At 39.5% G+C, this 133998-nt stretch overlaps 5 protein-coding genes across 12 annotated transcripts; 3 read left to right on the plus strand and 2 right to left on the minus strand.

Moving 5' to 3' along the window:
- The first annotated feature begins 434 nt into the window (after positions 1-434).
- Positions 435-76741, plus strand: LOC100693195 (alpha-1,3-mannosyl-glycoprotein 4-beta-N-acetylglucosaminyltransferase C). Of its 7 annotated transcripts, none has more exons than XM_005459936.4 (5): positions 435-902; positions 21203-21293; positions 74841-74986; positions 75098-75245; positions 75342-76741. In XM_005459936.4, exons 3-5 carry the CDS (start codon positions 74858-74860, stop codon positions 76502-76504), a joined length of 1440 nt encoding a protein of 479 aa, XP_005459993.1. In that variant the 5' UTR covers positions 435-902; positions 21203-21293; positions 74841-74857; the 3' UTR covers positions 76505-76741. The 7 variants fall into 7 exon arrangements, with proteins under 7 accessions (XP_005459993.1, XP_025764345.1, XP_025764341.1 ...); XM_025908560.1 differs by having other exon boundaries at positions 74844-74986; XM_025908556.1 differs by having other exon boundaries at positions 436-902; positions 21203-21297.
- A 4325-nt stretch (positions 76742-81066) lies between these two features.
- On the plus strand, positions 81067-87853 carry LOC100693732 (RING finger protein 141). The gene is made up of 6 exons (XM_003455380.5): positions 81067-81196; positions 82462-82665; positions 83211-83319; positions 84335-84516; positions 85232-85339; positions 85427-87853. Exons 2-6 carry the CDS (start codon positions 82529-82531, stop codon positions 85575-85577), a joined length of 687 nt encoding a protein of 228 aa, XP_003455428.1. The 5' UTR covers positions 81067-81196; positions 82462-82528; the 3' UTR covers positions 85578-87853.
- A 3127-nt stretch (positions 87854-90980) lies between these two features.
- LOC100700317 (RING finger protein 141) lies at positions 90981-94806 on the plus strand. The gene is made up of 4 exons (XM_019361669.2): positions 90981-91237; positions 91737-91833; positions 92194-92351; positions 93319-94806. The coding sequence occupies exons 1-4, from the start codon at positions 91101-91103 to the stop codon at positions 93413-93415; spliced, it is 489 nt and encodes a 162-aa protein (XP_019217214.1). The 5' UTR covers positions 90981-91100; the 3' UTR covers positions 93416-94806.
- Positions 94807-96401: 1595 nt separating this feature from the next.
- On the minus strand, positions 96402-114638 carry ampd3b (adenosine monophosphate deaminase 3b). 2 transcript variants are annotated; one of them, XM_003455393.5, is made up of 16 exons: positions 114394-114638; positions 111447-111518; positions 105991-106213; positions 105706-105868; positions 105107-105272; positions 103421-103640; positions 103181-103310; positions 102825-103019; positions 102434-102565; positions 101074-101237; positions 100799-100925; positions 99704-99867; positions 99501-99621; positions 98271-98444; positions 97920-98030; positions 96402-97133 (listed from the first exon to the last, which is right to left on the minus strand). In XM_003455393.5, exons 2-16 carry the CDS (start codon positions 111505-111507, stop codon positions 96957-96959), a joined length of 2328 nt encoding a protein of 775 aa, XP_003455441.1. In that variant the 5' UTR covers positions 111508-111518; positions 114394-114638; the 3' UTR covers positions 96402-96956. The 2 variants fall into 2 exon arrangements, with proteins under 2 accessions (XP_003455441.1, XP_005459994.1); XM_005459937.4 differs by lacking the exons at positions 111447-111518; positions 114394-114638 and adding an exon at positions 109569-109947.
- Positions 114639-125441: 10803 nt separating this feature from the next.
- admb (adrenomedullin b) lies at positions 125442-129874 on the minus strand. The gene is made up of 4 exons (XM_003455379.5): positions 129651-129874; positions 129291-129406; positions 128597-128722; positions 125442-128248 (listed from the first exon to the last, which is right to left on the minus strand). Exons 2-4 carry the CDS (start codon positions 129392-129394, stop codon positions 127963-127965), a joined length of 516 nt encoding a protein of 171 aa, XP_003455427.1. The 5' UTR covers positions 129395-129406; positions 129651-129874; the 3' UTR covers positions 125442-127962.
- Between the last annotated feature and the right edge of the window lie 4124 nt (positions 129875-133998).

Here is a 133998-nt window from a genome sequence, read left to right on the forward strand (position 1 = left end):
CTCAAAAAATGTTTTGTCTCACTCCCATTTCTTCTTGTTGCATGTTGAAGCTCTACTTTGCACCTTGTTAGGCTCCAACCATGCAAAGTAAGATTTTTTCCCACTTTTCAAGTGGTCTTAAACTTTTGATCAGGACTGTATATATATGCTCTTTGTGCCTGTCTGGGTCAGCTTCATGTAGTTTGTGTTCAGCCGACAGTCCAAAGACTGTTATATTAGCTGGTGATTCTAACTTGGATGGAAGTGTGCATGTGTGCATATGAAGAGCTGTCTCCCTGTGTTAGACACATGAAAGCTGGGATAGACTCCAATTTCCCCATTGACTCCAAGCTGGATAAGATATTAAGAAAATACATGGGTCCCTGCACTAAGCCAGCTAAAAAGGTCACAACTCAAAACAGTTATTTTATCTATACCCTTTTCTCATGGTGGATGTTTGTGTAATGAAGTCAGTGCGTGCACTTATTTCCATCGTCTTCTACAAAAAGAGCAGCTTAATTTATACATCCGGTACTGCAAGAAAGTATTGCCCCATCCTGATTTCTTGGGTTTTTTTTGTTTTGTTTTTTTATCATATTTGGCACACTATGAGATCACCAAATACATCGGAGTATTAGACAAAGTAACCCACGTAATCCCACGTAAAACAGCGCAGTTTACAGTGTGGATATGGACATTACTTTTATTTTTATTGCACAAAAGGATGAGAGGGAGAATGTAAAGTGGAGACTGCTTCAGGAGAGAAACACAACTTTGCCTCTTCGCGGGCATAGCATGCTAATGCTAAGCTACCCAAGAACCCAGAGTGATGCTAAAGCCGAGTAAATGCAGACCCCAGCCCAGCACCGCGATGAAGTGAGCAGTCATTTGTGGTGAAGCCAGTCGCTGCTGATCTTCAACAGGTAACAAACTCCGTTTCTATCTGTTCATGTTTATAAAGTCTCTTTGTGATGGTTTTCATCTTTGATGTATGCTGTCGGCTTTGTGTTCATACCTAAATACTAAGATCACGTGTGTCCTCATTAGGGGCTGTAGCCTCTAGGTTCAGTTGGTAATTATGAGACAGTGTGTTTCATATCATTTTACAGTGTAACATGAAAGTAGCGTAATGAGTAGTATAAGGAATGCCTTTCTCCTTGGAGAAAAAAAAGTATTTCTGTCTTTCTGCAATTACTTTTAAGAAAAGTGTTCTGTGTAATATTTGTAATAACCTTTTACTCTTGGAGTTACTTTTTTTGAGTAATGACCACAACACTGATCACAGGCAAGATGGAAAATACCTACAACATGCACAAACATTTGACCTCACAGTATGTAACAATTTGCATGAATGCAATGATATGCTGCTTAGGGATGGTGGTGACTCTTAAAGTGAAACCAATGGGAATTTATAAGGAATCAATGGATAAGTGATATTGATAATGGAATTGGAATCACAAAATTCTTATCAGTTCCCATCCCTATGTTCCCACTGTAATGGCCCTGACTGTGTTTCGCTGGAGCCCCAAAGCCTTAGAAATGGCTTCGTAACCAAAGAGAATAAATGGCTAGCGTCTAATAGAGTTAGTATTGCAGAAGTTTACATGTCTCCTAAAATTAGCCTGGTGACATACCAGTGTATTTTGCATGCCCGAGCAACTCTGGGGCACTATTTACATTCTCATTCATTCATTTATCCATCAATCATGTATCTACTGCTCCTCTCTGTTGTGTTGCTGAGCTGTGTCATCTGCTTCACCTCAGTGACCCGATGTCCCTGTTTACTTTACCCGATGTCATTTGGATTATAGCCATTTTTCATTCTTTGCCTGAGATATTAATGCTCACATTCTTCCATTCAGCAGTAGTTATTTGCTGCCACTCATACTTTCTCTGCCACAGTCAACATAAAGCTGCAGCTTTAGTTAGTGTTTCAACAGTTTTTCAGTGCTTTCACAATCAGTTCTGCAGTGTATTCTCTGTCAGTCACACACATAAAGAAATGCTTTGAAATGAGGCCTGACACATGTCACCTCAAAAAGCAAATTATCACAATTTTGATGTTTTGTTAGTCTTTTTTTATAGTTTGAACAAAAGATGACAAATGACAAAACAATTTAATAACAGAGAAAACATCTCGTAAATCAGTATGTAGGAAGTGCAACTCAGATAAGTGTGCTCATTTTGGCTCAGCTGCTTCTCCAGACGCTGGCCAAACAGATCAGTTGTCAAGTGTTTGGGGAGCAACTGTTCTCTGACTTCTAATTTTGCACCCCAAAATCTGAGGCAATCACCCAATCAAACACAGCAGCACTGTTGTCACCGTGATAAATAATAGGAGCAGATGAATAATTATGGCAAGAGGAATCAATTCTAATTCAAAGTTTCTGACAGGCTAATGGATGGCGCTCCAGTTCTGTTGTGGTGGTGATGTGAAATGCTATTGGCCACCAATGATGGAAAAAGAAATCTCACTGCTGCTGCTGTTATAGTCTACGCTCTAACAGTGTTTGGAAATCTCATGATGTATGGAGGTGATGAGGGAAAGTATTGACTTTTTTACCTTGAACAATCATTGCTCTGACTGCACACCTCAAGGTCCAGTATTAATCATTCATTGCATCATGTTTTGAATTAATGGTATTTCAGTGGTGGAAGAAGTACTTAGATCCCTAACATAACACCATCTGTTACAGGTTTTCATTAAAGACTGGAAACTTCTCCTCCTTTATCTGTTTGTTCTATTCTATTATCAACACAGATGCATCGGTTTGTAAGCAGCATTTTTGCTGTCGTAGCTGCTTAAACCCAGGTGAATTCTATATACAGGTTGGTGGTTTAGTGGGTCAACTTCACCATCAATCCCCCTGATCGTGAATGATCAGAGGATGATGTGATGAAATGATTAACAGCAGGGGAAAGATGATGAAATGAGATTTTCCTTCATGAATGTTATTCGGATGTTCTTTTTCTCGTGAAATATTGAGAAGCTTTACCTTTTCAAGTTTTCGGCAATTATCTTAAAAAAAGATCTAAAAGTTTAGAAGAGAAATATCTCTTAGGTTGAACTCCAAATCAAACATTTATCTGTTTTCTATAGATGTGGTTCCATTGTTGTTCCTGAGTTCTGTCTTGCTGCTTTTTGTGAACCAGCCAGCATTTTTGAAAAGTTTGAGAACCAAATGTTACATAATCTTCAAGCTGCATATGCAAATCCAATGTAAATTTCTTCCCATAGCCTCTAAAGTCAGTGATTCTCACTTCAGGACCAGTAATTTTGTGCTGCTCTGGCACCTGTATATTTGCTAGAAACAAGTGAGGTTGATTCTAGTTGGATGAAAGGTAAAGGACCTTAGATATGACAAGCAAGGGGCCAAAATATACAGATATTGTCTGTTTACTTTTGGTAAAGGTCACAAGCAGATACAGATATTGTATTTCATCAGACAACTCAAACTTAAATGACTGTGGTATTAGAGAATACAGTTAAAGTGTTCGTGTCATCACCCAAACACTCTTTTGGTTCTGTATGATATACAAGAAGGGGGAGTATATCTGATCCGGTGATCTCAGGCTCATTGTTTTGGAATTTCAAGAAATTCTTTTGACTCACCAAATAAACTATTTTTATACGTGAGAGGAAAATCTGTTTAAAACCACATTAATCAGGCAAACACATTAGATTAGAGTCTGTTGCTTGTGTTTTTGTATCTGTGGCTGTTACTCATTTGCTATCTGGCTGCGAGGCTTGCACAGAGTTGTTATAGTTCTAAGTTTGTTTGGCAGCTAAATATGATAAGATCTTCTTTCTAATGTATCCCAGATGGAGGAAATAGTAATTTGCATCCGTTATCGGAGAGACAAGACGAGGCTGTGTCAAACTGTTTGAGAAAATTCAAATATTTTTCTCTGTCCTCGCCTTCCTCCCGCCCTCCTGTGTTTCCCTTCGATTAAAGAGTCATCCATCGACCTCAAAACATTCTTGGAGAGTCTTGAACTTCTAAAACCCTTAATTAAGCCTCGTTCTGAAACTTTCATAGCCAGTTTTCCGAACAGGAAATCTATATTCACATTTCATAAAGAAGAAGGTCATGTCAAGTACAACACCAAGAAACCAGTACATGGTAGTATTTGAGCATATATTTGTATCACTTCATCAGTTTTTTATTGATTTATTCATCTATTCACTGAGCTTAGCTTGTCTGCAAAGCATGTATGAATATCTAAAGTACACACTCAGCACCTGATGTATAACTGCATAACCTTGTAGGGTTGATAGCAAGTATAGAAATATTAAATAAATAATATTTAATAAAAAATACTAAATATATGGCTTTAAGTGTGTGTGTGTGTGTGTGTGTGTGTGTGACACTGAGCATCAGTGGGTCTGGTGGACACTGATACCTGTTTTCTGTTTGAGTGGAATGAGCATCGACAGTTGCTTCAGGCTTCTGACTTAATCATCATGTCAACTCTCACTGCATCTTATGCTGAGTGGCGCTGGCAGAATAATAATAATAATAATAATTTACTGCTTTATATTTATATATTTATATTTCACAAGTGGAAGAGCAACAATTGCAAAATTACCGCTTCCCTTCAAAAACTTTTTTTAAATTAACGCTTATGTGAAGTGATTACTTAACAAAGCCTGCAGCCATGCTAAGCTATGCAGTATGAAGCTGTAGTTAGCACAGGGTGGGGTCACAGACTAAAGATACTATTCATAATATGCCACCCACATAAATGGCAGTTTTATAATATTTGATTAATTTTAAGTTTATGGATTTTATGTTAATATAAATTTAATTATGATTTGTTATTATACATTCAACAGTAAAACTTTGGAGCCACAAGGGACCATAATTGGAAAGCAGGGTAGGCAGTGCTAGGAAATATGGCTAAGCCCCAATCAAACAGGTATAGAGACTGGTCCCCTGACAACAAACATTTGCTAGGAAAATGTATATTCTCTGATGCCAGCCACCTAGTAAGTTAAAAATGGAATTAATCCATTTAGTGGTGGCTGAAGTTCACAAAGATTTTGGGTTGCCAGGGGGGTCGCCCACCAATCACTAGGCCTACGTGACTAGGGCTCTAGCAGTACTGGTTAGCACATTTCATCCATAAACTGTGTGGCTGTAACACACAAAGACCTGCTAATTACAGCTAAGTAACAGATTAATAAAAGACCACAATTTCACTCTGCAAAACTAAAGCAAAAACTTCTTGGGCCACATTGTTTGTCATGTATTTTCTTTGAATGTGCTCCAAAAAGCACCAACAACACAAACCTGGTTAAGAGACTCAATTCAATGATTCATATTAGAAAAGGTGAGGCTTAGCAGGAAGCTATCAGTGCTGGCACATGTTATTCACAAGGGCCAGACCCCCAACTTTAAGACAAAGTCTAAATGGATGAGCTATTAAAAAAAACACCCACTGATCAGTTCTTATGAAAGGCAAAATGCCACGTTTTGTTTTTTTCTCCTTGTTTCTGGCTACTTTTCAGCTCATTTCACAATCAGCTCATAGTTACTGTGTGCTACCCTTCATGTCATGTTTTTTTAAATTTAATTTACTTGTTGGAGCTGACTCATATCAGATGTTATTCCCTTATCAGCCTTCACGTGCATTTGAACATGTGACATCCCATTCTTAATCCATAGGTTTTAATATAATGTCGGTCCACCCTCTGCTGCTATAACAGCTCCAGCTCATCTGGGAAGGCTTTCCACAAGGTGATGAGTGTATTTACGGGAATTTTTGACCATTCTTTCAGAAGCGCATTTGTGAGTTCAGACACTGTTGGATGAGAAGGCCTGGCTCAAAGCCTCCTCTCTAATTTATTCCAAAGGTGTTGTGTTGGGTTGAGGTCAGGACTCTGTTCAGGCCAGTCAAGTTCTTCTACACCAAACTCACTCATCCATGTCTTTATGGAGCCTGCTTTGTGCACTGGTGTGCAGTCATATTAATGGCTTCACTGGGACAAAAAAAATATCGGCCTGGAATTTTTGGTCCCGGTGTCCCATCCTGATTGCACATATACAAACATGAAGTTGAGGAAAACATAAAGTTTGGAGATCTGTAGTGATTGACTCTGCGGAAAGTTGGACATCTCTGTGCTCTATGTGCTGTATGATTTTATACTCACCACTTCATGACTGGGTTGCTGTCATTCCATATTGCTTCCACTTTGTTATAACACCACTAACACTTGGCTGTGGAATATTTAGTAGCGAGTAAATTTCACAGCTGGACTTGCTGCAGATGTGGCATCCTATCATAGTGCCACAGTGGACTTTGCAAACATTTGTCAATAATGGGTCGCTCCCAGGAGCTTTGCAGAGGTAGTCTGTGTGCTTGACTTTATACACATGTGGCCATGGAAGTGATTGGAACACCTGAATTCATTTACTTGGATGGATGATTGAATACTTTTGGTAATATTGTGTATAAGAAAATGTTTAAAATAGTTTAGGTTGCAAGACAAATTTATGTTAAAGTAACAAGTTCAGCTTAGAAAACTGAAAGTCAATTTAAAAGTGTTTACATGGATTCTGATCCAGCTCCACTGGGGTCACTTTTCAGTTTTTGCAATCATAATCATCATAATCTCAAATAACTGTGCATTTGGGAAGATCACAGAAACATTCATATTCATCCTTGAATTATATCAAACAGCTACTATAATAAAATATAAGTGTGAAGTAACGATTTCATTACAATATTGGTGCATGTGTAAAAGCAAGTTCTTCTAATTATAACAGTATATGTTTATTTGAACTGCATCATCCAGATAAAATATAACATAAAAAAAAACGTATCTGCATGTCTGTGAATGGATCTCAGAATTGTAAATAAAGATGTGAAGGTGCCAATCATGAATTTAGATCTGGACGTCCACTAAGGGAGTCTGTCCACCAAATTTCTTCAGGCTAATAAACAAACAAGCAGACAGGGAGGAATAGAAACACCTCTCACATAATCGACAGACACTCCAGCCCCCAATAAGAGCAGGACAGATGTTCCAGCAGTCCTCTTTAATTTTCTGTCATATCAAAGCTGCTGCACTTGACTTAGTCTCGTGCTTACAGCAGTGCTGTAACAGCAGGAATGCTGTGCTCGTGTGTGGTCTGACACGGTGTGATCTGCATGATTTAGGACCCTTACATTTTTAAAACAGCAGCAGCACATTTTCTGATAGTCAAACATGAAAAAACACGGAGCACCTCACGCCTTCAGCACGAGCGCATCGCTGATTCTGCTTTTAATGTGTTTTCCACGCTGAATTAGAGCAAATATCATATAAAGACAGGGCGGCATGGAGAATACACGGGCTCTACATTTAAAGGGGCTTGAAGGCTAATTATAATTGCAAATTGGGAACTTGACTCCTGGCCCTCCTTTGGCAGAGATCCAGTTTGAACTCATCATTAACGGTTGCATCCACTGATATTCCCCAGTCCTCAGACATTCATGGCCATATGTATGTTAAATATTTGTATCACATTAAATGCATCTCTAACTTTGTTATCATTTTAAAAAGAAATCTCTTTGTCAGTAGACAGCTTCGACATATAACGATGGATATAAAAGACGGGTTATCACTTTGACGGTATGTGATTTGTATTGTAGAAGAACACGTCTAAAGCCAAAGCTAAAACCTGTTACTAATGGCAACACTTGAAGACGGAACGAAAAGTTGGACTTTAAAGACAGCGGGGAGGCACGGTAAAGGTACAAAGGAGATAACAGCGTTCATGGTGTCGCAGCAGTTGTACATAAAGAAGTGACAGAAATAATGAGAGCATAAGAAGTTCAAACCATTTCCAAGTTTTTCAGCTCCACGTAGCAGATTAGTTACTTTATGAACTCAGATGCTGCTGGACAGTCGAAAGTATAGAGTCTGTTAACCGTCTCAGTGGAGAAGGAAAACCTTTGAGAAAATAGTGACAAAGATGTTCAGCCACACCCAGGTGTTATCTTTAAAGTGCATTTATGCTTATTCTGTCAGAAGACATAAGTTAGTGCCTTCACAAAGTAGCTTAGCTATCTAACAGTTAACAGAAATGAGAGATAATTATATCACTGTGTGTTCAGAAGATAACAGGACTTCATCGTTCGTCATCATTTGCCTTTTATGGTTTGGCTGGATTAGAATAGGGGACCTAAAATCTCTTCAACTGTTTCATAGAAGAATGCTGCATAAAAGACGACATTACTGACAGTCAAAGATTAGTTTGTAGGCTCTCATTCTGAAGTCTTGGCTGGAGCATACTGACTGACACATTTGGTTTTTGAAGAGCCGCAAGGTAACATATTAGAAGGAAGTGCTAAATAATCAGCTTAAATGCAAGACTGCATTTAAGCTGATTGCAAGACAGCGACCATAGTCAGATAACCAGGTTGGCACCCACCTGTCGCTCAAAAACCCATGTCCCAATAATGTCCTTTGGAACTTCAAGTCGGGGGTTCAACTCCCAACCAGAGCATCTGTATTCAGTAAGGGTCCCCCAGCTAGACCCACCCCATGCTAACCTTGGAGATGAGCGAGAAGAGATAACTGAAGCCATACTGGCTTGGAAGTCACCCAGATTAACAAGGTCCACATCAGGTGTTGAGGAACCAGCAACACTGATAAAAACTGGGCTACTGGAACAAGAAAGCATAAGTGGGCAAGGGATGAGAACAGGGCTCTGCTGGATTGCTACTATGCAAGTAAACCCAGTGGAAGGGGTTACTTGAAGATCAGAACACTCGGTGCAGTGACCGCCAAGCTGGGTGATTGGCTCCAGCACATCCCAGGAGCAACATCCGAGATCTCTGTCCAGAAGAGCGCAGTCCTAAGAACTGCTAAGATACATATACATATGTGTGTGTGTGTTCCTCCGGATGCACAACGTATGTCCACATAATGTATTTTTAATAATTCGGTGTGTTTTTAAACATGCAGTCTTTTAATGGCTGGCCAGGGGTTATTGTTGTGGTTGCAAAAACACTTCCCATCATACAGACCTCTATTAGAATATGCCCCAAGGTTTCATTAGGTTTATTTTATAACCTATGGTCATTTCAATACGGAGAGATCATTAGAAAGAATTAACATTATTTATTGAAAATATGAACAGAATATAGATAGGCGTTTGGCAGTTAGACTCCGATGGCCTGTCTTGGCGGATCGGCGATTGAGTGATGAGCGGTGGACATGGGGAGAAGGTCGGTTGCACAAAGGCGTCTGCAAAGGAGAACGACAGATGTGCAGTGAGATTTAAATTACGCAGCATGAATCCTGATCGGCCTGGAGAATGCCGGGAGAAGGTGGTCTGACCAGACCGGTGATAACACAAACAGCTTGACAGCGTGGGAAAGTGAGAGTGAAAAAGCTTAGATTTAGCCGGCAGCACCTAGGAGTGGACAGATGTGAGACCATCAATCTTCCTTATTGAACGCACAAGTTTCATTATGAAAGTCTGAAAAGAGGATTACTCAGGTTAAGCACACTAGCTCATAATTTGTCAGTCACAAAGTATGAGCCAATGAATGAGCGCCATTCCTCTCAAAATCCATTTCACTTTGCAGGTCAGGGCCGGTTTCAAAACCCCAAGCTGGTGATGCTGAAAATGCTGAGCTTGGGGTTTCAAAATGCAACGTCGTAAGCCACGAGCCTCTGTATACCAGCTATGTTTGACATAAAGTGAACAAAGCACACTGTGACTACATCTATTTATGCTGTAAAGTTGGACATTTTGACATTGGAGTGGTTTGTTTCAAATAGCCTTTGGAACTGGCCTCAAGTGGCCATTAGAGGAACTGCAGTTTGCAACACTTGGAAGCTGGCTTTAATAGCCTTAGAGGTTGCTGCTTGGAAGCAGACTTTTGGATGTTTTGCAGTGTGTCTGGAGATCTCCGGGACCAGAAATGTCTTTTATGCATTTTTATAATGCTAATAGTGTTAGTAATAATAATTTTGCTTGAAATAAAAAATAAAAGTGCCTACACAAAGCGACTTGGCATAGCCTTCCAGCTATGCAAAGTCACTACATAAGCCCCAGGGCTCACAACTCCCTGAGGCAGGCACAAAGGCGATGGTGGTTTTATGCCATGCTTACCCACTTAGAATAAATAAAGCAGCTGAAGTGACTTGCTTTGAGTTTGTGTAACTATAGGTGTAACATGTTGCCTCTTTAAGGCAGAAAATCTAGAGAGAGAGAGAGAGAGATAGTGCAGGGTGGGGGCTGGAGAGAAGAGGAGAGAAAAGTGGGAGCCAATAAGAGGCAGTGGGAGCAGACACAGTGTTTGTGACACCTTGTGGTGGAGCGTGAGGGGGTGGCAGAGTTTGAGAGAGAGAGAGAGAGAGAAAGGAGGGGGGCACCACTGGATAGAGAAAGAGAGAGAGAGGGAGAGATCAAAGCGAAAGAAGAGACAGAGGAGGAGAAACGAGGATGAGAGATAGCAGCACTGCAGCGAGAGCGAGCGAGCGAGAGCCCTTCCTGCCTTTGCAACGAGTGTTTACTCCACTTTTCCTGAGAGCCGGTTATCTCCCCTCTGTGTGAGTCATGGAAGTGATTTACTGTAGGTGAGTGGAGCGGCGCGGCAGCAGAAATACACAGATCTGTGTGTGTGTGTGTGCATGTGTGTGTGGACCGTGGGGAGGTAAGCGCTCCGTATCTCCCTGGATGTTATTTTCACAGTTTGGTCCCTTCATCCTCTTTTTCTTTCCCTTCTCCTCGTGAGAAGCCGTACACACAACTTCTGCGGAGTTTGGGTCTTGTTCAAACAGCCGCTTCTCCTCCTTTCCCCTCATTTGTCCTCTCAGGCGTAGGATACTTTGCTCGTGCAGGCTGTACACACTGTGTAAAGTGTGAAAGGCACGCTGCAGTCTCTCTCTGACAGTCTGAGCAGCATTTAGTGCTTCTGTATTGACAGTCGGACTCAACGGGGCTGAGGGCTGGAAGAGGATGAGAGGGAGATGACTCAAATCTCTGCTTGAGGGACCTGGAGGGTAGCAGCATCAGCGATGATGATGTCGATCTGTAGAAGAGCAGGGATGGAGACACAGAGAGAGAGAGAGAGAGAAGGAAAAAAGAGATAATCTTGCACAAATAAGCCTTGGCTGCTTGTCAGATTTTTACACAGTATTTTTATGTCTGTGACAAAGCTGATGCCAAATGTGTGCATGTAGATCCTGTGTGATGGCTCCACAGCTGGATCTTCTCCCTCAGCATCTCTCTATGTCCCCACTAACTGAGGTGTGCAGCCTGTGGTTGTCTGTGTGTGTGTGTGGAAGGCAGGTGATCAGAGATTTGTGGCTCAGACATCCTGAGTGACAGCTGAGCTCTATCACAGCTTTCATCATGACTCAAGCTGGTAAACTGTAGCTCAGCTTGTGACACAACCCCCGCACCCCCCACCGTCATGAGGGAATAACCTGCCTTCATCTCATGGCTGGATTAGAGTGATTTACTGTCGCTCCCCGTTAGCCTGGATGTGTTTGTGTGGGGTCTGACCTATAATGGCACCTAATGGCCTCACATGTTATTTCCAAAAGGACATTGTCAAATGGTAAACACTGTTGTCAGCCACATCCAGCTGGACTGACAACAGTTGTTATTAATGTTAGCTCTTGTTCTGACCCCTGTGAAAACTACTACTGGCAGAGGTGCTGGACAAGAATTAATAGACCCTTTAAAATTAGAAATTACATTTAGTGCAGACTGGATTTTACATCAGCCAGGATTTCCTTCACTCTTGCTAAAGGACAACTCCAGAGGATATTTTTATCTTTTCTGGCTGGCCCACAAAGTAGTCCTCAACACAACTCTTGATTGAATGTACAAAATATTAGGGTCACTGCCCTCGCATTGATCTTCAGGCCCTCTCTCCACATCCCTGTTTTCTTGCAGCTTAAAAATCCTTTTTCATTGATTCGTCTCCTCCTTTCTACCTGCACTCCCTCTGTTGTGATTCATATAGATTTAATACAGGGGATCAATGAAGGAAATGGCTGGATTGACCTCATCTGTGTTGTTTGTGGAAAGACAAAGAGCTTCTGACACCTTTTTAGATTCAGTTTGTTACCCTGTGAGAACTGCCCGGGACTTTTAAACAAACACAGTCACCTTCTTTTAAATTCGAGACATCATATGAAAGATTCAGGGGTGCAGACAGGTGAAATAGCTCACGCTCATGGATCGATGAACAGGCAGGGAAAAAAAGTGTAAATGAGAGAAGCAACAGAGCTAATAAACACGAATAGCAAGTTGTACCACGGTTGGTATTACTTACAAATGAGTGTCAGTCTGCTACCATCATATCGAGCGAGCAGAGCTAAATTGGGCAAATAAAGTTTTTGAAGCATGCACCGAATTTCTTGAAAGCAAAACAGTTTTTTTGTTTGTTTGTTTTTTACAGTACAGTCCTTTCATGTTCACTCACATCACTCACTGCACTTTGAGAAATAGGAGTACATTAAAAGTGCACTGCTGCCCTTAAAAGTGCAGTTTAAACAGTAAATGGACAAGTACTTATATAACACTTTTCTACTCTAACTGAGCACTCACAGCACTTTTTACTACAAGCCTCCTTCACCCAATCACGAAAGCATTTTTTTCTCTATATTCAAGCACCTTCTCTAATATTCACACCCCAATAGATGAATTGCAACCTAAGGATATGCTGACATGCAGACTGTAGCTGGGCATCAAATCGTCAACCGACTGGTAGACAACCGGTCGCTCTACCTCCTGAGCCATAGCCGCCCAGTCAACACCGAAGTAGCCTGCAGGGTTAATTAGTAGTATCCAAAGTAATTAGGCGTACAGTCTCAAGGGTAAAAAAACACAAACAAAGGTATACATGTTCCCAGGCAATACTAGGTGCATCATTGCACACTTTCATTTAGGTTTTATGATTAAATATAAAGTTTGGTAAAATATTAATGTTGCTCTTAGATTTTAAGATTTTTACATTTTACCATACAATAGTAGAGAAAAAACTCAAATGAGGTGACCCCATATGAGCAAGCACTTGGCAACAGTGGGAAGGAAAAACTCCCTTTTAACAGGAAGAAAAAACTAGACAATTTTCACTTGTTTCATTGGCAGATTTTTTCACTTATTTCAAGCTAAAATATCTTGTATTAAGTAAAAAAATCTGCCAATGAAACAAGTGAAAATTGTCTAGTTTTTTTTCTAGTTTTAAGATTTACTGTCTTGAAACAAGTTCCTTTAGCTTACTGAAATGTTGCCCTTAAGCTGATTCTGTCTTTTTTTAAGTGTAATGAGATGATTTTGACTAGAAATAAGACAAATACTCTTGGTAAGATTTTGAGTTTTTGCAGTGCTGTGATGTGCAGCTGGGCTGATGAGAGGGAGACGGGACAAAAGACAAGCTGTGGAAGTGAGCCAGAGATTAAATATTAACTAATTACTAAATGCAAAGTAGTAAGTTAAATAAAAAGCATTTGATTCAAGTCTCATATTGTGTTTCTCTTCTATATTGGTGGCAGACTGTTAGCACTGTTGCCTCACAGCATGAAGGTTCTAGTTTCAGTGGGATCATTTCCCCCTAGAGCTGTTTTTTTTTTCTCCAGTATAAAATAACAACTGAGAACAATGAATTGAGGTGAGGTTGGTAAGAGTAGAAATATGCTATATGAACTGCAGTGCATTTCTGAGTCTATGAATTTATAATTATAAAAATATGTACAGTTGATTATTACCCCGGTATGCAGTATTTTACTTTTTTGGTAAAAGATGCATTTTTGTACTCCTACATTAAAATTTAAAATAGTCCTTCAAAGCTGTTCTCTGTGGGGCCAAAGATGTTTTCTGTCAATTATCTTATAGGATAGCACCCCAATGACAAGCTTTTGTACCTCTAATAGGACAATAAAGGAGCATTCTTAACACTCTCGTGACGCAACTTGTCTTCTGGTTACAAAATATGAAATGTCCACTCGAGTTGTTTTATGTCTATGAATGTTCCTCAGTGCATTTTAAAATCTCAGTTGTCACGCTGCACCTCTGTCTTTGAGAAATATTGTTCTTAATGTACATTAGTAAGAAAGCAGAAGTCTGATGGGAGCAATTAGACTTTCACTTTCTTTGTCACTGAAACACAGTTCAGTGTTTATGCTTGCTCAAGAGCAGCACTAGGCGAGCCTTGCTGGTTGAAAAGTTTCACATTTGTTACCGACAGGAGGTGCTGGGTGTGGTAACACTTGTGCTGTAAGCACACGCAGCTAAAATGTCTTGGTGCTACATCACTGCAGCTGGTGTGAGAGTGGAAGTCCGCAAAAAACAAAGAAAAGCTTGGTTGACTGAAATTGTAGCTTCTCTTCGATTGATTTATGTTGGATGGGTTTGTGGTTGTCATTAGATTAATTAAATCTCCTTCAATACACTGAGTGCACACTCAAGGCTTATTGGCCAAAATTAATTAGAAATAAAAGTAAAAAGCTAGCATTTTAAGTGATATTACACCTTGTTATGATTACAGATTTGTACACCTGCATATACACTGCTTAGTCAAATCCAGGTGGGTTTTTTTGTAATGTAATGTATTACATTACATTATTATGCTGAAGAAAAACAAGCCTTTCTGAGTAATAAATCCCACACATGATATAATTCTTTATATATTTGATGAAAGAGGAGGCTTCTCTTATAGCATGGGCTGCGTGTTGCTGCTGCTGGCAGGTGTTGGGAAGCTGCTACAAACCTATAAATAAATCACACATATTGAAATATGTCAATTCTGCTGTGTTTACACTCAAAGCCTCGAGTGGTAAATGCAAGATGTGGTGAAACATCCGTACACAGACAAGTTAGCTTTCTGATTTTAGAAGATATGGCGTGTGGCTTGCTGAGTTTGTGATATATAAAATGAGATTCAACTCGACTTTTTCTTTTTAATGGGGTCCGTCAGTTTGGAGATAAGGAAACTTTCTGCAAATTTAGGTTAGACTTGCAATGTTCATTAGGTTATCATGGACTGAGGAAGAAGGACCCAAATACACACCAAAACAAGTAAAACTGTGAAAACTGACTGTAAAAAGTCCATGAGGTACAAAAATCCAAATAGTCCCCCCCAAAAAATAACTGGTGCTCTAAAAAAGAACTCAAAGACAGGCTGGACTAATAGGGAATGAGCTGGGAAACTAAACACACCTAAACCACACCTAAGGTAACAAGACACAGTTGAACTACAAAAATTAATCCAATGACATGACAGAGAAGGTAAAACTAAGTACTAAGCAGCAAGTGACTACCACAATAAAACAGGAAACCCAAACATGAAAACTGAGACAGAGACCTAATTAAGACACAGGGAACACAGGGCAGCAGGATAAACTGAAATACTGAATTATAAAATATTAACAAAACTAACCATGACCAGATCCCACATAGGTAAACTATAACAAAGATGAAAATAAACATAAAGAAACCGACCTGGAACCTTTTGGAATACAAAATATGAATCTCTAAATATCACAAATGCATATACAAAAACTCAAATTCAGGCATGAAACCTCAGGGTCCATGACGTAGGTTTGGTGTGTTCAAAGCTGTCACAATTGAGGGTGCTTACAGTTTCTTTTTCCTGCATTCCAAAATTAATGTATTGGTCTTAGTCGGCTATTGCAGTTTCCATTATGTCCTTTTTAAAGTAACACATTGTCAGACCAATAAGGATGTGCCTGAACAAGAGCACGTAGTTCTTTAACATAAAAAAAATCAATAAAATAAAAAAACAACCAACAGTTTTGCTTGCTTTTAATCTCTGGGTCACTTCTTTTGTCCTGTCTCTCTCTCCTAACACCCAACCAATTTATTTTTGTTAAAAGGGAGTTTTCTCTTCCCACTATCGCCAAGTGCTTGCTTATTGGGGGCCATCTGATTGTTGGGGTTTTCTCCATTTATTGGGTCTTTACCTTACAACATAAAACACCTTGAGGCAATTGTTGTTTTCATTTGGCACTAAAAAATTTAATCAAATTGGATTGAATTGAACTGAATTCTGCAAAAACAGAGTAGCTGAACATAAGCATATTTTGAGTGGACAAAATCTGAAATTCAGTACATATTCAATTTTTTGATAGTTAACCTCCAATCAAATATCAGTATTCACTTCTGAATCATTAAATGAATCATTTAATATCAGTAATTTTGTGTTGTAGCTGCAAAATTATGATGCACAAAACAAAATGCAGTACACAAACAACAAGGCTCAAACAGAACAGATATGTGAACAAAAGAAAAAAAAAAGTGTCAAAAAGAACCTCATAACTAGAAAAAAATAATAACAAAACAATTTCACAATGGAACAATAGAGAGTGTGTTTTGATGTGTCTTGGCCTTGAGTCGTCGCGCTCCTTTTCAGCTTTCTCTTCAACAAAATAAAGTGTGAAAAATATGGAAGGTGGGTGGACAGCCTACTTTTAAGCAAGCGAGCGAAGTCTACACGGCCATCTGCTCGCACCAGAATTTTCTTTTAATCAAGGCTGCAGCCCCACAAGAAGCAGACTCCCTCTCACTCCCACAATTTAGCATCTTGTATTAAGTGGGAACAGAACACTCAGCATAACATGATAGCTACATCAAATCCAAGTTGAAATCCAAGAGTGGCTTTGGTGCCATAAACAGATGCTCCATTTGACAAATTAGTCAGAGATTTGCTGTTGGACGCTCGATGCTGATGCTTTTCCTGAGCAGCTTCCTTTTTTATTTTTAGATTCTTTTTCTAACTTTGTCACAAACACACTTTATGTTAGAGTTTTACTGAAATTCATTAAAAATGTTAATCGGATTCTTCGGATACACATTAAAGTGGAATATAATGCATTTAAACCACAAGTATCTATGAATACACACTCAGAAGACAAAGTAAATTATTGTAGTTTCCCAACCACTGTGCCACGGCACATAGGTGTGCTGTGAGAAATGATCAGGTGTGCCATGGAAGATTATCTGGTTCCACCTGATTAGTAACCGAAACGATCGTCGTAACGGGCAGAACAATTACATTCTCTTCCACTAGAGGGCAGTACAACTACCTGCTCTAATTAAATGGGTTGCCAACTGGCAGTAAAACAGAAGAAGACTAAGAAATTACATAATAGTCATGCTGTAAGATGACACAGCCCGTAATACCGATAGATAAATATTTGAAAATAAAAAGTAGTCAATCTGACCTGGGTCCTGGAGAAAATTCCAACCCAGATGAAGGGCCTAGTATGCATAGTGGTCAGAAGAATGCAAAAAATGGGATATTGGGGACAACCTGAGCCAATTCTGCTATACCTGGTGCGTGGGGAAAAATTCAATCAATATGCTTTTTGTGACATTTTTGTTTGGTGGTGTGTGCCATGGCTCCAAAAGGTTGGGAAACACTGCTTTATTGTACATTTGGTGGTACAATAGCTTGTTACAGCAGCAGTACCCTCGTATGGATCGTCTTATTGTGGTAGGACCATTGTACCCTTAACAGAGAGTATTTGTTTGTACCTTTGTGGTTTGTCCTTTACAGACACCAGTCTTCAACTTCTAGTGGCAGTTTTCTATGTTTATGTAAAGGTACAAAAACTGACATTTAAAAAAAATGTATTCGTTCATACACATTGGTTTTCTAGCCTTACTAGCACCTATAGCACATTTGTATAGATCGTACCTGTAAGACAAAGTAAGTCTCATTTCATATGAGGTTTCTAAAACATAATACTATATTACATTTAAGGTTATCAAATGCCCTATTTTATTAATATTTAACTAAGATCAAGATTAAAGGAAAAAAAAGTTTTATATTATGATGTACGCCTAGGGCTGTTCGATATAACGATATATATCGGATGACGATATAAAAACGTCTATCGTTTCATTTTACGCTATCGTTTGTTTCGTGGTGTCGCAAAATAAACTGTTTACGGCAATATTTGTTCATTATTTTGATGGTCACTGTAGTGGCTATATTAATTTCCTAAAGTTCTCTCTTTCTCTTATATTTAATATAACCACACTACAGATGGACAAGCGCTTGTTTTTATGCCTTGTCGTTAGCAACAACGACTAGTGATGCGCGAATCATGAACGAATCGTTCAATACTCGAGAATCACTTTACTGACTCGTGAATCATGATTCACAAGCGCAACTGACTCACTGACACATCCCTGTTGCTGTTAGCAAACTAATTTCATTAGTAGAAATATATCTAGCTTATAATTCAAATTGTGAAGAAAAACACAACATCCAGTATCTTAACAAAAACATTTCTGCTCTGAACTGGAAGAAAAAACCCTAAGTAGAACCTCACATCAAGACAATAGCTCCTCGGTTCACAGTAGCATCGCTCTGCTAACATGCTAACAGCACATTTGAGCTACTCACCCCCTCCCTTCCTGCGCTGAATCGTAGGGGAAGCAAATCACTCATGACTCACTAACCCCCTCCCTCCTGTGCTGAATCGTAGCGTAAGCAAATCACTCAGGACTCACTAACCCCCTCCCTCCTGTGCTGAATCATAGAGCGAGCAAATCACTCATGACTCGCTCACCCCCTCCCTCCTGTGCTGAATCATAGAGCGAGCGAATCACTCATGACTCGCTAACCCCCTCCCTCCTGTGCTGAATCATAGAGCGAACGAATCACTCACTCACTCACCCCCTCCCTCCTGGCTCGCAGCTACTTCTTCTTCTTCTTGGTTGGCAACCAATGTTAAGGCGCACTACCGCCCCCTGGCTCACAGCTCAGTGGACATTTAGATGAGAAAATATATATTTGACACATGTAAGGAAAATACTAATAAAATAAAAATAAACAAAAGAAATGTTCCCTTTAGAAATTCTTTTGCTCTTTTTTGCTATATAAAATAGTTGTTTTCTTTAAGAATCACTCATCTTAGCAGTAGGATTTACATTAAAAGAGAAACAAATTAAGTTTGAGTGAAAATGTACATTTTTTGCACTCTCTGGTCAACTGACTCAGTGACTCAAATGACTCAAAAAACCCGATTCACTTTGGTGAGTGACTCATTAAAACTCGATTCAGTAAAAAGAATCAAATTTACCATCACTAACAACGACGGTAAAACCACCTCGTGTCCACTTGTTTATTTTCCACATAAACCTTTCACAATAAAGCTCAAGATCCTGTTGAGACTTTTCAAAATAAACTGAATCACGTGGAAGATGCAGAGTATTTACGGATGAGAAGCAAAGAAGAGCCGTCAGATGCTAAAAAATAAACCTTAGACTCAAATGTTAGAACAGGCTTTTCCCCGCAGCACGCTGTGTAATAAATACTCACAAAGAAAACGGCGGCTGTTACAACCTGTGTCTAAAAATGTATCGTTTCATGCATCAGTTAAAACACTCGACTCCAGGTATGCGACGCCCAGCTGGAAACACTTCACGCAAGTCGAGCTGCCCGAGATTCACAGAATTTACAGAAAATGTTACATTTTTGTGATTTATATCGTTATCGGACGATAGATGTCTTAATATCGGGATATGAGATTTTGGTCATATCGCACAGCCCTATGTACGCCCACTTCAGAGTTACACCTTGCTAGTACCATGTCGGAACCCCTTTTCACCTAATTGTCCTGAAGGTAAGAGATAAGCTTAAAATCTCACGTTTTTAGCTCGTTTTTGTAAACACAAAGACAGCATGGAGACAGCTAAATCTTTTCCTTCCCATTACAGATAACCTGAGAAGGGTAAACCTGTGTGTGTTAGTTTGATTATAAATTCAGTCAAACATTAACAGATAACACAATAAACAGGTTAGGATAACCCTTTAATGGCCAGCACCCCTGTGGGTACACAGTACCGTACTTGTATTGTTTAATTCAATTCAATTCAATTGTATTTATACAGTGCCAAATCACAACAACAGTCACCTCAAGGCGCTTTATATTGTAAGGTAGACCCTACAATAATACATACAATAAAGCCAACAATCATATGACCCCCTATGAGCAAGCACTTCGGCGACAGTGGGAAGGAAAAACTCCCTTTTAACAGGAAGAAACCTCCAGCAGAACCAGGCTCAGGGAGGGGCGGCCATCTGCTGCGACCGCTTGGCTTCTTAAGTGTTACGTAATGAAACACTCACCAGACCCTTTATATCTATCTAGAACAGGAACAAGGTGCTATAAACATTCCTCACATATTTTGGTTCATAATGACATGATAGCATCACACAGCTGAGGATTTGTTGGCTACACATCCATGATAAGAACCATACATACATCACATCCCATAGGTGCTCTACTGCATTGAGTTCTGGTTACTGCAAAGATAATCTGAGTAGAAAGAACACAATGTCATGTTCAAGAGGATAATTTGAGCTTTGTGACAAGCTGCGTTATTCTGCTGGAAGCAGCCTTTGGAAGATAGTACACTGTAGTCAAAAAGAGATGGACATGGTCAGCAACAATACCCAGTTATTGTTGTGTCTGTCTGAATTTTAGCTGCAGTTTCCTGATGTTAGCTAACACAGTGGCACCTGGTGTGGTCTTTGGCTGCTGTAGCCTATCAGCTTCAAGATTCGACTTCAAGGTTCAAGGTTTACATTCAGAGCTCTTCTGCATTCCTTGGTTGCAACAAGTGGTTATTTGAATTACTCTTGCCTTCGAACAACTCTGGCCAAGCTTCTTTGACCTCTGACAATAACAAGGGATTTTCAGCTAGTGCCAGCCAGTGGATATTTTTTCTCAGTTGTGTGGGAAATCCCAGCAGATAAGGAGTGTTTGAAATACTCAGACCAACCCGTCTGGTACCAACAGTCATGCTGCATTCAAAGTCACTTAAATCTCCTTTCTTCCACATTCTTATTCTTGGTTTGAACTTCAGCAAAATGTCTTGATCATGTCAACATGCCTGATGCATTGAATTGCTGCAATGTAATTGGCTGATTAGATATGAGCGGTTGAACAGGTGTACCTAAAATGTCTGCAGTTACAGAGATGGTCAATAATGAGAGTGTTCTGTCTGAACACATACGCAATGTTTGGGGAAAAAAACATGTTCATCAGAGAAAATGCTGTTTGTGAAAGTCTAATGCTCAAGTCTGACTGAACATGCAGTCCTTAGTCTCTAATGGACAGACACTTCATTAGAGTGTGCGTGGGTGAAAGAGCATTATAGTCTTTTAAATGATAAAAATAAAATGTGTCACCTTATATTTGTTTCTTTTCTGCTCTGTTTCTTTTTCCTTTCAGGCTGTCTTATTGTTGTGATTAAATCTGCCCCATGCCAGCCCAGAGAGCGAACACAGGGGACAAGCAGCACACAACCTGACCACATCAGCAGGCAGGTACTGGTTTTGTATTCTAATTCTTGAGGTTTCTTTTTAAAAGTGCTTCAGGGTTCAGTATGTGAATGATTTTTTTACACAATGTTGTCAAGTTTGTTGTAATCACACGTTTTAATTGTTGCCACAAATTTGACTCTCGTCATCAGGACAGCACAGGCACTGCTAATCATTCTGTGTCATCATTTCTTCGAATGTGATAATTCGCAGCTGTAATTGTATGCAAAATCTGTGAATACTGTTTGTTCTGGAATTGGGCTGTGAATCAGAAGTCTAAAGAAAACAAGCAGAATATCACTTTGATTTTTACAAACCCTTGAATGCTTATCAGTTCTAACCTACCTGAGGCAAAAGGAGATGTGTTGAGAACTCAGATCCTGTGACAACATTTTTCTGTTCCTGTGCCCTGTTGCCTTATTTAACTCCACTTAAAATTTTGCCAATGACAAAGACTTTCTTTATTATAATAACTTAAAAAGATGCATATGGTTGATGCTGCTCTTGCAAGCCACTTTGCAAGCCACCTTCACCAGCACCTCTATTTCATGTTATTTCTGACTTGATCAGTGCCATTTCCAGTTGACTGTGAAGGCTGCTCTGTTCTTTGCGCCTGCTCTCCCTCCTTTTTATACTTTCCAGGTAAAGCTTGCAGAATGACAGGGAATTCCTAGAACAGAGCTATACCAAATATAACGGCAGATGAAATAATAGTCCAATTTTCTCAAAATGACTGCAAATTTAACAGTTAAACAGGCTCCACTGGTTCTGTAAATGTGGGTTAAAGGTTCATCGAAATTGGTGCGTCTGAATCTAAATAGCATGTGTTCAACTTCCAAGCTATATTTCTCAGCAACACCAAACAAAACTACTACCCTATATGATAAACACCCACAGCTGTTTGTGTCCAGTAAAAGGGAGACTTTTGACATGCATAAAGATTATTGGTGCTGATCGGGTGTATGCAGTTGCTTCAGGGTGCGACCTTAATCTTTGCCTTTCCTGGAAGGAAAGTATATAGGAGATTTATGCTGCACTTATAATCTAACTTATATATCTAAATAAAGCTCATTTTCTTTCGTGGTGAGAGTTGGACGAAATGATTGACAATAAACATGAAGCTGCAATCAGCTTAGCTTAGTATAAAAACTTGAGATTGAGGAACAGATAACCCGCTGTAAGCTTTGAGGCTTTATTTTCCCCAAAACTATTTTTTTTTTTTTTGGTTGGGTTTCAGTTAAGCTGCTTTTGACTCCTCCCTCGTCACAAAGGGTTGCTACAACAGGTAGCTCTGCATCTTTTACACCAGATACCCTTCCTGATGCAACCCCACTGAGTATTTGTGTCTCCAGCTAGAATCAAACAGCAACCTTTTGTTTGCCAAGGAAGGTTTTAGGCATGTCAGATATCAGTAAATGTCAATAATTCTTACAGAAGCTGACAGAAGCTGACTGCTAACAGCTTCTGTCTGTAACCAAAGCCTGATACATCATATTTATGTGGAACTGCATGGAACTTCACTGTTGTCCCAAAACTATTAAAAACTCATCCACATGTCATTAAGAGTCATCTTCCTTCATTACCATAAATACATATCCTCCTGCCAAAAACGCTTCTCTTGGAAGAATACACTTAAATTAAAATTTCACAGGTCTACACTACCCAGTATGTTACAGTCTTCTTTTTTTTTTTAAATACAGAAACTACATATTTTGTGAGTCTTGCGCCATCGCCAATTTCCTTATTTTTATATAAAATGGGAAATATGTGCAGTGATTTACTGAAGCATGTGGAAGCATAAATGGAAAAGAGTTTGTACAGTTCTAACAAGCCTGAAAGTCGATGTGTTCTGAACACCTTTATTCTTCAACACAGTTTGAACTCTCTCAGGCAAGCTTCTCTGTAATATCATTAAGAAGTCCTGACGAATAGTTCTCCGGGCTTCTTGGAGGACATTCCAAAGCTCTTTAAAAGCTGCCTTTTGTTCTGTTCTCTGCTGAGAAGATCCCACACTGCTTCAGTAACGTCGAGATCCAGCTCTGGGAAGCTGATCCATAACTGATAATGTTGTAGTGTGTGCTTTCCTATCCAATGCAATAACTTGAGAACAGAGTGACGTATGATTTTTAAATTCATACCACAAGTGCATCTGTTAGGAGGCTGAGGGGTAGAACTGGCCGCTTCTGTATTTTTGCTGTTTCTGAAGGACATGACTTTTGGATAATTTTCATCTGCTGTAATTTTTCTTAGGCTTCCCACTGCTTCTTTTGTCCCCAGCTTGTCCAGTTTCCCTATTATTTTTACACACTGCACACAATGATAGACATATCTAGTTTTGTTGATGCAAAAATATTGTTTTATGTCACACTGTGTTATCCTTGGCAATTTTCAAAGATTGAGCTAAAGAAATATGAACATATTTTTGGCTGCTAGTAACAAGTTCCTTGTTAGTTCCTTGCCGGTGCATCCCATGGTGCCTTTGTCCATCCATCGGCTTCCACTTATCCTTTTCAGGTTCGCTGGAGCCTATCCCAGCTGTCTTAGGGCGAGAGGCAGGGTACACCCTGGACAGGTCGCCAATCTGTCGCAGAGCTAACACATAGACAGAGACAACCATTCATTATCTTCTCATTCACTCCAGCAATCACACCTATGGGGAATGTAGTGTTAACCTAAATGTCTTTGGACTGTGGGAGGAAGCCAGAGTATCCAGGGAGAACATGCAGACTCCGCCTGATGGTGGAATTGAACTCAGGACCTTCTTGTGAGGCCACCATGCCAGTATGCCTTTGTTTTTCTGTAATAATTCATATGTTAGTGTTAAATATATTAACAGACAAGAAAAAAAAAATCATCTTCTGAACTTTTGGAAGCAAAATATGGAGAAATGAGAGTTGTCTCATGACCTTTGCACAGTACTGTATGTATTATCCTGTATGTCCCTGCACATCAGTAGGTGTGGAGTCCAAAATCCATTTAGAGTTGAAGTTAGGTTGGGAAATGAAAAAAATAACTCAGTGCAAAAGTGCCAAAAACTGATGGTCATGTGAGGCTGGCTCCAAAAGTGAATCTATCCCCCCAAATTCCCAACTCTGATATTTAGCCATGAGCAAACCCTAACCCTTTTACGACTTCAAGAAGGACTAAGGCAGTGCCGCAATTATACCCACTTAACAATATATTAAACTTTCAGTCTAAGTCTAATTCTTCATTTTTGGGAGTTCTTTCATATTTCAGTAAGAAACGCTGGTGCGTATTTCTGCTTGTTGGAGATTTGTTTAGAAGGCTATGATTACAAAATCTGCCCCAAGTCTGACTGAACTTTTATCCTGAAGTAAGATAAGGGTCAAAGGGAAACCAGGCATCTTCAATAATACGTTTGTTGTCTCTGTCAGATTAGCTCTTTTATTTCGGTTGTGTTTCAAAGGCGTTTGGTCTGCCTCCCTCTAACTTTTGACAACTTAGAAAAGCAAGGCTTATTGTAGTCCCACAAGGCTTAATTATCCCTCCGTCTGATAACAACCTGGTAAGAGAGGAGGTCGGCCAGAATGAGAACAGGAACCAAGGGAGGGGTGGGGGGTAGGATTAATGTAGATTGTCTGATATTACCTGGCCTCTGATCAAAAGACTGTGTTGGCAGGCGGAGCACATAATCCTCTTGATTTCGCCTGTCAGTGCCAAAAACTTCTGGTACTGTGTAGCTCAGTGGGTAGGGCAAGACATTACTGACCAGCCAATGGGAACTGTGCCATATCGTTTCCATAAATACATATCTTAAAGCATGAATCATATTAAATATTTCATCAAAATGCAAAGGTAAGTACTGACCTCACAGCTCTAGAGCAGAGTGATGTTTTTCCTGTCATTTTTGTATTTATAAATATTGACAAATTTTCGTATGATAGTACTAAGAGTTTTGTGGCATTTTAATATATCCATCCATTTTACTCGCTCTCTGTTGTATTATCTCTGGATCTTTGTGTCCAGAGAGAAAGCAATTTTGAGCAAATTTTCATCTTTAGTCATCTTTTTATCTCTTCTGAAGTGCATCTCTCTTGCAATAAGATGCAATAAGATGAAATATTATTAGAATGTTGTTTTTTTTCCAACTCGAGGACATTTTCTCAAAAAAAAGGAAAAAGAGACAAAAAAGTGGTGTTTAAAAAAGAGAGCAGCTCAAAAGACACTGACAAAAGAAATGTTGATGATTAAGATAATTATGATTATCATTATATATAATAACCACTAGTAGCAGCTTTAGTCTGATCATACAAAAACCACCATATGCATATCTGTGTATCATATATGTTTAATGCTAAGCTTACTGTGCAGTCAGACGCTTGAATATGTCCTCTATAGAAAACAAAGAGCAACTTGCAAACCATCTATCAAGTGCAGATCCTGATGCCACATTCTGATGGAGAATGTTTTCTTTCAAAGCCCCTTTTTTATATAGATCTGTGCTTTTGGCTTCCTTTAAAAAAAGTTTTGTGTATAATCTAGTTTGAAAAGAAGAATATATCCTTTGAAAGAGCTGTCCTAATGCTAAACTGCTTAATGGATAGAAAAAGCAGTAATTTGACTTTATACTCAGTAGTGCTGATCTGGTACCTAAAAGAAATCTACCTATATTTTGCAACCATGGTTAGTTACTATATCATGATAATTGATTTTTCTGACATTTGTCCCTATTCACTTTAAGAAACTTTCCCACAGTGGATTCACCTCCATGCTGAAGGTTACATTTTAGAGATGATCTCAATCGATGATATATGATTATATCAGATGGAGGAGAGGAGAGCCGAGCGTCCGTGTCTAATGATTCAAATAGCCGCTTTCACCTCTGTTGGGAAAAGTAATTATGAGAAAGTCACGTGAGGCTGAAAAAGGGAACGTGGATGCGGACAAGATCAGAGAAATGCACCATTCATCTTTTGCAAAAGAATTTTTTCCATCTGAAAAATTGCGACATTTGTTGACAAGAAATTTAAAGCAACCATTTAAAAATCTAAAAAAAAAAGGGAAGTTGATTGTAAAAGGAATATAACAGAAGAGATGAGAAGAAGAGTTTGATTAAATTGTGTTTAAAGATAAAATTTTAAAAAGTCCAAACTCACTGGAGTATGTAGGGGACACTGGGGTAGCATGTCATTTACAGTAGATCTGGAAATAACAAAGCGTTATATGATGGAGTACAAAGAAGAAACATTGCCAAAGTCTCCATTATTAAATGACTGTGAGCTCTTCTGTACAAAGCTAAAGATTTTTAAGTTATATGACCTGTTAAAGTGTTCAGAGATATATGCATCAAGAGTTGGTTCAAGGAAATAAACTTGCAACCTTTGTTCATTTGTTAGAAATGCTGCCATTGCTGTGCCTCACGTTTCCAGCTGAATTTTATTCACCAAATAGAATCGTGTCAGAAGTGTCAGAAGTCCAATTGTTATTCTAAGCAATGACAGACCTTCTCTGCATCAAATCATAGCAAGACTCAAGGTTTCTGTGGAGGTGAGGCAATTCACTTTAAAACACTGTGAGGAAACTGGAACATTTGTTTCCCAAACACGATCAGGCAGGCTGAAAGTGACCACACCGTCAGAGGATCCAGACATCTAGCTGTATTGGCAGAGAGACGGAGAAGCAATTTTATCACAGATGATGTGAAAAATGCTTAATTTACCCTTATTAAGGGACTTCTAACAGATAATGTAAATAAAGAAGAAGAGTCAAAAGAAGGCTGTCCAGCAGAGGAGTCTCTAAACTGCTTCTTGTGGAAGGAAACAAGGTCAGATTGGCGAGGTAGTCTGAGACTAACATTTCACTGTGATTGACTGAAAAATTGTCCTTTTTCCTGATGACTGAGGTTTTAAATTTTAGGTTAGTTTTAGATTACTGGCAGTCACAGAGAGGTGTGTGTAAGTGTTATCTACATTGAAACAAGTGGGGGAAATATTCAAATTTATGGGTATCATAATTTAGACCCCTGCAGTGAATCGACATCTTCCTGACCAAGGAGCATTACAGTCCTCGGAGTCATACTATGCTGACTGGTTTATATATTTATATATGAGTATTCATGCCTCAGACCAACGTGCGCTGACTGTCATGGACTGAAAAAGCAGCCACAAAAAAAGTCAGTCAGATTTTTCCAACAGAAATCAATATAAATGAATGATAAGCAATGATAATGCTGTTCATAATGAGCAAATCAGTTACTTAACAGTTCAGTAATCACTGAGTGGGCCATAAATTTGAAGCCAGAAGGACAATCAGATGGAAGCTTATCAATCCTCCATTTATATCAGCACCCTGCTGAACTGTGAAGAGCACACGAGTCAAACACATGGTCTGTGTCATGTGTATGACGGTGTTTCAGATCAGGGATTATTGCATTAATTAGCATGGATATGCTCTTCAAAAACTGAAACCCGTCAGTGATTGGATCAGATAAGCATTTGACATTCAGAGCTTGCTTTTACCCCTCATTTTGCAAATCCCAGGGAGGATTTCATAACAGACGCCTGCCTGCTACTGAGCTCTCAAATTCTATTTTCTTCTTTTCCATTTTTACTGTCTGCAGTAGCGCTGTGCTGTGTATCAGTGTTAACTTGGTTTAGAGTAGTGCCATCATGTTTTCCAGCTGAATATCGAGTAGTATTCCTAGACTGTATATAAAAGATGAATATAGCCTCTGGGTCTGAAAAGTGAAGCCAGAGGGGAGCTTCTTTAAACCCGCATTCTTCCTAATAACCAGCAGGGGGCGACTTGTTCAGTTTCAGAAAGAAGTTTGTGTACGGAAGTCAAGTGTCCTTTTGTCTTAGTTTCTGTTGGATTATTCTTCCCTTTTTCATTACTTTACACCTATGACTAGTGAAACCAGCCTGAGTGATATTTGTCCTCACCATCATCTGTATTTTCAAACTGGATTGTGATGAGTGAAGTGTGGATCTGATTGTGATGTGCTGTTTATCTTGCAACCCATTAATCACAAGTCATTAGTCAATGGCCAATACCTTCTTTCTGAGTCTTTGAATTAACATAATTTAATAATGGTAATTCTCTTAGTATTACCCAAAAATGAATGACAGAGCCCATAAAGTCACCAGAACATTTTTCATTAAGGTTAGAGTCAAGTCCTGTTTTCCCACAGATGTTTACAGGATCAGACGTCTTTTTGCAACCACAGGTATCACCTGCTGGTGGTCCATCTTACGTATTATCTGGAGATGTAAGTGAACTTCAATGTCTCTTTTTGTGCTCTTAGTCCAAGTCTAAATCCTTCATTCACTGCACATCACTTTGTAATCAACAATTGCTTTCTATTCTGGATATTCCAGGCTCTGGCATTGTAGGTAACCCTTGTTTATTTTGAACTCTATCATGTGGTTCAGCGATAGTTTTTCTGTGTTTTCTAAATTTTTGACAGGGTTCCTCCTCTTCAGCAAATTATGTAGTCAATATGATAACCTTTGAACATTAGAAACTTTCAGCATTCATTCATTTTGAATGCAACAAGCACCAGCATCTGGACAGTTGGTAGGGCACTGCAAGTAGTGCAAGCTTAGGTAAGGCCACAGCAGTTCTAACTAAAACAAATAATTCCTTATTTGAGGAAGACATTTTGAGATGTCACAGTAGGAAGACCACATGTGTAAATTAACAATAGCAGATTCATAACATTTTAGAGTTATTTAAAAAAAATTTAAAGGACATTTTTTAATCCTTAAGATTTATTTAACACTTTAAATTAATAAGTATGATCAAATACTATTTAATAGAAGAGAAATTCTTGCGAAAATAACAACATAAGTGATTTACTTCTGTGAAGGAAGATTTACTTCTCATTCCAGTGCCCTTCCAACTCATGCTTTTCGCCATCTATGTTGAGTCATTTCAGAAGAGAAAAACAGTAAAAGGCTCTTGAATTCTCAGAGTGAAAAGCTGCTGCCCATCTTCTTTTTTTTCCCCGACTGCCATATGTAGACAAAGAAAAGTATGCTGGCTTCTTTCATTCTATTATTTTTTTACCCTTGACTTCATTGAGTACTTCTTCTGCAAAACAGCCCTTAAGGACATTTTAAAAGTAGAAGCATAAAGCAGAAATGCACTCAGGATCTAGCTTTAAGTGTGTCAAACTGCAATTTGAAATGAACTTTACACAACTAACCAGATATATTCTATGCTTACAATAAAATAGTTATTTTTCTTTTTTACTTTGGCCCTCCAGTATGTGAAATAAATTTGAGAAATGATTTTAGTTTGCATGTAAGTGACTGAGGGGGCCTTTGGGGTATTTTTAATCTGAAAAATATGTCCTACGATAAATTGGTCAGTCTGTTTCTTTTATTCCTATTTCTCCCACAGTTGGCCCACTGGTGTGGCAATGATGATGGAAATTTTTATATATGCTTTTTAACATTATAAGTAGAGCTGGGCGATATAAGATTTTTTCATATCACGATATGTTTTTTTCATTTCAGGCGATAACGATATATATCACGATATAAGCCAAATAACTATATTTGTAAGATTTAAATGTGCCGTTGCTCACAAGTAAAATGTAAAATAATCAGCAGCTTGTTTTGATTTAAATATTTATTTCCCATAATAAGCTCAACAGGGCAGATGTACTTAAGGAACATGAGACTTTTTCAGATAAATAAAGGCAAATATTGTAAACTACACAAAAGGCAGCCGCTAAAGCGTTTAAGTTTCAAAATAGAACAAACAAAACAGACTACTAAATTGTCAATTCCACTTAGAAACAAAATCTTACTTCTAAAAATAAATCTTAGTTTGTTTTACAGAAGAACAGACAAGATTGACTAACTTTTGTCAATATCAAATAAACTGAGAACTAAAAGGAAATTCTCAATCTCTCCTTGTTGTATAGCTTAGCTATTACCTCAACTAGCTGCTTGAATCCTTCATTTTCGACCGTGTTTATTGGTTGCATGTCTTTAGCAAGACGGTAGGCTATGGCATACGTTATGTCGTTATGTCTCTTAGCTTTTTTGTCATATGGTAAGACGCTGGAGAAAGCCGACTCAATTGACTGTTGCTGCTTCGCAGGGATTCTCCTGGTTGTTTTCGATGACAAATTAGCGCTTTCAGTCTACGGAACTTCTCTGGCCTTTCCTTTCGACAATCTCTCCGGCATTGGAACCGTCATCTGTGTTCTCTTCGGTAACCTGGTCACCCAAGCTCTTGGTTGATTTTTCTCTAGCGGGCACACTCATTTTCTCCATTACCCGGCCGGCACGGCGGCTCGCTGCCTCCCAAACAAATACACATGTGCGGCTTGGCACTTGTGCTGTACGTAACAAGTGACGTGACGCGACACTGCGGCTGTGACTGGTTCGGCTATGCGCTACTTAATTTGGATTGGCTGTTCTTTTTTTTTTTAAGACAGGAAGAGAGAGAGGGATGAGATCTATCGCAATAGTTTCATTTTTCTATCGAGAAAAAGTTATTTCGCAATACATATCGTTATCGTTCTATCGCCCAGCTCTAATTATAAGCTTTCATTGTATTGTAATTTTTCACTTCTAATCACTACATTGTAATGTTATGCAGTGAACTTCCTGACAGAACTAGAGTAGAAAGATTTACGGCTACAGAAGTCATTGATAGATGCTTATTGCCCAAAGATAGATATATCGATACATCAGGACTCTTTTAAGAGCTGGCCGCCCAGCCAATCTGAGCAATCAGGGTAGAAGGTATTTAGTCAGCGAGGTGACTGAGGACCTGAAAGCACTCCTGCATTAGTCTGTGGAGAGAGGCAAACCTTCCAAAAGGAAAACATTTTATGTAGCACTCCACCAATATTTGTCTTTGTGGTACAGTGGCTAGATGGAAGCCACTCCTCAGTAAAAGGCAGATGACAGCCAGCCTGGAGATTGCCAAAAGGCACCTGAAGGACTCTCAGACAATGAGACACGACATTTTCTGGTCTGAAGAAACAAAGATTGAACTCTTTTTCCTGAAACCAGGCACAACTCATCACCCGTCCAGTACCATTTCTACATTGAAGCATTGTGTGGAGATGTTTGTCAGTAGCAGGAACTGGGACACTGACTAGTCAAAGTTAAGGGAAAGATGAATGTAGCAATGTACAAAGATATTCTTGATGATGTCCTGCTCCAGAGCGCTCTAGACTTTCAACAAGGGCGAAAGTTCAGCTTCATACAGGACAATGACCCTAAGGACACTGCCAAGATAACAAAGCGAGTGCCTTCAGGACTATTGGGTAAATGTCCACGAGTTAACCAGCCAGAGCCCAGACTTGAACCCACTCTAGAGAGATCTGAACATGGCTGTGCACCGACACTCCTGATCCTGACTGAGTTTGAGAGGTTCTTCAAAGAAAAATGGAAGAAACTGCCCAAAAATAGGTGTTCCAAGTTTGTAGCATCATAGTCAAAGACTTCAGGCTGTATTTGCTTCCAAAGGTGCTTCAACTAAGTATTGAATCTAGGCTGTGAATACTTATGTACATATTATATATGCTTTTTCCAATAATATTTTTTTTTAAACTTTGTCTTTATGGGGTATTATGTGTAGAATTTGGAGGAGAAAACTGAATTTAAAACATGAAAAAACATGAAAAAATGTGGAAGAAGTAAAATACTGGTAATATTTTCCAGATATACTCTGCTTTAAATTTTAGCCTCTTAAGGTTCTTCTTCTTCTCTGCTCCCTTAGACTACTATTTCTATTCTGTGATGACATCACTGTAATTTGTTGTTGATCAGTCCCCAGTTAATCTATTTTCGGGTGTTAAAATACTACCATATTAGTTATAAATTATATTTTAGTTACCAAAATAGTTTGGTTCCTTGACGGTCAATAAATGTAATTTGCGTAATGTTGGGTGAGCCTCACACACTTTCACGCTAGTTTGTGGTGACTTTTGTATCATTTTATACTATTTTCATTCCATTCACCATTCAGAGGGCCACATATTATTTGTCACACTGGATTGCAAAAAACAGGACGGTGATGACCAAAATTCCAAACTAGAGGCTTAAAAACAGTAGTCATCAAGTCACAACATAGGAACATTGACAGTAATTCAAGGCATGGGGAATTGAAAATGTTTAATTTTACAAGTCTGCAAGATGCACCTGAATGCATCATTTTTTCTGTCTGTTGAGACTTTGTTAGTTGGCTTTCAGGTTTCATTAAGAACACAGATTTCACAAGGCCTTCTGCTGATTCAGTCATTAAACTGTGGACGGCTTTAGTCACGTTTAACTTCGCAGCCGGTCGTGTTTGATAGGAAAGACACGGGAAAGGAAAAGGTCGACCTCTACTATTTGTCTGTGAGTAGGTGGGACAAACTGCATTATTCCACACCAGACCCTATTTCTAAGCACATTTTTCCTACATATCACCCTTTCCTTTCAGTGTTGTAATTCCCCTACTACACAAGACAAGCAAAGAAAAATAAAATCCATAAAAAGGTAAAGGATAAAAGCAGACAGCATACAGATTCAAATACAGTTTAACAGTAGAGGATTCTTTTCTTTCAGCTTGCAGGCATGCATAATATAAAGCAGAATGTGCTTAAACTGGGGCAGTATGCTTTGGCAATTGTTCTGAGATTATTGCATGCAAGATGATGCAAAGTTTGCCTTGCTGCGATGTTTAAAGTTTCCCAGTTGGCAGCTATATACAATACGCAGCTCCTCCAGTCCTAACTAGCTCAGCCTGTCTCTTCTGTTGGTGGCAGGTTTGCCAGACAGCCACACCTTGTGAAGGACCCAGTTTCAAAGTTTCCTGACAGATCCTTTTGATTATCGTGAATGTTGGCAGCATGAAACAAAAGGCATTACAGAGTTATTTTCTATTTGAACAAAGGCGCTGGCTCACCACATTCTTAGAGCTGCTAGACTATAAAAAAATGAAACTCCCAACATACTTTAAAGGGGTTACAGTGGGAATTGTTCTTTAAAATGACTTTTTTTTGTGTCAGATCTGATGGTTTGAATCCAGCTGTCCTCAAGCCAAGGTCTCTACAAATAAGAAAGAAGATAATGTCTGCGTGTTGGCATCTAAGCAATGTTAGGAGCTGGTGGTTTCTTCTAGTCTGCAAGAATATTTAGATGGGTGTTCAGATACTGAACACCCATCTAAATATTCTTGCAGTAGAATGACGGTCCCGCAGTAATATACGTTCCAGTCATGTATTCCAGCTCTAACCCTAACCCTATCCCTAACCAGCACTTTAATGATGTTAAATAGTGTTTTTCAAAGCGATTTAAGTAAAATGAACGAACATGTGTAGATTGATTCCAAACGGTTTCCATGTTTCCTCATTTTTTTTCCGATCTCGTCATTTATGGACGTGTTGGGTGCCCGAAGCGTAACATGTTGACGATTTGTCACCTAGCATAAAATATTACGCTTTGGGAGTGAGAACTTGTTTGTTTATAGTAGTGCTGAGAGCTTGAAAAAGGCAAATGGATATTTCGCCCTTCTTCCATGAGGCTTCTTAACTTCTAGAACAGCTAGTGGTGAGTCCCAGGGACTGGGATGAGGGGGTCGGTCCAAACATCTTTGTATTATGTTGTTATCAGCTCAAGTTCATCTGGGACTTGGCTGTACTTTCAGGTAACACCAGTGTACCAGCAAGTTGTGAAGACCCCGTTCCTATATGTAATGACAGGTTGGCAAAAGGCAAAGGTTCTTGAGTAAATGAAGTTCAGGCTAAAAAAAAAAAAACCCCCATCAAGGTTAAAGGTAAACCAGCACCCACCCTAAAACACCTCAATGGCTACTTTAAGGTTTTAGATAAATACTGCAAAGGTTAAACATGCTTCATGTACATCCTGAATATAAATGAATGAAGACAGATAGTTTTTCCAAGTTTGAGTATACTTTTATTTCTGCATGTTAGGGCAACTAAAGTAAAACTAAATAAATAAATAATATAAAAAATAAGGGAAGGAAGGAGGTGACATTCTGTGAATGAAACCTTCTTTCAGCCGCTCGCTTATTGACAAGATGTCACTCCTCATGTTTGATTTGGCAGATGCCAGATGCCAGATGCACTTCTCAAAACAACCCCAAAGAGATCTGGGCTTCCTCCTAGGACTAAACCAGGGATCTTTTACAAGTTAGACAAGTGTGTAAACCACACTATTGGGCCACTGGGCAAACTTCAGAGACAAAGACTGCAAAAAAAGTGCAATACAGAAAAAAGAACCCATGAAAGACACACATACATTAATAACTTTGCTCTCACATACTGTCAGCAAGATGTAGGAGCCCTACTTTGCCTCGCATTAAATGAACTTCTTTAAATTTGGTTACTGCACTTTCAGTTAGATATTCACTGTAATTAAAATTTCCCCCATATGTGCATAGTCTATAACTGAAAATCAAAGGTTGGAAAATGCACAGACGATCTCAAAATCAGTTAGAAGTCACATTTATAGACCGTGTGACTCAACAGGACCTCCTGCAGCGTGAAATGTAAACAGTCCCTGAACATAGTCACCTGTGCTGCCAGCATGTCTGCCTTACTGACATGGTTGAAAATAGGCGTTGTTTGTCTTCTAATAACATTTCTTAGGAGTTATTGATCTCAGGAGTTCAAATATGCAAATTTCTTTCCAACTCAGCCTTGAAAGGTGAAGCAGCATCAACCCTTCACGAAAAAATGTAAATTTTCATCTTTATTTTTGCTGTGAATTGAACAGGTTTGTTTAATAGAGTTATGCCATCATGCCATTTCACAGAGGAGCCCACAGTAGAGTGTTACATAAAGAGGTCTCCCTAAAGATGAGAAACAGAATCACAGTGGACGAGATATGTGTGTCTTTGAACAAAAAAGGTGCCAGATCAGATCACAAAGTGGAAGTGAGAACTGTACGAAAATGCATCATACATTATGAGATCAGTGAGAAAATCAGATTGAATTTAACCCTCTACATCCACACAAAGGTCCAATAAATAAGGTCGTTGCAGGAAAAAAAGGGGGGATATGAGGGAAGTATTGACTTTAGGAACAAAATTAGAATTGATCCGGTCAGCAGAGAGAAGATGGTTTACACTTCCTGCAGTGAATTGTTATACTCGAAGTAAACCTCTGGTAGAGTCATCCTCTCATTATTCTTCCAGGCAGGCGTGCAGTTCTCAGACTCGAAATGAGAGTAACTTCAGATGGCTTAAAAATCTTAATTGATGAAGCTGAGGTTGATGTGCAGGTCCTTCTCTGTCACTTTCTCTTCTCATCAAAACGGCGCCTCTGTGAAGAAAAACCGTCAGGGAGCGAGATTCTGCTGCTCTCTGCCAAGAAAGAAAAAAGAGAAACCTTTTCTCCCAGCACATCCACATCTCCACTTTAAAGCAGAAAGATAAACTGTGAGACTGTGGGATGTCCTCAGCTAATCCTTTTGAGAACACACAAACAAAATCCCACCCCAACAATCCTGTGTTAATGCTGATGAAATCTTTAGGAACAAGGAGGCTTACAGCAGCTAAGTATTAGCTGATTAATATTCATCTATTCATTTATTGCAACTAATTTAAAAAGAATTTAGAAGTGATGTAGGACAGTTTGGTTTAGCATTTCAACTTCTTTTCGTCTTAGAGGACCAAACAGCAAATCCTCTTATATAAAAGTCCGTAAGTCGTGTTTTTTTCGTTTTTCTTCGTCTAACTTAATTTATTATAGGTATATCCAGTCTAATCAAATCCACTCCAATTTCATCTAATCTCAAATATGAAATTCCCATCAAAACCGTTCAACAATCTTCATGTGACATTTTCACACACGTTAAAGGCTCATTTTATTACCGACAAACTGTGTCCGTCGGACAATTTTCGTGTCAGCATGGTGAGGAAACCTCATGATGACAGTTTAAAACCCCTGGAGTCAGACATGTTTTCCAAAGCGAGACAGGAACATGTCAAATATAAATATGTTTGTGTGGATTTCATAAGATGTGTTTCACAGTGAGTGCTGAAGTTCAGTCTTGACAACAAAATGTCTTACTTAGCCTAAAGCTACATTAGCTAAAATCCATCCACTCAAAATCTATAAGGCAAAAAAAAGACTTGCTGTAAGCAATCAACCCTCCACCTGCAGCCTTTCCCTATCTGTTTTAATTCCCTTCCATAAACATGGGCTTATGCATATGTTTCATAAACTAAGAACAAGCCAGTACTTTTTAGATTGTCCAGAATAAACAGGGCCCAACAGAGCTGTGGCCCTAAAACATTCATTGGGTAACAGTTACACAATTGTGCCTTTAATAGAAGTGGTCAGGATAATATATAAAAATCCATCCATCCATCCTCTGCTGTTTATCTGGGTCTAGGTCGCTGAGGCAGCAGTCTATAGAGATGCCCAGACCTCTACTCAGCCACCACCCTCTAGCTTTTCTGGGGGAATGCCAAGGCCTTCCCAAGCCAGCCAAAAGTCATAATCTCTTCAACATGTAGGTTTAGGGTCTCCTCTTAGTTGCTTGAGGAGAGACCCCTTCCACTTCTTTGGTGAGAGGTAGCCGTGGAAAGGGAGGTGTGGGCATCTCTTCACAGACTGCTGTTCCAATTCCCAAGGCCGAGACCGACGGCAAAAAATGGATGGATGGTGCAGATGGTGTCCTGCTGTTTGATGAAGCATCCGTCCTACTTTGTATTTTACTTGCTCAGTTTAGCAGGTTTGCATGCATGCTGCTCCTTACACTTTAAACATTGTGCCTAACTCATGATATCATCTTTAATAGTAGTGGAGGGCGGTAACTTTATTATACCTGTTCCATAAATGCAAGTCTGAATTTCAGAATTTTTATTCATCCATCTTCTTCCTGGCGTGCGGTCATGATTTTGGTTATCACTACCTTGGGTGTTAATTTGAGCAGTAAAAGCGTGGAGGCTTTTCTTATCCCTTGAACGCTTCGTGACACTGCTGTCAGCCCACATTCATATCAGATATTTATTACATCCAACCAGAGATGTAAACAGTGATCCAAAAAATCAGACAGGAGCAGTAATTTGGAAACAAGCCCAAAAACCCACATTGTAAATGTAGCTAGAGAGTGCAGAAAAACAGCAAGCCATCATTTCTCAGCTGTCTGCCAAAAGTGTGCACAGGAAGCTGCTACTATAAGATGAACATAATAGAATGCTAATAAATCCTTTGGAGATCACCGGGAGTTCAGACTGATGTTTCCCAGAATGCTCATCAGTCAGACATGTGAGGGGTTGACTTGCTCCTGGAAAGCATCTTGTTTCACCGTTGCTTCGCTTCATCTCGTGAATAACTGACATTCCTTTTTTTTTTAGACTGATGTAAATAATTACAGACTGCAGCTATCATTTACAACTTCACTGTTACTCAGACTGGCAGCTCATCACTCCTCCAGCGTTTTCCTGCTCACAATGTCCTGTTTTCTCAGGACATTCCCGACAGTCCTTGCTAGTTATCATCTTTACTGCGCTGCTGTAATGCATGAAAAATTATATAATTTAAAACGCATCCTGGTACTTACCCATAGTTTTGTAGGTGTTACTTTGAATTTAATCCTCTTGAACTTAAGTTTGTGAATGGACTTTTTAAGCATCCTTTCATTAGTTTCTTTTTTTTGAACTTTTATTGCCAAAAACAACAAGGCAATTCACATCAACAACATGACCTGAGACCAAATCTGCAGTATATAATGGTGAGGGTAATTCAAAAACTTAATTTAAAAGGAAAACATATATACACACATATATACACATACATACATACATATCAATACCGACATACCTAAGCACAGATGTAACAAGGTTAAGGCTTGAGTGTCCTTTCAAGATATTTTATAATTAGTCTCCATTTTTTCTCAAAGGTTGGCACTTCCAGTTGTAGTTGAGCTGTTATCCGTTCCATCGTATAGACATGTCTAGTTTTCAGAAGCCACTGGGCAACTGTGGGTGTTTCTGGTTTGAGCCAGTGGATTGTTATCAGTTTTCTTGCAGTCATGAGGAGGAGATGTAGGAGAAAGTGTTGCTCATAGGAGAAACCATCAGGAAAGATATCCAACAAGAAGATCAGAGGATCCATTGGGAGGTTGACTGACAATATGTTTTGTATAACGTTCTTAACATCCATCCAGTACTGTTGTATGTAAACACAGTCCCAAAAAATATGTGTCTGGTCCCCCACAAACCCACACCCTCTCCAACATTTATCACAGGCACTACTTTTGGACAGAAAGGTTTTCAGTGGAGTTCTAAAAAATCTTAATTTAACCTTCCAATCAAATTCCTTCCACATTTGACTACCCACCCCTCTGTGGCAGCTACAGCAGACACTCTCCCATGTGACATCATCCAAAGTTATATTGAGTTCCATTTCCCATTGTTGTTTTATATGATAGGTATTATCAGACATGTCAATCAGCAGTTTCTGGTAAATTAAAGACACTTGGTTTTTCAATGTACCCGACTTTTCAAGCAGTTTTATAAAATGGTTTTCCAACCCGAGTGGTTCTCTTCTAACCTTGTCCCAATCTTTGTGCTTTGTAATGTAGTCCCTTAGCTGTAAGTATCTATAATGGTCCCCTGGGGGTAAAGCATATTTAGCCCTTAACTGGGCAAAACTTTTAAAAGTATTCTTTTCAAACAGCTGATTGACTGTAATCAATCCTTTCTCTGCCCACCTCTCAAAACTCCGATCTGACAATGATGGAAGGAACTCAATATTTCCACTTATGGGAATCGCTCGAGACATGGTCACATTCCCTTTTAATATTTTTAACACTTGGTTCCAAATCTTTACAGTGTGCTTGACCCATGGGTTAGTTAGTTTAATTCTTTTCCATGATTGTGGGTTGAGAAATGGGAGACTCCGAAGGGAGATACCTGGTAATGAATACTCTTCCATAGCTACCCACTGCATTTCTGGATCACGAATTATCCAGGCTGCCATTGATTTTAATTGAGCTGCCCAATAGTACATTCTGAAGTTAGGCAACTTGAGGCCCCCTTTTTCTTTTCCAGACATTAATATTTTGAGTCTGACCCTTGGTCGCTTATTCTGCCAGATAAATTTAGATGTAATGCTATCTAATAATTTGAATGTAGACTGTGGGATCAAAATGGGTAGGTTCTGAAACAGGAATAATAGACGTGGAAGAATATTCATCCTTATACATTCAATCCTCCCCATAAAAGTGAGTGGGAGTAGGTTCCATCTGTCCAAGTCCCCCCTAATCTTCCCGAACAACCGATCATAATTGAGTGCAAGTAACTGATTGGTTTTGGGAGTAATAATTACCCCCAAATATCTGAAGCCCTGTTTGGAGTGTCTAAAAGATACAAGATGATCCAGCTGTGTGGGCCAGCTGCCAACAATCATTAATGCCTCAGATTTATTTGTATTTATTTTATAACCTGACACTGTACCATAATCCTCAAGGTTGCTCAGAAGGGCCGGGACAGAGGTGACCGGATTCTCTAAAAATAGCAGAATATCATCTGCGAAAAGTGACAGCTTATGTTGTGTATTGGTTTCATCTCTAATTCCTTGTATGAGAGGGTTAGATCTGATCAATTCAGCTAGCGGTTCAATACTAAGAGCAAATAAGGACGGCGATAGCACTTCACCCTGTCTAGTGCCACGGCCTAGAGAGAAAAAGTCAGAACAGTGCCCATTAACCCTTACCCGAGACCTGGGATTTTTATATAGTGTTTGGACCCATAAGATAAAAGTCTCATTGAAGCCCATGTGCCTAAGAGTCTGTTGCAGAAAGTCCCAATCTACCCGGTCAAAGGCCTTTTCCGCATCCAGGCTCAAGAACATTGATGAGGTGTCCCTTTCCTGTGCCATAATCTGAAGATTGAGGGCCCTTCTAACATTATCTGAACCTTGCCTATGGGAAATAAAACCTGTTTGGTCCGGTTTCACTAGTTTTTTTATATGTTTTTGGATTCTATTCGCAATAATGGCTGTAAGAATTTTTAAATCAACACAGAGCAGGCTGATAGGGCGATAAGACATGCATAAAGTCGGGTCCTTGCTTTCTTTGTGGATGACACTAATAATAGCTTCAGACCATGACTGGGGGGGATCACCTTTAAATAATGCATAATTATAAACTTTGCATAGCACTGGTGTCAGCTCTTTTTCAAAATATTTGTAATACTCCCCTGGCAGGCCATCCACTCCGGGAGACTTGTTGTTTTTCAGTTTTCCAATACTATTTTTTATTTCTTCACTGGTGATTGGATTTGTTATTAATTCAGCTTCTTCCTGAGACAGTTCACTAAGATTGATCAGGTTAAGAAATTGTTCAATCTTTTCAATTTTATTTGGGACTTTTTCTTCTTTATATAGTTCCTGATAATACAGAGAAAATGCTTTTGCAACTTCCTTAGGTTGGCACACAATTTTTCCGGAGTTTGGACATTTAATTTTATGAACAACCCTACTTGATTGCTCTTTACGTAGCTGGAATGCCAGCAGTCGGCTTGCCCGATTGCCGTACTGGTAGTACTTTTGATTAGCAAAGCGTAGTTGTCCCTCCGCCTTATCCTTTCATTAGTTTCAATGCACAAATGACTTGTTACATGTTTTTATATGAAACCTGAAAGGTCAAATGGCCACCATACTCATCCTTTCTCCAAGGGTTTGACTTGTCTTTGACTCTAATATAGAATATAATTTACAAAATTATATTCAGCTACCAGTCTTGTCTACACACTGGTTGAAATCTGATCACTGCAAAGCCATAAAGCCGTTCGGTCATATTTCACGCTCTATGGATTACACTAGTCAAGACAGAAATGTGCCATCACAGGAAAGTTAGAACTAGACAGATGAAACCATGCTGGAAACGCACCCCTCCACTACTCAGCTCAGGCACTGGATCTCCTCGTTGTGGAAGGTTCAGAGTTTTTTTTTCTGAAATATTTCTTCTGTCTGTTGCATTGCAGCAAAACAGGAGGAAGGTTTAATTTTTCACACAGTTTTTGCTTACTTGTTACTTTTTGATGAGCAAATCCTTGATTTCTTAATGACACGACTCTACATAACAACCATTTCTCATGGAATGCTCTGTGATTAACGGCAAAACTGTCATGTATCCAACTTCAGTCTGAACAGTGTCAGGTTGGAACTAACTGGGAAAGAAAAAATATGACCAGGCAACATTAGGCCTACACAAAAACAACATTAGTTAAAGATGGTAGTGATGATAATGATGACGAACAGTTGGTGGATTAATGCCAATAAAACTTAATTTGATTGTATAAAGTGATATTACTACAACTAAATAATGTCATTACAGTGGTATATAGCTGTCAAATTTAATGTGATGCAAGACTCCGTGGACTGTATCAACTGTAAACCCACACCTGATGAACTGACAGGTCAGTTACATGTAGTCCTCAGTTGATGTGGGAACTCCTGCTTATTACTTTTTTTAATGGTTGTAATATTTTGAGCACAGCTTTGAGGCTATGAATGGGCTAAAAGTACCAGAAAGAGCTCGTCAACATCAGGTACATTTGTAAATATATGTATTTGAAAAATCACCTTAACTGGAGTTTAAATCTCTATTCTAATCCTTGTTTATGGCCATGACTGCAAATACTGAAAGAATGAGATCATGAGATTAGAAACGCAAACAGCTGGAATGAGTTTCCCTCATATGGGTTGAGCTTAAAGTAAGATAGGTGTTATAGTTTCTAGGGATGTACCGATCAACCAGCCAGGGACTTAATTTGGCCAATTTCCAGCATTCTCGGTCCGAACCTATGAGCATCCGGTCAGCCTGCTGCTTACAATTACAAGCTGATCGTTTCCTGCATACACAACATCCACACAGTGGCGCATGCAAATAGTTGCACACACACTCACAGCCACACACTAATATATTTATAGTGTTAAAGGTTGTCACAGTAAGTAAACACACAAAGTTTGTTTAAATAAAACGTGCAACAACACAATGAAAACACTTGTGACAACGGACCGAATCAGACACGTAAATCCCGCTTACCTAGCTTAATATTCAAAAGAAGCTAACAAAGGGAAAGTGACTGAAGCCAAAGCTATCCAGAGCCCAGAGCCAGCCACAAGCCAGCAGCAGGGATCGAAACAAAGGATCAAAATTTTCAAAGCAATTTTTTTTTCATTATGAAAATAATATTTTGCATCGAATCATTTTTTTTTCTTGATGTAATTCTTACAAAGAAAATAGCAATGTGCTATTTGTCATGTGCCAAGAGAATTGCAATCCATGCATCTCTAATAGTTTCCAAGTTTGTGGGTTTCCTCTAACCTACGGGAGAATTTTGAGATGCTGTTAGGGCCATTTGCCCGCAAATAGCCAATCAACAGCTGAAACAGGAAACATTTAAGCCAATCATGTTGTTAGACTCTACTCACAGTGAATGTTCTATGTTCTGTATTACGACTATTTCTGCGTCACAGTAGAAGGCATAGGTTTCAACCACTGATTGTGGTACAGTGACTTTTTTTCTTGTTCTTGGAGCCTGGGTCTGTCAGAGGTTTCTTCCTTTTAAAATAGATTTTTTCTTCCTGCCGTGTTTGCTCATTGTCCTCTGATTGTTGAGGTTTTCAATCTACTATTGTCGGGTCTTTACATACCTCATGATATGAAGCACCTTGAGGCAAATACTGTTGTGATTTGGCACTATATAAATAAAATAAGATTTATTTGAATTGAATTGCTTGTGTGGGATGAGTAGAGGTGGGTAGAGGCTAGGGCCATTAAGGAATGTATAATGTAATACATGCGTAGCAGAAGTACAACTTGCGTTTTAAACCTTATTTTTGTGCAAAGCCAACAAACTTTTAAACTGACTTTACTAGTTTTGATGGACATTTCTATAAATGCACTTTTTATATCTTAGTGGCCATTGAAATTAAAGTTGTGGCTTTCCCCCCCATTCATTTTCATACATGCTTCAAAATAACATCCCCATTTTTTTCCATCCTTTGAGTTGCTACACTTGCTTCTAGAAATACTTCGAAAAAAACTTTGCTTACCCTGATACCACCACAACCTGACTCCAGATAGGCAGAAATGAACACACAGATAACACAAGAAATTTTATGGACTGTGCACTTTATATTGGAAGGTTCAAACAAAACCCTTCAGGAACACTGGTAGAAACCCAATGATCTCCTGCGAGCAAGCACTTGCTAACAGTTGAAACTTGCATGTCCATTTATAGTTATAGTTAGTTAGGAGGACTGTATATTTTTGTAGCTGTTAGCAGTACGCGTCACTTTGAGTGAAAGTGCGATACTTCTTCCTCATTTGAAGCCAAAGGAATTATCATGAGTCTGCTTATTTAGCCTGACTGACTGAACTCGCACATTTTTTTGTTTTTTGGTAGTGAGCTCAAGGTGACAGCGTGGATAAATAATAGTCTGAATGCTCTACTGAACTGAATAAGTGTCGAACATCAGACTTGTTGTGGCATGCACTGACAACAGTTTGAATGGTGTCTTCTCATCACTGCTGCAATTAGTGAAATGGATTTGAACTGAAAAAACAGACTACAAATCAAAATCTTCATAATCTTTCAAATTATTTAAATCAGTTGAGTGATCTTTGATTTCCATCCCTACTGTTCAGTTTCCTCCGTTCTGTTATCAGAACTCACTGCGTGTCACATGGTGACGACTTGCTTTATATCACATGCTGTTTCCGTGCATCACTTTCTCTATAACACTTCTGAATTAGGACACCAAGCTGTAGTGTGAATCAAGCTCTAGTTTTTGATGATGATCATATTTCTGGGTGAAAAAAAAAAAATTGGGAATTTAAGTGACAGCGTGCGCTTCAGAGCAGAGCTTTGTGCGCTCTGACACCTCTCCCTCCTCTCGCTCTCTGTAGAGGTGTGGGATGATTTCAGAGTGAGCTGTATCGTTTCAGAGTCACAAAGATTCGGGCATCTCAATGCCACTCTTCCACTGAGCTCACACTGATGTTTCTATTACACTTGTCGCCATGGAGACCAACATCCTCTCCCCCATATTCTACTGCATCTCTAAATCTTTTCTGTTTCCCACATATGTACCGCCCAAAGTAGTGGCAATGAGACTGCGCCCTTTTTACTGCTCTGTGCGGATTTCCCTTGTTCCTGCAAAACTGAGAGGAAGTGATGTGCTTTGAGAATACTTAATATCGTCTGTATTTCCCACTCAGGCAGTTTCATTTCAGATGTGAAATCTCACTGCGGGCGGCTAGTGCGTGTTTTGCACTGATGCAGCACACATTGTCATGCGTCTACAGTGACAAATAGCATTCTTCTCACCTTGGGGCATTGTTGACTTCTCACAGGAGGGCTGTTTGTTACTGAAAATGTGGTTCAGACTAGCTTGACACTTCCCAGAACAACCCCCACCCCTTGGTCTTTTCTTACGTATTGAAATTTATTATTGGCAGGTCCTCGGTGATATCAGATCCCTTCGCCCTATTGCCCCACAGCAAGTCAAATGCAATAACAGCAGAATTGATTATATGTGGACCACAGAGCAGCACTCAGAAAATGTGTTTACTGTAGTCTCCCTCTCGTCTAAATGCCAAGAATCAGCTCTCAGCAGACGCTCGCCTGCCCGATGAATGTTTAATGAGTCACAGAGCTTCTATAACTGCCCGCACAAACACATTTTCACACAGGTAGATCAGCAGCGTGTCAGTCCTGAGGCATTAAAAAAAAGGGTAAATGCAGGAAAGTATGTTTGCAGAGTTATGCCTGCTGTTTCCTGGTTTAAATCCCTGGACCAGCTAGATTGTGTTTTGATGATTAGCTTAGCAGGTAACTGGGAGCAATTCAATTATAGATTCATGTAATCATGCACATATTCTTAAAATCTATATAGTCGATAAGAGTCATGCTGACAGATTTCTTTTATTTACTACAGAAACATTTCACCGATCTGGCTCACTTACTACTACAAAAACAAAACCTCCTTGACAAAGGTAATAATAATAATAATGATTATTATTATTATATGACCCCTGGTACAGTGTACCAGATGTGATAAAAAAAAAAATATATATTTTCATGTTTTCCTGCTCATTTTGTGAAACAAACAAAATGTTATGTTGCTTGTAGCCGTCTGATAACACCTGCATCCTCAGTAAATTCTGCTGAAGTGCCCTTAAACCACACAGCAGTACCATCAAACTGTCCATCAATGAAACAATGACAGGATGAAATGGGAAGCAGCTGGATTCACCTATTTTAGTCCAGGACACTCACACTCTCAACACAAATATTTGCATCCTTTTTCTTCTCACAATGTTTTGGTGATTTATAGTTTTGTATATTAATGTAGACTTTCTCTGTTTTTTCTTTCTTTTCTTTTTTTACACCACATAACTTTCTTGCAGTAAAATATACTTGATTAAGAACTGACCTGCGATAAGCTCACAAAAGCTTTTAACAGAAGGAAATGCTGAGAGAATGAGGCTGTGAATTTTTCAGCATTGCACGACATGAATTGTCGACATGAGTAGTTCTAACTACTAGAAATATGCCATTTCTCTTAGGTGATGGTGCTGGTGGTGTTAGAGTGCGACAGTTACCTGCAGAAGCGTCACGTGGACGTTATGTAACACCACACAGACTTTCTAACAAGGAGCTGGCAGGCTTTAAGAGTGTTTGAACTCTTATGCACTCTCACATGCACCTCTGAGTAATGACGGCTGCTGAGCATGTGTGAAATACACTAAAATTTCATCACATATGAAATTCCTTCTTTATTGTTTTTCATATTTTCTGTCCCACTTCTTCTTGTCCTCTTTCTTCCCTTTACCTTTTTTTTCGTCCCCACTGCTTTTCTTGGAATAAAAGAACTGGTTAATTTTGTATCTCCAATCTGGAACATTTGCAATGCAATAATTTGCCAGTCTTATAAACCCATATTTTAGTCACAGGAGAACACGGAAAACATTAAATGTTTATTGTGAGAAAATGTACCATTTTTGAAAAAACATTTTGCTTATTTTAAATTGATGGCAGCTCTCAAAAAAGATTGGATGGGGCATGTAGCATCCTTGAATGCCACCCAGTGCAAGCTACACTCAGCTGCGTGTGTTGCAGATAGTGGGCTTACATGATGTTCAGACTGTGCCCAGCCAGGACCTATGGACTAAGGCCACCAGAGGCAACCCTTGGGCACCCTCCTCAGGCCTGGCTCCAGGGTGGGGCCCCAGTAACCTTATCCCAAGCAGGGTAAACTGGTTCCATGGTTTGCCTCTCAGAGGTTGTCTTCATCTGGCCCTTCATCCAGAACCAATTTGCCTTGGTCCTGTGCCCCCTCACAAGCTTGTCCTCCACCATGGTAAGGCGGTGATTCACGAGCATCTGACTTGCATGCCTCCTGGCTGGATTCTGGGTGAGGCCCCGGGACATACTGGAGAGATTATATCTCTCAGATGGCCTGGGAACACCTCGGTGTTGCCTTGGATAAGATGGAGGAGGCTGGGGCGAAGGAGGTCTGGGGTTCTCTGTTTAGGCTGCTGCCCCTGTGGAAGAAAATACATTGGTGGGAATTGCAGTTGTTGGAAGGATGTTACATTATTACACTGTTAAACTATTAAAAAAAAATGAAAGTGTGCTGATACTGTCAGAAGGTGACTGAACTACCATTAAAGAACAATAACAAAACCCATTTAGATCTCTGTGGCGTAGTGTTGCTGGTCCAATAAAGGTGTGGTATGGTGAAATTAGATAGTACTGCACAAATCAAACAAACTAATACTACTACAGCCGTCAAAACGGTCTGAAAATATAACAAAAATTAGTTGAAACTCTGCCTGATAAAGCTGACATGCCATAAGTGTACCCCAACTAAGCAGCCATTTAAGAGCAGCTTGGGGTGGAGGAGATCTTTGAAGAAGCGTCCCATAGTTCCCAGTGAATATCAGATTTTTTTTAATCATTTTTTTGCTATAAAGACCTGTATTACCATGGCAGTAATTTCTCACTGTGAGTCATTATATCTGCCACTAAATACTGCTGGACTCAGTCCACACTCAGATAAACACCTAGAGCACAAATAGAGCTGAGACCTTTATGTGAACCAAGCACGAAGAAACCTGACCAAATGAAAACATCTCTTTCAAAATGTCTCTCTCTCTCTTTCTCAGTTTTTAAGGTTAATCTTTTTGTATGTTTTGAAATGCTCTTAAATACCTTTCAGCAAGGCACCTGACCTGTTGTCCTTGTCAGCTCCCGGTGTACGTCTATAGCCGGTGTTGTTGTTGTGCTTCACACCGGCCGACTTTCCCTTGATAAATTAATGGAGGAAGAAAATGTTATCAAAGTCATCAAAGGCTATTAATGTTTCCAAGGCTACCATGTTTCTCAAAATGACCCAGCGCTACTACCTCCCCCGCCACCGCCACAAAACCAACCACCTCCTAACGTTTCTACAGAATTTTGTCATTTTCTGACATTCAGCTCAGCTTTGACATCCCAAAAACCTTGGGGGAAAAAAAGCTCACTGGGTTAGTAATCACGCCCCATCATTGATCCTGGCTCCAATAAAAAGACCGACACACTGAATCGCAGAGAACGCTGAAACGAGCAAGCCTGTTCTTTAATAATAATGAACCAAACTACTTTAAAAACATCTTTCAAACAATAATAGACATATTTATGCTTTAACCTTGTAGTCAGACAGGCTTCATTTCCCCCTTTGCTCAGAGCTGAAAGCTCTCATCTGCATAAGCTACATTTAAAATATACAGTATTTTCCAGAGTTCCGCTGACTGACAGATAATGAAAGCGAAATATATTACAAAGTGTTTTTGAAGTCTACATCAGCGTTGAAACAGGCGTAATGTTTCCTGGGAGACTGATTTACTTTGAAACTCTTCTCCTTCTGTCATAACTTTGCTTGTATCAGTACTTTTTCCTATACGCTTACAGGCAGTTTGTTAGCATCAAGCAAAACAAGTTGAAGAGGCGGAACATGATTTAAATGAAAAATTAGCTGGATTAAAAATAATTTAGCCTTTGGCAGATGAAATACACACTAACATCCTCTGCTTTCTGTACCTACAAATCTTCCCTTACATATGAATGTTTTATCTTTATGATAATTTCATCAATACTACATTTAGAAGCTACCGACACCAACCAAACCTCTGGTGCTGGGGGCTTTGTAGATTGTAGATTGTACCCTTGACTTGTCAGAGCACTTTACACTGTGTGACTCTGGGAGAGAAACGTGGTGAAAGCTGTTCAAAAGACTGGCCCCATTTTTCATTGTGAGACGCATCCACCAACAGCAAGATTTAGAGCTTTGGAGACAAAAGACGGGCTTTGGAAAACTCTGAAAGTGTTAGAAGTTTAGGATCAAAGAGCAACGTAGATAGATGACCTGAGAGGCTCTCCTTGCATTTTATTTTTTGATTCTTGGGCTGCCGTTCACCTTACTGTTATTGCACTGCTGGATCTGACCAAAATAGATATCATACAGCCTGAAACTGGCTACGGCCAAGCTTTTGTTAGACTTGTCTCACACAGAGTAACATGCAATTAAACTGCAGGATTACTGATATGTCTGTACAGCAGGGGCGGGCAATTAATTTTCTCAAGGGGCTGCATGTGAAACTGGGACTTGTGGAGGGCTGCACCAATAAGGTAAATTCAGTTCTGCTCAGTATTCATTTTATCCCTTTATAAACTGCTACTGGTAAGAATAGATGTTACAGTTAGGCAATGAAAACTGCATAGTACAAACGGCAACATTTTATCACTATTTAATCAACATTTCCAAAACCAATTATGAACAAAATTTGCATGTTTTTGTAAAATTTTGACTTGCTATTTTGCTTATAGTTCAATTACTTTATCTGCAGATTCTTTTTTTCTTTTCTTTTCTTTTTTTGTTCAGTCAAATTCAGTGTCTGAGGTAGGAAATGCGATGGACCATGTGAACAGCAAATGTAAGATCTGCCTTATATTCTGCATCTGAGAGTGCCGGATGATCCTTACCTTTGTTTTCAAAAAGCTCGTGAATTTCTGCTCTCACGTCCCGTACTCTTTCTAGCCCAGGCTGAGCCACCTGGCACCCATGTGTTAGCCTATGTCACCATGTTCAGTCTCATTCTCCTCCAAAAGTGCAATAAATGGCCTTTATATATTCAATGCTCTCCTCACCCTCATGAATATCAACAACATAATTAGTTTTCATCACTAACTTACATAACACGTCCGAGTGTATGATACAATGCAAAAAATATCCATTCATTGCTGGGTTCATTTGAGTAAATCTATCTTTCATCCACTTCAATAGGATGACATTTTTTCTTTTTCACATTTGCACACCCATTCGTTGTAACACCTGCCAGTTTGTCCCACTGCACCCACTTGGTGCATGCTGGAACATTTCAAATGTAATTATCAAATATAGAATATAATGTGGGTTTAATTCTAGGCTAGGCTAGGACTGAGTTTGTTTTTTGGTCCATGAATTTCTAGTAGTTTCTAGTATTTTATGTGTTAGCACTAATCAGATGTTATCTGTAACGCGCAGTCCATGGATGTTTCCAGGGATTTGTCCATCTTTTATATGCAGTCTATGTAAAGAAAAGTCCTTTAATTGGAAAGTATACAAGTATCAAGTCATGACATTTAAAGTAAAATATCTGAGGTCTGAAGTAAACATTTGGGCCACAAAAATAAGCTTTTTACCGCTCTTTTTGTGGAGCTTGTCATGCGTAAAATATTTTGCTGTAGTTAGCCACCCACTTGATGTCATCCCCCACTTAATTATACAAGTCAGGTTCATAGAGATGAAAGCTTGGGTTGTCATATCTTGTTTTGATAGTTGTTTTTCAATGATACCAACCCTCAGAACTAAAACTTGCATCACCGCCTCCCTGCTATGTTTCCTTCTCTTCCCTTGGTGAAAAAAAAAATCACAGCTGTCAAAAAAAGAAGCTAAACTTCAATTAACACTTTTCTTCCCACTCTTTACTGCAGCCCCTGTGCATGTCATTTAGTTTAAATCATAAAACTGATCTTTTTTGAATACATTAAATGAATTCAAGAACTTGCATGAAGAACTTGGTTTCTTGTCCAGAATAAAATCAGTTAGACGACAAAACTCGACCAACAGCTGTGCAATCTAAACTGGTCTGCCTTGTTTGTGTCAGTGTTAGAATTTAATCCTCAACAATAATCTGAGGATTAGGATTAGGCAGAGAGCTTGTTGCCGTTTTTTTACAACACTTTAGTGATGTTTCGTTCCAAGCTGACGATGCTGTGACTTTGTCCCTGTAATATTTCAACTGTCTGGTGGACTTCTATGTATTGTGTAGGCATTTAGCCTCAGCTTACAGCGCTTCACCTCTGCAGTAATGTTTCCTCTTTTATATTACCACAGTCTACTTTATCTATCAATCACAACTAGCTAGCTCTCGCTGCATATCAAAATGTGTGTAAACAATACATGTTGCTTGGCAACCTGGAATGCCACAGCTGCTGCTTTATGTTAATTACGCTGCTGCGCTTTTTCAAGGTGTTTATTCCGCATTTGGTGGTGAGTCAAACAAAATTTAGTCACAAAGGCAAATTTTGGTGACCATAATTTGTACATAATACATAGATGCTGAACGTGACACGTAAGGAGGAAGCAGGGTACAAACATACATAATGCTTGCCACACGCCCCCTGTCATGCGAAGCACCAGTACACCCTCCACATCGGCCGCTTTGCACACCGCTGCAACATCATCACACAGTCACTTCTATTATGCAAGCTGTTAAAACGCAGGAAGCTGTTGCAGTATTCTCCTGAGCGACAGGTGTCACCACAAAGACAATACCACCACCTAGGCGCTGATATAGCAAGAGAAAAAGTCAAAACTGGATTTTTGGTGAGTGTTTTTTTTTTTGCACAAAGTCTCAAGTTTTCAAACTGGTGCAACATATCCAGTTGTATATCCGAATTTATGTACTGGACTACTATTTTAAAAAGGCGGTAAAATATGACTGTACACTCGTGTCTTTCACCCAGCTGTGGCGGTGGTGCCAGGTTACAAATATCAAGAGATGCACGACCAACCAAAGTGCCACAAATACGGTGGTGTACGCCAGAGGATGTGATGTCAAATAAAAAGACCAGCATATTGATGCATAGGCTATAAACAACTTTATAGAAACATTTCTATGTGGGTGAAAATTATGTCCTTGGCAGTTCCAGGTATATGTGGATCATTATTGTTATTCATTTGTTTGCATTTTTGTTTCACTCAAACTAAACTCACTATATGAAGAATAAACCCATTTTAGGAAAAGTCACGAATTTCAACAGCCATAAATGATTTTTAAAATTCAAAGGTGTCACAATGACTCCTTTGGCAGTTCGAGTATTAAACTATGAAAATTTATAATCTATTGTGGGGGGAAAAAATCAACAACAACAACAAAAAAGACTACCAGCAACACTCTGTGAATGTGAAGTTGCTTTGCCACAGTAACACACACACTGTGTCTGAACAGAACAGCTGTTTGGCATAGGCCTGCTCTCCTTGCTTCAGCCTCTTAGTAGCCTAAAATTAACCCCACAGCAAGTCATACACACTGTTGCCACTGTGAGGAGAACAAGTGAAGGAGAGAGAGAGAGAGAGAAGCAGAGCGCTGCCTCTGTTTTGGTCTGCCATAATTAGTGACTGAGCTAAAGGGAACGGATATAAGCTGAACCACTTAAAGTAAAAGTCGTAACATTTTCCTGATTCTTATTTATTCCTCATTTGTAAATTTTTTTCTTCTGGCTCTTTCAGGGTGTGTTTTTTTTTGTGCAATTACCAGTTAATTATGACAATAAACCATAAAGACATATGTATAGCAGCTAGCTTTATAGTTGTTGCTTAAAAACAATGCATATTCAAAAAGTTTGAATCTGCTTATGTGTACCTTGTTACTACCATATCCACCACATCAGAGAACCACATCATCTCTGTGTGCTGCAACCAAACATGCAGCATGAGTGCATGAATACTCCTCGCAGGTCTTGCAATTGCACATGTTCTCATTCATTTTTAATCACGTCTACCCCTCATGTACAACAGCAGGAAGATGGTAACTGCTGGAGTCTAAGAAACTCGCTGGCCGCCTCCACCTTGATGAATAAGTAAACACATCGAACCAGGCAGAGATGCAGTTGGTAAAATTCCCAGCTGGAAGCAAGAAGATTTGCTTTCTTCTGGAAGAAATGCTGTTTACTCGCTGATAATTCCACTGTTCGCACTCTCTGAACTCTATTAACATTTTCCTTTGAGTCTGGATTCCTGCATCAACTTTAATTCTGGCCGCGAGATTCAATTTTAGTGCCTCAATCATACTTGGAGCAACTCTAATTAAAACATATGCAAAAATCTTCTCGGTCTTGATAGTTGGCTTTTAATAAAGTGGCTTTTGCATAACTCTTTATTTACCTGAGTTTCTGATTCAAAGCGCCTGACATGCCTGCTGTGTTGTTAAACAACTACTCTGCCAAACTGCCAGAGATAGAGCAACAGTGGGTTTTTCCTGTTGAGAGATTGTGTTTAGTGTGTCCTCAGTGATTGAAGTGGGCAGAGAGAGTTTTTTAAGGGAATCTCATGCATTAAAAATTACAAATGTGATAACAGGTGTTGCAAATTTGCTTATTTTTCCTTGGAGATGGGATTAGATGGTTTTTATACAAACTGGTTAGGTTGCTTTCTTTCTGCTAGATTTTAAATATATATATTTTAATATATATGTTACTGTTGTGTTTTAGCATTGCATGATATGCTCCATAGTCCAATAATCCTGTTGCTCCTTTTTGTAGTCAAATCATAGATAGACAGATAGGTAGAGCTTTAAAAACAAATAATAGAACCTTGAAATTAACCCTGTATTTAACTGGCAGCCATGTAAAGATGCAAGTATTGGAGTAATAATGTCTCTCTTTTTGCTACCTGTCAAGATCTTTGCAGCTGCGTTTTGAACATGTTGCAGGCAGAACAGGCTTGACTGACCGTTGCCTGACAAAATAAAAGCATGGATAACTCTTTCCAGGTCCTTAGATGATAAGATAGTTTTAAGTTTAAAAATGTTCTTGAGTTCGAAAAAACTGCCACGAAACAACTGAGTTTAGTCTTTTGTCCAGCTTGAGAGTAGAATTGAAAATGAAACCAAGGTTTTAAATGTGGAGAGATACATTAGCTGATAGCGGGCACAAGTTATTTCTTATAAGACAGAGTTGCGGTTGGCGAAAATTATAATGTCAATATTGTCGTGGTTTAGTTTGAGAACTAGGGCATCCAGCAGTTTATGTCACTAACGCAATCTGAAACTTTCTGCAATGACCATCATTACCTGGCTTCAGAGAGAGAACTGTGTATCAGCTGCATAACGGTGATATTTATCCAGAATACTGTGTGTATTCAAGAATGAGGACAAATACCCTTAGCTAAGGGTATTACAGACCTATGTAGTATAATGAAAGATGGAAAACTGCTTAGTTTTGAAATCCTTAAAAGGACATATTTACTAGAAAAACAAGACTTCTACCGATATCTGCAGCTACGGCATTATGTTGATATAAAGATGAAAAATGCAACAAAGACGGGCACACATTTGATTGATTTGTTTATAAAAAGCTATAAGTCAGAAACTATCGATAGAATTGTCTCATGTCTGTATAAGGGTCTTTTGGACTTGACATTACATTCAACTTCATATATTAAAATAAAATGGGAGAAGGAAGGAGGGATAAATATATCTGAAGAAGAATGGACGGCAATATGGAAGTATCAATGGATGTGTACAAGCTCCCAAAAATGGAGGGAATTTGGCTGGAAGAGCCTAATTAGGTATTTTATAACACCCTCCCAGAAGTCTCATTATGATAATAACCCCCCTGTCTGTTGGAGAAACTGTGGAAATCAAAGTGCAAACCACTACCATATTTTTTGGGATTGCTCTGTTCTGAGGGACTATTGGAGAGAAATACACAACGCTCTACAGTACATTTTCCAATGTGAAATACCCCTTGAGAGTAAGACTATGTTTTTTGGACACGTACCTCAGGAATGGCCGAAAAGCGATAAACATTTAGTAAATATTTTGCTGGTGGCCTGTAAAAAGGGTATTACCAGAAAATGGCTATCATCGGAGAGCCCAACTATAAATCTATGGATGGACATCACAATGGACATTTATAAAATGGAAAAGATAACAGCTTTTGTTAATCATAAATTGGATAAATTTACATTATATTGGGAAAAATGGGTCAAATATGTCACGCCTCATAGGCCAGATTTTACTTTCACAAACCAGTAGTTATGAAGTATGAGAGTATGTAAGAGTAAGATCACTCCCTATCAGTACATATTTATTTTTATTTTTTTTCCTCTTCTTTTTTTTTTTTTTTTTTTTTTTTTTTTTTTTTTCTCTCTGTCTGTTTCTTTCAATTATTGTTATGGTTGTAAGTTTTTTTTTGTTTGTTTGTTTGCTTGTTTGTTTTTTTTTCTTTTTCTTTTTTCTTCTTATAAACAGGATATGAACTAAAATATTATTTCGGCAATAAGGGCAGACAACAGATGCAAGAAGTATCCCCATGTGATGTATATGTTATGAAGGTCTGTTTCTAAATGTCTATTGAAAAATAAAAAATTATAAAAAAAAAAAAAAAAAAAAAATTAAAAAAAAAAAAGAAAAAAAAAAGAATGAGGACAAATGGTGGAAGACATAGGTTGGTGTAGGTTCTCAGTCATCTAGGTCATGGTAACCTAAGGAGCTTGGAAAGAACAGCAACTGCACTTCTGTAAGTTTCTTGAAGAGCTTTCACCGCTCATCCAAGAAGTTTCTTCAGTTCTAAGACGGTGGAGGGTGCCAGATCTTTAAACTATACTGGGAGTTGTCCCTTAAGAGGGTTGTTGACCCACTTTTGATCATGTGGCTCATCACATGTGCCCAGGTTTGAAAAAGTGTTTGGATCATTATCAGCAGAGGTTTCAGGCGAAACTATCGTGAGACTGTGCCTCAACTGATGCAAGATGGGAATGAGTGTTGAGGTCCCTTGGAAGGGATCTCAAAACTGGATTTTAGGTGACAGGTGTAGGTGATTGTTGGTGTTGTAAGCCACCCCCTCTGTTCAAAGATGGTTGTTCACATCGAGCATAGATGGCTTCTTTCACTCCTCTGTCAAACCACCATCTGTCATCTCTGTCCAAAATGTGAATATTGGCATCCTTGAAAGAGAAGAGGAAAGGAAGGAAGATGAGTTTCTCCAGAACCTTAGACAGAAATGGCAGCTTAGAAATCAGTCTTAAATTGCTTAGAACTGATAAATCCAAACAAGTTTTTTTAGAAGCGGCTGGACAATAGTTAAAGAGAATGAGGAACAGTCCCATTGGAGACACTGCTATAACAATAGCGAGGATGTTGGGGCCAACTGTCTTCACCACATCACTGAGAAATGGCGTAGGGAACACGTCCAGAGAGTAAGTAGTTGGTTTCATGTGCATGATTATATCAGTAAGATTAGCTAAAGAGACTGGTTTGAAATAGGTGAGAAAAGAAGAGCATGTTTGTGGTTCACAGGGGTCTTGAGATTAGAGCAGAATATTTGCTCTGATATTATAAATTTTTTTAGTAAAGAACTTTGTGTGTGTGAGGCAGTCTCAGCTATGGCTGTAGTGGTGGGATGCAGGACAGAATTAATTGTGTTAAATAGGACTTTAGGATTACCAGAATTTTTTGTAATAATCTTAGTGAAATATTTAGCTCTTTCTGCCTTGATGGTGCGCTAATCGTTATTCAAATAGTCTCTAAACACATTCTATTTTCCTGTCTTACTGCATGAGTGGCACTATTTAACCAAGGTTGAGTTTTAGTTTATACCGTCTGTATTTGACATGAGCAATTGAGTCCATAATGTTGGTGCGAGGTGAGCTACAGCATGCAAGTAGCTCATCAGGAATATTGCAATGAGGAGAACTTTCATTAATAAAGGAGATGTAGCAAAAGCAGCAGAAAAATGGGGAAGGTTGAGACGTTTAGGGCGTATTAAAAAGGGGGTCAGGGTTTGTTTAGGAGGTGAGTGAGGAATGGGAATATTGAAGAAAATGAGTTTATGATCAGATGGACATGCATCAATCAAGATGAGGTCTGTGTATCCTTGCTTGTATGTAGGGCCATTGACAGAATGGGTTAAAATAAATGACTCCAAAGTTGTAAAAATTCAGCAAACGAAGGTTTGGAGGGATAACACATGTAAATATTGAAGTTACCAAGAATTAGAAGCTTATCATTGGCCGTCTGAAAATTCCTGGATGAAATCTTTGATAAGAACACGTCTATATACTAAAGCACCGAGTACAGGAGAGGAAACATCCATCACGAACAGCTCTAGTTCAGAAGTACCGTAGTCCCTTCTGGGCATCACTCTGCATTTACAGTGATCTCTGAAAGCTGTCGTGGAGGTGGCCTGGCAACATGAGGTTGCCATGAGGTTGCCAGGCCACCTCCACAACCTGTTGTCGTGGAGGTGGTAACCTCGTGTGTTGAGGAAATTACAGTTTTCAGGAGTCAGTTTAACAAAAGGAGCTAAATCACCGGCTGGTAGCCAAATTTCTGTCATAAAAAAAGGCGAAACCATAGGAGACAAAGAGGTCATGGAATATGAAAGTCTTATTCACCACAGAACTTTCACTGATTAACACCATTTTAAGTGGCGGAGAATCAGAAACGGAGAGTACAAATTCGAGATGTGGAAAATTGGTGGCATTTAGACCGTTGGTTCTTCTGTCCAGTCTAGTTGAGAAATGATGAGAGACTGTCCAGATGGATGGGACTTGCAGAAAAAGTCAATTTCCCAAAAAATGAGTAAATACATGCAAATTACAAAGGCAGCTTCAGTGAATGTCGCGTGGGCGGCAAGCGATCCCCAAGGGAGCACAGCACACATAAGTTTGGGTAGGCAGCCGAGTTCTCGTTTTTAGATGTAGAAGTTCAGATTTTGAATAGTGAAGCATTTCGCTATTCGCATAAAGGTCCAAGCTTTTGATATGGCTTTAAAAACACAGCACAGTCCAACAATAAAGCCAAGCAACACTCGGCAAGCATACGATTAAAAAGGGAGTCATAGTTTCTCCATTTGCTCACACAGCCAGGTTAAACCACATTAGCCAACAAGCCACAGGGCTACGATTAACAAGCCGCTGCCAGAAAAGTAGTTGTAATTACCTGCTTGGCACTATGTATACCACCCACAGCTTGTGAAGCCAGATACTTGAGGTGCGTTAACCAACCAAACAGTAATATGTGGAAAAGAGCAGCGAGGGCTTGGTTAGGCTGGTGAGTTAGGTGCTCAGCGGAGTTGATTAACACGATAAACGATAAAGCCCAGGTTTTCCAGAGTCAAATCAAAGATAGTGCTCAAGGGCTAGATGGTATGTTAAATACTTTATAGTGAAAATAAAACAAAACCAAATAAACAAACATACAGAGAGCAGCGGCAGAAAGACACGCCAGCGAACGCTCAGTACTCCACTCACTACGCCTACCTCCAGCTAGTATTTTGGCCTTAACAAGGGCAAGTGGGTTTTTTTTAACAAAGCAAAGGATTTACAGCATAGCATTTCTAAACTAGTTTTCTTTAAGAAGGATAAATTATTTCTACTTGTAACAGAATGATTTTAGAAAGAATTAACAGGGTCAATATAATTAGGCCTGTGAAAAACTGACCTTTTTATTGAGCCATAGCACAAACCAGTGCAGTACAAAGCTTTAACTTTGTAATACTCCAAGTTTATAAAACCAAGTTACAGCTGAGTGTTATCTTCCAATTTGTATACAGTAAGTTTGAGCTGTCACATGAGAAAGCATCAAACTTCAAACAAAAGATATTAATTTAGACTTGATAAGAGAATTGTTGATGTTCACCGAGCAAGAAATGAATATACAAAGTTATCACAGTGTTTCCAAGTGCCAAGACTGGATCATCATCAAGAAATTCATAGAAAGCAACACAGCACAGAACAAGTCTGGCAGAGATAGGAAGTGAGAGAGTTCAAAGACACCGGAAAAGAAAACTAGTGAGAGATGTGTCTGAAGACATCTGCCGAGACACGAGTGAATGACTTTGCCTACAAGACAGTCACTATAACCATACACAGAAATGGGCCGCAAAATTGCAGATCAAGAAAAACTCCACTTCTGCAGAAGAGACACCTTCAAACCAGACTGAAGTATGCTAAGAACAACCTGGAGAAAGATTATGGGTACTGGAAGCGTGTCTGTTGGTCAGATGAGATTAAATTAAAGCTCTTTGGTGGTGGAGATGCTGTTTATATTTGGAGAAAGAAAAAAAAGAATACCATCCCCATAATGAGACATGGTGGTGGGATTATTATGCAGTGGGAATACTTCAGCCCATCTGGAACCGAGAATCTTGTACAGGTGGAGGGAATCATGAAGAAAAAAAGACACGCAAAGATTTGGAAAAAATCCCTCAAGCAGTCAGCAGAGGTCTGGCTCTGGGTCGCCACTTTGTCTTCCAATATGACATAGACCCAAAACCGTCACTTCAAGTAAATAACTACCTCCAGAAGACCAAGGTGAACATTATGAACTGGGCTGCACAAATCCCAATGAAAACCTGTGACTGAAGTCCAAGTTCCATGCTACAAGACCATCAAATCTGGAAGAACTTGAGAGATTTGCCAAAGAAGAATAGGTTGCAGTTTCTCAGGAGACAAATGTGAGACTTGTTGAAAAGTACAACAAATGACTGCCGGCTGTTATCCAGCAAAAAGAATGTCTGTGAAGGTTCTCAGTCATCCAGGTCATCGTAGTCAAAGGAGTTTGCAAAGAAAAGCGTCTGGACTTCTTTGAGTTGCTTGAAGACGTTTCACCTCTCATCCGAGAAGCTTCTTCAGTTCTAAGGTCAAATGGCCGAGAGTCCCAGATTTAAACCCAGTGGGAGTTTCCCCCCAAGGAGGGACAAAGGACCCCCTGGTGATCCTCTAATCACATGCGCCAAGGTGTGAAAGTGGGTGTGGGACCTAATCAGCCAGGGTTTCGGGTGAGCTCATTGTGAAACCTGGCCCCACCCTATCATGTGATTTCCTGAGGTCAGATGGCCCAGGATGTGAGTGGGCGTTAAGGCGTCTGGGGAGGGAACTCAAAACTGGATTATAGATGGCAGACAGTTGGTTTTGAGTTCCCTCCCCAGACGCCTTAACGCCCACTCACATCCTGGGCCATCTGACCTCAGGAAATCACATGATAGGGTGGGGCCAGGTTTCACAATGAGCTCACCCGAAACCCTGGCTGATTAGGTCCCACACCCACTTTCACACCTTGGCGCATGTGATTAGAGGATCACCAGGGGGTCCTTTGTCCCTCCTTGGGGGGATACTCCCACTGGGTTTAAATCTGGGACTCTCGGCCATTTGACCTTAGAACTGAAGAAGCTTCTCGGATGAGAGGTGAAACGTCTTCAAGCAACTCAAAGAAGTCCAGATGCTTTCTTTCCAGCAAAAAGAATATTCCACATACTATTATTATGAAGCAAATAATTACTTTTACCCTCTAGTTTGTATTTTTTGTGAAATAACTTTCTTTCAGTGTGCAAAGTAAGCTTCCAAAATAAAACTTGTTCTGATTAACGACGCTTGGAAAACACTTTTTTTTAAAAATACAAAAACACGGCTCAAAAATAAATCTGCAGAAGATCAAAATTATTGAATAAAAAAAGATTGATGTGTACAGTTTGTATTTTTTCAGCCAGCATGAACGCTTCAGTACCAGCTGATAGCAATTCTTTTTTTGTTAGTGTCCTAAATGGCAATTTAAGAGTAATTTTGTTAAATCACTAACAAAACATACATCCAATTTTTGTGTTTTTTCATTTGGAAAGACAAACACAAAACAATGAGGCCAGGTGTCCCCGTAGTCTGTTTTTCAAAATAATTCCTACCATAAATGAGTCTGTGTAGTTTTAGTATGGTGACCACGGTGTAAACAGACTCCTCTGTAAATAAAAACTCAGTGTTAAAAAAAAATTACTTGCGTAAACATTTATCATGTTAAATATATCATAAAACTTCATTGAAAAAAATCATTGAAAAACATGCGATGCGAAAACACTAAAATGTTCTCTCTTCATCAAAAGCTTTCCTGATGCCTGTTTTCCCGACACACCCACACACTCCAACCCACAAACACACAGCAGCTCAGCAGTGTCCGTGTCAGTTCATGTGCTGCCCTGGTGTCAACAGGCAAATGAACAATGGTGTTTACCAAATGGCTTTGTTGTTCAACACGCAGGCTTATTAAAATGGCATCTCATTACAGGCGCTGAGCAGCAGTTTTAAGAGATTATTTGCATTTTGTGAAACCGCTTTCTCTTCATTATTATTCCGCATTGCATATGGATTTTCCGTGACCATAATAGCTGTTGATATTCATATTACAGGAAGCTTAGGAAATGGATATGAAATGAGCCAAAGGCGGAGCCACGATGGTGTACACACAGATGCTGAATTTTAAATACGAGCTTTTTTGCTTTCAGCATTTTTGCTGCTAAAATAATGAAATGTCTAAGAATTTATCTTCCACTGATCTTCTGTCAAGCCGAGGTTAACAAAAAGCAGCTTTCAGTAAAATCCACTGATCTTCATAATTATCTTCAGTCAGCCAGCTATCCATAAACGCTAGACGTTCAAACTTCAATGCTGATCTCAGAACACAATCACACCGCTACATCCTCTTAGCTGCAATAGAGCATTTGATCATATCTTACAGGCTCAGTCTTTTCTCTCAAGACAAATTACAGCATCAGTCAATTCAGAAAATGCACCCGCACAACATTTTTCTGCATCTAAATGAGGAAGAAAAAAAGTTTTGGAGTTGTAGGAGTAATGTCTGACCGGATTGTTACATAGCAACAAAGTCTGCACGGATAGTTGCTTGTGGTGGATGAATGAGAAGCTAATTATCATTTTACTGATTTTGCTTTAAAGTCAGACACAGTTCTCCGTGTTTTATTTTGTACCAATCGTCAACCTGGTGTTATCACGCTAATGATCATTGTGTAACGCTGAGGGTAGGTCTTGCTGTGTTGTTTTTGTGGCTACATTTACATCTCGTGCCAAACAAAATCTTTGAAACAGTTGACTTGAATGAGATGCTGGCATCTTGACTATAAGACTGTCCAAACATATGTGTGCATCAGTGCCTACAGCCTATTAACTGTTAATTAGCTTGGTGTGTTTATGGAAAACAATCCTAACAAGGAATTTGGAGTGTGTTGACCTGAGCTCACTAATGAGGTAGAAGCCATTGTCTAATTAAATTCAGAAAATAAGACCAAATGAGCTCTGATCTTTGGTGCTTAGCACTAATATGGTAACCTCTAACTTTAAAAAACTAAACAAAACAAAAAACAGCAAAGACAAATATGACATAGCTGAGTTTTCAAAATTGCAATCAGTTAAAAAAAAAAACATGACATCACCGTGGCTACATCTGTCTTTTAAACTCGATGGTTAGTATATTAGTACCCGCTTTGCATGTAGAACAAACTTAATTCTTCATTGCAGAAATTCAACAAGGTGCTAGAAAAATTCCTCGAAGATTTCGGTCAATATTCACATGATAGCATCACACAGTTGCAGATTTATTGGCTGCACATCCATGATGCAAATCTCCTGTTTCACCACATCCCAAATGGTATCTTGGATTGAAATCTAGCAACTGTAGATGCTATTCGAGTGCAGTGAACTCACTGTCACCTTCAAGCAACCAGTTTGAGATGATTTGAGCTTTGTGACGTGGCACATTATTCTGCACTATGTCGCAAACAAGATGGGTACACTGTGCTTATAAAAAAATAACATGGTCCCAAATAAGGGGCCCAAAGTGTGCTAAGAAAATATCTCTCGCACCATTACAACAACACTCCCAAGCTGAACCACTAATAAAAGGATGTATCCGTTCTTTTGTGTTGCTTACACCAAATTCTGGTCATACCACAAAGAAACACTCAGGCGAATCAGTGTTTGTCCGATCTTGTATTGTCCAATTTTGGTGACCCCAAACAAATTGTAGTTTGCTGTGTTGTGTATTCTGTGCATTTGTTGCCTACCCATCAGGTTGAAGCTGTCTCCACTGACCTCATTAGCAAAGCTTTATTGCTCAGAGAACTGCTGCTAATCACTGGATTTTTCTCTGTTTTGGACCATTGTTATAAACCATGAAGATGGTTGTGTGAGAAAATCCCAGCAGATCAACAGTTTTTACCATGTTAAAGTCACTTAAATGACCTTGTTCCACATACTTATCCTCACTTTGAACTTCAGAAGGTCATTTTAACCATCTCCACATACCTAAATGCATTATACCTAACAAACTATCTGGTAAATGTGTAGGCTGTATGATAAAAACTAAAAAAAATGTTGTAAGATACAAACTAATTTCATAACAATATTTTAATAAATATAATTATTAACAAGTGGTTTATGGTAATGCCCAGCTTTGCCTGTTTGTCTATTTTAACTGGATTATTTCTTCTTCAGTTTTCTGACTGGCGATGATCATCTGTACATCGCGTTTATCTGCTTACTGTCAGTTCATCTCAGCTTCACAGCACCAAAGAAAATAACAGCATTATCATTATTTCAGTTTTTGCATTTTGGTTTTAGTCAGTGGCCGTACATTTAAAATAAATTTTGACTAATTTCAAAAAAGAGTGAAAGCTGGTTGAAGATGTCATTCTTAAAAAGCCACAAACCATTGATGCTGCAAGGACGTTATCCTTTCAGTGAGTGTGTTTAAGACTTCTCTTTGATTGTTAAGTTTTTTAGTAGTTTTAAATCTAGGAAATCAAGTGTAAATAGTCTTTATAGTAGCACAATACCCCAAACACAGAAGAAAGAAAAAGAAAGAAGAGCAATCAAAAATAGAATATACTCTCAGTATGTTCATCAGGTACACCTGCTCAGCTTTTAATGTCCAAAAAATTTACTCTAATACACACTTGTTACAACCAACGTGTAGCAAACACCATTTTTAAATAAAGACAACATCCAGACTTGAAGTGTTGGGCTACAGCAGCAGCAGATCATACTGGGTGCCACTCCTGTCAGCTAAGAACAGGAAACATTTTGCACGAACTCGCCAAAATCGGTCAGTAGAGGATTGGAAAACATCGCCTGTTCTGAGTCTCAGCTCTGCATCAACATTCAGATAGAGTCAGAACATGCGGTAAACATCAAGTACCATTCAGGCTGGTGGTGATGATGTAATGGTGTGGGGGATATTTTTCTTGGCACACTTTGAACCCTTTAGTACCAACTACGCACCGTTTAAATGCAACAGCCTACATGAGTATTTTTGCTGACCACGTCCATCCCTTTATGGACACAGTGTACCCATGCTCTGATGGCTGCTTTGAGGAGGACAAGGCGCCATGTTACAAAGCTCTACTCATTCCAAACTGGGTTCTTAAACATGACAGCGTTCACCGTACTCAGTCACCAGATCTCAGACCAATATTACACCTTTGTGATGTGGAGGAAAAGGAGGTTTCCATCATGGATGTGCATCTGATAAATCTACAAGTGGGATTTCATGTGAATATGGACCAAAATCTCTCACTTTGATGACCCTGTCATGAAGAACTTGTGCAGTTTTAAAGGCAAAAGGGGGACAAACCCAATACTAGCAAGATGTGTGACCAGTGAGTCAGTGAGTATATATTGGTAAAAAGTCTAAATGGACTACAAACAAAAGATTAGAAAAGATTCAGCTTTTTACACCAAATTGTGCCTAATTATTTGCTTATACTATCATGAGACTGTGACTGAATTGCATATCAGCATCACACAGAGACAACAAACAGTCCACAACAGAAATCAGCAGTCAAAACAAAACCAAAAAAGCCTCCAGTATGTACTGATGGAAAACATTTAAACTGCAGCTTTTGGGCTGTTGTTCTGTGAACGGGTCTGTTGAGGTGTTTTTCCCCATAGTTCTCTCCAGGTTCCCCTCAAAAAACAAAACATTTTTGATAATGATTCGTGTAATTGGGATATTAAAAAGCTGTAGCATGTAGCATTTGTGCTGAGCAGCAGATCTTAGTTGTTCACTGCGGGGACTGAATTTACCTTAAAGGGTAACTGCACCGATTTTACACATCAAAGTCTGTTTGCAGTTCTCGCACAGGGGGGTGAAGAGCACACGTTTGAAAAATGAAAAAAACAAAACAAAAGATGTGTGGATGGGGAGCTGCGTAGTTAGAAAGACGTGAGCTTATCAGACCTCTGTAGACTGGACCTAATCTGCGCTTCAGGGTAGCAGGAAGTAGAATGCATGGAATAGAAAAGATGATATCTCTGCTCCTGCTTCTGCAGATTTTTTTTTCTTCGTTTTAAACTGTTGTGAGTTTAACTGGAGTGCTGTGCGTAATCAAAGGGCAAAATTTTCCACAGCTCCAAAATATGTATACCTACTTAAAACTGTCTGAGTAAAATCAAGCAAGTATAGGATACTCGAGCTGTAGTAGTCCCAGTAACGTTCTCAGATTATTGCCTAAAATAATCAGATCTCTGTGAGTTACTGCAAAGTGCAGATGCTCTGTATTAGTGATTAAAGTAGGCTTTCGCCCTAAGCACACATAATTCTCTACTTCTAAAGCATGATATGTGCTGCAGGCCTGCAGTACATGTAAATTGCAGCTGGAGTGTATTTACCTTTCAGGTCATAGACGAACATAAAAGGCTTTTGCGGTCCCAGTGGTGGCGACTGTAATGAGGATGGGCTCTCCACAGCAGTCAGTGCTTTGACCCACATTAGCTCTCTGCCCAGGGCCCGCCGAGGCAGGATGGAGATGGAGAATAATAGCAGGATAGAGTGTGAGACGCACAATGTGTGTTAAATTATATTCACAAGAGTTCCACAAGACGGCAGGAAGTTCATAAACTGGAGGGGATTTTAAAAAAGCCATAAAGAGCCCTTGGCACAGATTCCCAAGCACGTCTCAGCGCTATGATGATCTATTCTAAATCACAAGTGAAACAACCTTACTGCAAAAGCATTGTCATTACTATTGTTCAGACTGCAGTGACTTTGAATGCAATAAATTTGATGTAACATCACTCAGGGCGCTTTTATTTTGTTCAAGGTGACACACAAGGAACTCCTTTCATTTTAGGCTTTTTAGTGGGATAAAAGCCTGAAATGGAAAAATCTGAGACATGTGACTGGAGTGCTAGCATTTTGCATGCTGGAAGTCACAAAAGCAGCAAATTGAAGCTATATATACTGTATCTAATCAGATTTGTAATCTATAATTATCAAACTAACTTAACAAGAAATCAGTGGGCACCGCTGTTAATGCGTATGCTAATGTGAAGCCAAAAACAGTCAGCAGCAAATCCACTATTTCCACATATTTGAACAAGTGTGAGGAAAATAAATGAACTACACATTTATGAGATTTCATATTTTTTGTATCTTCAGCGGAAACAAATGGGCTGACTCCTTTATGCAGCAATGTCACACTGATCGTTTAAAAGATAAATGCTGGGGGTGATCATGAGCAAAAGGTTGTTCTTATATTTGTTTTTGAAAATAAAATTCTAGCGATAAGGAGCATGGGAATATACTTTATATCTAGTTAAATGCACCTAACATCAACATTTTCTGAATTTCAAAAACAGTTTTAAATGTATCATCCACAGTCTAGCATATCAGCGGATGCAGAGTTATTTCTTTCTCTGCAAAATTTGAGAGATTTCTTGAAGTTATGCTGTCCGTAACAAACAAACAAAAAAATTAATAAAAATGCAAATCACACAATAGAAAATCAGTTCATATACACATATCTATATATATCTATATATAGATATATATGCATATATATGTATATATATGTATATATATATATATATATACATATATATATGTATATATATATATGTATATATTGTGTGTATATATATGAGCTAATTTAAGCTGCAGATGACGATGGATGTGGTTTGGCATTGTCTTGCTGAAATATCCAATGCATTCCCTGAAAGCCTTCATCAGACTGGAAGCATATGTTGCTCCTGTATACTATAAACGTCTATATATAGTTTTCATATCATATGAAAGCTGCTCGAGTGCGTTCAGAGGCAGTAATGCAGCCCTATACAGCAGGAGATGCAGAGACCGCAACAGAGTTTTCTACTTTGCCTCAATCTATTTTAAATGAGTTTTGGCCCAGAGAAGACAGAAGTGTTTCTGGATCATGCTCACACACGACTTCTTTACATGACAGAGCTTTAAACTGCATCCGTAGACGCCACAGTGAACCGTGTTCATGGACAATAATTTCTGGAAGCGTGGAAGAGTCCACACAGTGATTTCCACGACAGAATCAATATTGGTTTTCAGCCTCGTCCTTTGCACACAGACATTTTTCCAGATGTTATGTACTGTAGACTGTAACAGCCACTGAATTTGATAATCGGAAGAAGAAAGATGATGAAACAATTAAAATGCTCCACAGTTTGTAAATGCAGTTTTTTGCAAATTGGTGAATCTCTGCCCATCTTTAACTCTGGGAAACTCTCCCCCTCTAGGAACATCTTTTTACACCCAATTTTGTCACTGACCTAATCTAAAATTGTCTGGTTTTTTTTTTTGTCTGAAAGTAAAATATGTGAGATTTGCAAAATCACTGCATTCTGTTCAACTTTATTAGTAGTAAGGTACCATAAAGCCATTTTGTCATGTGTTTTGCTGTTACACACAAGATATCCTCTGGAGGGTGGTGTCTGGACATACCAAGTTAACGCTCCCATTCCCAGAATGTTGGAGTGATGGTGGTGGAGGTGGGATGAGTTGGTTATTCAACCAGCAGACTGTGGTTTGCATTCGTTTGAGGACCTTTGTTTGGTTTAGGCACTAAAACTGACTTGTTGTGTTTAGAAAAAGGTTGTTATGTGAGGGAAAATACACTGGGCTTGAAAAATGACATCATTACCCAGTCGGGGGCTGTGACAAAACTAATTGATGTTCCAGGAATGAACAAGCTTGAATACAAGTATCGGGCAATATTTGCCTTGTTGACTGATATCCGCCTGCGGCAAATGGCTTTTATCGGAGTCACATGCTCACATTCATCTCTCGTGTCACATGAGTTTTGCACTGACTAAATGTTCGAATATAATGAAGACAGCGTGAAGAAAACAGACTTAAAACAGTTATTAAAGACATTTTTAAATGACAACACTTTGATTGTTTCACTGGAAATTAAATAACAGGGGGAGAAAAACAAAATCCGAAAATAAATCCTATCAGTTGCAGCCATCATCCAAATTGATATAAACAATATGAACAATCGGTTTTGGAGTTTCACATCTAGGGAATCTGCAACGACTGAATCAGGAGGAAAAACAAGTATGACTCAAGTCTGCCGACAGTAGCATGTTGCCGTTATCGTTTCCCTGAGAGGGCGTTTATTGCATTTACCTCTATTCACAAAGAGAGCAAAGAATGAAAGAAGATTCCAGTTTTTCTTTTTTGCTGAAATGCATACTTACCCATGAGACACTTATCTAAGTAGGATCTCAGACATGTACCTTGAGTGAAGCTCCTACCTTAAAACACACAATGATAATAGAGAGCAGGAAAGAAAAAAAAAAAAGCTTGGCAATAAAACAGAGGAGATGTGTTTTGACTTTAACTTTTGTTCTGAAACCTGTTAAAGATAAAATGGTGCACCTTCACTGGGTTATACGGTACTTTTCTTTCATTACTGCTTTTTAAAGCTGAAGTGTGACGATCATCCAGGCGCTAGCTGTCTCTGCTCTGTTTTAGTTGTGCCTTGCTTTGTGTGGCAGGAGCTAATTGATGGGTAATTAGCTTCATGAGCTACACCTGGGCACAGTTAGCTGTAAAAGCCACTTTCTTCCTCCAAACCCTCCCTCAGGGTCTTTCTGGCTTCCTGACTTTGCCCAGTGTAGTTCTTTTTCTTCCCGTGATTGTTTGTGCATGTAGTTCACTACTGACCTGTGGAAAAACACCCACTCTTAATTGAGTCATGTTTTAGTACATACATTTTAATTTTCTAACTTACCACCGTGTCTTGTACCCCGCTCCTTGTCGTCGTCCAAAAGCCCAGTTTGCACGGAGCTGAAAGGAGGGGTAAATGTGGCTGAGAGCTATCTGTGATGGATGTCTTTACACAGCAGATGTGGTACAGTCTCTGCTAGTGTCATTAATTATTTTAAATCATCCGTGTTCATCGAGTCAATAATGAGCCAGCTGTCATGTATAAGAATGCATCCCTGTGGAGTCTCTCAGCACTTTCTCTGCTGCAACAAGTATCTCATCCATCTTTTCCTGTCTAAATGTATACAGGCGAGAGTTTTGCTGAGCAAGCGGTTTCTGTTTCAGCATTTCACACAGTTACACGCGTTCCCACTTGGGAGCCTCCCAGTACAATCACAGTCTCCTAGTGCTGCTACTGACACTAATGGGGATTAAGTGCCTTGCTGAAGGGTACCTAGATGGGAGTCGTTGAATTCAAAGCATTTCTCATTTATTTTCTCTGATCACACTTTCACAGCACTTTTCACAACACACTCACTTATTAAAGCTTCACAAGCTCTGCTCCTATAACTTTCATACAGGCTTCAGGCCTTCAATTTTCCAAATTATTCCCCAAATCAGACTCTTTTTTTTTTTTTTTTTTTTCAAGAAGCTCTAAATCTTCATTTTAGCCAGAGTTGGAATGAAGAACTAGGCACATTGGAGTTTGAAACAGAGAATATATTGAATAAAAAAGCTCTAATATTTATGTCAGATTCATATTTGCTCCATATTTTGGTCTGAAGCTAAAATACTGCCAAAAGGTTTCATATCTTTGAAAACTACAGAGCTGTTGTTGCAGAAGCTCAAAGAGGGCCCATCAACTGTACATACTTTCCATATTTAAACAATGTGTTGTGATAACCTGTGCATCTGCCAAGAGGATCAATATGGAAAAGAAATAGAAAAGCTTAACATTATAATTTATGAAAAAAATGCAAACGGGCGTCTTTCACAAGCAGATACAAAACAAAAAAGTTGTAAATCGAGGTATAAAATACCCACCAGCCTAATATCATGGTTCTTGGTACTGTAATAGGATGCCGCCGCTGGAACAAGACAGTTTGTGAAATTCCTTCTCTTCTAAATATTCCACGATCGACTGTAAGTGATATTATGAGGTGGAAGCACTGAGGAACCACAGCCACTTCAGCTATAAAGTGGAAGACCATATAAAGTTACAGAGGTGCATAGTGTGTAAAGTCACCAACGATCTGCTGGCTCAAAAACTCTCCACCAGAGCTCTGTGGCATGAGTTTATAGGGCTGAGCAACTCCTGTAGATAGCCCAGTACTCTTGTCCATATAGTGTAGCTCATTAACAGTGTCTCACAGAACCCTCACTCTCAGAGGAACCTACCTAATCAAACTAGTGTATCCTGCGTCTTGACATAGTATCCATTATGGGGTGTAAAAGGTGGCATATGCTGACCTAAACTGCCTCAGTTTTTGACCTTGTTTTCCTGAAACTCTATCCCTTTAAATATTAATGGAAACTGAGATATCAGTAGTGTAAAGAAACTACTTCTTGATGCTCCCTGAAGAAGATCAAGCAAGCTTGAAATTGCAAAACTTAGGAGCTGCAAAGGCAAGCTGTGGTCTTTTTCACTTTTCCATATCAATTTACCTGTTTGGTAAATCTTTCCCTGCTTTTTCTAATGACTGGGGTTAAAAAGAAAGCGATCGCAGTATAGACAATATATGCATAGACAGATACATATATCCCATTTGGAAAGGAGACACATAAGGAGGAAAAACTGAAACCCTGTCAGCTGGGCTATAAAAAATGGCTTTGATTTCTGGCAGCTTGAATATGCAGTTCAATAGCAGTCACTCTAATTTAATAAAGTTTGCTGCAATTCTCCGACTTCTCAGAACAATTCGGGACTATGTAAAATGTCTCCACACTGTATTTAGTTTCTTGAAAAATGTACTTTTCCTCCAAAAACCTATACTTCTTAGCCAGGACTACCTGGCTTCTAATACCTTTACGCATTGCAGCAATTTCCCTTTCTTTCCGTCGGTTTAAGAAAACACGTCAGGAAAAAAGGAAATTACCGCCGTTCTTGCTCTTTTCCTGTTGTGTTTGTAAAACAAAAATATTACTGAGCAGGACAAATCTCCCCCTCATTTCTGTTTTTGGAGAGACCGTCGTTAATGCGCAGCACTTAAGATAAGCCCTCCTAGGACGCATAACAATTTTTAACGTTGGGACTCATTGGTATTCCCCTCTACCTGTTATTATTTCTCCGGCTCTAATCTAAAATGACTTCAGTCCTAGAAATGAGCTCACAGGGCAGACGCACTGATAATTTGCTGAGGGGGAGAAAAAAAATAACAACTTGGCAGAGAAACATTTTAAACTAAAGCAAACAGACTAACAAATGGCGCTTATTTATTCACAGACGCACCTTCATTTCCATATAAATGTACGTGACCTATAAGGGGCCTGTTTGTTGTTTAGACTCACTGAGAGAAAGCAAACAAAAATCTAATTTCTTAGTATTTTCTCTTGCAGCGCAGGCATGTGGCCCTTATTTGGCCTTGTTAGATATTCTTTCATTGTCTCAATATCTGATGTTCACAGGCTTCTATCTAAAACGACGGTTCCTGTGCGAGTTGGTGTGTAGGTGGAGGTGGTTTAGGGAAGACGCTCATAATATTGACTTACAGCCGTCGTTGTCTTTCCACTTATTTTCACCGCTGCATCTCTCAGGTGCCGCCGTGGAGCTTTTTCATGACAGAAACATAAAATGGCTTATTTCTCTGGCAGATGGCAGATGTTTTGTTTTTTTTCTCCCCCACCTCTAAAATGGAACTCAAGCAATGAATAACACAATGAATAATAAGTTGTTTATTCAGTTATTGGGCCCAGCAGCAGGCCTTTGCCAAAATTGTCCCTGTCGCCGGGGAGCTTGTGGTTTCTCACACTGAATGCTGCGTTTTCGTGTTACGAAACATCAAAATTAGAGAGCGTGTCCTGGGATGCTTAGGTTTTGTTTTTTAGATGAGGTTCCAAATAGGACATACTGTATAGCCGGGGTGATTCTTTTTCGTTAGAAGACACTGAGCACATATCACCCCAAACAGGGCTGGGAGCGTTTGTTTTCTTTCAAGAGATGTCACTGATGTTTAATGACTTCTGAAACATCACCGGGCGTGTGTTCCCTCTGCACGCAAGCTAAACAGATGACCGACAGACCCCCGCACAAGCAGGTAGATTAATGACAGAAATTATCCATTAATAGCAGCCATTTTGCATAATCCAATGATAAACCTTCAAAATCAGCCTTCTATAGCCTATTTGTGCCGTTGCCATTGGCCACATCTGTCATGTTGAGCAGCTCATCAGAATCTAATTAAAGATGGATATCCTTCCAGCTTTGTGATTGATACTCCAGGGCTGCAAAAACCAGCAATTATTATTTTTTGATTAAGCCCTTAAGGCCTAGTTTGATGTAAAAATGGCTCAAAAACTGTGTGGCCAAAATGAACATTGAGCCCTTTTTGCTGGAGAAACTATTGGAACACAAAAAGTCTCTGAGCTAGCCTGCACCATGAGGTCAGCTGATCATGAATCTAAACCAGAGCGCGCAGCAGCCTTGTAACAAGGAATCAGTGTAATACTGATGCTACTCAGCCAGCTTTAAAAATTCTCAGTTCCAGCTGTCATGAAGTCATAGTGGTAGTGTTTTTATTAAATAACCTCGTCCTGATACAGGGACCACTTTCAAACAATTGGAAATAAATGTTTTTGGTTTGGCCTTTAGTGCTATTTATGCATCTATATTGTTTCGTGGAAGTTACCCAGTTGTGGTGATGTTGGCTGTAGAGATGTCTCCTTTTTCTGTGGAACAATGGAAGCAGCTGGCACTCTGTGTGGGTGAAAGTGTCATGGGATGGTAGCAGTGAACTGGTTCTAGTTAGAAATGGCTCCTGTGTACTCAGTTGCAGACATGCACATAGACACTGTCATTCCTATTAGATTTTTTTCCTACACAGAGCCTTGCATTCCAGTCTGTGGGGGTTAAAGGACAGCCCAGGTCACAGACAATAACATAGGGTCAAATGCTGCTAGAGCCTCGCATTCCAATCCGGTAATGCCATTTACATCACTCTGACCCAAGTCGACCCTTAACACTGGTTTAAAACTGTTCACTGAGTTTCTGGATTTTTCCTGGGTCAGGATTTCTGAGAGTGATACATGGCTGTAGAGTTTTTCAATGAAACAATGAAGCTGGATCAATAGTAACACGGGCCACAGGAAAAACATGTATTTTTGATTTCTCAGTGAAATGCCCCTTTAAAGCTGCACTAATTGGATTTTTTAAACGTCAATTTCATGTATAGCGACTGTGAACAGGCGCTTCATATTATAAAGTAAAGATCCCACAATATTACAGAAAGGACCGCAGTGATCAGCTTTCCTATGAGCAAACTCTCTGTGACAGTGCAAAGAAAAAAAACAAACTCCCTTTTAACAGGAAGAAACCGACGGCTGAACCCGGCTCGAGGACGGGCATCCTTCTGCCATGACAGTTTGGGTGTGATGGGAATGAGAACAGAAGGGAGAGCATAGAGAAACCACAAATGAGAAAAAGGACAAAACGCAGGCTACAGGAGACTAGACAGAACTTAGGATGAGTCCACAGTGTATCATAGCGTGGTGGCTCAAACATCAAACATCCTAAGGACATACACAGGACAGCTTTGAGGATCACTACTGTTGTAGATGTTAATGATAGTGTCACTATCCGGCTCTGGGATACTGTACTTGTGGTGTTGATGGTCCTACAGATGATGTTTGATGCTTTGTGTCTTTGTGATTTGTAGTAACAAAGTTTTAAAGACACGATCTAAAAATTGGTCCTTTGCTGAGCTGTCTTTCACGTGTAGACACAACATTAGTTCGTCCCTTCATTTGGTTTATTTTTTTATGACTGAATAATTCATAGGTCAGTGTTAAATGGCTTAACAAACAAAAAACAGTCCTCTGAAAATGAAAAAGCAGTCAATGTCCAAAGAAAAAAGTCTGGAAAGCTATTGCTCAAGCCCACCTACCACAAGACCACAAATAACAAGCCTGTGTGGAGGCACAATATGAAGAAATCTGGGGCGGGTCAAGAAATTGCACAGTACTGTATGGAATCACTGCAGTCCAGTCTAATAGAAAAGAAGGCATTTACTGTTCAGTGTCACTCTGACACAGACTGTCTGCAGAGTTGACAATGTGACGCGGATAAAAATAGGCAGAGATTTGCTTAATGTGGGAGTTAAAGGACATCCCCAGGTCACAGACAGTACGAATGGATCAAATGCTACTAGCTTGACAACAGAGAGGGTTACCATCTGACTTTACAGTTCCCTCTGCTTCACAAAGCTTTTTAGTGTCTGTATTTCTATGGCTCACACCTTTTAATGCAAAAAAGAAGCAAAAGCCAAAGCACACAAAGACTTACCTTGGTTAGGTTTTTCTCTGGAATTAGTGGCGTTGGCAACAAGAGTGTAAATATTGGCCATAAACATGTCAAGTGCCAGGCAACAACATCTCAAATGAATACTAATGTTACTGGTAGATGCATAAAAAGGTGATAACACATCAGCCATAACAGCCAGAGAAGGTGATAACATCTTACTGTTATATTTATAGTTTGCTCGTCTACCACTAGAAGCAATAAAGATTTTTCCTTATTTAATACAACATATGTCATTTTTAAATGATTTAATCAATTGTAAATCCTTTAAAATGTTACAAGTTTCTGAAAAGCTCTTTGAAGTTTATTCAGTGCAAACACAGAGTTTAGTTTGAACTGAGAAATCTTCCTATTATTTTTTTATTTCCGCTTGTCTTAAAAGAAAGAAAATTGAGCAACCTCACTCACTACGAGCAGTCACGATTACCCCTCTTTTGTTTTCTTTACCAACTCTGCCCTGCCTGTGATTTTCTTCCTTTATGTGTTTTCCTTCTTTATATTTCATGTTGTATTGTTCTTAATTAAAGAATTTAAAAAAAGAGAATCTCTGAGGTGGAAACATTGTCACATAAGAATCTGAAAGATGTGAGTATTGGGCTTTTTTGGAAAGATAAATTACATAAAGCAGCTCTATTAACAAAAATAAATAAAAATGTTGTAAATTTACAAAATGGTTTACTGGCAACTCCTATCAGCACTTTCAGGACTTCTTTTCCAGTTAAACATGAGGTCAGCATACCTTGCTCTGTAGTCTTCACAATGCACAAATTAAATTACAGCTCCTGATTAAAACAGATTACGAGTCCTTGTTATTCTATTACCGTAAGTCTTCCACTAATCCTTCATAACGATGTCGTAATCCCAGTGTTCAGAAGGATTGAAATAAAACCGAAATTACTTTGCCAAGCTCTCATAAAGTTTTATTTGCTTTTTGATGTCTAAATTTCTGTTTTATCTGTCATGTTCAGCAGTGAGAGACGTGATCATGAGGGTAATGTGGAAGTCCATGGACAAGATGAGGTGCTTCAGGAAACGATCCATCTTCCCTTTCCTCGGCTTTCTCATCGCCTTTCTGCTCTTTTTCAACCTTTATATGGATGATGGATATGTGCTGGTAACTTTAATCATGTTGTTGTTTGTTTTGTTTTTTGAAATTTTCACTCTTCTGCCTAAAGTGTTCCTACAGGTGTTACTCTTTGTGTTTGCATGTTTGTGTGTGATTTAGGAGGCTGAAAAAAGACAACTAGGAGAGACGCTGATCCATCCTCCGAACTCTGAAAGATACGTGCACACGTTCAGAGACTTGTCCAATTTCTCTGGGACCATTAACGTGACGTACCGCTACCTTGCGGGGCTTCCTTTACCACGTAAAAGTAGGCATTTCTACCAGACACCAGTTTGAATTCATTTTTACTTCGAACAGCAAAACATTTACTGACTGAACTACCTTTTTTTCACTGTTGGCACAGAGTATCTCACCATTGGCTTGTCGTCGGTCAAGAGGAAAAAGGGAAACTACCTCCTGGAAACGATCAAATCCATATTTGATCAGTCCAGTTACGAGGAACTGAAAGAGATTGTGGTTGTCGTCCATCTGGCGGACTTCGACCTGGTCTGGTGTGAGAACCTGGTGCAGGAAATCACCAGGAAGTTTGCACACCACATCATAGCTGGACGTCTCTTAGTAATCCAAGCTCCAGAGGAGTACTATCCGTCTCTGGACGGATTGAAAAGGAACTACAACGACCCAGAGGACAGGGTCCGTTTCCGCTCCAAGCAGAACGTGGACTACGCTTTCCTGCTCAACTTCTGCACAAACCTCTCCGACTTCTACATGATGCTAGAGGACGATGTGCGCTGCTCCAGGAACTTCCTGACGGCGCTGAAGAAGGTGATCACCTCCAGAGAAGGTTCCTACTGGGTGATGTTGGAATTCTCCAAGCTGGGCTACATCGGGAAGCTGTATCACTCCAGAGACCTGCCACGCTTGGCTCATTTCCTGCTCATGTTCTACCAGGAAATGCCCTGCGACTGGCTCCTCATCCACTTCAGAGGCCTGCTGGCACAGAAGGACGTGATCCGCTTCAAGCCTTCACTGTTCCAGCACATGGGCTACTACTCCTCTTATAAAGGTGCCGAGAACAAGCTGAAGGACGATGACTTTGAGGAAGACTCCATAGACATTCCCGACAACCCCCCTGCCAGCCTTTACACAAACATCAATGTCTTTGAAAACTATGACGCCACCAAGGCTTACAGCAGTATTGTTGATGAGTATTTTTGGGGGAAGCCTCCGTGCACTGGAGATTTCTTTATCATAATCTTTAACAAACCAACAAAAATCACCAGAATTAAAATCCTGACAGGCACGGAAGACAGACAAAATGACATTCTTCACCACGGAGCTCTGGAAGTGGGCCAGAAGTCTGTGGACACCAAACAGGGCAGGCAGTGCACATCCTACATCACACTGGGGGAGTTTAAAGTTGGAAACATTGAGGTTAACAGTGTGGACCACAAGATAGGCTTTGATATTGAGTGCGTACGAATTGTCATCACTGCCAGCCAGAAAGAATGGCTCATCATAAGAAGTGTCAGTTTATGGACCGCACAGCCTGCCGCTCAATTATAGAAATAAAGCTTTTTAAATGATTCTCTGCTCGTGGTGATTTTGGATGCAGATGCTGTGAGTTCATTCGGGACTTCTGCTGTTTGCTGAATTCAAATCAATCCACATTTTTCTTGGGTTGGCCAGAGATCTGCTGTATGTTTTCTTTGTGATGTATCAAACTGACTGATGTGTACAGTATGGAGCTTTTATACTTCTGTTCATTTTCAGAAAATCTGTATATAAAAATATTCAAACTTGGCTGGTATTATATCTCCTTTTTTTCAATTAGTGAACCCCAAGAGTTTTTCTACAGAGTCTGTGCTTCAAAAGATAAACTTACTGCTTACTTTTTGAATCCACAGTTGGGGGCAAAATACACAAGTGCAAAGTAAACAAAAACATTTTTATGGCACAAAGACTCATCAGCTACCTTTCTTTTAGTATTGTCTAAAAGAAGTGAGCAGGAGCATAGAATAGCTGCTACCTACATCTAATATTAAACACAGTTTTCAAAAAACATAGGGAAGTGTTTTCAAAGCTCAAACTAACTGCGCGTGATGTGTCGAGTGAGGACTTCTAAGTTCCTGAGATAGAGCTGTCTGACAATCTGTTAATGATTTAAAAAAAAAAAGAAAAAGGAAGTTCCACCTGCTGTTCAGTGTAAGTACATGCCTAAAAAAGAGAAGTTAAGCTGTGTAATACTGTTAAAAAATATTCAGACAATCTTCATCCCTGAATTGAGTAAAAAGCATCTACCACCTGTGTGAGGTTACTCTAACAAATGCAAAATGAATTGGCAAAAAAATGCTTAAGACGGGCAAGAAATTTAATTAAATAGTATAATATTAACTGCAAGCTCCCATTTTTGTCATTAGGTATTTTTTGGTGAGTTTTAAATGAATCTGTGAGATTTGACAAATATACTCTTTGGAGTACTTTGCTGCCACCTTGTGGTAAACTCAAAAAATAACAACTAAAAATATACAGATTACCTATTAACTAAAGGGTACATTGATCATAAAATATGACCAAAATTGTGCATTGAAGGTGTATAGACTGTTATTAATTATAATAATAGTCTATACAGTATAGTGTTATTATAAGTAAAACAAACTTTTAAAAATCTTATAACTGGCAGAAAGTGAGGCACCTAAATTTTAATGTCATAATTTACAACTTCTGTTTAATGCAGCAATATGTCAAAATATACAAAGCAAGAGTAAACCACAGTTTTGTCCTGAACAGCAATATCAGAATTATACATAAAGTGTGAAATGTGCCATAGTATGTTTTTTGTATGCGGTACCACGGGCCACACTTTGAGAAACCTGGCTCTAGAGTGAAAAAAGCTTAAATGATTAAATATTTGTATTTTAACATAATACCATTTTGGAACTTTTTATAGTAAATCTTTGTGTGTGTGTGTGTGTGTGTGTGTGTGTGTGTGTGTGTCTGTGTATCCCAGAAAGATTCACAATTTTGCCTGAAGATGCTTCACCATCTGGGAGACTTATGGGACATAATTCTTCTTTCAGGATGAACAGATATGCAAATAAATATTATGCATAGTAAACAGAAGGAATATCATTACGCTGCAGAGGCGCGGGGCTGACTGTAAATAAACAAAGTGCAACCATGTATGAAGCACAGTAAGCCATGAAGAATGTCCCTGCTCTGGTCGGGGAGTGTTACAGGTGTCGTCTGCGTTGCAGCTTCTCCTCTGCGTGAGTCCCCTTCAGGTGTTGAGGTTGCCAGAAATAAACAGATGGCATGATTACTGATGGATCCAAACACCAAATGAGTTTTCAGCTCACAAGAACTAAGTTTAATGCTTTCCCTTCATTTTTATTCATCCTGTGCACATCCTAAACCTCATTTTCAGCAGCAATCTTCTGGGACTTTCCCCCTCATGCTTCGGTTCAGGTGTAAGTGTTTCTTCACCTTTATTTTGTGATGTCTTCCTCTTGAGGCTTACATTATATTCACTTATATCTGTCCCCAGGTAGCTTCCAGTCTAATGTATTGTCCCTTTCATCCTCTCCTCATCACATTCACTACCTCCTCTTGCTTTTTTTTTAATCACCTTCTGCTGCCCTGACCTCCTGCCATCATGTGCAATCCAAATCACTCTCCTATCAGTGTCCCCCTGCACTTTTATGAGAAAGATGACAGAACCATTATTTTTCAACCTTATACCAGACATTTGATCATTAATATTCCTATTTCTTCAATTACTTGGAAATATTAGGACCTGACAAGTTAAAGAATTGTAAGCGTGAGTTTATTTGACTGTGCATGACAATAAAACTTAATTCCGTGCGTCAACATGGTTGTGCAGAAACTATAATGCACAGTCATGTGAAAAGCTAAGTACACCTTTGATGCGCTGCATTGATTAACTAATCATCAAGTGTGACCACCTCCATAAAAACAAAGGCTAGTAGTTTGAAGGTCTGGAGCATTCAGGCATGTGTGAAAGCGTCATAATCTTCTCAGGAGTGAACGTCTCAGCAAACTCATGCCAAGATCAGACTGTGCAATGTTCAGAAAAACTGCAAAAAAAACCCCAAGAGCTACATCTCACTCTATAGGTCTCAGTTAGCATGTAAAATGTCAAAGTTCATGAGAGCAAAATTAGAAAAAGACTGAACAGTATGATTGTTTGGAATGCTTGCCAGAAAGCCTCTTCTCTCTGAAAAGAACATTGCAGATCTACGCCATGTTGCCAAGTTACTAATGTAAACAAACAGATGAGACCAACATTTGGCCATAATGCACAGAACCAAACACAGAATATCAGCACAAACAGCTCACACTGACTGTCAAGCACATAGCTGGAGGAGTGATTGTTTTGCAGCCACAGAATCTGGGCACCTTGCAGTCAACCATGAATGCCTCTATATGCCAAAGTATTCTAAAATCAGATGTGAGGCCATCTGTTTTGCCCAGACTGGGTCATGCAGGACGAGGATGCAGCTCAGGAGAGCAGATCATCTACTAGTTGGAAGGTTGGTGCTTCAAACCCTGGCAACTCCAGTCTGCATGCCAAAGTATCTTTGGGCAAAATACTGAACCCTAAATTCCTCTGATGCATTTATTGGAGTATGAATGTGTGTGAATGTTAGATAGAAAGCACTTAGGTGTAGAAAAGAGTGCTAGTATGAATGGGTATGAATGGGTGGCATGTCGTATAGAGCGCATTCAGAGCTAAAGTAGAGTAGAAAAGTGCTATATAGGAACCAGTCTGTTTAACAGGCACAGCGGCAAATCTAAAACAGAATGGCTGAAAAAGAAAAGTCACAGTCCAGACTTAAACCTGATGAAATATGATATTGAGAGCTTAAGAGAGCTGTGCATATCCAAATACCTGCAAACCTCAATGAACTAAAGCAATGCGATTGATAAAAAACATAGTTTGGATGTCATTCAGTGAACATTATTAGTGGTAATGAGCCCCTCTAGATAAGAGCCAGTAGGGGGCTTATACACCTGCTAGTCAGTCAGGTTTTTATCATCCATTCACATGGAGGACCACTAACAGCAGCACAGGCAGACTCCAGAGTCCTGCTAAACATTCTCCTGAGACTGTTAATGTCAAAGAGCAACTTAATAAAGCAGATAACTGTTTTGTTTTGAGCATTTCCTTCTCCACCTTTTCACACTTTTTCACTAAAAGGATGAGCGCACTTTGCCATCATCGCTGATCAAAGTACAATTAATAAGTCCAGTGCTGTTTTATTTATATAGCAGTAATTCACCATAACAATCCTCTCAAAGTGTGTTCTATGGTACAGTAAAGATCCTACAGAGACAACCACAGAGCTCAAGAATCAATACAGTTATTCACAGACTGTATATAGCATGCAGTCTGGGCTCTTAATAGAGAAATATATTCCAGAAAGGATTCACATTATTGGTGCTAAAAGTCATGTACTACATATGTGTTATTAAACACAAATAAACATGTTTCAGTGAATAGACTAAACTATTTTTCTTTCCTTTATCTCAGTGATGAGGACAACAGTTTAATCAGGTGTATGTCAGTCACTGTAGATCACTGGCCATATCTGACTCTGTTTTATCTCTAGATAAAAGCACTAAACAGTCAGATTTACAGTGTTTGAAACAACACAGTATAATCCAAACAACTTGGATCTTGAAGAACTTTTAAACTTTAATTTTGGTGAGCTCGCTGCTATTTTGACACCTTTTGTCCACGACAATACTGATTACTGTTTAGGTTTTTAAAATTATTTTATTATTAGTTATACTTATGTTATTTTATGTATTTATTTATTGTTATTTTGACTAATAAATACTACAGCAGACATTCAGTAAGTTTAAAAAAAAAAAAAATCCAGATCATTCTTGAATGTATAGAGTGGGGGGAAAATGATAGGGAACGATTTACTTTATAGACTAAACTTATTTTAATATTTATTCAAAATAAACTTATTATTTATTTTGAATCTTTTCCAAACAAGTTTCAGAAGTCAGTAAATGTTGTGTACGCCTAATATTTATTTATTTAATTGTTTGTTTGTTTATCATTAATCTTATTATTATTACTAACGCAAACGACTGACGTGAGGTCGTCACACTCCAACGTCATGAAGCCGCGCCAGTGTTGTTGTACCAAGACAAACAGAAGCTAAAAGCGAAGCTAGTAGTGAAATTTAGATGGTGCCTCCTACGTGGACTCTGCACTGTTTGGTAAGAAGCACCTACATATCACAGTTGCAGCAGAGGATCATACTTATCCCATTTTTATTTATTTATTTTCTACGTTTCGCTTCTTCTGGTATTGGTTAAGTTTCAAGCAAAGTAATGCAGCTAGTTGTTAGCAGAGTGCTCCTCAGTAATATTACGCTGTTACTACAGTTGTGAAGTTTAAACTGAGGTTTACTGTCTGGAGAGGTCTACAACTCTGCAGCTATAAGTACTTTCGAAGCAGGAGCGCTGCTGCTATTCGGTTCTTACGTTGAAGTCTAAAATAAACGCCCATGTTGTTAGCGCCGCTGGATGTTGATGCTAATTTAGCTAATACAGCAGAGCTGCTGCCCCTGCGTGTCAAACCTCTCCGTGAGGTTTGACACATCGATATGTTCTATGTATGCATGCAGCCACAGGAAGTCTCGGGGTAGTTGGTGGGAGAGGATGAGTTTGTTATTATCTGAAGTGTTTTTAATTATCTAGTCGTGTTTTAATAATATTCTGGCCCTTTCCAACTAAGTTTTAAAGGGATTACTAGTGTAATAGTAACTTTTTAAGACGAGCAAATGCAAAAATAAAAAATCAAAGGCCGGGGTGAACAACTATAACAGTAAAGTACACAAGAGAATTCAGTTACAAGCAATACACAAACCATTGTGAAACCATAAGTGATGATGAAAGGAAAAACGCAAAAGACAAACAATATCATGTGAAAGCAATTTGATAAACGTGTTTCTTAGACCGCCTGGATGCATGGATTTAAGCCAGAAATGTGGGATGGCCAAGAGAGCCCAGCTGTGAAGCTAAGGCTGCAAACCGGCTCATTTGGGGCCAATATCTCTGTTAGGAAGCTAGGACCCAAACGTGCTTTAAAAGTCAGCTCTAAAATGTACAGAGAGCCAGTAGAGAAAAGCAAAGACTTTGGTGATGTGACACTGTCCACTAAGAAGCTGAGCTGTTGCATTCTGAACCGGCTGAATGTGAGAGGGTGACCCTTAATTAATCCCAGAAAGAAAGGTACACTTCTTTATCTTGGTCCTATGCCTTTTGCTCTTTTTGAAATTTTGGTTTGTTAAATTCTGGGTTTTGTTATGCTTCATGTACTTGCCATATTTTCTAAGGCCTACGATCATCTGTGCCACAGCATAAATTTTTAATGAATGCACGCTTCATTTTTGTATGTTTTCACTATATTTTGTATGTCTTTCTTGAACTAAAATATTAATCTAAGGCACTAATAATTTAAGGTAATCATTTCCCACCAGGTTTGGAAGAACTGAATGAGGTGCTGCCTTTTGCCTCTGCTCTTGTGTGAGTTCTACTGCTGCCGGGATGGGTCAGCAGATCTCAGGTCAGGCGGTGATGAACCATCTGCCTGAGAAGCTGGTGAAACATGCCGGATTGGTTCGTGACAGTGGCTACCTAAGCTACGAGGAGTTTCTAGCAAGAGTGGCTGAACTTAATGACGTGTAAGTCTGTTAAAGATGATTAGCTTTCCAGTACAACAAATAGCTTTTCTTTAAGACAAACAGTTTTTGTGCAGAATGGATAGGTGGAGAAACTTGACCTATTTCACAAAGTGTACCTTTGGGCTAGTTTTACATGGACTCTTCAGATTGAGTGCTGGCATCAGTACTTTTATGGCATATGGGATTTGGCCTTCCTTATTCCCCCAGCATTAGACACAATTCTGCCAGTTTACCTTTAGCTTACAAACTCCTAGAGGTAATAGCTGCAAGGCATGATAATGCAGCAGAAGGTGGAGTAGAGAAAGTTTTTGTTATAGCATTTCCGAAAAAAAGATAAATGTGACAACGAAATAAACAGCACAGTGCAGTGTTATTGATGAAAATAATCATTTAAAACACCTGGAAAAGAAGGAGCAATGAAAACATGTTTTTTAACATTCATCATGATGAGAAAAGATCAAAAATCTGCGTGGTTCATGGAGGATGTTTGGAATGGTTTATGGAGATAAACATAACCTCTCCCCTCTCTCCTACGTCTCTCTCAGTACGGCCAAGCTAGCTGCTGGACAGCAGAAGCACCTGCTGTTTGAGGTGCAGCCAGGATCTGATGCTACAGCCTTGTGGAAAGTGGCTGTCAGGGTTGTGTGTACCAAGGTGAGACCAAAGAGCCTTCCCCACATGCCAACAGAGGCATCTGCCCACACATTTATGACAGAGAGGGACAGATGTGAGTGAAACCATACTCCTATAAATTGTGTTTATATGTGGAAACCGTGCCCTGAGGGATATCCTGGGATGTCTTCAAGTGTTAAAACCAATTTATTGTTTGGAAATGGACTCCTATCAGAATGATGTTTACTATTTCACAAAAATCGAGCCATTTCTGGGGATCATAATAATATTACAGGGTAGGTGAGGGTAATAGATCTCTGGTAGTTTAACTCATTGTTCCATGTGGGTTTTTAACTTTCAACGTAATGTAACTCTGCCACTGACCAGGCCAAACAAAAATAGAAAGTTTTTGTTTCTTCATAATTAATACGAAGAAACAAAAAGTTGTGTATGTAGTTGGTTCCATTTGTTTGTGTCTGTTAGATGTCAATTGTCTGCAGTTTCCAAGATATCATTTTCAAATTTTGTGTGATGGTAGATACTAATAACAACTTGAGTCATAACATGACACCATAAAGTTCCACAAAATCACATACTGCATGAACAGATGTTAAAATCTCATGTTTTTACAGGTTATAGAAGCTAAAAGATGTCAGCCAATTCTGCTCCAATCATATGGTTAAGATAATAAAATGCACAATTATAGTATGTAATGCTTCAAGGTCAAAGGTTAGAATCACATGAATTAGGAAAAAGTTTCCATCGGATCATTTCCAGATTCTAAAGCAGTATAATAATCATTGAGTAGCATAAGCACTTCCTTTCTTTGAACTCTTTAAAACATTATTTTTTAATACATTATAATCATAATGAACAACAAGATTAATATGCTACACTAGATTTCCATATTAACAATGCTCACATCATCACAAATGATCTATGAGAACTACTTACATCAGCACGCTGTCATGAAAACATCGCAGTTTTAGTATAACCTTTGCCCTTTGGTGGGAGTTGCTCTGTGAGTGCTCTTGTGATTGTCTTTGCTTCCTCCCAGATCAATAAGGAGAATGGCATGGTTGAAGCATCGCGGATCATGAACCTGTATCAGTTCATCCAACTCTATCGTGACATCACCAGCCAGGCAGCCGAAGTGTTGTCTGTAGAGGGTGCCACTAAGGGTCCCTCAACCGAGCTTCCCTCCACTGACTCCTGCCAGGCCAGCATGTGGATGGGCAGGTCAGTTACCAGGAAATGGACAGCTATGATATAAAGTGCACACACAACAATTAGATTATCATGACGTTTTTTAATAGTGAAGATGGAAAGGGATTATGGGAAAAGAGTGGTACAACATGCAGCAGAGGTCTTTGTTCAGTGAATGCACTCACTCGTAATCACTGCCAGATTTTGAAGGAGAGTTTTGCTAAAACAGACCTGAAAAAATAATGGATATTTGACTTTTATTTGTCTGCTGAACAGTAATGATGTTTGTGAACATATGTGCTATAAAAAATGTTACACTTGTGCAAATATCAATGCTGCGTTTCCAGCTTTAGCCTCCAAGTGCCCAAAATGTAGTTAATGCAGTTTTTCCCTGCTCAGCACAGGTGTTACTGCTGCAATACTACAGAAAATGTTTTTTTAATGTCCCACCATCTGCATAAATTATATATTTTTAAGGGTTTTTCTTTACAGCTGAATGATTCCTCATTCTGTAAAGTTGAGAGGGGCAGTGACTGATGGGTCATTTTAAGGCTTTTACACATTTTTATAACCCTGAGAGATATTTATCCTCAGGCAAAACCTGAGCGTAAAGGAGTGTTTCTAAAAAATTTTAGAAACACTTCTTATGCGTTTTGTTTTCATTTCTAAAAAATGAAAATAAAGTGTGCCTTGTGCTAAAGAAAATGAAGACATGGTTTTCCCCTCTTCTGTATACATTTCCATGCAGAGTGAAGCAGCTGACCGATGAGGAGGAGTGTTGCATCTGCATGGATGGAAAATCTGACCTCATCCTGCCTTGTGCACATAGCTTCTGTCAGAAATGCATCGATAAATGGTGAGAAAATCAAATAAGCTTGAATTATTTGAATTAATCTATAGCGTTGTAAAACATTAAATTACACACCCTCTTCTGTTTCTGTAGGAGTGGCCAGAGCCGAAATTGCCCAATCTGCCGTCTGCAAGTGACTGCTGCCAACGAATCGTGGGTAATGTCTGATATCCCCACAGAGGATGACATAGCCGGCTACATCCTCAACCTGGCTGATGAGGCGGGCCACCCACACAGGCCTTAACATGCAGAATACTGAGCCAAGTAGATAGCAAAGGGAAATATACCCACTTCAGTAGCCTTTACATACTGAAACACAAAACACCACTTTCACTGAGAGGTTTCCTTTTTTTTTCCCCCTAAAGAGCAAAACAGAAAAGAATCCAGCAGGTTTTTTCTCTTTATATTCTGTGTGACAGCTTCTGAAAATGAAAATCTCCTCTTTTAAGTCCTAAAAATCCCAGGATGCTTTCTGAAACCAGAGTATTGTTGATGTAGTACTTTATGGAGTTTTGTGATATGTTGTTTGAAGTGAAACAAAAAAGTTGTATTTGTATATTACAATAAATTGTAACATTTTAATGGAACCCAGAATAACCAAATGTTGCTTAAAGTACTACTGAAGAAGAGGTGGTTGGGGTTAACTAGGCACTTTAAAAAACAAATGCTGATATATGTTGACATTGCCTTCCTTCGATATGAATGAGAGGGACACAGTTGCACTTTCTTGTAAAGTTTGATAAGTATGACTCATTCATATCATTTAAATCATCACTTTGACATTTTGGGAAACTGTCTTGTCTTGCAGTTAGATTATCCTCAAAAAAAGACTGAAAACAAGGAGAAAGGGCCGGCTGTAGCCAGTGTTATTAAATCATCTTTTAATATGTTATATTTAATTATATCTAATTTGTTTAATATGTGAAAAATAGAGAAGTTTAAAGGTGAATTTTTGCTGTAGACTGATTCATGGCTAAGTTGCTTCATGAAGTCCCTGCAGGACTGTTTTCAGCTTTTGGACAGCATCAGGCTCTTTTCATTCTGTTTGCAGTCTCTGTGCTAAATTTGGGAACTGACTCTGGCCTTGCGGTGAACATACAGACAGTAAATTAGTATTGATCAAATCTTAAACCTCTGGCAAAGAGCAAATAAGCATTATTTCCCAAAATGTCCTATTCTTCCTTCATGTGCAATCCAAGACACCAAACATACTTGTCGTATTTGCCAGGGCTTCTGGACAAGCAGTAAAGTGAAAATTTATGTTCCATCTATAAAGCCGTTTGGATGTCTGTGCAATGTATCCCTGCATGTTTGTACCCCACATGACATGGACCATGAGCTGTGTTATGTGAATCTGTACTAAAATCCTGTTCTGGTGCAGTTCAGGACGCAGGACTGAAGAGTCTCATGTGATTTTAATGACTTGGCTCGTTGTGGTGTCTTAACTGTTGTAAATCACCTTTGCCTGTCACATAAGCTGTTCTCCTCTCTTTACTTTTATGATTTTTTTTCTAATTGTTTTTCTCTCATCTTTATTTACACTATTTTATTATGAATTCTGTAGAAATCTTTTAGTTTGCACTCCCATGACTGCACTCTGTGCTTCGACGTGACTGTATTAAAAGCAACTTAATGATTGAGAGAGGGGCAGCTTGTAGGGGAACAGTTAAGTAAAATCACTGAAATTGTGTTTTGTTTTTTGTTTCCCCCTGGGTCTAACCGATCCCTAGTGGCACTTTCAGTTTAAGTTGACATAGCTGTGACACTCGAAGTGGATTCTTCCAGAAATATTTTATTAAATGTGAATATGTATGAACCTTATAGATTTCAATTCTGTTTTACTCAAATCCAATTCTTCATTTAAAATTGTATTAAAGAAATGACTTATTTAGATCTTTGTTGTGTGAAGTTCAGTGAATTCTTCAGTTTAGCATTTTTTCACGTTTATTTTAGCAATTTATTTCATATATGAGTCTATAGTTTTGCAATTTTCAGTAATATTTCAGTTCTGTTCATTTTGTTTATCTATCAAATGACATTTTGACACCTCACTTCTCTGGGTGTTTGTGCGTAGTTGATGGAGATGATTATATCTGTCTTCATAAATGTTATTTTGGAACTTTAATCCTTTCATTCAAGCTGAAATATACACACCCCAGAGATGTGCAGCAGTAAGAGAAGTCTTTTACAAGCTCTTTAGCGAACTGTGTGTGATCTTGTTGCATGACTGCATGGTCCATTCAGAAAAATGTCAAAGAGAGTTTTCAAGATTTACATTATAAAGATTATGAACATATCTATATAAACCTATTTCATATTTTTAAACATGCCCTAAAAACATAAACTGCTGTGTAATGTGATGTTGCAACCATAAGATGGTAGCATTATCCTGTATTTCTTCTGGGGTCCTGGCATAGTACAGACATTGTATTTGTTATAGTGAATGAAGGGAGGTGTAATAACAGAAGCATTCTTACTGTATTATCCTTAATAAAGACATACTCACTTTTTTGCACTTTATGACTGTTGAATTGAACGTTTTTACAACTTTTGTTAATAAGTTGTATAATATGCAATAAACTGTATAAACTACATATTTATACAGCTTATTCTGTTTGGAAACAAGATTTTCTTTGGAAATAAAAGGCTAAATGATGTAGCCTACTGTATCAGACTGGTGTTAAGATGTAAAGGAAAAAATCATAAATGCTTAATCTTATGAGTTTTACATGGCTAACATTGGCATTGTTTTACAGGTTTGAACATGTAAACTCAATGGCGGTGTGGGACATTTCATTTTAAAATAAAAAAAGAGTGAAACCTAGTTGTTCATGTGGTTTACATGTTAACCATACCCCTCCGCGAATCGTTACCTTATCGTGGTGGAGTGGTTTGTGTGTCCCAGGGATTCCAGGGGATATTTTGTCCGGGGGCTTTTTCCCCCTGGTAGGGCTTCTCGCTGAGGCAGTTAAACAATTCCAGACCCAGAGTCTGACAGAGCACCTTGGGTGGATGAGGTCTGCCCTGAGTTCCTGAAGACTGGATGTTGTAGGACTATCTTGGCTGACATGCCTCTACAATGTTGCGTGGAGATCAGGGGCGGTACCTCTGGATTGGAAGACCAGGATGGTGGTTCCCATGTTTACCGGACCGCAGGGTGTGTTGCAACTATAGGGGGATCACACTCCTCAGCCTCCCTGGGAAAGTCTATGCCAGGGTGCTGGAAAGGAGAGTTCGTCTGTTAGTCGGATACAGGAGGAACAATGCTGTTTTCGTCCTTGTCGTGGAACACTGGACCAGCTCTTTATCCTCTCAAGGATACTTGAGGGTGCATGGGAGTTTGCCCAACCAGTCTATACCATGTCCCTCTGAGTCTCCTGTGGGAGGTGCTTGGGGAGCATGCAGTGTCTGGCCCATTGTTACGGGCAATTTGATCCTTATATAACCGTTACAAGAGCTTGGTCTGCATAGCCGGCAATAAGTCGAACTTGTTCCCGGTGGGTGAAGCACTCCACCAGAGCTCCCCTTTGTGACCAATTCTGTTCATAATTTTTATATACACAATTTCTAGGCGTAGCCAAGTGGTGGAAGGCTGTGGTGATGTGGTTCTGTTGGCTTCATCAGGTGATGGCCTCCAGCTTGCACCGGAACGGTTTGCAGCCGAGTGTGAAGCGGAGGGAATGAGGATCGGCACCTTCAAATCTGAAAAGGGTGGAGTACCCACTCTGGGTCAGGAACGAGTTCCTGCCCCAAGTTGAGTAGTTTAAGTATCTCAGGGCCTTGTTCACGAGTGACAGGAGAAGGGAACAGGAGATGGACAGACAGATTGGTGCTGCACCTGCAGTGATGTAGACGTTGTACTGGTCCATTGTGGTGAAGAGAGAGCTGAATGTAAAAGCGAAGCTCTCAATTTACCGGTCGATCTATGTTCCCACCCTCACTTGTGGTCATGAGGTGTGGGTAGTGACCGAAAGAACAAGATCATGGATACAAGCGGTGGCAATGGGGTTCCTACTAAGGGGGGCTGGCCTCTCCCTTAAAGATAGGGTGAGAAGTTCAGCCATCCGGGATGGCCTCAGAGTAGAGCTGCTGCTCCTCCACATCGAAAGGAGCCAGTTGAGGTGGTTCGGGCATCTGATAAGGATGCCTTCTGGATGGTTTCCAGGCATGTCCCACCAGGAGAAGGCCCCGGGGCACACCCAGGACATGCTGGAGAGATTATATCTTGCGGCTGGCCTGGGAACACCTTGGTGGCCCTCCTGATAAGCTGGAGGAGGTGGCCGGGGAGAGGGAGGTCTGGCCTTCTCTGCTTAGGTTGCTGCCCCCGCGAGCTGGCCCTGGATAAGCCGAAGAAGATGGATGGGGACAAAAAATGGTAAAAAAAAACAAAACTGGCAACTGCCAGTGCTACCCCTCAGCCTCCTACTAGACTACTTTGCCTTGTTCTCAAGTTACTGCATTCACAAGATTCTCTGACTTTGAGGTCAAGGTCACTGAGATTCAAATTTATCCAATATTTTTAGTTGTTGCACCTGTGGTATCAATTTGAAGCTCTTACATCACCTTATTCTTAGGTTATCATATTCATAAGATTTTCATAAAACTTGACCTTTGACCTTAACCTTGAGGTCGAAGTCACTGAGATTCTAACTCATCTGATTTGTGTGTGTGCAGAGTGATAACAATACCCCATCACAGCTTTTATGGAGGTAAAGACACAGTGAAGCCAAGGATTATTGAGAATTCAAATTGCAATACCTTTAATACCTACAGCATGTTCCAATTGCTGTAATAAACTATTGCTAACAGTACCAAATGCTCTACTGAGGTCTAGCAGGACAAGCACAGAAATGAGTCCACTGTCAGAGGCCATAAGAAGATCATTTGTAACCTCCACTAACATTGTTTCTGTAAATAATTAGTTAGCTGTTTTACAGCCCATCTTTCAAGAATTTTGCATTTTTCATGAGACAGTTGTGACAGCTAGGATTTGCTCCAGGAACTTCATTGCTCTGAGGCAACAGTGCTAATCACTTCACCACCACAGTGTCCTGCTTCAGATGTTCCTGTGTCAAGGCACTCTCTGACTTCTGTATAACCTTTGTTCCTTATGTGTGCCATGTGTGATCACTCCTATGCTGTTTTACTATGACTGCTCAAAGACCAGCATGTATCTGTTTTTGCAGTAAGTCACTGCAAGTCACAAATCTTTGGCTTTTTATAAGATGTAATTAGTTACAGATATAGCTATTATTAACCTGTGACCATTAAAGTGCTGCAAATAACTGGCTTACCAAATGGCTCGGGTAAATACGTTAGAGCAGCGGACCCCAACCTTTTTTGCCTCACGGACCGGTTTATGCCCGACAATATTTTCACAGACCGGCCTTTAAGGTGTCGCGGATAAATACAACAAAATAAAACTAGTACCGGTACCGAAAAAAAGAAGATTTATTCATAACACACGTGAAAAGACCCAGGAAAACCGAGTTAATGATGAAAACGATAACAAAATAACGCTGAAAACCGATAAAAACCCTTAAAACCACACATTTCACACCTGAGCCTCAACTCTCGCGGCCCGGTACCAAACGACTCACGGACCGGTACCGGTCCGAGGCCCGGGGGTTGGGGACCGCTGCGTTAGAGGGTTACCTAGGCAACCGGAAACTTTGCTAGACCAACCGCCAGCTTCATCCTCCGCTTAGAAAAAAATCTGCCTCTGTTGGTTTGCGAGTGTTACTGGTGCTTTTAACACAACACCGGGATGGGTCAGCAGATCTCAGGTCAGGGAGTTATGAACCAGCTCCGTCAGAAGCTGGAGAAATGTTTAGAACTGGTTCGTGACAGTCGCTACCTAACTTACGAGGAGTTCCTGGGAAGACTGGCTGAACTTAATGACATGTAAGTGACAGTTCGTTAAAGACAGCTTTAGAGAACAGCACGTGGCTTTTCTTTAACATAAAACAGTTTTGTGCAGAATGAACAGGCGGAGAAACTTAACCTAGTTCAAAAGTGTACCTTTGGGCTGATTTTACGTAGACTCTTCAATTTGAGAGCTAGCTTCAGTGCTTTTATGATATCTGGGATTTGACCTTCCTTATTTTCTAGCATTACACACATTTCTGCTAGTTTACTAGCTAGGTTTTCTAGCTTACAAGCTCCTGGAGGTAATAACTGCAAGACAAGATAGTGCAGCTGAAGGTGAAATAAACACACAAAATGAACAGCACAAAGCAGTGTTGTTAAGTATTAGTAATGAAAATACATTTTTGAAATTCAGCATGATGAAAAATTAATGTAAAAATTCTGTTATGAATATTATGACACTGCTTTGTCATTTGGCTGAATGGTTTATGGAGAGAAACATAACCTCTTCCCCTCTCTCCTTCTTCTCTCTCAGTACTGCTGAACAGCAGAACGACCTGCTGTTTGAAGTGCAGCCAGGATCTGATGCTACAGCCTTGTGGAAGGTGGCTGTCAGGGTTGTGTGTACCAAGGTGAGACCAAAGAGCCTTCCCCACATGCCAACAGAGGCATCTGCACACACATTTATGACAGAGAGGGACAGATGTGAGTGAAACCATACTCCTGTAAAATGTTTATATGTGGAAACCGTGTGCTAAGGGATAGCCAAGGGGAAAGGTAATTTTAACATCAGCCTACTGCCCCTAGAGAAATACATCCTGTAACAGATTGCTGATAGCATCTATCATCTGGTAGCTTGGATTAATAAACCCTGCTGGGCTTGAGAAGCCGGTCATTGGTGGGTTATAGCCAGGTATTTTAGCACAGTGTAAGACTGAAACTGCATGCATTACCAGTCATTAAGTCACATGATTGCCTTTTCTTCCTCACAGATCAGTAAGGAGAATGGCATGGTGGAAGCGTCGCAGATCATGAACCTGTATCAGTTCATCAAGCTGTACCATGACATCACCAGCCAGGCAACTGAGGTGCCGTCTGCAAAGAGCCCCTCTACTGAGCTTCCCTCCACTGACTCCTGCCAGGCCAGCAGGTCAGGCAGCCATGACATAAAGCATACATTTTATAGCACATTCAACAATTATAAGTACTTTTATGACTTTATTTGATAGTGACAATGGACAAGAAATAGGGGGAAAGAGAGCATGGGAACAACATACAGCAAAGGTCATTGCAGCCAAATCAAAGTGGGACCTCACTACCTGGGCAGTGGTCTAAAAACTTAGCTGTTGGGTTACCATTTTAAAAAGCTATTTAAAAGGTTTCAGCTAAAGCTTTTCTGGACAATTTAACCACAGGTTGGTCGTTGTTTTGTTTGGAACAAAAAAGAAAAAGTCCTTTATAGGCTTTAAAGGTTTTGGTGCCTCAGGACGAACATGTGTGATCCCCAGCTTCCACAGATTCTTATGCAACTGCATTCAGTCCCTTTGAATACACCCACTTGATCTTATATTTGCCAGCTGGGCAGTAATGATAATGTTTGAACATACGTGCCATTAAAACCATTACACTTGTGCTAATATCAAATGTTGTGTTTCCAGCCCAAATCTCCAAGCGGCCTAACAATGCAGTTGATGCATTTTTTCCTGCTCACCACAGGTGTCACTGCTGTAAGACTACAGAAATGCCCCACAATCTGCATAAATTATATAATTTCTTTGCAGCAGAGTGATTTCTCATCCAGAGGCAAAGCTAGGGGGCTGACTGATGGGTTGTGTTAAAACTTCCACACATTTTTAGAACACAGAGGGATATTATTTTCTCAGGTTAATCCCTTGATTGCAAACCCTCAGGATTTATCAGACATATTTCTATTAAAAAAGGTAGAAAGCTAATTTAAGTTGCCTTCCTCTGTAGATAAATAATAAAACAGTTTATGTTTCTCTGTATACAAGCAGCAATTGATGAACTGATGATGAAAAATTGTTACTGAAAAATCTAAACTTCCTGTTATTCACACACACACAGTAATTATTCCACACCCTCTTCTGTTTCTGTAGGAGTGGTCAGAGCCTAAGCGACCTAGCGTGTCATCTGCAAGTGACTGCTGCCAGCGAATCGTGGGTAATATCTGATCTTCAGAGACTACTTCCTTAATGTGACTAATAAGGGAGGCCACCCATACATGCTTTAAAATGTCGAATACTTACCTACGTAGATAGAAAATGGAGACATACCCACATAAGAAGAGCAAGATAGAAAAGAATCCAGCAGGTTTCTTCTCTTCTCTTTCTTCTCTTTATATTCTTTGTGACTTTATATTCTTTGTTCTGAAAATGAAAATCTCTTCTTTTAAGTCCTAAAAATCCCAGGATGCTTTTTGAAACCAGTTTTGTGATATGTTGTTTGAAGTGAAAAATAAATATGTATTTGTATTTTACAATAAATTGTAACATTTTAATGGAACTCAGAATAACCAAATTTTGCTTACAATATTACTGAAGAAGAGGTGGTTGGGGTTAACTAGGCACTTTATAAAACAAATGCTGATATATGTTGACATTGCCTTCCTTCGATATGAATGAGAGGGACACAGTTGCACTTTCTTGTAAAGTTTGATAAGTATGACTCATTCATATCATTTAAATCATCACAGAAACAGACAGTTTGCTGTCCAGGGAAAGTCAGATGTCTGTAAATGTAGGACAGCAGTTAGATTATCCTCAAACAAAGACTGGAAACAAGGAGAAAGGGCCGGCTGTAGCCAGTGTTATTAAATCATCTTTTAATATGTTATATTTAATCATATCTAATTTGTTTAATACGACTGATTCATGGCTAAGTTGCTTCATGAAGTCCCTGCAGGACTGTTTTCAGCTTTTGGACAGCATCAGGCTCTTTTCATTCTGTTTGCAGTCTCTGTGCTAAATTTGGGAACTGACTCTGGCCTTGCAGTGAACATACAGACAGTAAATTAGTATTGATCAAATCTTAAACCTCTGGCAAAGAGCAAATAAGCATTATTTCCCAAAATGTCCTATTCTTCCTTCATGTGCAATCCAAGACACCAAACATACTTGTCGTATTTGCCAGGGCTTCTGGACAAGCAGTAAAGTGAAAATTTATGTTCCATCTATAAAGCTGTTTGGATGTCTGTGCAGTGTATCCCTGCATGTTTGTACCCCACATGACATGGACCATGAGCTGTGTTATGCGAATCTGTACTAAAATCCTGTTCTGGTGCAGTTCAGGACGCAGGACTGAAGAGTCTCGTGTGATTTTAATGACTTGGCTCGTTGTGGTGTCTTAACTGGTGTAAATCACCTTTGCCTGTCAGCTGTGCTGATTTGTCTAAAAGTGTTTACATTTATTTGTTAAGATGATTTTAATCTGACTGTTGTAGAAATCCTTTCCATCCATCCAAGTTGATATCATATATAGGTTACAGTTAAGTTATGAGTTAAAATTGTTTTGTTTAAGTGGATTTAAAGTGTTGATTTTATTAAATGTAAATATGCAGTAGCATATCATAAAATGTTATCTGGCAATTTAATCCATTCATTCAAGTTGAGATTTTACAGGCTCAAGATGTGCAGCTCTTTCAGCAAGTTCTTCAGAAAACGGCATCTGATCTTGTGGTTGCTTGACGGTGTGGTCAGGTCAGCAAGTGTTCCAAAAAATTTTAAATTTTAAAACTTAAAGAGCATACCTGCATCTAAATCTACATAAACCAGATTCATATATTTAAACATGACCTAAAATATAAACTGCTGTGTAGGATGTATATGATGTTGCAACCATGAGGTGGCAGCATTATCATGCATTGCTTCTGAAAGCAGTCCAAGCATCAGTAAAGGCTACTTTTTAATTTGAAAGTGAGTGAAAAGAAGTGTAATAAAACAGATGCTCTTATAGCATTATCATTAATAAAAAGATGCTCACTATTTTGTACTTCATGGGTTTGTGTTCTGGTGGACTGGATACCTGTTTTCATTTTTTTTAATATTTTGATTTTTTGTTGTGTTAAAAAGTAAAATTTCCGTACAGTCTCCCTTTAATCAAGCCAAGTAATTAGATGTTCAAAACAAAAAAACAAAACCTGTTTAACTGTTTCAAGTCAACTCACAGCAGTCTGTTTCACAAGTGTGAATAGTTGATGTCATAGCCACTGTTAGTGTGGGGCCTCATGAATGTAAAGGCAAAATTCTTCAGTTATTGAGTTTTACATGGCTCACATCAGCATTGTTCTACAGGTCTGAACAATGGCTGTGTGTGAAGTTCATTTAGAAATAAGAGTAAAAACTACTTCTTCGTGTGGTTTAATGACTGCTCATAAAAAAAGCCAAAGGTTATTGAGAATTTAAAGTGATAACATTTGCAAATGGACATATGGGGATCATTTTGACCTGTTATTTATTTTGCGTCTGACCTTCAGAGGCCAGAGCTGCTCTGACAGAAGCAATGTCTGCTATGTTGTAGTTAAGATACAAAACTTAAAAAGCTTGTCTTAGTGTCTTTGTATCAACTTTGCAAATGATTATTATCTAACATGTTGCCTTCAGGCTTGGGCACTGTTTCATGACTGAAAGTTATTGATTAACTTATCCCTAATGACTACTCCTTCCACTTGGTTTAGGCTCCAAATTAAAAAAAACAAAAAGAAAGAAAAAATTAAAAAGTGGAAAACAAGATATATTGTTTTTGTTTTTTAACTGAACTTTGTGATAAGGTATTTTAACCTTACCTTAACCTCAAGATTTAACGCCCTCAAAAGCCTTCAAAAGTTAAGGTTACACATAAGCTGCAGAGAGACTGTCAGTTTTCTTTTTAATTATTTATTTATTTTTTAAACATCAGCTAGCATTCTTATCAAATTAGTGTCAGATGTTTGGCTTCAAAAGAGATTCAGAAATATTTGCTGACATCATGATCCCTGTTTTGCAATTAGAAATTTGTATTCCTGATCACAACTGTGCCTGCTTCCGCTATCATGTTGATAAAACACTCACATGTGTGGAAGGTTTTGAAACCTATCCCCTTGCATGCCGCGTGCAGACAGCAGACGATTGCTCAGTTTAAACAGCATCTGTTTCCTCTGTAACTTATTGGCAGGTTGGTTCAAAGAAAGTTCATGACAAACATCTCTGACATTTCTGTAGCCTTTATTTTAGGAATGGTAAACTATTTAAAAATGACATCACATATATAAAAAGAAAATTCTAAACAGTTACATGTTTGTGAGTGTAACGCAGGTCTTAAATACAGATTTCACTGTAAATGTTTACCTGGCCTTTCATTAACGTCTGTCAAAATTATGCCCGTGCCTGAAATCCATGCACACGGCATAGTCTGACCACAAACGGATATTACCTTCAAGCAGAGAACATGCAGAACAAAAGCCAATTGTTGCTTTCTAACTTTTAAACCATTTTCCCCCTTCTTAATGTGTCAAAATGAAAATAAACTCTTATTCTAATGAAACGATATACATGCTGACGGAAGGTGTTACAATCACAGTTCCATTTTGTGACAAAAACACCACCACCTTTACCCACAAGCATCAAATATGTAGAAAACACTCAATTTTTTCCTAATAAGCATCAGGAACATTTAGAGAGGGTGTTTAAAACACTGTGCTGTCTAGCCTGTGCCCCTTTGTCCCTGTGTGACATATCCAAGCACAGTTTGGTGTGTTCGGTCACTGAGCTGAACTCTGGCCGAACTCGGTCTTCACTGCATCCATTAGAAAACTGAGCTCATTGCACAGAGTCTCGTAACGATAGGCCATGCGGATTTGTGCTACATTTGTCCTCCTGATGTCATTGCCCTTCGGTCCATCCTGAAGGTAGTTGGCCCCAATGAAGTGTTTCTTCTCCTGTGGATAGCAGGGTTAAAAAGATGTAGGTTGGAAAGTTGCAAATACATATATTTTTCAGAATTAGCTCATTGTAGGGTTTGGATTTCATTAAAAACAAACAAACAAACAAAAAAACCAGAGAGAGATTTCACAGAATAAATATGCAGTCAGTGTAATTACCCCTAACTGGTTGTTAACTACAGTCAATCATTAGTAAAAACTGGCAATGAGCCTTTTATATCACTGTGGGGAAATTTTGGCTCACTCTTCTTTGCAGAATTGTTTTAATTCAGGGACATTGGAATGTTTTTGAGCATGAATTGCATGTTTAGGGTTATGCCAAAGAATCTCAATTGAATTTCAGTGCAGATTTTGACTGAACAGCACCTTTGTTTTAGTATTTTTGAGCAGTGCAGATGCTAGTGTGTTTGAGATCATCGTCCTGCTGTTTAAACCCAAGTCAGTTTGAACTGATCTTTTATTAATAATGAAAAGTCATCCAGCTCCTGAAGTAGCAAAGCAGCCCCAGACCATCACACTGTTTGTATTAAAACCTTTTTATGAAATGCTTTTCGTTTTACATCAGAAGTAACAGGATTTAAAACTTCCAAAAAGTCCTGCTTTTGTCTTTTTAAATATGCCTTGCAGCAGATCAACTTAAGATCAGGTTTAATACAAAAGTTTGGGACTAAAAGAAGTTTTTAGTTTATCTATTATTTTATCTATTTTCAAAAACATGATTTTACAATAAGTACTTTTAAATAGAGTTATGCATCCCCTGAGCACAAAAAGGTCTGACCTTACCTCATGTGAGAGGCCGCTCTGCAGGACACTGTTCCTGGCAATCTCACACAAATCACAAGTGCTCAGCTTCCACAGCTGAGCTGCAATGGCATACTCCTCCATCAAGGCCTCCTGAAATGTTTCAACAAACTGATATTAACAAATGAAATGTTATTATTACATTAGGCTGGCAAGTCTATTTGTAAGGCACCCTTCAAGAAGAGGGAAATACAAGTATATTATTGTATTTCTCTGTGCACCACATGCTGACAGTGATTATTCGATTAGTCTCACCGATGTCAGACTGGAGCAAATAACTGCGATTGAAGTGACTGTGAAAAGGTAAAAGAAAAATTCTCCTGTGTTTCTGACCTTGGTGTAGTGGAACTGCATGGGGTCGTCGGTGGACAGGGACACACACAGGCCCTTGTGCAGAAACTCTCTCAGGGGGTTCTTGGAGTACTCCAGGAACAGGCTGTTGTTGCTCAGTGGAGACATGGCAATTGGGACCTGGGCCAGGTAGTATAGATACTGCAACACTGGGCTCTGGGAGGAGACACAACATAGTAATGCGAATAGAACAATTTTGTTTTGTTATTTTCATTCTATTTATGGAAAAACTAAATGTAATTACAAGCAGAACAAGTAAAAGTTCAAGGAAAACTCTTTGTAGATGGTGCAGAGACGCAAGTCTTAAATCAATATTGACTTTCTCATTGAAATTCAAAAGGTTTTTGTCCTGCAGAAGTTTTTGAGTTGTCATATTGTCTTTTTTCCCTTGGAGACGTGCATAAGTAGATGACAGGATGTTTAAATGGTGCTTTTAGAAACCCTATCTTATGATATGACACAACTAACCTTGGGCTATGGAGCCCAGAAGATGGCAGCACCCCCCTCTCTCTCTGTGACAGAGAAAAAGCTTTAAACATGCACTCTGGAAAGTGCTTGTATGGAGGCTGTGTCCATGTAAACTGACATAACTGACTGGAGCACCATGTAGCCACATTCTTTGCACAGACATTTGGATGTTGAGGGCTGCAGTGCTAATCTTAGCAACACTTGTCATACTAATCTAATGTCGTCTGTGTGCAATAATGCAATGTGTTCCAAATTTGAGCAGTATTGAAAACATGATGCAATTATTAGAGAATGTGATGAACTGTTTTTAAATCTTTCCTACATATTTATACATGCAGTGTTTAACCTCATCTGTTGGCTGTTTATTTTTCTCTTTACATTTAGTTGGATATTATATTACACAGCAGGAACTTCTCTGGTGTTTAGACATCAACTGGATGGTAAATGTTATTCTACCCAACACACCTCATTCAAACGAGCCCTTTTTGATCTCCTATGAGCACATCGGAGAGCGACTTGGGGTTTGGCAAGATGCTGAAACGAAGCTTAATGCACAGCTAAAATGTGACAACTAAAAACAAGCACTCGTGTGGATTAGCGTGTCACTGCTCGTTACTGATGCCGGTGAAACGGTAGGTATGGTAGTAGACCTGTTTGCAGAAAATATCATCTGCCAGCATCTTGTGCCATCAGCAAACACAAGACGCTGAGTATCAAACATCAATATGATTTTAAGGTTTTAACCTTCTTAAGGTTGAGTCCATGGGAGATGTTGTCAGCTGTCAGGAAGGCGGAGACAAGATGAGTGATGGAACCTGCCTCTCCACAGTGGGGACGGAACAGGAAGGTGTTCAGTCCTCGTTGCCTGTAGAGAGGTCCATAATTATTTTGTGCACTACTACATGGAAGCCATGTAGCATTAAATGAGATTAATTGGCAGGGCTTACTTGCGGAGGTTGTTGAGAACCATTATGTTGGCATACATGTAGAACAGATAATAGGTGTAGGGAGGGTTGTCATCTGTGGTCCATTCCTCAGGCTTCGGGCTCTTGTAAGAGAACATGTGGTCGCTGTGTTTAGATTCGTCATCCACGCTGTCAAATCCCGTCACCTACAGGAAAACAGATTCACATCAGCAGATTTGCAAAACATAAAGTATATATAACACAACACTGAAATGAATGGACAGACGTGGATACATTTGTTTGTTTCCATGCAGTTCATTGAAACAATGAATCATTTCAGTGGAATTCACCAAAACGAGCTCCAAAGTTTCTAAGAAAATGTCCTTTAGACTGAGGAGAAAGAACTGGAGCTTTTTGGCCACCCACATCAGCTCTTTGTTTAAAGGAAAAATGAACCCTTATAAGAGAAGAACACCAAGCCTACTGTGAAACATGTAAGGGGATGCTTTTGTTTTGGGGCAGCTTTGTTTCATCTGGCACAGGAAACCTATAATCTGGGCAGAGCACAATAAAGTCTCAAGAGTGCCAAGGCATGCTGGTGTGAAAAATACTGCCCAGTGTCAGAAAGCTCAGCCTCAGTCGCAGGTCATGGATAATGACCCAATACATGCAGCTAAAAGCACTTAAGAATAGCTGGGAATAAAGCTTTGCACTATTCTTAAATGGCACTCCATGAGACAGGATCTTAATCCTATTAAGCATCTAAGGAAACATCTGAAAGTGCAGTGTGGAGTCAGCATCCTTCAAACCTGAGAGAGTGGGCCAAACTACCTGTTGTTTGGAAATGCAGACGTCTTATTATGAAGTACAGAGATCACTGAGATCACTTGTTGGTACTGACGGCTGCAAAAAGTGTTGCCACAAAGTATTATATTAAGGCCACCACCTTATTTTTTGTCCACATTTTAATTTTGTTAAGTAGCATAAAACAATCATCTGATTCTTATGTAAGCTGATATAAGAATCAGATGATTATGTTTTTTGTTTATTTAATTATGGAAAGGTACCATTAAATTTGTCCATAAATTTGTATATGGTTGCTGTTGCACATTAAAACTTCTCCCTTTTGACACTTACATATTTTAAGAACACGTGGACTGCTTTGTGCTTTTGAGGGTTGATTGTAGCCTCAAAGAGGGGGCGGAACACATTCTCCAGTATCTTGGCAAAGCTTGGGATTAATTTCTTTGACTTGAAAATGTCACTGCAAGACAAGAGGAGCAAAGTTAACCCATCTTCCTGCATGTGACACAAACATTTTGCAGTTTGTTTGCTTAGTGAAAACAGCTGGCTGAGAAGTGTAATTATTCAGAACCCAATTATGCTGGATTTAGCCTTCAGTTGATGCTTACTAAATCCTGGGGACTTGGATCATCCATCTCATGTTGGGTGAGTGGACCTTATGCTGGATGAACCATGTTGCTAGGCTCTCCCACTCGCTTGCAGAGCGGCCGTAAATTGACAGACGGGGCTCGGCAAGTTGGTATTTGCTCTCCTCTAGCTCAGCGGCGACTTCCTGAAACGGATAACAAACCACAGGAAGAAACAGGATGTTTCTTGATAAAGCAGAAGTGGACGGATATGGCAACACTTTGTGTCTGTGCTGTTTCCAAGTTTCAGCAAAGTGCTTTTTACTGCATATTCAAAAGCATCACTTAGATGAGCAGCACTACCAGTGCGTGTGAGGCATATATATATCTTATTCCAATTCATAATGAAATATGATTCAAATCTTTGTACGTGTAGCAACATTTGATTGCATCAAAATGTCACAGTGACTCAGCATGCACAACTCCAGGGCCTTAAAAAGTAAAAGCAGCTTTATGGAATTCAGCCATTGTTGATTTCATTATTTATGTTTTGGGCTTTTTCTACAGTGATGTCATAATGTCTAGAAAAAAATATGGGAACCAAACTGGGAACATCCTGAACATGTAGCCAGTTTATATCCAGGTCAGCCTTCTCCTTTTCTGTGGGATCAGTTCAAGTTGCACTGATAAAAATGTCAATTGTAGTCAAACAACAAGCTACAGTTTCAAGTTTAAACATGAGTAAATGCAATGTTTCCTACACATAGGCTTTATTTGGTCAGGCCTCACAGATATATTTGTTGGCTTGCTTTAGCATTTTGTATATCTTTTGTCTGAATGGAAAAAAGGCCTTCATGCTTTCCATGACAGCTGGCTCTACTAAGTAGTTGTCCTCATTATTATTCAGCTACTAACAGCATCTTGTAAAGCTCAATATGAGGCTGTAGCTGGCAATGGTAGTGCTTGTTCTGCACTGTAGATCAACTGGCACACTGAGACTGCATACCAGGACAAGAACTGTACATCTGTAGCTCTAAATGAAGTTATACTTCATAGAGATTCACCTGAGAAGCAGCTGATAATGTCCTTCAGTTATTTGTCTCAAAGAGACTGACAGAAGAAAAGTATAAATGTCATTATTTAATTGTTGAATTGCATCTGTGCCTCTTATTTTGTCGCCATCAAGCGGAATCTGGATCTATTTAAACACTGAATAATGTAAAGTAGTTCCTTTTTCTGCTCTCCACCTTGACTATTTACCTGCACGCACGCTTGTCAAACATGACAGGCCAAAACAACAGCAAATAAATTCTGCAAGTAGTTTGGTGCCTTTACATAATTTCAGCTTAGCTACAGCTAAGCAGGCCTTCAAGTGGTGTTAGTGCTTTAACTCATACTATACCTTAATGAGACATGCAAAGTATTCTCCTTTGATGTAGTTGTCCGTTTTCAGGTAAATCTCCCGCAGTTCGCTGGCCCCCACAGGGTTGTATTTTGAGTTGAACTTATCAAACCGATGAAAGGTTTGCCTTCCCTAGAAGAATAATTGATCGGTCAGACAGTGAGGCTCATGCAGCGCAGTGGTGATCATAAAATTTTTATTTCATTAAAGTGACTGCAGTAGAAATGAACAGGAACTGTTAAGCTGTTTGTAAAGATAAATAACCAAACGGTCATTTATAGTCACTGAGTTATTGCCTAAACTGTTTGGAGGACAAGGACAATTTCTATTTATACAAGGTAATGCTGACATAGGAACAAGTAGAATGGCAGAAAGCTTTGAGTTCTCTTACAGCATGCACGTCCAGAGAGTCTACAGTGAGGTCGTACGGGTCCATGTGGAGGTTGTCAAAGACTTCCTTGAGTGTGAGCTTCTTATTGCCTTTTTCCAAGACCACTCGATCTGCTTCAGTCTGGTATGTGGTCTGTATGAATCTCAGCAGATGCTTCTGGTTCATGCAAGCGGCAGCATGTATATGTGTGTCCACCTGTGTTTGACACAAGTCAGACAGTGGCACGGGGTTTACTGGACAACTCACAGCATCCCTATAAAGTGGTATTTATTTATACTGAGAGCACTAAAGTTATGAATAGCTTCCGCTCTAAGTGCGTCAGCCCCTCTCCTCTGTCTGGGGCAAGTTCAGCCAACCTTTCTAACGTTGTAGAAGTCTCTGTGTGGGACACATTTCAACTCTTTTAGCTCTGCCATTTCATTCAGCATTTCATGCAGGTAGAATTTGGAGCCCAGGAAGTTCAGCCGTCTGTGACAGTAGGATTTTCTGCGAAATAACGAAACAGTTACGAGTAAAATACAAAGTGTCATTCGGTATCAGTCAAAAGGTTTGTAATGTCAGTCTGTTAGAAATATTGACTAAGGCTTTGCACTCACGTTGGACCGTCAGCTATCATTGCAAGTACATGGCTCAGGTCTATAGCAAAGGTCTCGAGGTCAGGGTAAGGAAGTCTGTAAGCTTGCTCTTGTTTCAGGGCCTCGGCATTCTCATAAACATGAATTATACCATCCTTTATCTGCAGCTCATAGTTCAGGTCTTCAGGAATACCCTCCATGGAGTATGGGTCCTCCCCTTCATGAGGGTAAGGCCAGATGTCTGCAGATGATGACAGCAGCTCAATCAGTAGTTATTTCACATTTGCAGAAACAGTCACTCTCTGAAGTGTTGGTTATAGAATAAAGATTCTTAAAGTGTATTTTTTCTTATGTTGTACCACATACAAATATACTGTTAAATTAATAATTGTTCCTATTGAATACTGGCAATTTTAAATAAGGATGTCAGCCTCATCAAAGAGAGCAAATATCCTTAATGCCTTCATTTCAGGCTCAAACCTCTGGCCACACACCTGCTATTTAGACCTTCTGTTTATGAGGAAGATCCAATCAGAAGAAGGATTGTGTGAGGGCAGGTGAAGGAGTTAAGATGGCTCGTTTCACACAGTGAGATGTACCCAGGGGCTGAGATAAAGAAGTATTGTTTTGAAGTGTGCAAAATCATGCAAAGCCTCTCTCTGGTGAAGTGTAAGAATACAAAAAAGGAACTGGAAATGAGTCGAGTAGACCGCTGACATTTGAATGAAATGACGGCTAGTCGATAATTCCAGCTGTCCAAGTCTTTCTCTTGACTCATTTGAGGTCAGCTTTTTTAGGCTCTGTGTCAGGCATTGCCCAATCAGGTTTGAGCTCTGATATTCCCATGCTTGTATAACCTTCCCAGTGTATTCAGGAAGGGTGAAATTATACACTATCTTTTATTTATTTTTCACTTAAACCTAAACGTTGGCTTTTAATTATGACTGAGTTTTGTTTTGTTCTCTTGGTGTATTTGTTTTACTTTTTACTTTGTACAGTAAGTAACAGCAAGTGACTGAACTTAACCTTAAATGTATCAAAATGAGCAAAAATAATATCAAATAGTAAGATAATTTAAGGCTGGGAGACTTTATTACACCGGAGGTATATTTAAGCTTGTACATTTTCTTTATCTGTTGTCTGGATTCTCCTAAGGTTTTGTTTCTAACGACATTTTCTGTTGTCAGAAACAGGCTGACTGACCTTGGCTCACAGACACTTCACACTATCTCTGGCACACATACAGAGAGCTCTTAAATTAGCTCTGCATAGAATAGTTGGCACACAGTAAGTTTTATCTTTATCTCCAATACACAGATAAACAGAAATGGTTGAGATTTACATAATTGTTTACATCAGATCATTAGTGAGTTGTTTAAACTGGTCTGAGCACTTTTACTGAATATTGGAGACGGCATCCATCGTAAGTTTCATATTGTTTCTGCTCTCTGTGTGAATTGTTTGAGGTTAATGGTGAACTGAAACGTGAACCCTTAATATTAATGGCCTTGCTCATTTTCCTCTCCATGTCGGAGTATTTCATTGGTTAGTTGAGCTGGTTAAACACCTGCACTTGCGCATGTTGTACATAACCTCTAGCTGTGAGTGTGAGCGAGTAGAGAGTAGCTGGAAAATTACAAAACGTGCAATTTTGCAGGAAGATTAAACTGGACATTTTTTACACCAAAAAGGAAAAGTTTGGTAAACCTGGCAGGACTTCATCCTCTTCTAGCCACCTCTCATTTTCAGCATTTCGCAGGAACAGGGCTGTTGTCCTTGGAAATCGGTGGTAGGCAAGCCTGGAGTACTTCTCTCGGATGAACAGGGCTTTGAGGAGACCCTTGGTTGCTTGCTCATAGTCCTCAACTGTGATCTGGAAACATCATGAGGTTGTTAAACATTTGGTGTTAAATGTATTTTTGACTTTTGTTTGTGTTTGACCACGGTGACTTAAAGGTTCAAGATGGCCTTTAAAGATTGCAACAATCTATTTAAACTATGGCACGTAGCTAAATGAAGGATGTCTCCTGTTGCCCTGTCAGCTCACAGCCATGAATTAAGTTTTAACAAGAAAAGAACAATTGTCATGTTTTTCTTTTTCTTGTGTGAAAATGTCATTTTATAATTATAGAGTGGATCGACTTTTTAACTCTGGGTAAAAATATGTCTCTCATAGGCCAAACATGCATTTTACCACATCATTGGTCTGAATTTAAAAATTAGTTGTTTTTTTTAATGGTATGTTTCCTCACTAGGCTGTGGTCCATCTTTTATATTTCAACATATGGACTATTCTCATTGATTACCCCTGCACAGTAATCTCCACCGATGGTAACTCTCTGGAATTCTGGGAAGGAGTCTGAAAGCAAAGATTCAGCAGTGGTGGGTGTTTGCACTGGGGTAGGTGTCCAATCAGGAGGCATCTGCATAGATACCGACTGTGACCGCTTCAACCTGAAACTCTTCTTCCTAGTTAAACAGAGGGAAAAAAAGCAAGCACTATTTATGCTGAGTGTTTTTGTTGTTTTTTGTTCTGTTTTGCCTATCCAGAAAGAGAGACATGTTCAGTTAAGCATATTTCCTCTTCATACCTCTTAACTGACTCCTGAGACTGCTGTTCAGCCATCTCCTTTTGCAGCTCCTTCTCTCTAGTCTCTTGCAGACCAATGGGACAGTCTTCCGGGACAGTGAACAGAGCCAGAGTATCCTTGCTGTCTTCCTCCTTCAGAGCAGAGGCGTACACCTTCTCTGCCATCAGACGAACCCTCTCATCCACCTCGTGTATTGACATTTTTGGGAAAAGGCGTGGTATATCTGAAAAAATTGAGAACACTTTTTAGCAACTACCTGTATTTTTCTTACCAGTAAAAGTAGTGTTTAAAAATTTAATCTAATCATATTTCAGAATGCTTCTGTTATTCCAATACTGGTCATTATTAGTCGGAGTTATGTCATAATTATGTTTTAAATCTGAAATGGAACAAAATACTGACATGTTATAACTCGTCTCATAAATAGATTAAAATATGGCAGTGCTTAAAGAAGAAATAACATTATCTTAGTGATGGCAGTAAACATGAATACCAGAAACATAACCCGGAGTGAGGACGGTGGGTTGTGAAGGCGTTTTCCAGCTTCTCATTTCAACACACAGACCAGAGAACGTGTCTTGAGTGGTGTTGGAATCAAATAGTTTGCAGTGCCTCAATAATGCTATGCTTTTTTATTAATAAGTGTTATAAAGTCATGTAGTGTAGTATTGAGTGGACACAGCCCTGAAAAATAAAGGCATTAGATCATGTGTCCTTGGGGAGTAGAAAGCTGTAGACGCTCGCTCACACTTGCCTTGGAAAAAGTAGATAAGAGGGGACCATCTCTAGTGGAAGGTTACTGAGACACTGTTGTTTAGACTAGAATAAGAGAGCTTCTGTAATAAAACTGTTAGGGGCACACCACCATTTTGAGATCCGCGGCAACGTGTCATGCAGGACGCATCTCCCTTCTACAAGTAATGTGAAAGAGAAATAAAGTGTTAAATGGTCTACTGAGCAGTGTTTTGTCTTCCATCGGATGCCTCTGAGGAATCAAAAGAACTCTGTTGATCTTTAACAGTGGCTAACTCGTGTTTCAGTGCTTGTTGCCAGTGCATCAGGTAAGTTACAGTAAACTGATTTGTGTGTCCAAGTCTGGCCGCGTGTGCTGAGAGCACTGAGGACGGTATGTGACAGCAGGAAAAGCAACAACACTGAAAGCTCCTGCTTACACAGTGTACCTCCTGTCTGTTGGTGCATCGCAGTGTGTTAATTAGATGTGACTAAAGTGCTGTGATGATAAGCAGGTTATTTTTATGTAGGAAATATCATGTTGATGGAACTTGTGAAACCAGAGCTGCATAAATGTTTGCAAAACAAAAATTACATAATGATTCGTGAGGTTACATATTTTTTTCTATTTATGGTTGTCATCATCCTTACTGGTATATTGTGACACCATTAGTTGCATGTTTATTTTCTAATAAATAATATACAGTCAGCGGCCACTTCATTAGGTTGCACCTCGTTCCAGGTGGAACAACTTTAACTCTTTGTGGGACGCATTCAACAAACTGCTGGAAACATTCCTCAGAGATTTTGGTCCACATTGGCTTCATAGCGTCGCACAGTTGCTGCACACATGGAGGCTACCAATCTGTTCCTCCACATCCCAAAGGTTCCCAGTCGGATTGAGGTCTGGTGGACTGTGGAGGCCATTTGAGTGCAATGTGGTCAAGAAATGAGTTTGAGATGATCTGAACTCTGTGACATGCTGCACTATCCTGCTGCAAGCAACCATCAGAAGATGGTCAGCATTTAAGCACATTACTGTTTAAAATGTAGTGTTTCAATAATGAACAGTTGGTGCTAAGATGTGCCCCACCACTACTGATCCAAGGCAGGATAAATCTGTGCTTTCATGGTGTTTATGCCAAAAAACCGAGACAGACCAGGTAACATTTTTCCAGTCTTCTGTTGTCCACTTTTGATGACCATGTGTGAACTGTAGCCTCAGTTTCCTGTTCTTAGCTGAGTGGCACCTGGTGTGGTTTTCTGCTGCTCTTCTGCATATCTTGGTTGTAGATCTCTGATTTACTGTTGGCTTCCTATCAGCCTGTAGCAGCCTGGACATTCCCCTCTGATCCCTGACATGAACAAGTTTTTGCCCAGAGAACTGCTGTTCACCGGATTATTTTTTTTCAAACCATCCTCTGTAAACCCCAGAGATATATGTGCGGGGAAAATCCCAGCAGAAAAGCGGCTTCAAAAATACTCGCCTGTCTGGCACCAACAAACGTGCCACATTCAAACATGTGGAAAAGCACAGCTGTTGAAGTGTTTGCCACTGCAGTTTCCCCTGGGAAGTCAGTCTTTCCTTATTTTGACATTTACAATGTAATGTTATCAGAAGGTTAGTTCAGGCTCATGCAAATATTAATTGGCTTAGGTTACATTGTTTTAGGTTTGCAAGGGTGCCAGACTTGATACAGGTCTGGTATTGAATGGTAGGCATCAGTAAAGTACATTCAAGAATCTTCAGACAGATCCTGTATGTAGGTCACATGATTTTTCCAGGCTTGTAAATGGAAAGGAAATATTTGACCTCGTTGTTAGAGCAGCAGTTATGAGCATGCCATCATTTTGGTTCTCAAGGCTTTTTGGTGGGAAAACAGTCAAGTTTATTTGTATTAATCTCATTCTCTCATACATGCATGGCAAGCTATTTCTGAACTCAGGACCCCCTGATCTTGTATTTTCAGTAGATGAATGGCAGCAGATTGGGTTTATAATTTTAATAGGTTCTCCCTCTTGTTTGATTCCCACAGTGTGACAGCTACTGTTGCTACCCAACATCCCATCATCAGTCGAGATGTTTGGCTATTCTGATCACCGTGTCATCGCTGTCAGTACGGATATTATCGTCACAGTCCATGGAGGTCACTGGGACACATCCAGAATATATCCGTGTGAGGATACTGGAATCAACAAGCACACGATAGCACATGTAGCTCCAGTGTATCAGATGCCAAACTTCTCAGCTGCACACCGCATCCCTACTGGTTTACACAACACTCTGTCTGAAACCTCTGAGTGATCTGGAATTCTTCACAGATGATACCGTTAACATTTGCCCTCACACTGACACGCTTTGCTGCCTGTTCCTTGGCTAGCACATTTTGGGAGCTGCTGTTTCTGATGAGCCTTTCAGCACGTGTACTCTCTCCCTGCTGGAACAGCTCAGCAGTCTCTTGGATGACCTTGATGTATTACACTCCCCAGTTATAAAAACCCAACATTCACAAAGCCTCTGACTATGTTTAAAGTGTCAATTAAACTGAAATTCTGAAATATTATGATAAAATTTCAATTTTGGATTGATTTTTAAGTTTTCAGTGTGTAACACAAAAAGAAAAAACAGTAAAATGTGCCAGTATTTCATAATACTCACTTATAGTATATATAAATATTCATCTGTTTCCTCAGCTAAAGACTGCTGTGCTTAAATCATCACCTAGAAAGTGAAATCTAGCTGCTTCTGTGCCTCAGACAGTAGTAATAAACATCTTTGAAACATTTCATAGTCTTTTTTTAATAGAAAGATAAAATCAGTAGGGGTAGCACTATCTATCTCTTACCTTCTGTCGTGATTTGGGCCATTTTTGGCTCTTTCAGTCTCTGCCTGTTGAGTCAGGTATTTCAGCTTTCACGTATATGGTTCTGTCTCTTGTGGACCTCTTACCTCTTAGCTTTGGCCCCGACACTTCTTTAGGTATAGCACTCAGTGGCAGGTCTTACAAAACACCTGAGTGCTGCTGAAACAACACCTATGTAAACTCTCCTGAGTTCTGGTGACTGTATATTTCTCGTATCTGTGATGCTTCTCTTCAGGGTTTTCTCTCTGACTGCCTCTGTCGGGCTTTGCTCTGCTGTTTATTTGGTCCACTGCCTGTATGTATGATGCAGCTGCTGGTTGTTGTTGTTGTATTAAGTGTCCTTCTATATCTATTTTAGGGTATTGAGCGCGTCTGGGTAACATGGGCTGCTAATCCAAGCTGGTATGTCACAACTGGCTGCTAACATGTGAGCTCTGATCTGTGATATGGGGCAGTAGGGCAAGTAAGTACTGGCAGCTACAGTCACTGTGTTTACCATGTAAACACTAAAGTAAGGGGAAAAGCCATAAAACCTAGCTGGCCCTGTAGGAAAAAGTAATGGTTTCTTCTTACTAAATTACTAATGAACTGTGAGTAACAGACTTCTTGGAAAACCGAGTTCATTTTCACGAGCCACACCCAGGCGTGACAACAGCCCGACCCGTTGAACCAAGAAATCATTTATAGAGGTATGTTAGCAGGCTAAAGACCTCAAACACACAAAGAAATCTTTAAATTGCATCATGCTGCGGTTTTGGGACTCTAGTGGCTTCTATCAGTCCAGAAAGGGTGACAAAGCAATTTCTAAGGTTTTGGGACTCTAGCGTATCACAGTGAGAGCCATTATCCACAAATGGAGAACACCTGGAACAATGGTGAAGCTTCCCGGGAGTGGTCGGCCTACCAGAATTAATCTAAAAGTGCATCTACAACTCATCCAGGAGGCCACAAAAGATCCCAGAACAACATCTAAAGAACTGCGGGCCTCACTTTCCTCAATTAAGATTTGAGTTCACGATTCAATAATAAGAAATTCCCAGTTCCCAGGTGAAAACCACTGCTGACCAAAAAAAAGCTCATCTCACATTTACCAAAAAATATATATTCTGTGGATTAATGAGAACATCATTCCCACAGTCAAACTGTGGTGGTAGGGTGATCTGGGCTGCTTTCCTGCTTTAGGACCTGGAGCTCAAGTGAACCACTCGGGTTATGCAGCCAGACAATGATCCAAAACACACCTATAGTCCATTTTACATACTTAATTATATTTCTGTTGGAGATCATTCATAAAAGAATTTGTGCAGCAAAGAATCTGAAGAACAAAAGTATGAATTTTATTGTAGTAAAAGGAACCTTGTTGCCGGTAACAGTCCATCTTTGTATGCAAATTACTCAACAGAAAGCCTGTTAAATGTTAAATACGCGTAATACACCTGTTATATTAGAAATCCCCAGAAACGGACAAAGAAAAAAACTAACAAAGTAATAAAAGAAGCTGCAGGGTTTGGCCAGAACTGTTTGAGAAAGACAAATTTCATGGGGAAAAAAACTGCCTGAACCTGTTTGCATGGTTCACGGTTCACAAACATGTTGGCCCTGGCTTTGTTACCGTTCACATCACTGCCCTCACTTTTATCGCACCTATATGGGGTGCGCACTGTTCGCAAAAGCCACTCAAGGTTGCAGACAGCACACAGTTTAACTTTAAACTGGTGTGTGAACAGATGCGTGATAAACCGTGTAATAGCTGCATTTGAATATGTGGGAGTGAGATGAATGCATGTGTTACTTTAGTGAGACCGCAGTTCGTTGTGCTTTTGTATACTATGTTTGTCCTGCATGGTTTTATTTACTCACCCTTTCCCAAGCATGGTGTCGACTGTTGCTTCAAAAGAGCCGTGTTGGTTTTCTTATTCATTTTGAGTTGACCTAGAAAAAACAAAGCTTTAATAAACAACACTGCACAGATCTGTTGTTCAGTAAGGCAACATTTACTCAAACTTGAGACTGGTTAACGTTGTCATTTAATGGCTCCTGGCAAAGCAGTACAGCCTTATCTTGCATCACAGTCTTTTCTTCCTTACCTTTGTTTGCTAGTGTGACGGCCACACCTGAAGTCACACCCCGTGCACCAAGATTTTACACAACTTTAACTCACTGTTTGATTTATTGTAGTTTTTGAAATGCTTGTGTCTTATGCTCTGATTTAACTTGGAATTTTTTTTAAATGAAAGTGGGGAGGTTTGTGTCAGGAAGGGCAAAAGGGCTGTGACAAGTCAAACATGGAGATCATCAAGAATGAAATTTCCATATCGGAGCGTCTCTGGTACTGTTAGCAGACAGGGTGACGGTGGAAACTGTGCTGCTGTTGGCCGGACACGCTAAGCATAGTGTGAGGTGGGGGAAAATGATCTGATGTGGCAACTCATAAAGGGAGGAGCCAAAAGAAGAAGTTGAAATGCATTACTTGTATTTGGAGTGTTCAAATTATGTTAAAAGGGGAAAGGTTTAGGTATTTATTTATTTTTTATTTATTTCCTTATTAAACTAATTGTTGGTTTTGTTTATTTGCTGTTAGATAGTTTGCTGGTCTAAGCTGGTCTGATCAGTCACTGTTTAAGCTCCCATTTTTGTTTGGCTTTGGTTTGTTTAGCTCGAGTTTGGTTTTATTTGAGCAGTTAGTTTTGTTATGTTACTTTTATGTTGCCATCATAAATTGAATTTAGCTGTTTACCTGACATATTTTAAGGGACTGGAACTCTAATATGATTTTGTAAAGTTATGCATTTTGTGTTTGGGGCAAAATGTTAGCTTAAAAAAAAAATCCCCAAAACATCCCACTTAATTTGTTTTGTTTGGATTGAACAACTGTCATTTCAGTAAATTGCTGAAGACAGAGTTTTCATATAGATTGCTCACTATAGTACAACAAAAACTGCTCTAACCAGTATGGACATTGTTGGGACACATTTGGGAGTGTCTGGAGGAGGTGATGAAGGAGGTGGATCCTTAATGCCTTCAGATTTGGCTTGACAGTGTTTGTGGTTGCTTGATCAGAGTGGAATCTGGGAAGTCTGGAGGCTGAGTTAATGTCTTTGGCTGTTGTGTTTCACAAGCTGTTTTCTGACCTTTTCTGTCAAACAACCGAGTATAATGCTCAGCCCTATAATGACATGTATAGATTACACAACATTACATTACACAATTTTGCGTGTTTCAAAGCTCTATAGCAGCATGCAGTGTCAGTGTTTTCACAACATCCATGTGAACAGTCCTATAGTCATTTTTCATTATAGAATGCCATTTAGATTCATTTTAAACATGAACAATGGAATTCAAAAATATCCACGTAACACATTAACAGTGAAAGACTGAAAAGAGCTCATTTCAGAAACACTTCTTTCCTTGTATGTGCAGACAGTTGCTGAGAATCAGATGCAAATGCTGATTCTATAACACATTTTCACTATGTGTTGAAGTGTAACATTTTTTTTAATGTCATTTCTCTATCACCAGTTCACACCCATTATGAGAACTCATTTTATAATTTCAGGTCAAAGGCTACAACATTGCAAACCCAACTATTTAGCAGTTTTCTGTGAAGAAGTATTTGGTGACAGTGGGTAAAAAGAAGAAGTCATTTTTAACAGGAAGTGACATCTAATAGAACCAGGTTCAAGTATCCACAATGCCAACATGACTGAATCCTGTGAGCTGCCACCAGGTGTTATCTCAATGTTGTAGTGGATTAAACTTGAGTTACTCGTGTGAATTTTAGCTGTCTAGAATAATATGTCTAAAAAATACAAAAATAATCGAATCATTAACAAATTACCTGATTGAAAGAACGTGAATGAATAAAATCTGTCTGATATTCCAGATCTCACATAAAAAGCTAGAGGTATAACAAGCTAAAAGTAGTAAAGATGCGGCTTCACAGTTACGTTGCTTTGTTGGTGTAAATAGCCTAGACAGAACAACAGCATACCAGTGCAAAAAACTCCAAAGGTATGTGCAAACTAAGCATTTCAAAGGAGATTCTGACAACTTGGTACTTGTGGGAAACTTCTTGTTGCCACAGTGTCTTCTTTGAAGTGCATGCACCATGTGCCATGCATAAGCTCATCAGTGTCATTTGACTAGATCTGTATCACGGGTTCGTCTCTTTCTAGGGTGTAACGCAGTCTTGTATTTATTGCTTTACAACAGAGGAAACAGAATGAATACCACCCAGTCCTGTTTTTAAGGCAATTAGTCAGCATCTAGTATTGTTTGGGTTTTTTCCATTTATTTTTGTATTAGCTAACTAAGACACATGTTGGTACCTGCTGGGAAATGTGTGGCTGGTGTACTTGATCAGGCTTGTTTTGGACTGTGTTGTAAAGAGAGCAAGAATGCATCCACAGAAATGCTGTGAATTCAACATTAGGAGCAAAGTTTCAGAATAAAAGAAAAAAACATTTTGATGTCAGGCAGCAGTGTTAACCACAGCTAAGTTGCCTTTAAAAAAAAAAAAGTTTGACTGTGCCTTAAGATTGCAGTTTAAGATATATCATTTATTTTTTAATACCTCTAGATGCCCACTCGTTTGGAAGCCAAAAAAGCAAAAAGAAAAAGAAATAGAAATATGCACCCTAATATTAAGATATTTAATCTATTATGCAAACTATACCTAGATATGTCTGCCAGAGCTCACCAGGCAAATGAGGTAAGTGCTAAAAGCAATGCTGGTGTGTTGATAATGACATGAAGTTAATATAAACAATAGAAACACAAAGAATCATTATGACTGCCGTGTACTTACTGTTGGCAGGGCTTTGCACAAAGCTAAAACTTCCTGGGACTGTAGAGAGCGTTGTCAGGTGTCAGCAGATTGAAGCCTTGTCAGTGCAGGCTCCAGCAGACACTGGGCTGGTTCGGGCTGTCACTGCCGGGTTGAAGTATGAAGGAGGTACAAAGTTGGTGTTGCAAACAAGGAAGTAATCTGCATCAGTGTTGTTTGGCAGTAGAGGAAGTGCAGGAGGAAGCGTTTGTATGAACCAGCAGTTCTGTCTAACTTTTTTTAAAAGCCTCGAGACTTCATAAGCCCCGCCCCTCTTTGTGAACTTAAGTTGTATGTGTAATTCACTGGGCTGGCGACAAGTCACCGTCTCCTTTTAGGGTATTTGATTTCAGAAAGTGTGTGTGTGTGTGTGTAGAAATAGCAACAAATATAACACAAGTGAATAAACAAACTTGGGGAATTGACTTTTTTCTATAAAAGGATTGCCTTCTCCACCACTTTGAAAGGAGAACTAAATCTTGACAATCATGGGGGGAAAATGTTTTTTTTAATTTAAGGTTCCTGTGACCAAGGTCAAGATGTTCGATCCTGACCTGGTAAACAGAGTGTGTGTGTAGCATACCGTTGCTACACACTTGTCTGAAATACTAGTAAACTGGTCCTGAGTATGCTCAGCATAAGATAATGCTACAGTAATGCTTGCAACACCACCATCTGGACAGTGAAGGAACATTCATTCTCCTCGGTTGTCTAGATAAAAATAAATTTAAAGCCTTATACTCCTTTGTGTATTTATGATACTTCTTCTAAAAATATTCATACCAGGAGTATTGTATCTCCCTTTCTTTTAAAGGGACGTGACACATTTAAAACTCTAAAGTCGTAGTTCTTCAGGTTTATGGTCCTATGCTGCTGTAGGATACAGTGCCACAGCAGCTGCGCATTCAGCAGGTGGACAGGACAAACTGGTCAAACTTCAAATTTAGGGTGACTCTAAATTTATAAAATGTTGATATTACTTTGACATTGGTGCACTGCAGTTTGTTATTTTTTATTAGCAGTGTTGAGCAAGTTACTTTGATAAAGTAATTAGCCCTTTCACGCATAGTGGTCACTACAGTGGACAGCTATTCAAAGGCTGTTTTCTTGTATTGGTGTCAGTGTTGATGGTATACTTGGTATACTATACCTGCCGCCCACTGGTGGTTTAATGTGACTATAGATGTATGACGTGTTCCATTGTAATTATTGCTATTTAATTCTGTCATGAATGAATTATGACAACTTCAATCAGGATTTTTTTCTTAAGTATTTTTATTCATCTTTTTATGCCTAAAGATGAATAAAAATACAAATTTTTACTTTTTTACTGCAAAAAATCCTGATTGAGGTTGTCATAATTCATGCATGAAAGGGTTAATTATAGTTATTAGTTACTTCTTCAGAAAAGTAACTGAGTTAGTAACTGAGTTACAATATTATTGTAAATTTTAAAAACCTATGCCCAGGTTTTGCATATAACTTGCAAACAAGTTATATGCAGCTATTTACATAAAAATGCAGCCAAAAATGTTTTTTTATAACCATTTCAAACTATTTGCAGAACAATCGGCCGTTCTGCATCAAATAAGATGCCACACAAATTATTTGTGCCACTCCAAAAAATAGTTTGTCCACTAAGATAAAGGAGAACATCATAAGCCTGATACCTGCGGGCCTGAAAGCAGGTGTATGACTCCTCCTGTTCACACTGATTTTGTTTTTGCTTGCAAGCTGAGAGTACTTTCGAGCGCTCTCCTTAGAAAACGCTGTTTTTACAGTTTCTTCCTGCAGTAAACATAATTATGTGTGCCTATGCCAAGAGGCACACATATTACTATTCCTCGGATTTATTATTCTTATTATTATTTTCCTTTTTCCGCCTGAAATTTTGCAGCGTATTTGTGCGGCTGGATCTGGAATGGTGTGCTATGACTTTTGGTGTTTATGAATTTTATAGTTTTTTTAATATTAATATTTTAGTGAAAATTTTCCCGCGCTCCTCTGCCAAACAGTTTTGACAATAGGGTTACATATGTTACATCATTTTGTGCGGCTGAAGCTGGACTAGTATGGTGTGACTTTTGGTGTTTATGACTTTTATAGTTTTTGAAATATTTAGATTTTAGTGCAAATTTAGGCCAATTCATCTTTTGGCGCCAAATAAACAGACTTCATTTGTGGTGTGTTGGCGCCATCTTTTGGTCCCATTGAAACAAATTTCAAACTTCATTTGTGGTGTGTTGGCTCTCTCTAGTGGTATGCCGGGAGTGGTACAGCCTGTCTACCCTTATTTGGATACCGTAATGATGACAATATCAATGGCGCGCACAGCCTCGCTGCTTTCAGGAACCATTGGAGGTTTTAAGGTTGCGCGAACCATTGAATAGTTACGGTAAACACAATGGCTTCTATGCTTGGTGGAAAACTCCATATCCCACAATTCATAGCACGCCTCTACAGAGTGAACAATGGCGGCCACCACTTCGTTTTATATGTCTTTTATTAGTGTTTCTAGGTCACAAAATAAACTTTTAAGATATTTTCAGGCGAGAATGTAGGTGTGTAAACTTCAAATATCTGCTTGTTTTATCAAGACATCCCATATTTAGCGACAGTGCTCTGACTACGTCGGTCCTGCCTGACAGCTAGCCGGCTACCTAGCTAGCTGCCGCACTTGGCTGCAAATGGATAGCGAGGGGACTCTCTCTGTCGTTTCACCTCCCCGGTCTCTCGCAAATGCTCGCATAGAATCAGAGTTACAGCTGGATGTGGAAAAAATAACTGAGTTGTTTGGTGGTGCTATAACGCGGAGCTACAACAGTGGGCAGCTATCCACCGGTGTATGACAGAAAGGACATGCCGCGACCGCCGATCGACCGGTGTTTGCTAACGCGGAGGTCAATCGTGGATCAGGGAAAGCGAAGGCAGGAGCGTGAGGTGAACTGAATTTCAGGTAAGAAGTTATGACCTGCACTCTATTTGGGTCAGATATAAACCGAGTTTAGGTGTAGTTTATTTAGCAGCAGTTCTCTTACGTGTTGCTGATAGCCGGCTAGCTAGCTAGTGCCGCTAGCATAGTTAGCTAGCACCGCTAGCGACCCTTCGTGAAAAGCACCCAGGCTTGGCTTATATTGAGGCGGGTGAAACTCGTGTCAGCACCCGGTCGCTCGCCGACAGTATGTGTTTTAGCTGGACTTATTTTTCGTTTATATGGACCGATGATTTATTTATTTATTCATTTTAGTAATGGTATAAACAGTGAAAGGTGGTGGATTGGCCAGATGTAAACTTCAAATATCTGCTCGTGTTACCAAGACATCCCATATTAGCTCTGATGTTTTCGGTGCCTGCAAAGAGCTAGACAGGTAGCTAGCTAACCCGAGCTGGCTGTCTTTTTGACTCAGGGTCATAGCTGGACTTATTTTTCGTTTTTATGAGCCGATGAGGGTTTTTTTTTAGTAACGGTACAAACAGTGAAAGGCGGTGGATTGTCCAGATGCTGGTCGATGTGGAAAAAATAACTGAGTTGTTTGGTAGTCGCTGACGCGGAGCTACAACCGAGGGCAGCTATCCACCGGTGTGTGTCAGAAAGAACATGCGGGGAACGAGGCGGCGAGGCGACCGCCGATCGACCGGTGGTAGATCGTGGATCAGGGAAACCGAAGGCAGGAGAAGCAGGCGGCTGCCGGTCCGAGCGTGAGGTGAACTGAATTTCAGGTAAGAAGTTATGACCTGCACTCTATTTGGGTCAGATATAAACCGAGTTTAGGTGTAGTTTATTTTCGTTGTGCTGACTTTTTACAATCAGTTATAATAACTCCTACTGCGTGGTAGCTAGCACGATGGAGTTTATGACAGCCTCCCCTGTCATTCTCTCGCCTGTTCAAACTTCAGTCATGAAACTGATCAATGATCGGCTTTTCTCTCTTGTTTGTTTATCGCGCTAAACAACAGCAGCACGTTTAAGCTTGATCAGCTGTTGTTAGAATTCATTTGATTTTAATTTCTAGTATCAGCTGATGTTTGCTGGAGCCACAGCTGTAGAAGCGGCTGGTCGAAACCAGGAGATGACCTTACTGAATCATCAGAGCTGAACTGGTGATGGAGAAACAGGTTTACCTTTTTTTTAGGTGACATGAATGAGTTGAAGGGAAGTTATGAACTGTTTCTGAGAGAAATAAACACCAAGCTCCTTTTTTTATTTAGCTGACAGCTGGTAACTGTGCAGGGGCGGATCTAGCAAAGCTTTTGCCAGGGGGCCAGGTAGGGCGTTAACAGAGAAAGGTGGACACAAAGATATACTTTTCTTTCTTACTCTCATACAGGGAGTGCAGAATTATTAGGCAAGTTGTATTTTTGAGGAATAATTTTATTATTGAACAACAACCATGTTCTCAATGAACCCAAAAAACACATTAATATCAAAGCTGAATGTTTTCGGAAGTAGTTTTTAGTTTGTGTTTAGTTTTAGCTATTTAGGGGATATCTGTGTGTGCAGGTGACTATTACTGTGCATAATTATTAGGCAACTTAACAAAAAACAAATATATACCCATTTCAATTATTTATTTTTACCAGTGAAACCAATATAACATCTCCACATTCACAAATATACATTTCTGACATTCAAAAACAAAACAAAAACAAATCAGCGACCAATATAGCCACCTTTCTTTGCAAGGACACTCAAAAGCCTGCCATCCATGGATTCTGTCAGTGTTTTGATCTGTTCACCATCAACATTGCGTGCAGCAGCAACCACAGCCTCCCAGACACTGTTCAGAGAGGTGTACTGTTTTCCCTCCTTGTAAATCTCACATTTGATGATGGACCACAGGTTCTCAATGGGGTTCAGATCAGGTGAACAAGGAGGCCATGTCATTAGTTTTTCTTCTTTTAAACCCTTTCTTGCCAGCCACGCTGTGGAGTACTTGGACGCGTGTGATGGAGCATTGTCCTGCATGAAAATCATGTTTTTCTTGAAGGATGCAGACTTTTTCCTGTACCACTGCTTGAAGAAGGTGTCTTCCAGAAACTTGCAGTAGGACTGGGAGTTGAGCTTGACGCCATCCTCAACCCGAAAAGGCCCCACAAGCTCACCTTTGATGATACCAGCCCAAACCAGTACTCCACCTCCACCTTGCTGGCGTCTGAGTGGGACTGGAGCTCTCTGCCCTTTACCAATCCAGCCACGGGCCCATCCATCTGGCCCATCAAGACTCACTCTCATTTCATCAGTCCATAAAACCTTAGAAAAATCAGTCTTGAGATATTTCTTGGCCCAGTCTTGACGTTTCAGCTTGTGTGTCTTGTTCAGTGGTGGTCGTCTTTCAGCCTTTCTTACCTTGGCCATGTCTCTGAGTATTGCACACCTTGTGCTTTTGGGCACTCCAGTGATGTTGCAGCTCTGAAATATGGCCAAACTGGTGGCAAGTGGCATCTTGGCAGCTGCACGCTTGACTTTTCTCAGTTCATGGGCAGTTATTTTGCGCCTTGGTTTTTCCACACGCTTCTTGCGACCCTGTTGACTATTTTGAATGAAACGCTTGATTGTTCGATGATCACGCTTCAGAAGCTTTGCGATTTTAAGACTGCTGCATGCCTCTGCAAGATATCTCACTATTTTTGACTTTTCTGAGCCTGTCAAGTCCTTCTTTTGACCCATTTTGCCAAAGGAAAGGAAGTTGCCTAATAATTATGCACACCTGATATAGGGTGTTGATGTCATTAGACCATACCCCTTCTCACTACAGAGATGCACATCACCTAATATGCTTAATTGGTAGTAGACTTTCGAGCCTATACAGCTTGGAGTAAGACAACATGCATGAAGAGGATGATGTGGACAAAATACTCATTTGCCTAATAATTCTGCACTCCCTGTATAAAATATTTAGCTTTTATTAAATAGTTATCTGAATCTTACAACCAAAGTTTGTATAATAATACACAAGATTGGCTGTAGACCATTGTTCATCATTCAGAACACTGTGTAAAAATAACAAAAAACAAAAAGTGAATGCACAGCCGGCTGTGTGGGTAAACCAACCATGTGTGAAAATTGGTCCATAACATAATGCTTCAAAGCGTGTTCATGCAAACATTGTCAGGTCTGCCGTGGTACGATGGGACTTCTGCTCATGAACCTGTGTGCACAGCGTCTGCAAATCGGCGCTGTACGAAGTAACTTCATCTTTACACAAAACTGTAAGCTGTCATCTGTGAAGCGTGAGCGGTGTTTGTTTTTACCATAGTTCATGGTGGAGAATGGCTGCTCTTCTGAGTTTTGCTCTCTGTAGCCGTATGAATGGGAAACTACAGTGATTAGCAGCGGCATAGGCACACATAAAATTTCTTCTGAAATTTTCGCTTTCTAGTGATAGTATTAACCTCCTAGGACCTGGCGTCCACATATGTGGACATCACATTTTGGGTTATTTAGACCAAAATACTCAATTTTGCTCTACATGGGCCTGATATCCACCTATGAGGACATTATACTGCTACTGTTCTATCAAAATTTTAAACAAATATCCTCATATGTGGCTCTTATTTTTCTTAAAAACAAAATAAGGTAAAAAAAAAAAAAAATTAAAAAAAAAAATCTGGTAATTCTTTGTTTTTACATTCATCGGGCCTAGGGATGGGTACCGGTGTCCGGTGCCAAACGGTAGTAACCAGCCCGAAAAGCAGCGCACATTTCGGTGCTTTTTTTTTCCTGAGCCAATTCTAGCCAATCATTTTACGTTTACGAGGATAGTAGGCGGGGCCAGGTTAGAGCAGAGCTACAGATTAAAAATGCCCAAGGCGAAGCGATCAAAAGTCTGGCTGTACTTCGCAGCAAAAGATGCAAACTCAGCAGCCTGCAACAAGTGCTTTAAGCTGATACTGTGATACTGTCAAAGGAGGTAACACCTCAAATCTGATGAAACACCTGGCGACGCATAGCGGGTTTTTTTTAAAGCCGAGAAATGCGCCGTGTTTGATAGCTTGCTGCGAGACCTCACACCGTGCACATCGACTGCGGGTGTGGTGCCTGTTATCGGACCCGGAGTTAGCAACATCCCCCAAGAACCCGAAGAGTAGAGTCCTGGCCCCTAGCCCTGTCAGCGTAGCAGAAATGATGACGGATGATGATGGCAGCAGCAGCCGTTCTCCTCTGCATGAGTAGCTTCATGTTGTTCGTGTGTAATTAACGTTGAGTAGGCTAACCACGTTATTACATTAATGCATGTAAGGTGAACTAGCAAACACTGTCGTAGTTACATGCAGCTGTCTTCTTGTTTGATGGCAGATACTCCCTTCACCCTGGCCAAAAAGGCTAAAATGACCAAAGAAAAAGTGGAAAACAGCTAAACATGAGAGGTTTTTGGACAAAGTTTGTGTTTTTTCCATTGTTTAAGCACTGCTTCCAGCCAAGAGTGAGACCATATATGCCCTATAGCTGCAGAAAAGGCTAACATTGTTATCTTTTTACAAAAAAAAAACCAGCTGAACATGAGAGGTTTTTGGACAAAGTTTGTGTTCTCCATTCTTTAAGCACCGGTTTGAGCACCGTTTAAGCACCGGCACCGTTTCAAAAGTACCGGTTTGGCACCGGTATCGGATAAAACCTAAACGATACCCATCCGTAATCGGGCCCCAATATGCCCAAATATCAAAGACAAATTAAAAATGCATGCCGTGGAAGAGTTCGGGTCTTAGGAGGTCCCAGTCTAGTTTATTATCTATGTGTCCTCCAAGGTATTTATAGTACTCTGCAATGTCCACAGCAACTGTATTGAAACAGGGGTCACAGGTGTCCTGGACATCCGAAAGTCCACAATCAATTCTTTGGTCTTTGTCACGTTGAGCTGCAGATGATTCTGCTCACACCATGTGACAAAGGGGTCAACCACAGCCCGGTACTCTGACTCATCACCCTCACTGATGCATCCAACCACTGCAGAGTCATCAGAAAACTTCTGAAGATGGCAGGTCTCTGTGCAGTGGCTGAAGTCTGTGGTGTAGAGGGTGAAGAGGAAAGGAGAGGACAGTTCCTTTGTGGTGGCCTCGTGTTGCTGATCACCTTGTCAGACACACACAATGATGAAGACACATATTGTGGTCTTCCTGTCAGGTAATCAATAATCCAGGACACAAGCGAGGTATCCACCTGCAATGCTTTCAGCTTATGACCCAGGAGGATTAGCCTGATGGTATTGTATGCACTAGAAAAGTTGAAAAACATGACCCTCACAGTGTCCTGATGCATGCTCAATCATCCAGGTATGGAAATCCCCAAAAATGTATTCTGTCAAGGGCGTAGATTTGGCATGGACGGCAGGGACATGTCCCCACCATTATCCAGCGATTACTGAATTGTCCCCACCAATATCTTAATCTCTTCGAGTAAAGAAAAACAAACCCGATAGAAAGAAAAAAAAAAAGATCTGTCAACGTCTCATTCACCCGGCGGTGCAGAAAGAGTTAAATCACGTTCTCTACTGGAGTCCTACCTCATGTGACAAATATGGCCAATGTGATTGGCTGTGCCTTTCAGGGATCTCTGTTTAGTTTTAGCAGCGGCAAGCCTGCGCTGCGAGGACCTGCAAGGAGGAGAGGAGGATGGCAGCAAAAAGGAAGAACCTGGATATAAGAAAGTATTTTTCAAAGAAACCTGTAAGTCACTTAAAGCCAAGTTCACTCATAAAATGTGTCCGTCATAAAAACGTTACAGGCTATGCTAGGCCATACATGCCAACCCTCCCGATTTTTCCGGGAGAATCCCGAATTTCAGTGCCCCTCCCGAAAATCTCCCGGAGCCACCATTCTCCCGATTTTTCACCCGGACAACAAAATTGAAAAACCATATCCCAGCTTGGCCCAGCCAATTCCAGTGTTCAACAATGGCTACTACTACTGCACCTGCTTAGTTTTAAAATTACTCTTTCTGGGTCACAAAATAAACTTTTAACATATTTTCAGGCGAGAATGTAGCTGTGTAAACTTCAAATATCTGTGTTATTGTACTTCCATTATAATCAATCAGCTTCCTTTTGTTCACTTAAAATATGTGTACAGAACTATTTTTGTATTTGTTGCAATTTCAGCTGTCCTCTTGGCCAGATTACTCCTAACAGAGACATTTTTAAAGTAAACAGGATTTATTTTTAACTGGATAAATAAAGGATACATAAAAGTCACTGCCAAAAACTGATTGCGGCTTCTACCTTGTTACAAGAATGTTGTTTGTTGCTCAAGATGACTTGATATAATTCATGAGGGATATATTTGACATGTTTCACATATTATAGACCAACAAGTTATTTATAGCAGTTTAAATACAAGCAATCAGTTGTTGACAAATACCGGAAATCAGTTTTCGGCAGACAATCACTTTTTGGCACAACACCTGGTCCTCAGGTGGACGCAGCCTCTGAATTTGGACACCCCCGGCCTGTTTCTGGCCGGACAATAATAATGGTGACATTTAACTTATTTTATCCGATAAATAAACATTGTTAAATGGTAAATGGCCTGTATTTGTATAGTGCTTTACTAGTGTGTGTGTGTGTATGTATGTATGTATATATATATATATATATATATATATATATATATATATATATATACACACACACACCACTCTCCCCCCCACACCCCAACAGCCCCTTTGAATGTCTCCCTAACTCTGAGGTCTCCAGGTTGGCAAGTATGTGCTAGGCTTTGGCCACATCAGTCTAAAATTGTATGTAACCATGAATAACGTGTTGCCATGTCCACCAGGAGAGACTGGACAGTATAGGTGTAAAACAAATATGCCAGCAGTTTATCTCAGTTAACGAGAGGAGAAGGCATGTGTTTGGCTCCTTCACATAGTGGACATTGAGTTGTTGTGTGGGGCACCAGTAGTCCATGTCTGTTGCTGTAACAGTAGTTCATGTTTAGAATAAAACATCCCAGCTCACTGATTTGATCGGGGCAACAATGCGCCTAAAATGTTGCCTAATTTTGCTGAGAGATCTTTTACTTTGTGGTAATCTTAGACGAGTAGCTTTATGGACAAAAACCACCAGGTCATTCAGTGTTCCCTTAGTGCTAATGTGTCAGAGATGTTGGTGTACTATAACTGAAGTAATGTTGTTAAGTCCTTAAAGTCATATTCTTTTATTGTCATGACTGTATTTGAAGCTATTTTATTTTGTATGATACCTGATTTATATGGAATATGGCTGAAGGAAACTAAAGTCTAAAATACTTAGTCAGTCATTTGTTTAATAGTAATTTAACATTATATAATTCACATATAAAACTATGAATTGTAATTTTAAATGATTTAAAAGTACGTAGAATAGGATATGTAGGCAAGTATATTTCTCCTTTTGTTATCAAGAAGCAAAAACAAAAAGGGAAAAAAAAGAAACAGGGCAGGGTTTGGTGGTTGAATCATCCGTCCCCACCAATACCAAAACCAAATCTACGCCCTTGTATTCTGTTCATCTGGACGTAGCGTTATCAGTGGGAGAAACAGTACATGTGCATAATGACTGAAACTAGCATAAATGCAGAGTCCTGGTCTGACGAGATGTCATAACACAGAAGAGCTACCTCATCAGGCCAGGACTCCGCAGTCTATTTGCACCTACAGGCCAGGGCCACTCATTCAATGATGAGGCTGTATATACCCTGGACAGGGAGGAACGCTGGTTTGAGCGGGGAGTCAAGAAAGCCATTTACATGAAAAGGGAAAGACATCTTTCACTATCTTACAATGCTGGGATTGCAGCCATTCCCCAACTCTGTGAGTACTACTCATGAAAATGTGCGTATTCATGATCAAGGAACTGACCTCACAGCCCATTGTTCATTCAGTGGGCTGGTTTCAGCCATTGTGCAAAGGTACTGTTAATAAGTTTGGGGAAACCTGCAGTCAGCTGAGACTGAAGAAGTCACTTGGATGAGTGATGTAACGTTTCTCCCATTGAAAACGCTACGTCCAGATGAACAATACATTTTTCGGGACTCACTTTGCTTGTAGGCTTGTCCAGATGGGCAGACACAATTGACACGATTGTGCAGGTAGATGATGGCATCCTCAGCTCTGAAGCAGCTGTTTGGTTTTCCTTATTTCATTTAAACCAAGCTTTGGCCGTCAGACAGATGGCCTCATATTTGACTCTATTCATGGTCAACCAATGACTCCAAAAGCTTTGCCTCTTGGGATTGTATTAACATGTACCTGAATGCTCCAGACCAGTAAACTGACAGAATTTCTGTTTTTACTGAGGCGCGCTCACTTGCTGTTGATCAGTTAATTAGGTGCACTTGATTAACAGCACCTGGTTGCTACCTAACCTTTGAATTCCTATGTTAACAATAAGAGTATGCTTAGTTTTACATACACAGCTTCAGTAATTTGTCTTTTACTGTATGTCCTGATATGTAAATCCTTAGAAATGAAAGGGTGTACTTTGACCATTTTCAAGATACTGCACCTGCAATATGTTGATGAACCACTCCAGCATCTTTCTTTTGTGGGCAGGATATATCATGAATCTTCCACTTGGCAGAAATGGAAATGTAACGCAGGCTGTGCTTGTTGCAAAGTTCAGTTGGCCCAGATAGTTCTTCAGAGAGCTACACGCACACGTACTGGACTTGGGAAGAGGAAGAAAACTTCACATGTCTGTGTGCCATTTGTTCATTACTTGCACATTAAGTAACACAGGAAACAGCAATGGGTGAAATATGAGCTTTTTATAATTGAATATTTCAAATGTTTGTAGGTTTCTTTGCAAACAAACCCATAGCAAAGCCAGAGACCATCATAGGATTTAATCCTCCTAGAGGGGAAGTTGAAGTTTTTATGTCAAATTTATGTCATTTATGTCTAATCTGTTTATCATTTCAGGGCACTGTGACCACTCAGCATACAGGGAGGTGTGTGTGTGTGTGTGTGTGTGTGTGTGGGTGGGGTGGGTGGGGGGGTCACATTCCACAGTGATTATATCTTTCTACCCCTCATGTAAGTGTTTCTAATGTATAAAAAAGTGCACCACTCTCCTCTCCATTAAGCAGAACTTGGACTGTCTTTGCCAAAGCGTAATTTATTGTCCCGAGAGGTCGAACTTACACAATCCGAGCAACATGTTTACCCAATACAAATGTAATTTTAGTACATGTGTTTCTTGAGACAGTGCAGCTGATGAGTAGTGCTATTTTTAGAATGGAATGTAAACCACTGGGTCACATATTTTGCTCTCAACATGACTCAGAGTTTAATTTTATTAAACAGCACACGCAATCCTTAAATGACAAGGGACACGCCACGTATTTCCCCCTAACACGAGCGCACACACGCTCAAGGTAAATAATTGATGTGGATCACAGAATAAAGGTTTCTTCAAGTTTATTTTATTGTTTTATTTGTTCATTTATTACTGAAAATTATTACAGTTCCTGGTATTCGAAGCAAGACATCAATCTGGTTCAGTAATACCTTTTCAAGTAATTTCAGCTGAATTGTGAGCAAATGATTATGATTTATAACATTCAAATATAGGAGGCGATAAATGTCAAACCTAACATTTAACACACCAAAGTAGATGCTTTGAAATGGCTTGGTCTGCATTTGTTACACATAAGCCCGCTGTGAAGCTAGATGGCAGCACAGCACTTTCATCAGCTCATCAATCCTTCTCCTTCCCTTTAAGTGAAAGCTCAGCCCCAAACTAAAAGGCCTGCTTTGCTTCAGGTGCAGATAAATATCCATAAGACATGTTAAATATGAGCAAGTTCCAAAAAGGTGTAATCAAGTGAAGGCAAATGGTACAACTCATTGTTTAGATACATACATAGAAATATAAAAAGCAAAACAAAAAATTGACACATTTCAGATACATCAGATACTTCACTGAAGTTAAAATAAAGATGTTTAATATGCAGTTTTGTTGCTGGAAATTATAGTTACATACATTATAAGGTAGTCTTTCATAGTTTAACATATAAGGTACATATTTTATATGTTTATCTATATATAAAAATTGTAGCTAACAAGCAATTCAGTACATTCAGTTCAGTTTTGTGAGGATTCTGCATTTGATAGTTTGGGGCCCAGTAATGCTGATTCCTTGAAGAAAAAGTAAAATAAAAAGGCTCCCTTGTTGCAGAATGTGTTCCTCCAATCTTTGTGTTTCAGAGAAGATCCTCAGGAATTGTCTTCTGTCTCAGCTGCCAAGCTCGCTTTGGATGCTGAAGAAGAGACAGACATTCTTGTCAAGTCCCATAGGTCTGGCTTGAATTCATCAATAAATCAAACACTTGTTCAGAGACACTGAAACCTGAACCGAAGCATGTGCACACAAACGTCTCAGTTTGATTTATTTCAATCTTCCATTCATCCAGAGTGGTTTGAGCTTCCTCTGATGGGCTGTGCAGATGTAGCAGCCAGTCTTTCGCTATATCTAGCTCTGAATCTGTGGAATAAAAGATCTGCGTGGACTTATCTTCATCTGCAGTGCTCACATAACCTCAACAGGGACTCTCCTTTGCTTTCTCATGCCTGCCTTAGGCCACCGTGTGTGTGCTTTTGGTGTTGCTGACTCGCTGACCAGTTTCCGTGCTCCATCTATGCGTTCCTGTCTCGAGGACGAGCTGAGTGGCATCCAGGAGTGAGCGGCGGCGACGTCCATAGCCATTCCGTCCTATCTTTGATGTAGGAGCAGTGGTGTCTGTTTGTTCGTTCTTCTTTATCTGGACCAATCGGTGGAACAAGTCATGGTATATACATGTGATTAGGAAGCAACCAGATTGACTTGACGTTGACCTCCTGGACCTTATATTTAGGCCAAAGCTGGAGAAAAGGGGAAGATTTACTGCTTTAGAGGTGCTGTTAAGTCTAACTTGGCAACACATAATACGTTCACAGTGTGTAAAATCCAAAATGTTTCATATCTAGATTTTTGCATGTTTTATCCAGTAGAGAATGGATCATTTTTAGACTTCATTTGTAGCGTCTTAAACAAAAATAGATGCTTCAAAATTTTGAATTTTAACACTTTTTAAATTTGAACACCTCTAGTGTCAGACAGCTTTCATACACATAAATGACAACCACGGGGGTATTCTAAGTAGGAAAATAACTAGGAGCACACTAAATGACTATGTGACTCTAGGTCACCAATCCAATGTTTCTTGTTACCTTGATGGGGTTGGGAGAGTTTTGGCAAGCCTGTCCTGCTGCGGTCCACTAAAGTATTGGTCATCGCCTGTCACCAAGCGACTGCGCAAGTCTCTCTTCATATGGCTCTGCAGCCATACTCTAGACCTGCCACAAAGAACAAAGAGGTTGTTAACCATAGAACTTCAACTCTGTCACATTATCACTGATGTTAAGTGATTTAAAGCCAATTTAGCTCATGTTGTTTGAAAAATGTTCCAAGATTTTTCTATGTCATTAATGTATATTGACACAAATCTAAATGGTGAATGGGTTTTTTATATAGCGCTTTTCTACTCTACTCAACCACTCAAAGCACTTTATACAATCTAAATATGTTCATACACACATACATGTAGTGATTAAAAGGAAATTGCAATGAATAAATGCCAAAGACATGTTTGAAAAACTTCAGAGACAGTGTCCACTGGAGACACTACAACTCTGCCCATTATGAAATGTCCTGCTGATGTAACTATACTATATTCAAGTTTAGAAAAAAAACATATATCTGTCATTATTGGCTTAATAATCCCTTATGTCAAGAAAAAACTAAAATTCAGAATCTACTTGGCATAAAAGTTCCTTGTGTTACCAACAGTGGGCATCTTATTCTACTAGATGAATGTAGAATGAACACAATGTTCTGAGAGGGTTCTTTTGTCAGGCAGCTTACCTTTTTCTCAGGCTGGTGTTGGTCTCTCCTCTGGCCCCTTTTACCAATGGCAGGACTGTGGTGAAAACACAGCAGCAGATGATGGTGTGCAGAAATAATCTCATGTTGGCTGGGAGCTGCCAATGGTAAACAGACAGAAATGGCACTGAAGCGGTCATGTCTTATCTATTACCACAACATCTGAGTGATGAAGCTCTTTTAGACACATTATTGCAGTAACATGTAGATTTTTCTGCACAGAACAGCATCAGTAAATAAAAATATTTTCTTCCAGTGATTCAGAATTTTTTCACCAATTTTGCAGAATTTAAATTCTTTACAAAACTTACTCAAATAGAAATCAGTGACAAATTCACTTACCTCTGGCTCTAGTTTGTGTTGTGATGTACAAAATTAATGGTGCACATCCAAGTGTGTTCTTTACTACTTTAGCTTAAAGACTTTACCATGAGTTGAAGTCTGAAGTTTATGCTGCTAACATGAGAGGCTTTATAGTAGAAGGGAGGGAGTTGTACCTGAATGCCATACCCAGTGGGAGGGACTGTGGGACAGTTCATGTCAACCCCATCCACCCCACATGTACAGTCAGTCAGACCAAAAACACGTAGATAGAGACTATAATCGACACAGCAGTCCGCAAATAGCGTGACTAATAGATACTTACATAATTCTGATTTATTACCCCACCCCCCACCTCTCTCTTTGAGAAAGTGTTGAAAGAATTTTTTGCATTTCAGGGGTTTTGCAAATTGACCTAACTACATTGCTTCTCTCTGTCAAAGGTTTGTATATGATTGTGCAAATGGAAGACTTGTTTGCAAGTCCATTTACATATTTTTGGTCTTTTCTTTCAGCAACTGTGAAGGAATCGGTTGTTTAGAGGGGTTAACAGAGGACACTCTGTGGTCTTGCATGCTTTAAGGCAGTTATTTTGGGTTTAAATGTGTTAATAACTGAAATAAATTGAAATGTGTGTGTTGGATGGCTCCGTTTGAGTGTTAGCGAGCCATCTGTTAGTTTTAAATAGCTGCAAAAAGCTAACCATGTGTAAATTAGCGCTGTGCTGTTATGGCAACCGCATGCAGTGTGGCAATTTAGGAAAGAAGAGTGTGCTTTTGTGCACTTCCAAGTGATCTCTTAAATCGTTCAAAGTGCTGCTCTCAATCACTGGTAGCTGCTTGCAGGCATCCTAATTAGGGAAGCGTATAAAGGTTAAACATGTTTTTCGATCTCTGTCCGCTACAGCTAACGTTTTCAGATATTTGAATAAAAAACTGCAAATTACCAAAATAAAGAAAAAAAAAACTTGGTTAGGCCTCCAGTTTGGGGATGTAGGTACCAGGCATGTATGTTGAATGATCAGAAACCATAAAATGGGGCATTGCATGCTTCATTAATTAGCGGTGCAATATGAAAAAATGATACGAGCTAACGGCTAAAGTTAGCTATTAAATTTATTATTTAATTTACTACAATATGAAACTTAAAATCAGCTCTACTTGAAAAAGGTGTCACATTTCACACCCCACACCATGCTTCTATGGATTTGATCTATTTCTGATTGCAGTGCATTTCTACAACAGGCACTATTTTTAACACAAGCCAAAGTCCAGGAAAGGAGAGTTCACTCCCTTCCACAGAAAATACTGCCCGTAAACTGCCTTACACGTCTTTTTGGCAGCCTGTCCTTTTCTTCCATGTAACACATTTGAGTAATGATCTCTTTAGTGGCTAGTTTGGAGCATCCTTAAAAAAAAAAGAATGAATAACTGCCTCACAGTGTGCCAAGTTTACATCCTTGAAAGAACCGATTCTGTTAACTCAACTATAAATGCCTTCGCCACAAGCAAAGTAGGCCAGATGTTCAGTTGTTTGATGGGCCTTTATGTCCCCACAGTAATTTTTTTTTAAAAGTACAGTGCGTGGCTAATGGCACTGTAGGTTTTGGTGGTGTGCTCCCAGGCTGGAGAAACGCGATGTTGAAAACTGTGGAAACGTTAAGATTTGAAGCCAGTAAACACGGACTGTGTGTAGATTACTGTTTAGTTTTCTCTCTAAGCTGAGCTGCCTTTTTGTTGACACACCCTGATGGTGCAAATACTTAAATAAATGATCACAATACAAGTAGTACTGAAAATGGTAAAGAGGTCGCATGAACGCATGCATCTGGCTTTCTTCTGGGTCTAATTGTGGTTCTGACTATGTGTTGTATATACACACAGAAATTGAAACTGCACCTCCTGTGGTAGTGGCAACAACAGGCTTAAAAGCAAAGATATACAGGTGTGGTAAAATGAATCATTTGCGCTGTGTTCTAGAGGCCTTGTTCCTGTATCCCCCATAGAAGTTCATCGTCTTTGCTCTTGCTTGTGTTTCAACAGCTGCATATATTGTGAATGCTAACCTGACACTTCCTGTGGCGGGTTAAGAGCAATGGGCGTAGAAGTTTTCTCGTTGCTAAATACAGTGTGTAAAGATCAAGCTTAAGATTGTGATATCTAGTCTAGGCGTACAGTATCTTATTTTTATTTTCTACTTATTTTTAAAACCCATATACAGTATGTGAGGATTTTACAAATAAACTGACATTAGTGTGGAAGGACAGATGTTCTAATAAACCGGACAGCAAATAATGGTAAGAGAATGTTATTCCCACCAACTCTTACACTAACTCCTGTGGGGCCAAAGTCGAATTTGTTCTTCTGGATGCAACGTTTTCAGTGGGAGAAACATTTCGTCACTCATCCAAGTGACTAAGTGGAGACTGAAGAAGTCAGTTGGATGAGTGACAAAACATTTCTCCCACTGAAAACGCCTCGTCCACAAGAACAGAATCAGCTTTTGGGGATTTACAAAAAAAAGGTACAATTCTAAAGACAAGGAAAAGTATCAGAGGAGCTTTCCACTGAAGTAGACAGTTTGTGCTTCATCGCTATCTACCAGACAGTTTGCACCAGATCTCAAAATAAATGCTTCTTTTTGTGGTTTCCCACAGCATTGTATAATATATGTTTTTGGTGAAACGCTGCCCCTTAGTGGTGAATTTTATTTAGTTGACGTTTGCATAGGGTAATTGCAAAACGTACCTTTTTATAGAGAAAGGTAGGAGATAGCATTTCTAAATACCCTAGTTGAATACTGCAGTACTACCCTACTAAAAGCTATAGCACAGTACTAAACAAATATTCAACACTGACTCTGTTTAATAAACTATGAAAAACAAGCTTCTTTTAAAAGCAGTGAAGACATTTTCCACAGCTTCTATTGTTGCGTCTTTTGATGAACTGTACTAGTAGTAGTAGATTTAAAGTTCTTCCCAGTTTGTTCATAATATCTTGACTTCAACATGTATTGACCTGCAAGCAGCTGATGTAACTTTTGCCCACATTACAAATGCAGCGATACTTCTTTACGTCCGGAGGCTGCATTTTTAGAAGCTTTGTACCACTGTCAGGTGTCAGCTTTGTGGTCTATCCGAGTTTAGATGCCAAGGATACATGTACACAGTGTTGTCATGGCAACGCCTCTGCCGCTTTCACGGGCCAAAAGATGAGTCAGTGATTTGTTTCGACGTGATCCCTTCCCGTTCTTAAATTAGTCGTACTTTATTTGCTTTGCAAGCTGTTGGCACATTTCCTGCTGCAGAATTTCAGTTTTGCAAAACAAAGTGCACTAATGATAAAAATCTAACCACCTACGGCCAAACGGCTGTTGTATCCAAATCAGTTAGTCTTTTTTTGTTGTTGTTCATTAATACGTTTTGACAAGTTCAAAGACAGTGTAGTGTTTGGATTGGAGACGGGTGAATCTGATACACTTCCACAGCCAAGGGTCAGTAGAACACAGTGTGAGCTCACTTTTGGCAGACATCCATTATGTGATATTCAAGGTCTATTCATAGTTACATATTTCACTCTGTTTTTATTACTACTGAGATAAAAGGGCAGGCACTGTAGGAATTTTATTAACTCTTTATTTGCTCTGGTATGCAATAGCCTTCTTCCTGGAATTGTGCTTTCCTAAATGTGGGGCCCTTACATTCCTTTTTTGTTCCTTTCCAACCAACGGAAAGTTACAATATGAGGGTTTTTTCTGTTTGGAAAAATACAGGAAGAGGTATTTACAGGTGGAGAGTGAGTTTGCCCAAGGGAAACCCAACATGCTCATTTGCCACTCTCTCCATGTCTCTCCCGTTTAACCTTGATGGTGTTGTAGCCTTCGCTGCTACATGTACAGTGGGGGGAATAATTACTTTATTACTTGACCCCCTGCTGAATTTGTAAGTTTGCTCACTTACAAAGAAATGAACAGTCTTTCATTTCCATGGTAGTTTAATGGAAAGAGACAGAATATGAACAGAAAATCCAGAAAAAAAACACACATTAAGTAAAAGTTATAGATGTCACTGACTGAAATAAGTATTTGATTCCCAACCAGGATTGTGGCTCCCACAGATTTGCTGTGTGCCGATAGGACACACAGATTACAATCAATCAATCAGTTATAGATACTCATGATTTCAACTTATGTGTATAAAGCACACCTGTCCACAAATCCATTTCTTCCATTTCATTTTTTTTTTTCAGTAGCATTTAATGACTTATTTTTCCTGTTTTTTGTCTGCCTAGCCAATAAAGCAAGAAAAATACAAGCTACATTAATGGATATATTATTCAATTCAAATCACTATACCAGGCACTTTGTTATG

This window comes from Oreochromis niloticus, linkage group LG7, assembly GCF_001858045.2.
Source record: "Oreochromis niloticus isolate F11D_XX linkage group LG7, O_niloticus_UMD_NMBU, whole genome shotgun sequence".
NCBI classification, from domain to species: domain Eukaryota; kingdom Metazoa; phylum Chordata; class Actinopteri; order Cichliformes; family Cichlidae; genus Oreochromis; species Oreochromis niloticus.

Bases quoted from the DNA above. Each gene is read 5' to 3' on its own strand.
- admb (XM_003455379.5), bottom strand. From the start codon at position 129,394: ATGAGATTATTTCTGCACACCATCATCTGCTGCTGTGTTTTCACCACA. The intron at 128,723-129,290 runs GTAAGCTGCCTG...TCTTTGTGGCAG, and splicing joins AACACCAGCCTGAGAAAAAG to GTCTAGAGTATGGCTGCAGA. The intron at 128,249-128,596 runs GTAACAAGAAAC...CCTTTTCTCCAG, and splicing joins ACTCTCCCAACCCCATCAAG to CTTTGGCCTAAATATAAGGT.
- LOC100700317 (XM_019361669.2), top strand. From the start codon at position 91,101: ATGGGTCAGCAGATCTCAGGTCAGGGAGTTATGAACCAGCTCCGTCAG. The intron at 91,834-92,193 runs GTGAGACCAAAG...TCTTCCTCACAG, and splicing joins TCAGGGTTGTGTGTACCAAG to ATCAGTAAGGAGAATGGCAT. The intron at 92,352-93,318 runs GTCAGGCAGCCA...CTGTTTCTGTAG, and splicing joins GACTCCTGCCAGGCCAGCAG to GAGTGGTCAGAGCCTAAGCG.
- ampd3b (XM_003455393.5), bottom strand. From the start codon at position 111,507: ATGAATAAGAAAACCAACACGGCTCTTTTGAAGCAACAGTCGACACCA. The intron at 103,311-103,420 runs GTGAGTGCAAAG...GTTATTTCGCAG, and splicing joins ATGATAGCTGACGGTCCAAC to AAAATCCTACTGTCACAGAC. The intron at 98,031-98,270 runs GTCAGAAACACA...GAAACATTTCAG, and splicing joins TGCAGTTCCACTACACCAAG to GAGGCCTTGATGGAGGAGTA.
- LOC100693732 (XM_003455380.5), top strand. From the start codon at position 82,529: ATGGGTCAGCAGATCTCAGGTCAGGCGGTGATGAACCATCTGCCTGAG. The intron at 82,666-83,210 runs GTAAGTCTGTTA...CGTCTCTCTCAG, and splicing joins GTGGCTGAACTTAATGACGT to TACGGCCAAGCTAGCTGCTG. The intron at 85,340-85,426 runs GTGAGAAAATCA...CTGTTTCTGTAG, and splicing joins CAGAAATGCATCGATAAATG to GAGTGGCCAGAGCCGAAATT.
- LOC100693195 (XM_005459936.4), top strand. From the start codon at position 74,858: ATGAGGGTAATGTGGAAGTCCATGGACAAGATGAGGTGCTTCAGGAAA. The intron at 74,987-75,097 runs GTAACTTTAATC...TGTGTGATTTAG, and splicing joins TGGATGATGGATATGTGCTG to GAGGCTGAAAAAAGACAACT. The intron at 75,246-75,341 runs GTAGGCATTTCT...CTGTTGGCACAG, and splicing joins GCTTCCTTTACCACGTAAAA to AGTATCTCACCATTGGCTTG.